Source organism: Apodemus sylvaticus, chromosome 7 (assembly GCF_947179515.1).
Source record: "Apodemus sylvaticus chromosome 7, mApoSyl1.1, whole genome shotgun sequence".
NCBI lineage: Eukaryota > Metazoa > Chordata > Mammalia > Rodentia > Muridae > Apodemus > Apodemus sylvaticus.
In genome coordinates this window covers 20,781,511-20,925,689 of record NC_067478.1, presented here as the reverse complement: position 1 = coordinate 20,925,689, position 144,179 = coordinate 20,781,511, and the positions used below count along the sequence as shown (strand labels likewise).

General features: G+C 44.4%; 1 protein-coding gene across 3 annotated transcripts; it reads left to right on the top strand.

Annotated features, from left to right (window-relative positions):
• The first annotated feature begins 38,405 nt into the window (after window positions 1-38,405).
• Ryk (receptor like tyrosine kinase) lies at window positions 38,406-109,585 on the top strand. 3 transcript variants are annotated; one of them, XM_052187503.1, is made up of 15 exons: window positions 38,406-38,760; window positions 64,807-64,928; window positions 70,980-71,079; window positions 72,574-72,708; window positions 74,897-74,950; window positions 77,144-77,288; window positions 82,965-83,066; window positions 87,539-87,672; window positions 89,993-90,079; window positions 92,655-92,724; window positions 97,752-97,884; window positions 99,100-99,209; window positions 99,334-99,493; window positions 107,981-108,117; window positions 109,184-109,585. In XM_052187503.1, exons 1-15 carry the CDS (start codon window positions 38,574-38,576, stop codon window positions 109,293-109,295), a joined length of 1,788 nt encoding a protein of 595 aa, XP_052043463.1. In that variant the 5' UTR covers window positions 38,406-38,573; the 3' UTR covers window positions 109,296-109,585. The 3 variants fall into 3 exon arrangements, with proteins under 3 accessions (XP_052043463.1, XP_052043464.1, XP_052043465.1); XM_052187504.1 differs by having other exon boundaries at window positions 38,407-38,760; window positions 82,965-83,065; window positions 87,547-87,672; XM_052187505.1 differs by lacking the exon at window positions 38,406-38,760 and adding an exon at window positions 38,981-39,003.
• The last annotated feature ends 34,594 nt before the right edge of the window (window positions 109,586-144,179 follow it).

Below are 144,179 nucleotides of genomic sequence, written 5' to 3'. Positions count from 1 at the left end.
TCCCTCTCTCCATCTTTCACATCATCATCATCGTTGTTGTTGTCATTGTCACACTGTCATCACTATCATCATCACCACCACCACCACCATCATCATCAGTAATAGTAATAATGATATGCTGCAATAATGCAAATGGAAAAGTTTAGGGGAAAGGAGGGAATAAGAGAATAAATACCCACATTGCACTATTGGCAACCAAAATATTTTGTCTATAAATAAGCTTAAATCCTCTAGATACTTGAAACCTTTTCTCTGTTGCCATCAAGGAATAAGACAGGTTTAGTACCAAGCAACCTCTAAGTCAGAGAGGCTCATTCCTTGTTCATCCAGAGTCTCCTGTAGTACAGAGTGACTCTCACACAGGCTGCTCTCTATGAGATGACTTGACACAGAAGACCACTTAACCTGTGGCACCTGCAGCTCAGCACAGGTCTTGATGTAACAGAGAATTCACACAGAGGCTCTGGAAGGCTTGAGTCCACAATAAATATTTATCACCTCCCGCTGGGCAGTAGTGGCGCACTCCTGTAATCTCAGCACTCTGGGAGGCAGAGGCAGGCAGATTTCTGAGTTGGAGGCCAGCCTGGTCTACAGAGTGAATTCCAGGATAGCCAGGGCTATACAGAGAAACACTGTCTTGAAAAAAAACCAAATCCAAAAAACCAAAAAAATAAAAATAAAAAAAATATATATCACCTCCCAGTGATGGTCAGAACTCGTCCTAAGGTCATGTCTTCAGGCAAGACAGAGAGTGGGGAGGACTGCAAAATGCGGCCAAGCAGGGGTCCAGGAAGAAGAAAACTGAGAGCACCACAGAGTACTGTTTTCAACTTTAGATTTGCATACCTCCAATGAACTGCACACTCCAAAACTCATGTTTAGACATTTTGACTCTTGCTAGTGTTTCAGTATCACAAATATAATTTGACTCTCCAAGTTTCATTGGGGTTGTAGTTGGGATCAGCAACTACATCTGCATCAAGGGTTGCATGTGAGGCTCTGGGCCTGACACCCTTCTGGGTACTGATCAGCTCATGGGACAGATACAGTCTGATCATCCATCCTCCAGCTTCTTCTCACACTACCTCTACTGCAGGGAGCTTCACAGGGTGATGCTGAGAATTCTGCACACATAGCATGCTGGTCTACGGCACCATGCAGAGGGACAACATTGCTGAGTCCTGCCTGGTCACGGAAGGGAGGGCATGACAAGTAGAACAGAGGCAGCAGGGCGTGGGCCTCCACACATATTGACAGTTGCTGGGTGTGAGGCTTGTTTGTATAATAAATATATATTTTACGCCATCTTACTCATTCAGGAAATATTCTCCCTGTCAAGGTTATTGTGATTATCAAAGTCAACATAGTACGGGAGGTAAGGGTTATGTCTAATGTCTCAGCAAAATGGTAAACACTGGGACCTTCAGGATAGCCCTTAAAGCTGTGGGAAAGAACTCTGAAAACACGAATTCAAAATATAATTTCTCAACTACACAAAATATAAGGATGCAATATGAATTATATGAGGGGCTTCACAGACCTAAAAGGACAGAGGCAGCTGCATTATGAGCTAGTCAGAAAAATATTAAGGAAAGAGAGAAAGAGATTTGGGGAGTGGTGATCACAGGGCAAAATCCTAGCTAAGTTTATTGTTTATGCTTAAAAAAGCAGGCAGATTTATGAGTTCAGAGCTAGTTTGGGCCCAGGTGTGGTAGGAATGGTAATCTTTGGACAGGATCCCACCCAGCTAGTTTATTGTCTGTGCTTACAATGGCATGCAGCTCTCTGAATTCATTTGCAATGTTAAAAAAAATGTGCTTGCTGTCTCTTTCTAAGAATCAAGGGGCTGGGGTCATGGAATGCTGATTCATCGAATAATTAAAAGGGAACCTGGAGTAAATGACTGACTTAATATGTAAATAAAAGACTGGGCTTTGGTCTGGGAGAGCTGAGCTATCTGGATAAGCTGTCTGGAGGTCTCTAGAAAAAGCTGTCTTGAGCAGAACACAGATTGTTGGCTTGTAGTCTGCAAATGACCTTGAGTAGTTCTTTAGTTGCTTCAGAACACCCCTTACTCAGAACCCCTCTCTGAGTTGAGGCTGGTCCTTGGCACAACTGTATGCTTTGGCTGGCTCTGTACAAATTTAGCTCCATGGGTCCTGAAGCTGCACTGTTTGGACATGGGACCTCACACAGTCCTTCATCAGTTCTGATCCTATAGCTTCTACCATAAATGTTCAACACAATCACCTATTCTTAGGGGGATGATGATTCAATCACTGTCATTTCCCAAGGTCCTCACTGAGAAGGTGAGGCCTCAGCTCCCTTAATTTTTATGTGTCCTGTCTGGTTGGATCTAGGAGCTCAATAAATAAATATAAAAGGGGGTTAAGGGCGGAAGAGAGCAAACATGTTATTAACTCCACATGCGCATGGGAATCTTCACCAGAGAGTGAATTGCAAAAGAAAAAGAAGTGTGGATTTTACGCTTTCTAGACAAAGAACATTAGAGTTGTGAAGGAATGGCCGGGCAATGGAGATCTGGATAAGGTAATAGCTTCTAGAGATAGCACTAAGATGAATGGGGGCAATGAAGAAGCTAGTAGAAGATAAAGTTAATTCTACATTTGTGTGTTCAGGATCATTGCAGCCTTACCAGTCTCCAGGACCAGGGCCATTTCCTAGCCTTGTATAATGTGTAATCTCGATTGTCAGTTTGGTAGTATTTGGAGTCAGCTAGCAGACATATCTCTGGGTATGTCTGGGAAGGATTTCCAGAGAGGAGTGACTGAGGAGGAGGGCTCACTTCCATGCAGGCAACACCTTCCTTCCAGTGGGTAGTCCAGATATAAAGGGGTGACATCAGAGTTACCTGCCTGCCTTTGCTGCCATCCGCCATTGCAGTCACACATCAGTTTCTTTGGCCCTCCACTGTGGACGGAATGCCAACTTCTCTCCAGGGAGATTCCAGGCCTTCAACATTACCTGGGGTCTACTGAGGCATCTATCTCTGTGGACTGAGCAGTTATCATGTTCTCTGCCCATTTATCAAGTTGATAGGCATTATTGGACTATCCCTATGGTACATACTAATCTAATAAATGCCTTTTATGATATACAGTCATTCTATTGGTTCTGACTCTGTAGAGAACCATGCACGATACAGTATGTGAAAAGACATCCCTCCCAAAAGGATCTTTTTAAAAATTATTATTTAAAATAAATTCATTTACTTTATGCATTTGGGTGTTTTGCCTGCATATATGTCTGTGTGCCACACGTGTGCCTGGAGCCTGAACAAGTCCAAAGAGGGTGTTAAATCCCATGGAACTGGAGTTACAAACAGTTGTAAACCATCATGTGGGTGCTGGCAATTCGAACCTGGGTCCTCTACAAGAGCAGCAAAATGCTCTTAATGCCCAGCCATTTCCCTGGCCCCTCCCCCAACACACACACACACACACAAACACACGCACACCATTTTTCTTTATTTTGAGACACTGTCTCTCACTATGTATCTTTAGCTGGCCTGGAGCTCACTATGGAGACCCTGCTGGCCTCAGAATCATAGAGACTGGCCAGCCTCTGCCTCTGGAGTGCTGGGATTGAAGATGTGCACCCTGCACCCAGCCCAAAGGCCATTCCTGAAGTTACAGTTCTTGAAACCATTTTTGCTTGAAATAATCAACATTCTAACTTGGTTCGTTTTGAGATGAGTTCTTCTTTATTCACTCTATCCTGGTGTTGGTTATTTTCATCATCACTATGACCAAATGCCTGGTGGATGCATCTAATGGGAGGAAGGGTTGAGTCTAGCTTATGGCTTGGTTTAATAAGCTGCAGTGTGTCACAGTGGAAAGGGAATGGCAGAGCAGAGACACCAGCAGCCAGGAAGCAGAGAGAAGATGACAGCTTCCTTCTTTCTTGTCGCAGTCCAAACTCAGCTGCGGGATAATCAGCATTCCTTTTGGTCCAGGAAGGCATGGGTATGGCGAAAATGACACACAGACACCGAGATGGTCTTTGGATCCGAGTGTATTATTCTGGGTAACCCCTGGTCGAGTCAAGCTAACATCTCAAATTAAGCAAACATTCATCTGTCCAAGCTTCAGTTTTCTTGGGCAGTTCAGGGTGTTTGCCCTTCAACCAGTTGGCCAATTGGTGCATGCGGTTAAACCGCTTCTTCATCGTGGCCCCACTGTTATGCTAGCCCTGGAGCTGGGGAAGGACGGCTCCTGTACCTAGCCTCCAGGGCCTGCAGAGCTTGGAGAGCTGCCTAGCCTGCGCTGTCATTCCAAGAGCATCTCTGCCTAGTCTGCCTGCCACTTTCTTCTCTGTGCCATGCTCAGGGCTGCCCTAGGCACCCAGCAATCAGCTCTGGCTGCAGCCCCTGGCCCCAGCCTGAAGAAGCTAACCAGCTAGTCTCTGTGAGTAATAAGTATAAACTATATCCTGAATCACACTTGGATAAGCTAAGAATGTTGTTTTGGTCAAAGACTCCCTAGGTGGGGTCTGCAAAACAAAAGCAGTTCCTCACAAGTTTCAGTAGAGGCAGCTCTGAGCTCTGCACCAACTCAAATGTAAATTCTTTCTAGTTTGCCTAACACCCACCTGTTGGGCAAGGACTTTGGATAAGGTTCTTCAGATGTAAATATCTTCTAGTCTGGGCCTATTGTTTCAAATCCACCTGTCCTGTAAGGGTGACTAAAAAAACAAAAAGGAACGCTTTTGGCGGAATTCTTTTACATTCTAATTTGATTGGTTTTTTTTTTTTTTTTTTTTTTTTAGGTCCTGGCTACTAGGAAGGTGGAGAGTTTTAGAAGTATAGTAAATTGCCAAGTGAGATTTTTCGGCTTCTAAATAGGGGTGTTTCACAAAGTCCCAAGAAACATTTCTCCCCTCAGTCTGTAAAATTTTGTTTTACAGATCTCATTGGGGCCACTGCGGGGCCACTAAGACTCTTAGTCTTTCCATGATCCCACACATTCAGAACAGGTCTTCTTGCTAACAAATGGAAACAAAGACTCAGTCTACAGGTGTGCTTCTAATCGCATGGGAACTCCTCAGTGCTTTCAAGTTGTCAATTATAATTAACTATCACAAACCTCAATGTTGCCCTTCCTAGGTAGGTCTTATTCTTCATCCCAAATCCCTAAGCTACCCCGCATATTAGTAGATATAAACTCCTACTTGAATAGAGTGTTGGGGTTTTGTCTAAACTCCACCCCACACCTACCTGGCAATAGCCAGGTATGCCCCGCCCCAGAGATCTGGCCCACTATAAGAGGGGCTACTTGCTCCTCCTCTCCCTCTTTGCTCCCCGCTCTCCCACATTCTCACCTCTCTGCCCCTGGGGCTCTTCCCCCCTCCACGTGGTCATGGCCGGCCTCCACTCCACTCTCTCTATTCTCTCTCTCTATTCTCTCTCTCTCTCTCTCTCTCTCTCTCTCTCTCTCTCTACCTCTCATCTCTCTACCTCTCTCTACCACTAACTCCCATCCCCTACTCTGAATAAACTCTATTCTATACTATGCCTGTGTGTGTGTGGTCCCTCAGGGGCAGAGGTGCCCAGGCAAGGGCCCGCCTGGACACCTTCCCCCACGCCGCCTAGCCACACTCACCTAACCTCCCTATACTCTCCCCTTTTAAGTCCTTTCATAGAGGGCCATCCTCTAACACAGCGGTTCTCAACCCGTGGCTGTGTGCGATCCCTTTTGCAACCTCATTTCCAAAAATATTTATATTACAATTTATAACAGTAGCAAAATTAGTTATGAAGTAGCAATGAAAATAATTTTATGGTTAGGGGGTCACTACAACAGGAGGAACCCTATTAAAGGGTCATAGCATCATTGGGAAGGTTGAGATCCACCGCTCTAACATTGAAAAGATAGAAAATAATACAGCCTAATTCTAATGACCCCCAAGAAATCAGTAGTTTAAAATGCTATCTCACTTTGTTAGAAACTAGGTAAAAGGTCACATTCCAGAGCCCGCCCTTTGTTTAGACCTAGCAGAAGGGCCTTGAATAGGTGATCCTGGCCCCATAGGGTAACTGAAAATGGGCTAAGCTTATCTTGCTTCTGTAAACTTACGCCATTACCCCTAAGCAAGAGTTCACGCAGCTGTAGACATTATAGGAAACTAATTGGTTCACTGAGCGCGGGCTCCGATAATTTAAACTGATTGGCCTACAAACTATGGAGTGGTACAAATCAATTGGCTCGCATTTCACGGGCTCTCCATGCTAAGAAATGATTGGTTTATGATTCGCAGGCTCTGTCGTAAACTTATAAAAGCTGTCTCAATTCGGCACTCGTGGTCCATAGTCATCTGATCCTGCGTGGTGCATGGCTATGGAACCCAGAATTCTGGAAATAAAGAAATCCTCATGCCATTGCATCGAGACCGTTTCTCGCAAGTGATTTGGGTGTTGCCTTCCGGGGTGTGGGGTGCTGGGGCACCCTCGGATTTTGGGGTCTTACAACATCACTCACTGGGAGATTGGCCATCCAGAACTTCCTGGACATTGCTAATGCTAACCACCATCTAGAAGAATGCCAGACTTCAGTTAGATTAGTCCTTGGTATAAATTCCCAGAAGTAGGGTAACAGGGTCCAAGCACAACAATATTATTCACAGCTCTTAAACCTAATCCTTGCACAGTTTCCAGGAGTTGCGATTGTTTTCAGTTTTGCATTGTCCTGGCTGATGATGTTTCTCCTTGTTTAGATTCGTGTTTCTGAGAAGCCTGAAGGCTTTCATGCTTTGCCACGCTTGTTCATAGCGGTATCTCCACTCAGGGCATTTGTGAGTACAGATGCTGGGTAACTCCTTCAGGCCTTAATTTCTTTCTTTCTTTCTTTCTTTCTTTCTTTCTTTCTTTCTTTCTTTCTTTCTTTCTTTCTTTCTTTCTTTCTTTCTTTTTAATGCCTTTTCCTTTTTTAAAATTAGATATTTTATTTACATTTCAAATGTTATCCCCTTTCCTGGTTTCCATTCCAACAACACCCTCTCCCATCCTCCCTCCCTCTGCTCACCAACCAACCCACTCCTGCTTCCTTGTCCTGGCATTCCCTTATATGGGGGCATCGAGCCTTCTCAGGACCAAGGACCTCCCCTCTCACTGGTATCTGAAATGGTCATCTTCTGCTACATCTGTGGCTGGAGCCATGTGTACTCTTTGGTTGGTGGTTAATCCCTGGGAGCTCGGGGCTACTGGCTGGTTCATACTGTTGTTCCTCCTGTGGTGCTGCAAACCCCTTCAGCTCCTTGGGTCCTTTCTCTGGCTCCTTCATTGGGGACCCTATGCTCAGTTCAATGGTTGGCTGAGAGTGTCCCCCTCTGTATTTGTCAGGCTGTGGCAGAGCCTCTCAGGAGACAGTTACATCAGGTTCTTGTCAGCAAGCACTTGTCAGGCCTTAATTTCTTTCTTTCTTTCTTTCTTTCTTTCTTTCTTTCTTTCTTTCTTTCTTTCTTTCTTCCTTCCTTCCTTCCTTCCTTCCTTCCTTCCTTCCTTCCTTCCTTCCTTTCTTTCTTTCTTTCTTTCTTTCTTTCTAGTTTATTTATTTATTTTATATATGTGAGTACACTGTAGCTATCTTCAGACTCATCCGAATAGGGCATCAGATCACATCACAGATGCTTGTGAGCCACCATGTGGTTGTTGGGAATTGTACTCAGGACCTCTGGAAGAGCAGTCAGTGCTCTTAACCGCTGAGCCATCTCTCCAGCCCCAGGCCTTAATTTCTTAAACCGATTTTGGGAAACTCTTTATATAACAAAGAAATCAGGCTTCTGTCTGTGGTAATTGCATCTTTGAGCTTCTGTGCAACCACACACATTCCAGTCTCTTTGTTTTTTATTTTGGCTACTTATTTTTTATTGTTTTCTGTTTTTGTTTTAATACAAAAGTTTTAAATTTTCATTTACACAAATCTGTCAATCTTTTGTGGTTTTTCTCTTTTCCTTGTTTTTACAACAAAACTTACAAATATATTTCCTCTGCAAAAAGTATTAGCATTTGATTCTATTTTCTTCTACATCATCATATATGTGTTATATATCATTACATGTTATATTAAATATAATACAGATAATATATAAATATATAAATATATGTGAACTAAATAAAACATTTTGGGATCATGACCTTTTATAACTTCTTCTTCTTCTTCTTCTTATTATTATTATTATTATTACTATTATTATTGAGACAGAGTCTCATTGGCCTGAAATTTACTATGTAGATCAGGCTAGCCTCAAACTCATAGGGAGTTGCTTGCCTAGTGATGGAATTAAAGGTGTTTGCCACGATGCCTAGCCTGATTTTTTAAAAGATTATTTTACTATTGTATTTTATATTTATCGTTATTTTGCCTGAAGTATCTGTGTACCACATTTGTTCCTGGTAACTATAAAGGCCAGATGTGGGCATCAGATCTTCTGGGACTAAAGTACAGAGAGTTGTGATCCACCATGGGAGGTGCTAGCAATCAAATCTGAGTCCTCTAGAAGAGCCTGTGCTCTTAATCTCTGATCCATCTCTCTGGCCTCAGATTTATTTTTTTAAGTAAGAATCAACTCTTGTCTGCAAGCATAATGGAATGCTAATAATATTGTCAAGGATTGGTTCTTGCCCATGGGATGGGTCTCAATTTGGGTCAGTCATTGGCTGGCTATTCCCTCTGTCTCTGCTCCATCTTTGCCCTGCATATCTTATAGGCAGTACACATTTTGGGGCAAAGATTTTGTGAGTAGATTGCTGTCCTTATCCCTCCACTGGGAGTCTTGCCTGGCTACAGGAGATGGCTATTTCAGGCTCCATATCCCTCATTGCTAGGAATCTCAGCTGGAGTCACCCCTATAGACTCTGGGACATTCCTCCTCCCCACCCCTTCACCCCCATCCCAGGTCTATGGTACATCCTAGAGCTGTCCCTCTGCCTGATGATTTCCATTCTCCCCATGCCCTACATGTGATCCCCCTTTAGCTACCCATCCCCTTTCCCACCCAGTTCCTTCCCTCCATTCACCCTGATATCTATTTTATTTCCCCATTCTGAGAAAGATTTAAGGATCCTTCCTTGGGCCCTCCTTGTTATTTGGCTTCTTTGGGTATGACTGTCCTCTGAGAGGCTCTATCCAGACAATGGAACCATATGCAGAGACTCACAGCCAAACATTAGATGGAGCATGGGGAGTCTTTTGGAAGAGTTGGGGGAAGGATTGAGGGACCCAAAGAGGATAGGGGCACCACAAGATCAATAGAGTTCTCAGAGACTGAACTACCACCCCAAAAGATAGCATAGGCTGGACCTAGGCCACCCGCACATGTGTAGCAGATGTGCAGCTTGATCTTCATGCAGGTCTCCCAACAACTGGAGGGAGGGCTGTCCCTGACTCTGTTGCCTGTCTGTGTGTTGCGGTGAGTTTTGGCTGCTCTGCATTGATGCTCCAGGGTAGGTCATACTACCAGCCACCCACCCAGATTCTCTTATCCATGGATGAAACACACACACACACACACACACACACACACACACACACACTAGCTTGTTTTTAACGTGCCTTACTGGTTCAGTGTCTGGGCTCTTCTAAGCCTCCTGTATCTATCATGCTCTTCCCTTTACTCCAAGTTTAACACCTCTAAATCTTCCCTCATTTTAGTTGCCTAGTAACCTTCTATGAAGCTCACTCATCTTGCTGCCCAAGATGCTTTTGGGCTGCCCTTTTGTGGGTCACTTTCCTTTTCGCTTACCTTTTGGAAGATCTCCCCTGTACCTCTAAGAGTGTTCCATCTCTCTCCCCCAAGTATCTCAGTTCTCTTCTTCCTGCCTTTTCCTCTCTCCTAGCCTACAGGAACCTGGAAGTCCCGCCTCTTTCTCTCTACCCAACCATTGGTTGCTGGCATCTTTATTGATTGATCAAGAACCAATTGGGGACAAGGACCTTAGCATATGGCCATGTAGATTCCTTATCAAAGCATCAGAACCATTTCCCTATGCCTGTGGATCCCTAGCTGGGCTACCTTGTCTGGCATCAGTGGGGGAGGTCATCCTGCAGTGACTTGATGTGCCAGGGCAGGGGTATATGGGAGGCCCTTATCAGAGCCTTTTGTGATATAGATTCAAGAAACGCAGAACTTAGACTACATCTCATTTATAGTCAATACACTTCTAGCCTGGGGCAATGTCTCTTCTCTGTGAGGAGCAGCAAGTGCTTTTAGAGAGATAAGGGATTGCTGGCAGCCATCTTTGGAGACTATGTCATCATGGCTTATAAACATCAGAATCTGGAGTTGGCTCTCAGATCAAAGGAGGTGAATATTCTGCAGTCTCTCATCTAGACACGGTGCTTTTCTTCCTCCCTGAATGAGGAGGACTTTATGATATTCTGAGTCACTCAACTGCTAAGATATTCACCAAAGTCTAGATGGCACAGTGCCTGTTGAGTCAGGAGGTTGAAAAGGCCAGGGAGAGCCAATGCTTCTGAACTAGAGATTAAGGAATTATCTGCTCATCACCCACCTTCACTCCACAGTGTGGAGCCTAAAGTCAAGAACTGGAGCTGAGTTAATGTTGGGGGACAGTTTACACAATTCTGAACATGGCGAATGGATTTCCTTAACTCCTTAGCCACTTAACGGGGTTGGGCTTAGGGCCTAGCATGGTTGTTCTTCTACCTCAGCTGTTGAAAGAGGAAACCATTACCCTCCTCACACCTAACTCCCACCAGCCTTACTGGCCTTTGAGCTCTATGATAGACTGAGGCATGGCTCTCCACTTTATGTGAATATACTATTTGATGTGGCAAAGAGGAGCTATGTTTGTCCTAGCACCCTCTTGTGTAGATGACTTCTCCCCTCACTCCTCCACATAGCCTCTGCCTTAAGAGTTGATTTTTTTAATTAATTAGTTTATTTATTTACTTTACATCTTGATCACAGCCCCCCTCCTCTGGGTCTCCCCTCAGATATCCCCTCCCTCTAGCCCCTCCCCATTACTTCTGATAAGGGCCCCCCATATCCCTCCACCCTGGCACATCAAGTCACTGAAGGACTAGACACACCCTCTCCCACTGATGCCAGACAAGGTGGCCCAGTTAGGGAAGCGGGATCCATAGGAGGAGGGAAATGGTTCTGATGCTTTGATCATGAATCTGCATGGCCATACGCTAAGGTCCTTGTCCCCAATTGGTTGGGTGGAAAGAAAGAGGCAGGGCAGTAGGCTTCTGCGTGGACCTCACTACAGTCTTTTCTGGACCCCAGTATAATTCTGTAAGGAGCTCAGGATATGGGGAATCCAACTGATGGATAGGATTGGTTGAGCTTCTAGTCAATAGCACGAACTATGAACCATTTTGTATCACCCGTGGAACAGCTCTAAGACTGGTTCTTCATGGTCACTCGGGGACCCTGTGACCGAGTGACCTAAATCGGGTCTCTAAATCATCACTTTGCTATTCGGATATGACCCCCAGATTTAGGCTTCTAGACAATATGGAAAAAGGAATTGAGGAGGAGGAGTCACCATTAATCATGGAATTGGCTTCATCAGTTCACTCCAGTATTCTCGATAAGACCTTGATCCCATGACCTCACCTAAACCCAAAGGAAAATGGAAAATGTAGTCCAGGAGGCAAAAGACAAAACAGGACTTTGGGAGGGCAATGGCACAAGTTTGGTCACAAGTTCTTATCTTTTTCTCAGTCTGGGAGCTGAGTCTAGGCAAGAAGCACATGTTCATCTTGGTCCCCAGCGCTGAGCCAGTGATAGCCCAGGGTGCCGCTCCACCCCTATTTTCAGAGTAGATCACAGAAGTGGTCTAGGCTGCTACAGTAAAGTTGTGAGCAAATGTAGAGCCCTGAGCCGGAGAGAAGACAGATGTGGAGGAATTTAATAGGGAGAACACAGGGCTTGATGGATCTTGCCAGAACACAGAACTGTTAATGTTATGATTTGGGGGGATTTAACTTGACAGCTCCTTGGCACAAGTTTAAAGAACTCAAGCTGAATACCTCACTCTGCAGCAATTTATTGAACAGATTCCAAAATTAAGAAATTCCTCAACTGTTTCAAAATCATGTTAAGAAAATGCATGCCTGGAGCTAAAAGGCACTCTGGTTCACTGCCACCTCAGCTACTACCAACAGGCTGAAGCACCCCAAATGCACAGCGGGGCCTAACCTGGCTGCCATTCCACATCCCAGCCGGGCCTTCGTGGCTTCAGCAGACCCAGAACGCGGATGCACACACTCACACCGGACACCATTTGTCTCCAGGGAGCCGTGTTTGTGGCTGAGCCTGGGATGGACATACCACTCCTGAAAGTCAGCAGAGGCTTTGGAATCTAGAGACCGAGTTCTGACTTGGCTCCTTGCTACCAATTTTGGACAAGTTATGTCACCTGCTCAACTCTGCTTCCTTCATCTGTAAAGTAGGGCTTTATTGGGACTACATTACTGGGTAATGTAAAAACTGAATGAACTTCTGGGTCTTGGTTCTTGGCCCCACCAAACAGTAATTAACAGTGAACAACAGTTCAAAGAATTATGAAAGCCAGGGTTTCAGGCCTATGTGGTACTTCAAGTTCAAGGATATTAGTAAATATCCCAAAGCCAGGAGTAGTGGCTCATGCCTATAATCCTAGCACTTAGAGGGCAGAGGCAGGAGGATTATCATGGGGTTGAGGCCAGCCTAGGCTAAATAGTAGAGTTCTAGACCAGAATAGAACGAGACCCTATCTTGAATGAATGAATGAATGAATGAATGAATAGACAAATGAATGAAAACATAAGTAAGTAAATAAATAGATCAGAAATAATACCTTGTTATAGCCATTAATAAAACAGCTGTGCAGAAATGGAATCTTATTTGTTCCCAACCCTGTGATTCCAGCCCGAGATCCCTGCGGTGTTCAATCTCACTCCGTGATTCCTAGGTGAAATTTGTTGTTGCTGTGTTTAATGCTCCCACTCCATGTCCCCTGTACTTACTCCTCCTGGGTCCAGGTGTAATCTGAGGGCTTTCCCACCAGACACTTTGAGGAGGGACAAGTGACTCCATTTGGTCTTTAAGTTCCGTGTGCTTTGGGAGCCATGTTGTTGTTGACTGCTGACCGTCTGTGGCCTGTGGTAATGTGATCTCTGGTCAGTGGCGCATTCCGTCCCATCCTTCAGATCTTCCTCCTGCCCTTCCCTCACTCATAGCATCCAGGCCTGTCCCTTCCTTTGTCTAGGGCTGGCCAAGCTCATCCTTCCTGTGGGCGGGTATCCCCCAGGCCGCTGTAGCTCCTGCTATCTAGCTCTACAAGCCACACTTGGGGATATGAAGAACTGGGTTCACTCAAGTCTAAAGGCCTCAAGCCACCATTCTTCTGGCTTCTCTTTGCCAGAGGATGAAAGACCTGGATGAGCAAGCAGAACTGGGAAGCCAAGCCCTTGGGAAGCACTTCCTTCAGTCACAAAGCCATGCTCTCCCAGGGATGGGCCTCCTCACCTCGTAGCAGAGCTCACAGGGAAAAGAAAGGATATTTTACTATACCCCTCTCTGTCTCTGTCTCTCTCAGCACAAAGCTTGCTACTTTGTGTAAATTGTAGGGTGTGCGCATGCGTGAGGTCTTTTCTGGCTACTTTATCTCACAGCCAGCAGAGTAGACCTTCTTGACACGCTATGCTATGGAGTCTGCTCCTCTTGTTATCGACAGCCATTAATGGTGGTTGAGGGGATTAACGGGCTATGTGAGGGCCCAGCTATCAGCTGCCCTCTTCACGCTCTAGCCTGTCTCATAGCACGGTTCTCACTAAGCTCATGTTGGAAACAGGGCTGTCAGGCTGCTCAGGCCCCGGAGTGCAAAGAAGCGCCCTCGGCCAGCTCAGTTACCGCTCCACATCTCACTCTGATCTTTGACTGAATTTTTATTTTCATTGAAGTTATCCAGTAAAAAAAAAAACAAAAAACAAACAAATAAACAAACAACAAGACAAGATAAGCAGGCCAAACAGCACCCCTCTGCCTTTTCTGGAATTCATTCTGCCTTTTCCCATTTCATTCCTCCAGCCGACTGTTGTGATATTTCTTGCTACATTGCCAAAGAATAGGGCTATGTTGCTGCTTCTGGGAGTTTTCAATTTAGGCATTATCTGCCAAGTTTACTGTATAGAAGATGAAGGGCTTGTTGTTTTTTTTTTTTTTTTTTGTTAAAAAAACTCTATCACATACTTCTAGCTTCCCTTCCCTCCACCAACACTTAGAGTTTATATTACTGTAACCGTATGAACAGTGATCGTGTGAAAATGTAGCAATTTTATATTTGCCTTCCCTGTTTAAACAAACTTTTAGTTTCCTGGAGTGAGTTAGATATTGCTTTTTCCTGTGCACATAGCTCTAAACCAGTGCTTTCTTCTTAGGACCCCTGTGGTCCCTTTGAGGACTCTGTTTTCTGAATATCGAGCTTTCTGTTTTCTAGAACTCATGTGTTGGGTAATCTGAATCAGCTTGGCCTTTCCACGTGTTTCAGACTCTTTCGGTAAAGAACCATGGCTTCTAGTGTAAGTTTCTTCCCATCACTTGTAACAGGAAGTGTGTGTGTGTGTGTGTGTGTGTGTGTATGTGTGTGTGTGTGTGTGTGTGTGTGTGTGTGTGTGTACTAATGTATACTAGAGCAAATTCTGCCAGTGCTCAGGTTTTTTGTTTGTTTGTCTGGTTTTTTTTTTGTTTTTTGTTTTGTTTTTGTTTTTGTTTTTTTAACAAACAGGCCTAAAGAATCACAGAGACCCTTCATGCAGCCTGGGTGATGTCCCCCATTTCTATCTGTGGATATTCTGATATAAAAATCTTGGTTTTTAAAAAAAGTCATTCTAAGGTAGATGCAAGGTATTTTGACAACAGAACAGCAATGTACTTTGACAACAGAACAGCCCTCATCGTAGTAGGATTAGGAAGCATGGGTCCATGAAGTTTGTGTGTTTGTATGTTTGAGGCACAGGATCAATGAAATGCTAGACCTCAAAAACTGCTTTGAAGGTACAAGGCTTGTGAGCTTGAGAAATTTTACTTGTATAAGAATAGATTATAATAGTTAAAAAGGTTAAATGCCACCACTCTTGGGATATGAGTGCTTAATTCATTGGGGGGTATTCGAAATGCCAATTCACTGTCTCTGTGATGTAGATTGATGTTAACTTATACAAAGTATGTATCAGTATTGTTACATCTTCATACAATGTAATGGTACACCTTTTTGTTCTTGGTTTATTTCATTATGATGAAAGAAATCCTATTAAAAAAAAAAAACTTCCTAAAAAATGGTTCATGGGAAAGAATAGCTAAACTGTGTTGTTATCTTACAATGCATTTTGAGATCTTGATAGAAAATACCTTTATTCTACCTCCCCATCAGTGGATAGTTTGGCTGGGAATGAAATCCCAAGTCAGGAATGGCTGCCTCTTAAAGTCTTCAAGGCACTGCTTCACAATGACACCAATGCTATCTTATTGGAGCCGTTAGCTCCCAAATGCCTATTTCTAGCTCTCTTGGCCTGCAGCAGAGCTGCTGTTCTGCTGAATCCCTCCATCGTCTTCCCAAGGATTCTCTTTGCCTCTCTCTTTCTGTATGAAAGTCCATTTTTCCTGAAATCCATATACTGTGTGGTCTGAATCACCCCGGCCCTTTCACATCTTTTAGATTATTTTGGTCAACACCCATGGACTGCACTATTAGTCTTTTCTTGATAACATGGTTGAAGAATGACTCCAACACTACCCTTTAAGGATCTATATTGAAGGTTTTGGAATATTATTTGATATATTGATAAAATACATATTTTCCTAAGGATCTGGCAAAACATCTCAAACTATAAAATTATGTCCTTTGATTTGGGAAACTTTTCTTGATTACTCCCATTGATAAACATCTCCTTTGTCCTCTTTCCTGGAGCCCTTGCTGATTGAGAAGACATAGCTCATTGAGACACACCTTAGTGAATCTTTGTTCCCGTCTCTCCTGCTTTGTTTTCATGCTACTTTCTAGGAAATTCCTTTAATTTTATGTCCCAGCTTTAATAATGCCTTTTTCATCTATCCTGCCAGGCTTTGATAAGAATGCTCTTTGTGCCTTAGACTTGTCCTTTCATGGGCTTTGCATTACCCTGGATTTCTTTAGGAACTAGTAACCATATGTTATGTATTTTTCTACCTTGTCTTTTATAGTCTCCTTTGTATTTGATTTGCTCTCTACCTTTTATGTTAAAGAAATGCATCAGTTGTCAGGTGACTCTCAATTTCCCTTTCATGTTTAGGGGTATAGTGCTCAATCTGATGACCTTTGACTGTTGACCTTTAGCCAGAGTGATCTGAGAAAGAGAACACCATGGGGCAGTCAGTATCTTTAGGTATTTTCTCTTAGAACTGATTTCCCAGGGAAAAGTTCCCTTTTGGGTCCCTGAGGATGAAGGGTGAGAAGCGAGCAGAAGGTGCAAGCAATGGTCTTCCTGTTCAGTATATCACTTCTCTGTCAGCTCCCACCTCAGCTCTCATTGGTTCTTGTTATCCTGCTTATGGGCCTGTTTATTCTTCCCATAACACCATCTTCAGATCATGTTCAGACCGGGTCTTTATGTTGCTCCCTGTGACAGTCTAGCCTCCCATTCTTAGTTCTTGTTCGCCTCTTTGGGAGATGCCCGCAGGCTCTGACTCCTGATTTTAGCTAAGTCACCCATCTGCTTTCAGCTTTCGAAATGCAGCCAGTCAGTGATCTCTCCGTTCCATTTCCCTTTGTCATCTGGGTTTGAGTAAAAATCCACTTCCTGCTATTTCATAAAATCTGTGTAGATTGCCGAGATAAGAATCTGTGTTTAATTTGCCTCCATTTTATTTAAAGCACAATATAACAGTTTTGTTCCTTCTTTCTTTATTCTGGTGTCATGTGTGTTTATTGTATGTGTGTACCTATGTGTGCACATTTGGAGGCCAGATGCCAGAGCTAGGGCCTTTCTCCATTGTTCTCCACCTTCTGTTTTCAGACAGGGTCTCTCACTAAATGTGGGCCTTAGGGCTGTATGGGGAAGGGCACTTGCCCTCAACTGACACTGGGGTTTGATCCCTGGAATCTGCACAGAGGAAGGGGAGAACTGACTTCTGCAATTTGTCCTGAAACCTTTGCATGTGTGCCATTGTATGCTCATGTGACTGTGCATGAGTGTGTGTCATGAACACAGATAGACACAGAGGACACAGACACAGACAGGCACAGATACACAGACAGACACATATATACATACACATACACACACAGAGACAGACAAATACACAGACACAGACACAGACAGATAGGTACACAGACACAGACACAGACATACAGACACACACATCAAACTAAAAAGTCATCCCGTAGTTTTCCATCGGGCCAGGTGAGCTTCAGGGATGCCCCTGGGCCGCGGTGCTAGGCTTGAGTCTGCGTGGCACCTTGGCACCATGCTCACTTGACTTTTTTTTTCTTAAAGCAAAGGGGCCTCACTCTTTTTGGTCCCTCTGGTCTAATTTGGAAACCCTCCAGACTAGATGGACCGATGTATCATGTTAGATATCCTCTGCAGCCTCGTTCATTTTCTCTCCACAGCTCAGGTTCTGCACACGACAGCCCAGTCCCATAGGCCATCTTCTGCTTTGCCACCACACTGTTTAACAGGGGTCTTGGTGTCACCTCAGAGGCTTCCCTCACTAGTTCCAGCTTTGCTTTCAATGGCGAACAGAGCCTACAGGTTTTTGGTCCATACTTGCTTCTACTGAGGTCACTGGCAGTTACACACTTGATCTTGCCACCAAGTCCCCACCGCTTCCCTTCTCTTGGGTTTAACCCAGAAATAACTTTGCGTCTTATTCCAGGGGGGGGGGGGGCTGAGGGGGGGAAGAAGCGACCAAATGTGGCTGTCTTCTCTCTCTTTCTTATTCCATGAAACCATCTACATCTACAGCCATTCAGATGGCTCGTCTCTCTAATAGTCTCTTTGTAAAGCTGCCTGGGAGTCTTGGGATGTCTCTCCCACCGCAGAGACCATGGAGTGACTTTCAGACCCAGGCTATCTGCATCTTTGGAAGATTCCTCCCTTTCCTCTTGTGCTTTGTGTCTTTGACCTCTTTAACACATTCCTTTCAATTTAGAAACAGCTTAAAATTTTCCATCTCTCTCTCTCTCTCTCTCTCTCTCTCTCTCTCTCTCTCTCTCTGTGTGTGTGTGTGTGTGTGTGTGTGTAGTGATAGGGATGGAACCCAGGATGGAACCCTGCCATATATTCATCAAGTGCTCTATGACTGACTGAGCCACAGCCCCAGTCTTAGAGGGTTTGTTGTTGTTGCTGTTGCTTTGGTTTTGTTTTCTCTCATTTGTAAAGAAGCCCTTTAGATCCTTATTGAGCCACCTGGTGCTGGTGCATCCTTTAATCCCAGCATTCAGGAGGCAGAGGCAGAAGGATCTTTGAGTTAGAGGTCAGCTTGGTCTAAGGAATGATTTCCAAACAGCCAAGGCTACACAGAGAAAAATTATCTCAAAACAACAGCAACAAAAACAAAAAGCAGACAAACAAACAAACAAAACCCAAACCAAACAAAAATCTTTATTGTCTACCTCCTTCCCTCATACCCTCCCTCCTTCTATTACTATATTTTGAATTATCTTGTGTTTACTTTATCTACCTCCTTGTCCTTCTTTCTGTCATGACCTTTGCTTGACTCGGTCTTCCTCAACACCCCTCTGATGAGCTGCTGTGCACTCAGGCAGCCTTGTCTCCTCCAGGAAGTACTTCATACAATCAGCCACTGCCCCTTGTGCAGACCCTACAACCCCTGTCCTGCTTTTCCTATTCCTCTAGACAGTCCTTTTTATCATTACCTTTTCTTTCCTTGAATATCGATACCCATAGTGCTCCATCTGACAGTGCTCCACCTCAGCTGTCTACCTATAGTACTCCATCTCATCCATCCATCCTCAGTACTCCATCTCAGCTGTCATCCATGCAGTGCTCCATCTCAGCTGTCATCCACCCAGTGCTCCATCTCAGCTGTCATCCACCCTCAGTGCTCCATCTCAGCTGTCATCCACCCTCAGTGCTCCATCTCAGCCATCCACCCACAGTGCTCCATCTCAGCTGTCTACCTACAGTGTTCATTCTCAGTCATCCACCCACAGTGCTCCATCTCAGCCATTATCCACCCTCAGTGCTCTATCTATCCTCAGTGCTCCATCTCAGTTGACCTACCTACAGTGCTCCATCTCAGCCATCCACCCACAGTGCTCCATCTCAGTCATCCACCCACAGTGTTCCATCTCAGTCATCCATCCTCAGTGCTCCATCTCAGACATCTACCCTCAGTGTTCCATCTCAGCTATCATCTACCCTCAGTGCTCCATCTCAGCTATCATCTACCCTCAGTGCTCCATCTCAGATATCTCTTCCTTTTGCTCTGCACAAAGCTTTCCCAACAAGTCTCACGTTAACCTCCATAGGCACTTCTGCGCAGATGACTGGAGCTCTTGTCCAATTTCTTCTTCTGAATTCAGATCTGCCTTGCCATCTGCTATTGAGAGGTTTGCACTAGGACTTTCTGCAGGAAATTGAAGCTCAGCATGTCCCAAACTGGAGTCGTAGTTTCAGTACTTGAAACTGTAATGACGTGCTTTTGCTATCTCTGAAAACTTTGGAGAGCTACTGTACTCCTGCTGAAAAATTAGATGACAATATATTCCTTATAGAATGAAAGGGTACCACTATATCTCATGATGTATGCTGCTATGGCTCGAATGTGCTGGGAATCTAATCCCCCATGTGACAGTATTAGGAAGTGGAGACTAATGGCTCTCTGTCTCTTTCTCTGTTTCTGTCTCTTTCTTTCTCTTCTTTCGCCCCTCCCCCACCCTGTCCTGTCTTCCATAGGATATAACAACAAGTCCCCTCTACATACCTCTTGCTTCTTGGACTTCCCATCCTCCAGAACCATGAGTAAGTATGTTTCTATTCATTATAAATTTCCCAGTCCAAAATAAAATAGTTATGGATGGATGAGGTGGGGTGGGGAGGACTTGGATTGGAAGATCAAGCAGAGAGTGGGAGTGGCCTGGGGGCTGAGGGAGGGAATACAGGAAGAGACAGATAAAATTAAGTCCATTTAAGGGGTAGTATGGAAGTCTAAATATAATAGAAACTTCCTAAAATATATACATTTATGAAGGTGATCTAAACAGAGTTGCCAAATAATCGGGGGAGACAGAGTCCCAACTGAACGTATTGTCACCAAATAAAGCTTCCAGTACTAGGAATGGGTTACATCTAATTGGGTAATTGACTGAAGGGGTCCCATGGGAAGCCCCAAACAATCCAGGCCATTGCAAAGGGAATAGGTTCTCTATAAACTGATAGTAAGGTCCTATTGCTGAAGATGACCTGTACAACTCACCGAACACAGAGAAGTTGAGCTGGTGCCTAACTACATCCTTTATCCTGATGGGCTAGTGTTTTTGGTGTAGAGAGGCACTCTGCAGGCTACCAAGGGAGAAATGTAAATAGCAACCCAGCTATAAACACTTCGATCTACAAAGGTGTCCTGCCAACAAGATAAGGCATAAAGCTTGTGAAAGTAACCCATCAATATCTGATTTAACATAAGACCCACTCCATGAGATGGAACCCATACTCAGTGCTACTTAGAAGACCAAGAACCTAAAACTAGATATCCCAGGGACCTAGTGAAAAACCAAATATCACTGTTCTGCAAAAGGAATGTAGCTACAAATGACTCCTAATGACATCCTGCAATCAATACTCATAGATCAGTGCCTTTCTTGACCATCATCAGAGAAGCTTCCTCCAGCAGCAGATGGGAGCAAATATAAAGACCCACAGGCAGACAAAATGCAAAGAGTCAAATCCCTCCTCTCTAGGCTCTGAGGACTGAGGAAGAGGTGAAAGAGTGCAAGAGCCAGAGGGGATGGCAGACACCAAGAAAACAAGGCCTTCCAAACACAGAAAACCAAGAGACACATGAACTTACAGAGATTGAGCCAGCATGCACAGGGCCTGCACAGGTCTGCACCAGTTAGCATCTTAGAGCTGAGAGAAGTAGACACATGCCTATAACCCTAACCCAGACACTACCTCTAATTGATAACCACTTAAAAATAAAACTTTAGTTTCCTCCAAGGGAGTCTTACTAGGGTAACACACTACCATTAAGGCTACATGCCCAGCATGGTCAACAGAAAACAAATTCAGTTGTGTCTTTGTCTCATAAAGTCCTACCAGAGTTATTCTTCCTTCCTTCCTTTCTTCCTTCTTTCCTTCCTTTCTTCCTTTCTTTCTCTTAATTTCTTCTTATACTACTTCTTCTTTTACTACTTTTTCTTTTCCTTCTTCCCCTCCTCCTCTTCTTTCTCCTCCTCCTTTTCCTTCTTTTTTTGTTTTTGATACAAAATTTCTCTATATAGCTTTGGCTGTACTGGAACTCACTGTATAGACCAGACTGGCCTTGAACTCACAGAGATCTGTCTGCCTCTGCTTCCCAAGTGCTGGAATTATAGGCATACACTACCACTGCCTAGCTTATCTTATTTTTATTTTTATACTTTTTTAAACCACACAGGTCCTTTTTGCACACACACACACACACACACACACACGCACGCACACACACAGTTTCTGGTTTTATGATTTTTATGGGATTCCTGAGTGTGAGAATGAATGGGTCTCTGAGTCTGTATTTGTTTCTTGTGCTTTTTCTTGGGCTCTTTTTCTTCCGTTTGTTTTTGTCCTATTCTAATGTATTTGTTTTATATTATTAGATTTTATTTTATATTATTATTTCTTAGAAACTTGTTTGATTTCTAATGAGACAGAAAGTGGGTAGGAATTGGAAGGAGAAACTGTAATCAGCATATATTATATAAAAAACATTTTCAATAAAAGGCAAATGAATAAATAAATAAATAAATAAATAAGAAATTTCCCCAGCCTGTGTACTGTTCTAATAACATAGGACTAAGGCCCACACCAGTTACTCATCAAGTATCTGACATATTGTCTGTGCTCAATGAGAGGTCCCAACTATTACTAGTAGTAAGAGTTACAGAATGTGGTGGTTTGAATATGCTTGGCCCATGGGAAATGCCACTATTAGGGGGTGTGGCCTTGTTGAAGGAAGTATGTCACTGTGTAGGTGGGCTTTGAGGGATCCTAGGTTCAAACTCCCCCTAGTGTAGAAGATACTCTCTTCCTGTCTGCCTGCAGAACTCTCAGCAACTTTTCCAGTCACATGTCTGCCTGCTCACTGTCCTGCTTCCCACTGTGATGATAATGGACTGAACCTCTGGAACTGTAAGCTAGACCCAACAAGATGTTTGTCCTTTAGGAGTTGCCTTGGTCATGGTGTCTCTTTACAGCAAAAGAAACAGAGGGAAGAAGGCTGATATTAATATGGCTATTATTCTTTTCACTAGCCTGGCACCATGCCAGCTATCCCTAGTTCAATTTAAGATTTATCCTTATCCTCTCTGCCTATCAGCATTTGTCCCCTACATGCTCAATATTATTCAATCTGTCATTAAGGCTATGGGTCCCATTTTACACCCAGACCTCTGTTATTTTTTCTCCATGGTCCTCCCTATTCACTCCTAATCCTCACCCATCTGGTTTACCTGGGAAAGCTATGAAGCTTAGTCTCCAGCCATCTGGTCTACCTGGGAAAGCCATGCAGCCTGGTCCCCAGTCTTCTGGTCTTCTAGGAAAGCCATACAGCCTGATTCCTAGTCTCTACTTCCACCATTTTCACTTCAGTGCATCTTCTAAATCTCTGCTGCAATAATCCATCCAACATACCTATCTAGTATGTCACATCTCTCCTAGGCATGTTTCCATAGTAATTAGAATTGCAGTAGAGAAGAGGGAAGCTAATATTTAAAGTCATAACAGACCACAGCTGCATCTTCCCCTAAGGCAGACATTCCTCTTCAGTACAAGGCTCTTTGTTCAGCAAAACACCTGTGTGGACACAGAAGGTGAACAGCTGTGGATATAAAACAAAGAGAGCCAGACTACTCTGCAGAGGGAACAGATAGGGGTTGTAGGTGCTGGAGGACATCTAGAAAGAGAAGACTATAGATGAAAGCCTTGGAGGGGAAAATGCCACCTCATTATCTCTGGGGGGAAGCAGGATGGGAAATTAGACTGCTGGAAGTACGGAAAGTCATGTAAAAAGCACAATGTCTAATATGATCTTCCAAGACTCCGAATGTTTTACGCTGCTCTAAAGTACATGACCATTACACCCATCACCTTGCATCTTAAATGAAGCTCATTACACAAACACTGCCCTGTATGATCTCACTGTTGGAAGAAGGGGGCTATGTTCTGTTTGGATTTGCTAAGAGCAGAGATGAAGACCTGAGGCAGGAAAGGGCCTCTGTGCTTCTGGGAAATCTCAGTAGGATGAAATTGAAACACCTTAACTGGAGGAGCAGAGAGGTATGGGGGAAGGGCAAGCCTGATGTAAGCAAAGGCAGGATTTCAAATACATACTGTTTACATTTCATGATGCCTTTGGTCTTCCTAGAGATATCCTTACTATGGCAATGTTGCTATGGTGATATGTGGCATCCATGCTCCTTTGGGACCAGGCAATAGACTGAGATTTGTAAGCATAATTTACTGTCACCTTCTCTTAGGGCCCACTCTGGAGCTGGCATTATCAATTCCACTAACAAGGGTTTATAATGTGCTTGGAGTCATAGATCTGGAAGATTCTAGGTATTGGGGTCTGAAGTCAGATCAGTCAGATCAGTCAGACTGTGGAGGATCCCTCTGCTTGTTCATCAATGTTTTCTCTTCATTCTTGGGTCAATGCTCAGCTCCAGGTTTTAAATCACTCCAAGTAAGACTAGTCAGTCATAGTTGTGAACAGAACTGCCAGGCCTATCAACTCAAACCAAAAGAGAGTGCTCTAGGGAAGCACAGGAGGCCATGTTGACTTGAACAAATGTCCTTTTATCCTAAATCTGGTGTTTCTTCTGCATCAGACTGAGTCTGCAGAACTGACAGTGCCAACAGGTGTGCCACAAGAAAAGTATCTCAAATCAAAACAAGCATGATATGACTGAGGTGAACACGGCTTTTAACATACTTCTCAGAATCTTCCATGCTATGAACATCTGGTTCTCCCAAAATGGACACTGCTAGGCTGTGCTCTCAAAACTCAGGGACATGCCTGGTAATGTGCCTTTATAATCCCAGCATGCAGGAACCAGAGACAGGCAGATATCTCTGAGTCTGAGGACAGCATGGTCTACAGAGTAAATTCTAGGACACCCAGGACTACACTGAGAAACCCTGTCTAAACACACACACACACACACACACACACACACAATCCAAACTCAAGGACAGGGTTTGCTAGAACAGCAATTAACCTTTTATGAAGCTGATATAGCATGGAACAGTTTGAGAACTCTGGCTTTCCAAGCAGAAGAATGCTTGATATGAGGAAATAAGAGTGCTGTGATAAGCCAGAACTTCCGGTAACATAAATTGACTCTGTAAGAGATTGTATTTCTGCAGGAAGAAGGGAGAATCTCCATAGTCCTGGGTAGAGATGGACTTCAAAGAAAAAGAACATTAAGGCAACAAGACTCCACACAGGATAAGCTTGGACTGAACAGAACTCAGTGGAAGGGGTCTGAGAGCAAAGCTAGGTATCAAAGAACACCACCTTCTCACTAGCAAGGCTCCCTCTAAGAACAAGGATGATGGTGCCTTCATTTCATTTTCTCTAATACATAAATCTGTCTCTGAGGCCTACTCACCAGTCTGCAGCAAATCCCATGACAGTTATTTCCTGTGTGTTCACTCCTCTTAGGTTATTCTGGAAACCAAGCTTGTCAAATCAGTAACACTTGGGAGACATGAGTTCTGGTCTTGGCGTAGCCCCAGGATGGTCACTAGGAGAGCCCTTGATGAACTGTGGGGTTGAGTTTAGGATGCCATTATGTCTCTAGTTAGAAGTCTGAGATGATCCTCCTGGCGCTGTATCTTGCGCGCACGCACACACGCACGCATGCGCGCGCGCGCGCACACACACACACACACAGAGACAGACAGAGACAGACAGACAGACAGACAGACAGAGATGGAGACAGAGACAGAGACTGGGACCATTGCATCTTCTAGGGTAACTGCTCAGTGCCCAGAGACATCAAAGCTCCTCATAGTATCTGTTATGCTCCTCTCAAAGCCTCAGTCAGCACGATCTATACCTTCTTGCCTGGAAGGTTCAATCGCACCACACCCCAGTCTCACTCTTACTCCCGGTACATCCAATTCACCCTCTTCAGCTTTTGAACGTAGAAGCTTGCAGATGTTCTCCTGGGGTCCGAGAGAGCGGACCCAACCTTGAGCATGTAAAGACAGCATGAGATAGAGTCTTATTGATTCTTTAGATAGGGTCGTACACAGCCCAGGTAGTCTTGAGCTCACTATGCAGTCAGATACAATCTTTAGCTTACAGTCTTCCTGCCTCTGCATCCCAAACACTTGGACCATAGGCATGTCTCACAGGTCTGCTTTATGCTCTGTTAAGGATCACACTTCATGCACACTAGGAAGGCACTCCACTGACTAAACCCCATCCCCTGCACAGTAGCCCTACTGGATGGAGGGTGATGTCTCTTCTTTCTTTGGCTAAAAAATATAGCAGATCTCTCTCTGACAGAACCATTTTTAAAAAGGTGTCTTTTTAAATTGATTCTTTGTGAATTTCACATCATGTACCCCAATCCCACTCACCTCCTCATTCCTCCATATTCACCCTTAAAACCTCCCAACTAAAAAGCAAAACAAGAACCCATCTTGTTGTGGAAGTTGCAAGTGTGTCATTCAGTACACCCTTTTGTCAACACACTTTTACTTGCAAATGTTCATTGCATAGTCATCGTCTGGTTCGAGGTCTCTGGCTTCTGCTACACTTTCAATACTGGATTCTCATGGGACTCCTCTCAGCTATCCTGTCGTTACCCTGTGTCATGGAGACCCTGCAGGTTTGGCCTGACCCTTTCATGCACTTGAGCCGTTCATAGGTGGGGTAGATGTTGGGGCAAGCCAACTCAAAGGTCAGGATCTGGGCTTGGGTGGCAACTGAGTTGGTCTGTGTTTTCTTTTTCTTTTTCATTTTCTCTTTCTCTTTCTTTTTCTCTCCTTTCTTTCTTTCTTTCTTTCTTTCTTTCTTTCTTTCTTTCTTTCTTTCTTTCTTTCTTTCTTTCTTTCTTCCTCCCCCTCCTCTTTCCTCCTCCTCCTCTTCTTCCTCCTCCTCCTTCTTTCTTCTTCTTCTTCTTCTTCTTCTTCTTCTTCTTCTTCTTCTTCTTCTTCTTCTTCTTCTTCTTCTTCTTCCTTCTTCTTCCTTCTTCTTCTTCTTCTTCTTCTTCTTCTTCTTCTTCTTCTTCTTCTTCTTCTTCTTCTTCTTCTTCTTCTTCTTCTTCTTCTTTCTTCTTCTGAAACAGGGTTTCTCTGTATATCCCTGGCTGTCCTGGAACTCACTCTGTAGACCAGGCTGACCTCAAACTCAGAAATCCACCTGCCTCTGCATCCCAAGTGCTAGGATTAAAGGAGCACACCACCACTGCCTGCTGGTCAGTGTATTCTAAACATGTGTTATATCACAAAAATCCAGGGAAGGCTCTTATAGTGGCTATCATTATATTATTATTATCATAATATTGCTTTGAAACAACCTAGTCTCCAAAAAAAAAAAAAAAAAAAAAAGCAACAAAAATCCCCCAATCCAAAAACCCCAATCAACTGGGGGGTGAAGAGCAGGACCCAACAGCAACACTAGCAATCCCTCAAACAAAGAGGCAGACAGATTCAGGATTATATAGTTCATCATGTGACTTACTGGCAGAGGGGAGGTCCCGGGTTTTGATAAGACCAAGTGGATACTCACAGTTTGGGTCAGAAGGAGCAGTGCATATGTTGATTAGGACAAAAGTGACCTCATCACAGGGGAATGTACCTGCTTTATCTTAAGCTAGTATCAAACAGACAGGCACATTCCTAGCACCATGGCCCAGTTGTAAAACTGCAATACTTCTATAATGGTTGCGTCCTTTCACAATTTTCTGGGAAACTATGTGGGAAATCCCAACCAGATTATTCTTGGACTGATCTTGTCGGCTATAACTTAAGATGGCTGCCATTATGTCAAGATGAATTCATTCAATAACGAAGACAGCAAAAGAGAAATAGGTTTCAAGGGGGCCTTAGTTCCTGTGGGAAATCCTTCTGCTCATGTTTAGAGGAAACTGTGGAATGATTCTGACGTGAGTGACAGTGACAGGCCTGTGATCTCTGCTGTAGCACAGGTGTCTGGAAAGTGTCACAGCTGAGCCCAGGAGCAAGCCTGTTGATGGCAACGGCAGAGAATAACGTAAATACAGCAGTCAAGGGAAGACTGCCACGATGCTTGAAGCAGTGGACGTGATGGAGCTATGGTGCCCGGTTGTCTGATAAACACCAGTGTAACTGACGAACACCATGAAAGTATATTTTAGATGTAATTAACTTTCAAATCTGTAGACTCTGAGGTTGCCTTCCACAGGGTGGGTGGGCCCCGTCTTGTTAGTTGTAGCCCTAACGGCAAAGATTGGTTTCCAGACAACAAAGAAATCCCGGGCTGAGTTTGTAGCCCACAGGTTTCAGCCTCAAGGCTTGAATGTTAATTCTTCCCTCAATTTCTTTTCTTTTCTTTTGAAAATTAATTAATTTGATATGTATATTGGTGTTTTCCTTGCATCCACATCTGTGTGAGAGGCTCGGATCCCCTGGACAAGAGTTACAGTCATGAGCTACCTTTGGCTACTACAGGTTTTAGCCTGACCTGTCCCACTATCATGTGAGATAATTCCTTAAAATCCCTCTCTGTCTCACTGTCTGTGTCTCTCTTCCGTATGTCTTTCTCCATATTTGTGCATTCATACTATTTTGAGCAGGTCTGGATTCAATAGATTAGAAATTAAAGGGATCCTGGGATGAATGGGAGCCTGGGTTTCATTCCTGACAGGGCAAAACCAAACGAATTCATACATACATACATACATACATACATACATACATAACAGTGAAAGAGAATGCGGAAGCTCACATAGAAGCAGGGAGCAAAGGGGGCACATGATTATTATTCCCTCCCAGGTCCCAAGTCCCTTTCCTGAAGTCAGGGACAACATAGGAAAGAGAAGAGACCAGGGAGGCAGGAAGGCTCACACAATAAAGGCAAAAGCCATGAAAGTATTCAATCAGCACCACAGCATTTCTGGGTTCTGAGAATCATACAACAGACTTGAGGAGGAATATTCATCTGGATTTGAAAGTCTAGAATGTAACTGCTCAGCAAGGGAGCTTTCCTGTCTTTATTTCCTCAGGAAGACATTCTCAGTTTGTGGCGGTGGCGGTGGCACACTGCAAACTCAAGCCTTCACACTGTTTTCTCCCTCTCCTTACTCTGTCTGCTTTCCTGTAGTTTTGCTCTCCTATAGAATGGCGCGCTCCACATCCACAGGCTCAGTTTTCTTCACAGCCACAAACCTAGGTGCACTCACTGTGGCTCGTCCGTCCAACACACTGTTGACTGTTGACGGTGGATGCTCCCACTGACTTATTTAATGGTTTGAAAGCACAGGCATTTTCCAACTTGACGCAAACTCAAGTCATTTGGGGGAGAGGGATCCTCAGTTAAGGAATTACCTCCATCAGATTGGCCTGAGAGCAACTCTGGCGGCAGGGCTAATTGTTGATTAACGATTGAAGCCGGAGGGTCCAGCCCACAGTAGGCAGAGCTACCCCAGGGTCATGGGTTATCTGTGGAAACAAGCTGAACAAGCCAGAGAGATGTTTCATGGTCTCTCCTTTAGTTTCTGTGGCCAGGTTTCTGCTTGAGTTGCTACCCTGTGTCCCTCAATGTTAGGCTGTGCTTATGTGGAAGCATAAAATGAAATAAACCCATTCTTTTCCAAGTTGCTTTTGGTCGTGGTGTTTATCACAGCAATAGAAAGCAAAACAGGACAGTAGCTTTGCTGGTGCACCTAAGGTGCACACACACCTTCAGACTCAAGTACTAGAAGTGGAATAGCTGAACTGCAGAGAATATGCTCTTGTGAAATGGAGCGATGATTGCCAAATTGTCTGAATAGGAGACTAGTGATGTCTACCAATTATGAAAATACGTGTTTCCCCCACACTGTGAGGAGTACCATGCTCTCAGGCTGTTAGAGACTGGACCATCTAATCTTTAGATTAGATTCTGATGGGCTAAAGTATGGATTATTGATCAGGGAAGGTTAAATTTGCATTTTTCTTTAGACTATGAAAAAGGAGGCTAGAAAGACATTGCTCGCTGCCCCAGGTTTGATTCCCAGCATCCTCATGGTGGCTCGCAGTTATCTGTAACTCTAATTCTGGGGCATCTGACTCCTTCTTCTGTCATCTGTGGGCACTGCATGAAAATGGTACAAAGGCACACAGGCAGACAAAATACACATACACATATAAAAAAATAAATATCTTTAAAAGGCATTTAAATGAAGTATTTTAACATATTTTCATTATTTTTCTGTGAATTGTCTGTTTCTTCATCTGTTTTTATTGTTGTTGGATTATAGGTATTGTGGTGTGTGTGTGTGTGTGTGTGTGTGTGTACAACAGTGTCTGCTTATGTCAGTTGGCAAAAGTTCCTCACAAAACACAGTTCTTCAACAGTGGTGAGACTGCAAAGATCTCCTTCAGTCTGTCTTCTGTTTTTTTGCCATTGTTTATAGTGATTTTGTCAAGCAGAAACATTTTATTTCTTATGAATGGATCACACACACAAAAAATGAGAAATCATGTAAAAGAAAGCAGATGGTATCAAATTAACAGCAAAAGGAGATCAGAGAAAAACCACATCGTAAAACACACCCAGAGAAGGTCCTACTTTGGAGGTGGGAGTGATCCTGGAACGGCTCCAAGTTCTGGGTCAAGGGACTTGAGGGTGGGGGGGCCTGGGCAAAACCCAGCATATTTAATGTGGAGCGTGTGTTGGAGGAATCTTCATTCTGCTCCTCCTGCACTGAGGAGGCAAGCTGGGACCAGAGAGGCAGAATGCTGTCCCAGCAGCAAGTAAGCCTAGGACAGAGCATTTGGGTAAGAGACAAGCCAGCAGAGAGACCATGTTCTTTCCAGAGCACACCACTATCTCTAGAACCTGCACCTTCAAGACTAACACACTCGCAGGACACAAGTGGCTGGGGAGATGGTACAGTGGTTAGGAGCACTCACTGTTCTTCCAGAGGACCTAGGATTGTTTCCCTGCGCCCACATGGTGCCCACAACTGTCTGTAATTTCATTTCCAGGCTTTACTGGGCACCATGGCATGAAGATGATGCTCGGGCATACATGCACGAAAACAAACAAACAAACACAAAATGTTCACCATACACAAGACCAGCGTGGCAGATAATCGATGGTTAGCGGATCATGGAGGAAGCCAACATCCTGAACGGGAGTAGATACTACCTTTTTCTCACATTCCACCAGTAAGAACTTAGGGGTAAACTGCAAGGGAGGGTAGGAGATCAGCATAGCCAAAACCATATGAGTGTTACCAAAAGGGGGGAATGGACTCAGGGGCCAACTCGTGGCTGCCAGCAGCACAAATGTCTCTTCCCTTTGGCTCTAACCATATCCTCAACCCAGGGTCTAGGTGGTCACCCACGTACATTTTTTCTAAGATACTCATGATAGATCATAAATATGGGACACCTCCTACTGTCAGACCTCCAGGTTTTCAATCTTTTGGCAGACAGTACTGCGAAAGTTATCTACAATATATATTCTTACACAAATATACAGATATATGCATAAGGTCAATTCCCTGATGCTGAATATACTGGGTCAGAAGGCATAAGCCTTTACAGCCACTGTGCCATTGCCAAACTGGAGGATTTGCATCAGCAGAACTCCCAAGCAGCAATGTATTAAAGTCTCAGTTTCTCCACTTCTGTGCCAAGAGAATGTGCTAATAAACTTTTGACTTTTGGTGTACTGGTGAGAAATGAGTCCTCATTGTAGTTTTAATATGGCTTCCAACCCAGCCAAGATTCCTAGTTCCTTTTTAGTATCAGGAATAGGCATCTCTAGGCTTTAGCCCAAGACACTGAGTAGGAAGGATTCCCTTCCCTTGTCCCCGCCCCTTTTTAGAAAAGAGGAGGGGGTGCTGGAGAGAGGCTCAGTGGTTAAAAAAACTTATATTGTTTTCGCACAGAATCTGGGTTCAATTCCCAGCACCCATATGGCGCCTTATAACAGTCCATAACTCCAGTTCCAGGGGATTTGATGCTATCTTCTGACCTTAGACACCAGACACTCACATGGTGCCCAGACACACATGTGAGAAAAAAAAATGCTCATTCACATACAATAAAATAAATCTAAAAACAAAATTGAGAATAAAAAATATGCATGTGTATGCATGTTTTTGTATGCACACACATGTAGAGATAGGGGTTGATGTTTGGTGTCATCCTCAACTGTTCAGCTGCTTATCTTTTGGAACAGGCTCTCTCACTGGGCCTGGGCTTGCTGATTGGCTGGGGTAGGTGGCCAGCGAGCCTCAGAGAGCCTCCTGCCTCTAGGCTCCTGGCTTGGCGTTAGAGCCTGGCCCACCACACCTGGCTTTTGATGTGCATTCTGGTGGCACCAATTCAGGTGTGCATGTGTGGCAAGCCCTTTACCAAAGGATTGGACTCCTCATCCATTTCAAATGCCAATGTAATATTTACAATGTAATGTTGTAGCTTTTTTTTTTTTTTTTTTTTTTTTTTGGTTTTTTAGATTTGGTTTTTCAAGACAGGGTTTCTCTGTGTAGCCCTGGCTGTCCCTCTGTAGACCAGGCTGGCCTCGAACTCAGAAATCCGCCTGCTTCTGCCTCCCAGAGTGCTGGGATTATGGGCGTGCTCCACCACCACCCAGCTTATATTGTAGTATTTTTGTAGATTTTTATACTTTGGGCTGGCTTTAATAACTTGTGTGTGTGTATGTGTGTGTGTGTGTGTGTGTGTTTAATGTGTAGGAGACAAAGATCACCTAGATACTGTGGCTGTTATAATCACCCACCTGTTTTAGTTTCCACTATCGTGTAACTCATGAAACTGGTCAACTGTTTAAAGTACCACAGAAAATGGAACCCGTTAAAAGGAAATCCTAAACAATCTGGAAGTCCAAGCAAGACCATCACTCCATAGGAGAAACACATGTGAGCTAGCTTCTGTGGCTTTCAAGAGGGCAAATAAAGAAACAAGGTGAGGCTGGAGAGATGGCTCAGCACACCTGCTGCTCTTCCAGAAGTCCTGAGTTCAATTCCCAGCAACCACTTGGTGGCTTATAACTATCTATATGGGATCTGATGCCCTCTTCTGGCATGCAGGTGTACATGCAGGTAGAGCACTTATACATAAAACAAATAAATCTTTTTTTTTTTAAAGTGAAAAAAAATTCAACAGTACAATTTAGCACAGAATATTTAAAATAGTATCACTGACATGTAACCAGTATAATACAGATTAACGACACGTGTACATTCTTCAAAATCTGGCATCTACTTCACTGATGGCCTGTTTCAGTTCCTACCAGCCGCATGTCAAGCACTCAGTTGCCATGCGTGCACGGCTGAAATGTTTGGTACCACAGTTGGAGATCCGGAGAGCTCTATGTGGAGGTGGAAGCAGGTGAAAGTTCTTGTTTTACTTAAAATTCTACAGAGCTACTGAGTGGAATATGCAATATGTGATGTATAATACATGGTATTTTTGACAAATGGCTCCCCATATGGAAAAAATAAAATTGTGTCATGTGCTGAGCATAAACATACGTTCCAGATGGATGAAGAAAACGATTTTTTTTTAAAAGAGAAAAGGACAAAGGCATTAAAAATATAAGAGTTATTAACTGGAAGTTCATTCTAAAGCATGACACAAGATACAGAAACCATAACGGAAAAGATCGTCAGTTAGGAAAAATAAAAATCCAAATTTAAGCGAAATAGTAAGCAAAATTAAAGGACAATGGATACATGAAAAGGAATACAAATGAGAAGACAATCAGCCAACCAAAACCCATACGAAAGTTGCAAATACTTTATTATTCTCAGTATTTTATTTATTTCAGTGTGTGTGTGGGGTGTTTACCTACGCGTGGAGGATTCAGTCATTCTTTCACCTGTACATCAGCCCCAGGGATGATTTGTTCCAGGGACTGAATCCTAACCACCAAGCTTTCGAGGCAGGCACTTTACCCTCTGAGCATCTCACAGCACCCGCCCCTCCTTAAAATGTAAAGTATAGAGAGATTTCTCTCTCTCTATGTATTGGTTATGTATAACCAATGAAGGACACACATGCACCGAATGCTCAAGCTCACTAGTGATGGAAGGCAATAAAGATCAAACAATAATGAACTAATGTTTTTTTTTTTCAGTCACTGTGATAAAACAACGCTAACAAAAAACAGTAGCAACAATTACAACAACAAAACACAAAACACACAAAACAAAAATACTTGGGAGGAGGGAAGGGTTTATTTAGCTTACAGCTTATCGTTCACCACAGAAGACGGGAACTCGAGGCAGGAACTGAGAGATACCATAGAGGAATGCTACTTCATGGCTGGCTCAGTTTTCTTTTTTATAAACCCAGGAATGAAACCACCCACAATGGGTGAGGCTGAGTCTTATCAATCACCAATCATGATTGCCCTATGGACATGACCGAAGGCCAATCTAACGGAGGCAATTCTTCAATTGGTGACTCTAGCTTATATCAAGTTGACAAAAACTAACCAGTACAATCTATCTATTAAGCTTTCTGGTAGAAAGGCACATTGGTGAAGTCTTTTGGAGGGCAACTGAACAGAATCTATCAGAATTAAAATAGAACTCCTATTGGCTCAGTGATTTCATTTCACAGAATCCACCCTTTGAAACATCTACCTGTGTGCACCAGGACGTGTGTGCAAGGAAGTGAGGTGTTGTACCAGAGCAGGGAAGATCTCCCAGGGCTCATCCCAATCAGGCCTACCCTGGGAGTAGCTCTGGGTTCCTTGTCATACAGGGCTCCTCAAAATCTCAAGTGATTTTAATGAGGAGCCGGGCGGTGGTGGTGCACGCCTGTAATTCCAGCACTCTGGGAGGCAGAGGCAGGCAGATTTCTGAGTTTGAGGCCAGCCTGGTCTACAGAGTGAGTTCCAGGACAGCCAGGGCTACACAGAGAAACCCTGTCTGGAAAAAAACCAAATCCAAAAACCAAAAACCAAACCAAACCAACAACAAAAACACAAAAAACAAAAAAAGCAGCAGACCATGGGGCTAGGAGTGGAGCCCGGTTGGTCAGTAGGGTTCTTGTAGAGCACAAATGGGGTCCAGCGTGCACATACACCAGGCATGGCGGAGCATGTGTGTACTACCAGGACCCAAGAAGTAAAGGAAAGAGGATCAGCAGAAGTTCAAGACCTTCTGCAACTATATATCGAGTTTGAGGTCAGCTTGGGTTAGTGGCCCTGTCTCAAAAACAAAACAAAACAAAACAACAAACCCATAATCATATGAATCATGATTTTTATATATGAAATGGAAAAAAATTTAAGCCCAGCTGTGGATCTAATATATATGGATGTATAATCGCCTACACAAAAGATTATGGGAACAAGCACCGAGCTAGGTGTTTAGGAAGAACAATCGAGGCGTATGTGAAGAAGAAAGTTCACCTTTTATGCCATGGACTTCTCTAGTGCTTGACCTGTTTATAGTGCAACCAGGTTGGTTTACGTGAGGAAAGGAGGGGTTTACAGAATGGCCTTCTTAGGTGATCTAGCCCAGGACAAGGGGATGCTAGTGGGAATATTAACCAGTCAAGGGTAGGGGTGAACAACCCTGGCTCTGCGAACTCTGGGCTGCCAGGATATCTTTGTGGGTACCCACCAGTGGAGACACTGAGGCTTTGCCAGCGCCATGCATGGAGCACCTGTCACTCAACCCCTGACCGGCCTGCAGTGTTTCCATGCGCCCATCCTGTGGCATCTCAAGCCTAAAGCTGGGCTGCATTTAGAATAGTGAAAACCAAGTGTTATGTTCTTTCCTGACTTTTCTTAACTATGTCTTCTGGAGAAGAGTCAGGCCAGCCACGGTGACAGGAAAAACCAAGGAGGTTGGGGGTGGGCGGGCAGAGTGTGGTCATGGCCATAGCCTTCATTTTCCCTGGGGACAAAGAAACCTCAGGCAGAGGTCAGAGCTTCCCAGCATCTAGATGCTTATTGGGAAATGCCAGAGATTGCCACCCACACCTTGGCAGGGAGAGAAGAGTCTGAGGGTTTAATAAGAGTGACAGGAGCCTGATGTAGCTGTCTGGTTCTGCCAATGCCTGACAAATACAGAGGTGGGTGCTCTCAGCCAACCATAGGACTGAGCACAGGGTCCCCAATGGAGGAGCTAGAGAAAGGACCCAAGGAGCTGAAGGAGCTTGCAGTCCCATAGGAGGAACAACAGTATGAACCAACCAGTACCCCCCAGAGCTCCCAGGGACTAAACCACCAACCAAAGAGTACACATGGAGGGACCCGTGGCTCCAGCTGCATATGTAGCAGAGGATGGCCTTGTTGGACATCAAAGGGAGGAGAGGCCCTTTGTCCTGAGAAGGCTCGATGCCCCAGTGTAGGGGAATGCCAGGACAGGGAAGCAGGAGTGGGTGGGTTGGTGAACAGGGGGAGGGAGGATGGGTTAGGAAGTTTTCGGAGGATTGCGTCTATGGCTGGAAGAGAGAGAAAGCCATAATCAAAGCCATGGTGGCTTTAAAGGAAGGAGACACAGTCAGAAGGGAAGGGAGAGGTAGGGCTTGAGACTTTGCCTTTTACTCTAGATGAGCCAGGGCGACACTCGGCAGTCAAAGAGCCAGTGAATGACGCATCAGCTGATGTTTTACAGAGTGGCTCTGGCTGTCAGGAACAGCTTGATTGAGGGAGAGGGAGGCAGGCAGGCGCCCTGGGCCTGGGCGTGGTAGGGGTGTGGGGGTATGGATGTGGGGGTGGGGAGGCACCTGTAACATCAGAGAGGCAGGAGCTGAGCCTTTCTTAATTGACCGGCCAATACCAGAATCACCTTTAGGGTTCACAGAAACACAGGTTGGCTCCTCAATTCCAGATGTTCCTCTCCTTAGTCTGGGGTGAGCCCAGGAATGTGCGTTTCTATAATTCCTTAAGTTCCCTCCACAGCATCGATTAGTGATTGCTCCATGTTCTTCCTACATCCCAGTGTGCTTCACACCAGGCCCAGCACAAATGTATGTTGGGCACAGGCTTTGGGCATGCGCGGGGTTAGTGAAGGGACTTCTGGAGGATACCTCATTTGAACTGTTCCTGTGATGAAACTTGACAGAAGTGGCCATTAGAGGGAAGGATTCATTATGACCACAGTAATCATAAGAAGCGGAGCAGTCACCCAGTGTCCGCCCAGGTGTTTTATTTATAGCTTCTCCAATTAAATCCTTGTAAAAGCCCTGCAAGTCAGGCCCTAGCGCCTGTGTTTTATGAAGGAAGAAACCAAGGCTCGGAGAGTTTAATTTTCCCAAGGCCACACCATTGATAAATACCAGAGCTTAGCCTGGCTTGACTGACATCTTTGGGATATACTGTATCACAGTGTCTCAAGATGTCACTGGCTAAAGATAAGTTTCCTTCCTTAGGGATTATTAGCTTGCTGTAAATGTAGACACCAAACCAAAGCTCTAAAGATGGCTCCCCTCCCCCTCCCTGCCCCCTTTGTTTTCTTGAGTAGAGAGCCCTGTTCACAGCCTGTGTTCCCAGAGACCTTCTTGGCAGGGCCCTGGTTCCTTACTAGGTAGCAGTGGCCATAGGTGACTTGTGTTTTTCATCATTCCCTAGTGGCATGCTTTTGTGCAGTTCATGCCCACTTCCTGGTCTCTTCCTGCAGGGCACTGTATTCTGTGCTGGGGAATTGAAGCTTGACAAATTGAGGCCAGCTTGTCTCCAAATGGAATCCATTCCTCTCACTACAGGAGAGAGGGGGGAAAAAATCAAGATCCAACTATCCCCCTTCCTCAGTCTCTCTCCCTGCCCTGGCTGGGGATTAAAACTAGTATCTCTCAGGGTCTGAGTGTGGATGGGCAACTGGGAGTTTGAAGCTAGGCCAGGCAGAAAGCAGCTGCTCTCCACAGGCAAGGAGGGAGGCGTGAGGTCAGTGAACAGGCTGCAGGGATGGGATGACTCTGGTCTGGAGGAAGTAGTTGAAGAACAGGCCTGAGTGATGGATCTTAGAGTAAGATTGATTGTCATGGTTTCCCAAAAATCTTCATCGGAGTCTCTGATGTGTATCAGAGATTCTTAACCAGTTGAGGGAGACAAGGGCTTCCTAGAGCAAGCGATGAAATGTAAAAACCACCCATGCACACAGTCAGCGATGCACATCCATAAGCACGCCCTGTCACAAACACTGAATGTTTTGGGGGGAGGGGCTGGCATTGACCACAAGGTTAAAATCCCAGATGCAGGTTGATTTACAGTAAAGGAGAACTAGAATAATACAAATTCATCACATATAAAAACTAGCTTGCTGGGCATGGTGGCACAGGCCTTTAATCCTAGCACTTGGGAAGCAGAGGAAGGCAGAGTGATCTCTGTGAGTTCGAGGCCAGCCTGGTCTACATAGCAAGTTCCATGTCGGCCGGGTCTACATAGTAAGACCCTATCTCAAAACGAAAACAAACAAACAAACAAACTGGAAAACAAAACACAAAACCAAAAGTTTACTAAGGTTTTCTAAGGTTTTTCTGGACAGTGTGTGGCATGCGAATCCTAGGGAACAGACACGTGCTAACTAGAGACTGACTCCTGATGGTGGGATAAGGGAAGATTTCTACATACCTGCCCCTTCTCACTAAATAAAACAGCATGCTTTTCTTTTGAAACAGCATCCAAGTCTTGGGGCACACCTGGGGAAGAATAAAGGGGATAGAGGCTTACAGTGAACCAACCCTCCCCAGGCATCAACGACTTGGGCTGGAGACTGGCTACATTTACCCCCGGCCCTTTGCCTGGCCAGGGCACTTCATTATTGTTTTGATTAACTTGTTCCTCTTTATCGCATTTCCTTCATTCTTTGCGCATTTCACATTGGCAAACAACGAAACGTTATTTATACCAACCCCAATCGCGGGCCCCAACTCTTGACTTAAGGTCTGCGAAGCTCTCGCGTGCACGCGCGCCCCCAGAACCGGGCGCTCTCCGTCGGGCGGCGCGTGCGTGCGCGCCCTCGCGCACGGCGGGCACGCGCACGCGCGCGTCTCCTCCAGCAGCTCCCCCCGGCCCCCCACCTCCCGTTCCCGGGCGGCGGGTCTGAAGCGGCGGCGCGATGAGCTGGCCGGCCGCCCCCGGCTCGGGGCTGTGAGGCGCTCGGGGCCGGGGTGCGCGGCGGCGCGGCGGGCGGCGGACGCTCCTGCTCGGCGGCGGCCATGCGCGCGGGGGGCCGGGGCGGCGTCCCGGGGACCGGCGGCCTGAGGGCCCCGCCGCCGCCGCTGCTGCTGCTGCTGCTGGCGATGCTGCCCGCCGCCGCCCCGCGGTCCCCGGCCCTGGCCGCCGCTCCTGCGGGACCCAGCGTGAGCCTCTACCTGAGCGAGGACGAGGTGCGCCGGCTGCTCGGTAAGTGGCGCGGCTCCCGGGGCCTCGTGAGCCCGCTGTGTTGCCCTGCGCCGCCCGCTCGCCCGCGCGCGCTCGCTCACACTCTCTTTCTGCAGCCTCCCTGCGCGTGTCACTCTAGGCCGCGGAGCTCCGGAGCCTCGGGGTCGGCGCTCCGGACACGGGTGGCCGCTCCTTAGCCTGCTGTGGGTGGCCCGCAGGCCACGCCGCCGCGCGCGTGCTTTCTGGTTGACGAGTGGGGCCAAGGTGAGCCGGGCGCCCTGCGTTGTGTGGCATCCTGCACACCTTAGGGCCGACCGGACTTCAGCTTACGGTTTGGTCTTGGGTTCGCTGAGTTTGACCTGATGCAGCCTTTCCAGGCCACTCGCCTACTCTGCAGACCCTGAAGCGAGCGAGGGGAGAACTTGGCTTTGGGTCCGTCGGCGGTGGCTCCGTTTACCTGTTAGCCCTGTTGTTTGGGAAGTCCGTTTGAAAAAGGAGTACGGCTTGAACCCTGTGCATTCTGAAAGATCAGCCCTTGAAGGAAGGCCTGGCCAGCCATCAAAAGGAAGCCTCTGATAGTTAGGGTCACCCAGCCTTTACCATCTTTTGTGCATTAAGGCAGTCCCTTCGCTTTTTCTCGGGTTGTTTCTGCGTGAAGTGTTGGAACTGAAAAGGTCTCCTCCAAAACATCCATTAAGTGTCACTTTTCTAGTGGGCGAGCATGGTTCCCCTCTGTACCCCTCCCCCCCCCGTGTGTGTGGTGTGTGTGTGTGTACCCGCGCGTGTATGTGTATGTGCATATTAGAGGAGTTTCTTTTTTCATTTCGAGACAGGGACTTTATGTAGCCTGGGCTGTTTAGGAATCCACTTTGTATAGACCAGGCTGTTCTGGAATCCACTACGTAGACCAGGTTGGCCTCAAGCTCACGGAGATCCATCTGCCTGTTAGAAGAGTTTCTTAAGGTCTGTTGAGAGAGCTCAGCCTCACAATGAAAATCGCTTTTAGCAGACTGTTTAGACATAGTTGTATGTGTAGGTTTATTCTTTTAAACCAAAGAACTGTGTTTTTGTAACATCCTATTTTAACCTCCCTTCTAGTCTAGTTGAATTAGCTGAATTTAGTCTAGCAGAATTGAAACAGCATCCAAGTTACTCCTGGAGCATGGGAGGCTTAGGAAAAATAACGATTTGTAAGGCAGCTCCTAGGCATGCTTTTGTAAAGCGTTGTTTTTGTTGTTGTTAAAAGAACTTGCGTAATTGTGACTCTATTGACATGTATTTCCTCTCCTCCTGTCTCAGCCAGGAAGCGGGGACAGAGATAGCTAGCAGACATAGACTGGTGCCTGTTAGAGTTTTGTTGTTACTTCTACTTATTTGTGTGTGTGTCTACCATGGTGTGTTCTGTGGAGGTCAAAGGACACCTTGAGTGTGTGGGCTCTCTTTCCACAAGAGGGGGTCCCAGGGCTCGAACTCATGTCATCTGACTGGGCAAGTGCCTTTACCTGCTGAGCTGTCCAGCTGGGGCCTGGTGTGGACTTGCACAGGGTGCTTCTCAGTTTCTTGTTACCTACGGGGGTGGGGTGGGGGTGGGGGGGCAAGTATTACATACAGCCGATGGGGAAAGTGAGGCTTTAAGTAGCTTGCTTAAGGCAACATGGTTTATTTCATATATTACATATGTGATATATACCCACACAAGACTGTGTGCTGGCTGAAGACTAAGTTATGGGAAGGCATGTGCATATAGAAGTTTGATTATGGCATGTTAGAAAAGAGACCGCTGTTCCTTTTTTGCCAGGAACTGATTTTCTCAGGACAGTAGCTGACTAGTCACCTGATGGATGAGCGCCCGGCAGTATGTCCGGCAGGGGCCGTGTGTGGAATAGAGGGAGAGCATGGTTCATTAACGCTCCCATCCACCCCCCCCCCCCCACTTAGGTATCTCAGCTCTGTGCAAGCTGAGCTGTCTGTCACAGTGTGGTTTCTAGATAGTCCTCTTCCAGAGCCAGGGCCTCTTTTTGTCCCTCTATGTTTCCCTCAGCTCTGCCGCTGTTGAAGGAGACCCTGGCTTTGTCTGGGTAGCACAGTGCAAGTAGTGGGATGTATGCAGGGCCTACTGTGTGTGGCCGTCAGGGTGTGCACACCCACCGGCTTCCACATTTTCCTATGCTTAAAAAGTTAAGTGACTTCTAAAAGCTCAGACAAGCTAGCGTCGATCTGACAGTGTTCCTGAGAACCCAGGGTTAAATGCCAAGTGGGAACTTGGAAGTTGGGCTCAGTCGAGCTAGTTGTACTTGGTAGAAAAAGTGATTTTAATCCAGTCATTAGCTGCACATAATCGAAATCAGTTGAATAGCAAAGAACGGCTTAAACCAGAAACCATCAGCACCCTGCCTTTGGCCTTTTGTCCTCCAGGTCCCCTCCCCCGGTGTGTTCGTCTTTTCCTTGTTGGCTTTTGAGTTTCTAGACTAGTGTGGACATTTGTCTTCTGGAGTCATCCTTGTATACCAGACTCGCCAGGGCAGCGGGTTTTTTGTTTGTTTGTTTTTGTTTTATTAATTTTTAAAATGATTTCTTTTTATTTCATGGGCATTGGAGTTCTGCCTGTATGAGGGTTAAGGATCCCTTGGAACTGAAGTTACGGACAGATGTGAGTTGCCATGTCAGTGCTAGGAATTGAACATGGGTCCTCTGAAAGAGCTGACAGTGCTCTTAACCACAGAGCCATCTCTCCAGCCTCTCCAGTGCATTTTTAAATCAGCAGTCAGTTGCCACAGTAGACTGTGCCACCGGACAGTCAGTATTGATACAAGAGTGTACAAATACATTGCCCTTTTCTGAGTTAGATATGAACTGGTAGACACCCCCCTCACCCTCACCCCCTTTGTTCTGGTTTTCTCCAGAACAAACAATTGGATTATAAACTTTTTTGATTAGCCTGCTTTGTGTTGGTACATATATATTCTCTCAGGTACCCTAAGAAACATGCTCATTGCCTTAGGATTCCCCCCCACCCCCTTCAGGCACCACATTAAGACATCTGTTAGTTCCATTGGATTCTTCTCCATGATGTCTTGATTTAGTGTCTTCCGTCCCTTGCTTTGGGCTGGACAGTAGCACTGTGTACCTCTCTGTCCTCTCTTGTCTCTTTTCCTCTTTGCTTTTCTTTGCTGAGTGTGTGTATCCTCAGTGGGACCCTAAGGATGGGGTTGGGGCGGGGGGAAGAGATACTATTTGAGGTCTGTTATGTCTGAAAGTTTTCATTTTACCCTCACACTTTGTTGATGGTCTGGCTGACTTTAGAATATTAATGGAACATAATTTTTGTTCACAATTTGGACAGAATTTTCTCTTGTAAGAATTTCAGATAAAGAGTCCAAAGCCATGTCTTTCAAACTCCTTTTTCTCCCCCTTCACAGTTTTTAGAATTTCAGAGTGTTTTCCTCTGGTATCCTGAAGTTTGTTAATTGGATTGTGAAGCCTTCAGTTGTGGGAAGTGTTTGCTCACTTTTTAAATAATATCCTATGCCTTATTTCTTCCAATGTGTTTTTTTTCCTGCTATGACTGTCCTGTGTCTTTTGATTCTTCTAGAGTTGAACTTTATGTTTCTTATCTTACCTTTACTGCTTTGTATTGAAACCAGTGGACAGAGAGTTCTCCTCAATGCTGTTCTTGAGGAGTTCTTCCCAGCTTTCATTTAAAAAATGTTACTGATGCTTGTAATTTTTAGAATCTCCTTTCTCTATATTTGTTCATCTTGTGAACGTTTTATCTTAATTTTTTTTATTATTGTTGTTGTTATTGCCAGAATTAAACAGAATTTTTCTGTGTGTGGTCAAAGATGTCTGATCCTTGGCTTTGTGTGACGAGATGCTGAGATTGTTAGGAGGGAGAGGACACACACGTGTGCTGATAGCCCTTGTCGTCTGCTGGAGTGCAGGTGGACATTTCGCTGGAAGCCTGGCCGAAACACCAGTACAGAATTTTGTATCTAATTGGGTTTCTGCTCAGTGTCTGTACAGAAGCCTCAGGAAACTTCCTGCCTCTGGAATGCTGGGTGATAAATCAGCTGCCAGGCCCTGGGTTACCTGGTTAGGGAGGAATGGAAGCTTTCACCCTCAGGCAGTAGACGCTGACTTCTGGTTATAATTCCCTGCCCTTGCAACTTGATTTCCCTAGACTGGGTTCTCCTACTGAACCCAGGGACCTGCTGCTGTATTTGCACAGTGGCTCCCTCCCAGTGTGGCCTGAGTGTCCGGGTGACCTTTGGTACCTCCCAGGTACCTCTAGGGCTGAGCCCCTTTCGGGGGTACTGATCTCTCCTCTACCACACGGTTCCCTTACCACCCAGAGGTTTTGGTCATTTTGAGCTGTGTAAGTTGGCGGTTGTTTTGTAAGGACAGTGGAGGTCAGTAGCAGTGGACAGAGTGGTCATGATGTGTGGTAGAAGTTTCCTCGTGTCAGATACATAGTCTCTGCATGTGTGTGCTGACACTTCCACCCAGTACGCGAGCAGGCTGAAACAGGATTCCATAAACTGAGGCCCTAAGAAGCAACAGAAATGTATTTTTCACTGTTCTGGATGTGGGAAAGCCAACATCAGAGTGGCTTGGTTTCTGGTCAGAGCCTGTTTTCTGGTTCATAGATAGATCTGTTTTCACACAGTGGGAGGGTGAAATAAGCTCTGTGGTCTTTTTTCTAAGGACACTGATCCTCCCATGTCTTTAAGACCTAATCCTCTCCCAAAGCTGTGGTGTTTATCTATCTGCCCACCGTGGGGTTAGAGTTGTAACATGGATTCTGGGAGAATACAAAGGTACCTTAGAAGTGAGGAGACAGACTTGGAGTGGGTCCTTGTCTGTGCGTGCTGCATGCAGTCCTGGTGAAATGTCCTGAACAGTGTATGTGGTTTTCCCATGTAACTAGGCCCTGCCTCACTGCTCTCATTCCTATCCTTAGCAGACTACAGTACTGGCTGCTTTATTTTAAGTAGGAGGACCTTGATTCAGAGTGTTGTGGACATTGAGTAGAAGGCCAGGCCTTGACTCAGTTGTGCCTGAAATCTGGATCCCTCCTGTTTCCGGCAGCCCTGGAGCGGCTGCAGTTAAGGCAGAACTCAGTGCTGGTTTGTGGTCCTGGTCACTGTCACGTCCTTCCAGGTTCGCTAATGCTGCCCTGTGCTCCGTGACTGCTGGAGCAGTGCCAGAGGTTTGGGACTAAGATGCTGGTGGCTGCGAAGGCGTGGTGACAGTGATGGCTGTGATAGGGAGCTGTGGTCCATAGCGGTGAAGACAGCTTTGGAGAGAAGGAACCAGTTAAACATTTCCTCTGGCTAACTTGCTTCTCCTTTCAAACTAAATTGCTTCTGGAAAAGCCATGCCTGCTCACATCTTATTTAGACACTTGCTCCTCAGAGCAGCCTGGGGAAAGAAAATTGAAGTATTGTATATTATGGAAATAATGACTAAAAATGATTAGATTCCTTTCCTTAAGAGTGTGTGTGTGTGTGTGTGTGTGTGTGTGTGTGTGAGAGAGAGAGAGAGAGAGAGAGAGAGAGAAAGAGAGATTGTCCCATGTAGGACTGTAGCTCTGAGATAAAGAGTTACATTGTAGATTATTGGAGGAGTGGTCACTTGATTGTGATTGATGGGATGATAGGCAGGGTTATTTTTTTCATTTTTCACTATGGTTGATGGAGGGTTTTTTTTTTTTCTTTTTTTCCTTTATTGGTCGGAATAGTTACTTTTGGAAGTGGAAAGAAAACATTTACATCTCGTCTCCAGGTTGAGCTGGACAGGCAGACAGAAGGGAGAAGCACTTAGGGCAAGGCAAAGAGTATGGCGTGGAGTGCAGGGCAGACAGACACTGCAGAACTCTGATGTGGCTGAGATGAGAGCAGTGAGCCCAGGAGAGGCAGAGAAGACAGCTGGGGGAGCAGTGGATTGGAACCATTTCTCTGGGAATGGAAAGCTATTGGGGTAGTTATGCAGCACTCCAGAGGTGGAGGCAGGGAGGTCAGGACTTACTCCCCTCCCCCAAACAAAATAACAACAAAACCCAGCCAATAAAATAAAATACCCCACAATGAATAAAGCAGGGTTAGGAAAGGAGAGTGCAGTCGGTAGTGGGTTGTAGAAAAGGTAGGCACAGCTCCTTGTCCATAGTTAAGTTACCTGTCCTGGTACATGGGTTGGGGTGACGAGGTGGGATGGACTGATCAGGAACTGGCAGTGAATTGGGAGGTTTAACCGAAGGAGACCTCAGGGCTAAAGAGAAGCTTGTCTCTAGAGTCTACTCTTTTTAGGTTTGGGTGTCGAGCCAAAGGACCCTGTCTTTATGGGAAAGGCAGTTCAGGGGGAAAAAAATGTGACGAGCCAAGTGCTCCTCCTCCCTGCCAAGCTCCTCTCCTTCCTGCAGAGGCTCAGGCCAAAGGCTTGGTCGGACAGGGGTGGAGTCCTCCCCGCTGGTGACACTGGTAAAACCTGCTATGGGGCAGGCGGCTTTGGCAGGAGTGGCTTAGCATCCTGAAGTGAACCCTTAACCCTAGGCGTTAGGTTGGGGTTGGTGGTATTGGCACAGCTTAATCTGAGCCCATGTGTTCTTCATTGGGAGATCGGGGCTGAGACATTGTGCAATTGTGGGTTTGAGTTTCTTTTCTCCCTGCACATATGGGGGAAAATTCTGTCCAATTATGGCTAAACTTGTCCCATGTGAGTCACATCCTGAGTTAATGAGTGAGTTCTGGAGGTGCTGCCTCAGTGCTGCTTGGGTTTTAAGTTCACTCCAAGAGTAAGTGGAAGGCACACATTTCGTTCCTCAAACCCTCGAACTGAGAACCTCCCCAGCATTGCTCTGGGGTTTTAACGCTGCACATCGCTGTCCTTTTAGATCTTGCCAGCCTGAGAGATAAGAAAAACGTGCACTTGAGACCAAACTATTAAGTTACTCTTTTTTTTAAAGACTTATTTATTTGTGTGTTTGTTTGTTTATTTATTATATGGAAGTACACTGTAGCTGTCTTCAGAAACCCAGAAGAGGGCGTAAGATCTCATTACGGATGGTTGTTAGCCACCATGTGGTTGCTGGGATTTGAACTCAGGACCTTTGGAAGAGCAGTCAGTGCTCTTAACCGCTGACCAATCTCTCCAGCCCCATAAGTTAGTCTTAAACTATAGCAAAAGTACACCTTTTGTGTGTGTTATCCTTGTTGATGTATGTGTGTTCTAATCTGGATGCTACTAAACAACTTTCCATTGTGTAGGGCTTCCTAAAACATTATGTGCCAAAACAAATGTGGGTGTGGGGCTTGGATGTATAGTGACCGCTTACTGAAGGGCTTATCTTGTCTTGCTGTTCCCACCAATGACAGTGCCGAGTGCTGTCACTCTTACATTTTAAGCTGTAATAGAATGCACACAGCTCTTAACTTGGGAGATACCCATGATCTAGAGAGAACTGATATGTGCCCGGTATTCCATACCTGTTCTTCAGCAACATCTGGCACATTGTTGACTTTTAAAATAGATAAAAACTAAGATTCTGGAAAAATACACAGTTTGCTGGAGGTCTCAGATGCATGCAGTTACGAAGCTCTGAAGTGCGTGCTTTCTGATCTGTTTCTGGGGAGGGTAGTGGTTTACCTGGCTCCCACCAAAGTCACCCGGGGAGCTACAACATCCAGATTCCTGGATGTCCCCTTACCAGCTGGCGAAGTGATCTAAACTTCTGATCCTCCTGCCCTCCCCTCCCAAGCTCTGGAATGCTGAGTGTTTACAACGCCTGGTTCCGGTGGTGCTGGAGATCAAACCAGGGTTCTAGGAGTGCTGAGCCCCCAGAGCCGGGTCCTCAGCCCTTGTAGTTGATCCAAAGTGGCGCTCAGATGAGTCAGCCCTTTGACTTCTGAATGTGCCCCTGACTGCAAGATGCACAGCTTGTAAATTTGCAGCTGTCTTATCGTTAGTGGGAGTCCTGCGATAACAGACTGCTTTCCCCCTCTACCTCAGATAAAGTGGCATACCCTGTTATCAAGGGGTGTAACAACATAACCAGCATAACATTTCAAAAAGTCCAACTGGAGAGGTGCTGTCCTGGGAAATGCCAGTGGTTTTCACCTTTCTAGTAAAAGTCTTAGATTTTCTGGGAGGCAGAGGTCTGTATAGTAAGATTGCATACTTTGCTAGAAAGTTCTTAGGCTTGGGGTCTCATAGCACAACTCCTGGTAAAGTTCATGGGTATCTCTGAGTCTTTTGGATTTTCGAGACAGGGTTTCTCTGCGTAGCCCTGGCTGTCCTGGAACTTGCTCTGTAGACTAGGCTAGCCTTGAACTCACAGAGATCCGCCTGCCACTGCCTCCCAAGTGCTGGGATTAAGGTGTGTGCCAGCACTGCCCAGCTGTATTCTAATTTCTTACATGAATTAAAACAGTTATTATGGGGTCCTGCAGAGGTCTGAGGTTTGACTCCTGGCAGCTGCATGACAGCTCATAACTGTCCACAACCAGTTCCAGGGGATCCAGTGCTCTCTTCTGACCGTGGGTACCAGACACACATGTGATGCTCAGATATACCTGTGAGCACAATACTTATACACATAAAATAAAATAAATGGAAAATATAATTTAAATAAAAATGTCTATAAGAATTAATTCTGGCGCTGGAAAAATGGCTCTGAGGATAAATATGTGTTGTACAAACCTGGAGACCTCAGTTTGATCACCAGGACCCACCTGGGATGAATGATTCTAACAAGTTGTCCTCACACATGAGCCCCTCCCATAAACAAACAAATAAATGAGTAAATGTAAGCTTTTATGGGCTTAGACAGGTGCGTAATGTCCTCTATATACTGCATCATACAGCATATAAAGAGTATATCAGATATACAGAATACTTCTACTTCTCTTAATAAAAAGAAAAAATCCTGGAAAGGGAAATTTGCATTTGTAATAACAACAAAAACCCAACCAGTCAACCAAACAAAAAGCCATAAGAGGCAGGAAAGAAAATTTCCAGTACTCATTTTTCTGAAGTCCTGCTGTTCCTCTAACCCACTGCATTTTTCTTAATCTCTTACGTTGTAGTTCTCATTTCTAGAAATTGGGCTTTATAGTCTTTTTTTTTTTTTACTATCTGTAGTACATATTCTTTGTTTCTGCTGATATTTTTGGCCACACAGAATACCATTACATACTTAATACTAACACTTCAGTGCCTGTTGGTGAGTTTTAGTAGTTACCTAGTGCTCTATACATTCTCTCCTTTAAAAGAAAGTTTGTGTGTCTATGTGTGTGTGTCTATGTGTGTGTGTATAAGTATATGTTTGGATGGCAGATCCTGTGAACATTTTTCTGGGTGCTGATTTTGTATGTATGTGTGTTAATTTTTTGAGACAGGAGCTGCTGCTTGCCCTAGAACTTGCTGATGAGGCTCAGCTGGGTAGCTGGCCAGGTAGCTCCAGGGACCCTCTTGGCCCCACCTCCTCAGCTGGAATTACAAGTGTATGCCACTGCACCCAGCTTTTCTGTGGGTGCTGGGATCTAAACTGAGGTTCTCATTCTTCTGTAGCAAGCGCGCTGCCAGCTGAGCGTCTTCTCAGCCTGCCTACCTGCCTTTCTTTGCCTTCTTTTCTGTTTTTGCTTTTGTTTGTTCGTTCATTTGTTTTAGACAAACACTTGTTCTGTAGTTCAGGCTAGCCTCCTGCTTCATTTTTCCCACGTGCTGGAATTGTAGGTGTGCACCCGGATGTCTGACTGCTGAACTGTTATGAATTTCTTTAAATATCCTTGGATTTTGAGGTGAAATGCAGCTAAATTAATTGGAAACAGTTGGAGCCTTCTGGGCGTTACTTATAAGGCTTGTTGGAGGGAACAAACCCAGTAGCCAGGCTCATTGATGCCACAGGTGAGATTAGACACTTCCGTACTTACCCACTGAGCTGGGAAGCATGAGCCTCCAGTCTGGCTGCTGGGAATGGATCCAAAATCTGAGTATTGGGCACTTCACTTTTACTGTCTCTCTGCCCCTGACTGGCTTCCACATTGTGTTTCCCGCCATGACTCAGATGATAATTCACAGCATTCGTGTGGAGGTCAGAGGGCAGCTTTGAGGAGCCAGTTCTCTCTTCGCACTGTATTGAGTGTGGTCAAGCTCAGTCATGAGACTCTGTGGCGAGGGTCACCTGCTGGGCCACCTCACTTGACTTCAGCATCCTACTCTGCACTCTTAACTAGTGCTCATTACTGTGGTCTTTGTTCTGGGGATTACGGTTGCCTCCTGATGGGTCCTTTAAACTAATGAGTTAGTTGTGTGCAGTCTTCATTATTTCAGGTGAGAGGATCAGTCACACTCCCAATACTCTCATTAAATGCTTATTGTTAATGTCTCCCCTAAGGTTAATTCCTTAATGATCTATTAGAGGAAGAAGTAGCCCTGCTCAAAGAAGCGTGTGTAAGGTTTGGATATGCTTGTTGACTCACTCTTGTGAGATATGTAGGTAGCAAGGGTAGGAGAGTATGGGAACTCACATGTTTGTATGTTAATTGCATCCCTTCCTTCTGCCCTGAGGGGTTAGGCATGCAAATCTTTTTTTTCTATATTCTTTGTTTACATTCTAAAAGCTTTCCCCTTTCACAGTCCCTCCCCCCCCCCCCCACATATGTCCCATAAGTCCTCTTCTCTCCATCCTTTCTCCTATCTTTCCCCTCCCTTTTCTCTGTCCTGATACTCCCCTACAATGCCGGATCAAGCCTTTCCAGGATTAGGGCCCTCTTCTTCCTTCTTCAAGGGAGTCATTTGATATGCTAATTGTATCTTCAGTATTCAGAGCTTCAGGGCTAATTAATATCCCGTTATCAATGATTGTATTCCACATGTATTCTTTTGTGATTGTGTTACCTCGCTTAGGATGATATTTTCCAGTTCCATCCATTTTAGGCGTGCAAATCTTGATGGTCAGCTTGTCACAGCTGGAAAGAGGGACCCTCAATTCAAGAATTGCTTCCATCAGCTTGGCCTGTGGACATATTTGTGGGGCATTTCCTTGATTACTGATGTGGGAGGGCCTACCCCACTGGGGGGCTGTGTCACCTCTGGGCGTGTGGGTCTGGGCTGTATAGGAAAGCTATCTGAGCCGGATGGTGGCACACACCTTTATCCCATCGCTCTGGAGGGAGACACAGGTGAATTGAGTTCCAGGATGGCCAGAGCTACACAGAGAAACCTTGTCTCAAAACACCAGAAAAATAAAAATGGGAAGTCATTTGAGCATGAGCTAGTGAGTGAGCCAGTGCGTGTAAGAGAGTTTCTGTTTCTCAGGGGGTTCTGCTTCATTGCCTGCCTGGACTCCCTCATTGATTGGCTGTGACCTGCAGTCTTCCATCAGGGCCACAGAAAAGCAAGCTGTAACTAATGATCTGAGTATTCCTTTCTTCGTATGTAAGATGGGTTGCTCTTAGCATAGGTGTTATAATGCATTTGAATATGCTACATGAGCCTCACCACAGTTTATGTTAGTCACTGCTGGGGATTTCTGTAAAAACAAGTATAAACATTTAGGCTGTTTCATTTCTGGTTGGGCTCTGCTGAGGAAGGGAGAATGGCTCATCTGTTTGGTTATGAGGAAGGACTGGGATTACTACCCTGCAGGACACAGTGAAGGAACCTGCTAATCATCCCCAGGAAGAGGCAGAGATACCTGTATCCCCTGAGCCCCTTTCCTCCCTTTTAACTCTATGAGGAAACACTATTCCTGGCCTAAGACTGCTTAAACACAACCCACTAGAGTGACTATTATTTGCCACTGCTTTAACAGATCGGGCCTCAAGCTACTGGGTCATTTAGATATCTGGTTGGTTGCCTTTAGTAACAATATTCATTTACAAGTGTAACATGACCTTATTTTAGGAGCATGGAGTATATTTTTGGTGAATAAAACAGATAAAGAAGCTGGCCTTGTGGAACTAACTTTTGACAGAGAACCATGTGATTTGCCTTTGAAAAAGATTCCTGTAGCTTTGGAATTGAATTCCTGAGATAGTACCCTGCTGCTTGTTGCAGCTGGCCAGCACTCGGTGTTTTATGATAACAGCCTAGATTATTACCAGGCAAGTCAGAGTCAGTCCAGCCTCTGAGGTAAGGTGTGCTCCTATGAGCAGTGGAGGTCAAAGAAGTTGGGCAGTGCTGGCACGAAGCCCTGGGTACATCTCTCCATTTCTGTGGCCGAGTCGGTGGTACAAATATAAACTGGTCATATCACTTTCTTCTAGGTCACGGAACACACCAAACTATTGTCTAGAGTTTCTGTCCTACCAAATGCTGGGGATTATGGCTCTCTCTATAATACATACATACGTACGTACATACATACAATATGTGTGTGTGTGTGTGTATGTATAATGTTTAGTGCTGGAGCATGTGTATCCTTGAGAAGGATTTGGGAAGTACCTTTTACACTCTTGGCTAGTGTGCAAATCATATGCAATCACAGTTTTAGGGAAATCCTCTTATGCATTTCTTTTTGACCTATATTTTGAGTGAAGTGTTTTGTTGTTTTAATTGAAAGTGTTTTGCTACATTTGCTACAGTGTTTGCTGATGGGGGAAGGTGACAACACATCTATTTGAAGTCAAATGACTTTACTCTTCCTCCTCCTTGCATACCTTCTGCCAGAGCACTAGCAGAGACAAACCAGAGCCCAGCTTTTGTGCTGGGTGGCTTGAGTTTCTGTCATCGGGTATCAGAGAATTACCATGGGTTTTGAGCAGACAGGTCTTGGTCTGCAGGAGGGAGCCTGAAGTAAGAGGTGCCAAGTGGGGCACTGTGTGGTGGAGTCCTACACGAGAGTTCTCAGTTCACACTCTTCCTGCTTGAGTATCCACAAGGCTTGAAGAGACCGTTTTAGTGGTAAATGAAGGTGCTCCTTTCTGCCATCAACTGTCGACCGTTCTCTGCTGAGGGCACCCACGTGTCTACTGGGAACTGAACTCAGAAGCTCTGCAAAAGCAGCCTCTCCACCTCTCCAGCCCCAGCAGTCTGCTGTGTGTGTTTAAATGGTGCTCAATAAATTGGGTGTGCATGGGCATAACTAGATTTACTAGATTTTGATGAACAGAACTTATTTTCAGTTTATTACTTTACATAAATTAGAAACATTAGAAGTAAGAGCTTTTTATTTTCATTTTGTATCAGTAAGTGTATTTAATAGTTTAAAATACATTGATTGCTTTTTTTCTTTTTTCTTTTTTTGGTTTTTCGAGATAGGGTTTCTCTGTGTAGTTGTGGCTGTCCTGGAACTCACTCTGTAGACCAGGCTGGCTTCGAACTCAGAAATCTGTCTGCCTCTGCCTCCCAAGTGCTGGGATTAAAGGTGTGCGCCACCACCGCCAGGCTTGATTACTTTTTTCTGATTAGACCTAAAAGATTGTCTTGACTTGAAATTTTTTTAAAGTTTTGATTGATACGTGGGAGTCATGGATCTATCATAGAATACTTAGGTTTTGGTTGACATTTGGAAACTATTGCTGACGTCATAAAATTATAGACTTCTTAGTGGAGGAGATGAGCATCATCTGGTCTACCTCTGTCTTATAGTTGAGAAAGGTGACTTATAGAAGATGGCTCAGGAACTGAGTGCCAAAGGCCTTTCACCTACTTAGTCACAGAGCCAGGAAGAGAGGTCTGCACCAGTCTTCACAATGTTACTTCTGTTTTCTTATTTTAAGTGATGGCCTGACAGTTTTTTAAATTACCTTTTCTTTTCTTTTTCTTTTTTTTTTTTAACCCAAACTTTTTTATTGTTAAACTTGGGAAGCAGAAAGTTGTCCAAGTCTAACCGCAGATCACAGAGAGATACTGAGAAACCATTCTGTAAAACTCTGCCCAGTCCTTCGAAAGCCCTTTTCTGTCCTCTGCTATACTGATTTTAGTGGGGTTTTTTTGGAGGTGGGAGAACTGAATGTTTAACACGAAGGAATAAAAGTTGGATCTGAGTGGTGAATCTTATCTGAGGGAGAAACAAGACTGAGGAGCAGATCCTAGGTTGAAGAATCTGATTTAGAGCAGAGGATAGCAGGATCCAGTGTGGTTAAGCATTTCATCTCACGAGCAAGGATCAATGTGAAAAAGGGCAGCCTGTCCCCTTCCCATTCCACTGCCGTGCTGAGAGCCTGCAGTGCGCTGGGGATCGTCGTGCTCCAGTCTGGGTCTGGGCTACAGTGAATTGCCAGCAAGCAGTACCAAGGTTCTCAGCAGCAAGAGGCTACTCTTCTGCGCGGAGCCAGGTGTTCACCCATGTGGCAGTGGAGAAGCGAGGAGTATCCCGCCACTGTCCCGGGTGTGGTCTTTGTTCCCAATCAGGCTGGGGGACAAAATTACTTTTTCCTAAAACCTGTCTATGTTGGAGTTGATTCTTATCAATAGCCAGCTCTTCATGCATGAATGCTGCAGTGTTGCACTAGGCAGACCGCCCGTCCTGGGAGCAGCTCCCAGAAACGCATCCTGTCAAGTGCACTCTTTATAAAGGGAGGCCCTTCAGTGACTTGCCACTCACCAACAGGATGACAATATTGGAGTTTGTAGTTAACTCTCAAAGTCATTTGGAAAAATTGTAATTAGTGGATTATTAATTTGGGACTTAAAATTGTATAGTGAAAAACTTATTTTTCTTGATAGGGTCATGAGAATTTTGCAAGAATAAATTTTGTAGCATCAAATATGCGTTGTTTAAAATTAAATTATGAACAAATGTATCCTTTTTTAGGAGAGAGTAACATCCCACTGTGCTGGAATTGGCAACAAGAAACTTAAGTCAGGTTGATGAAGTTGAACTGTTGGAAGTGCTTATCTTAAGTCAGAATGGCAGTATTCTGTGTTCTGATGACAAAATGATACCTAGTCAGTCCAAGGCCTGTGGCCTCTGCCTCTCTACCTCCACAGAGCCCTTTCCGCACTCTGCCTTCTCTCCTTTCCCTGTTTTGTTCCCTCCTCTCTTGGCCCTCCCTTGTTATATGGTAGAGTTTCAGCTCTGGAGTCTCCATAGTGCTGCTTCTTTCAAAAATCAATCTGTCTGTCTGTCTGTCTGTCTGTCTGTCTTATCATCTATCCATCTATCAATCTGTCTTCTATCTAAATCTCCATCCATCTGTATCTTCTATCAATATCATCCATCTACATCTGTCTGTTATCTATCATCCATCTATCTATAGCTGTCTGTCTGTCTATCAGTCTATCAACCATCCATCTCATCCATCTACCTACCTACTGTCTTTTGTGTGTGTGTTTGTGTGTGTACTATGTAGACAAAAGCTTTCAGGACAACTTGCAGGAATTGGTTTTTCCCCACTGTTTGGTTTCTGGGTTCATCTTTGGTGGCAGGCACCTTTACCTGCTGAACGTCTTACTGACTCTGCTCTGTATCTTTACATAAATGGACTCACACACTATGTGATTTTTTTTTTTTGACTACTTTCATGTAGCATAATGTTGTGGAGGTTCCCATACATCTTTGCATTCTGTTTTTATACCACAATTTACTTTTTATCTTTTCAGGGACCTTTGAGTTACATATTTTGGCTGTTATGAATAATGGTACTGAGAATATGCAAGTACCCAATTGGGTATGTGTTCAAGTGAGATACATACTTAGAATTAATCATCTGTTAACACTGTTTTAACTTTTTAAGGCACTGCTAGGGATATTTTCAGTGGCTGACTGTTTTGTATTCCTACCAAGACTGCAGGGGTCCTGTTTCTCTGCGCTTTGCCAGCTCTTGCTGTTTTCTGCTTTTTTGGTTGTGGTTATTCTAGGCAGCATGAAGTACCTCATTTTTGTTTTGACTCTGTTTTCCTGGTATCAAACAATGTAGAACATCTTTTCATGTAGTTGTTATATGTCTGTCTTCTTTGGAGAAATGGGTGTTCAAGTCTGTTGTCCATTTTTAGATTGGACTGGTGGTGTTTGCTGAATTGTGAGAATTGTTTATATATGCTTACCAGGTGTGATTTGCAGGTGCCATCCTCCAGTCTGTGCGTTTTCTTGTCTTTGTAATAGTGGGTTGGTTTTTTAATTTGTTTGTTTGTTTCTGTTTTTTGCATAGAATTAAAAAAATTATGAATTTTGGTTTATCTACTCTCTTTCTTTTCTTTGTTTTGTTTTGTTTGAGACAGGGTTTCTTTATGTGTCCCTGGCTGTCTTGGAGCTGGTTCTGTAGACCATGCTGGCCTTGAACTCAGAGATCTACCTGCCTCTGCCTCCCTGGAGCTGGGACTAAGGGCGTGCGCTACCACCCCACCTCTGCCTGGCAAGTCTCCAGCATTTTATAACTTTATTTCTGGCTTCAATTCTGTTCTGTTAGTTTATACAGCTGCCATTATGATAGAACCATACTATTTTTTTTAACTTTATGAGATTATAATCATATCATTTCTCCCTTTCCCTCAACATTCCCATATATCCCTCATTCCTTGTTCAAATTTATGGTCTCTTGGTCTCTCTATTTTTAAATGGGAGAGAGAGAGGGGAGAGAGAGAGAGAGAGAGAGAGAGAGAGAGAGAGAGAGAGAGAGAGAGAGAGAGAGAGATCCTAAATACATAAATACAACCTGCTCCAACTGTGTATTGTTATTTTTATGTATGTTTCCAGGCCTCATGAGCTTTCCCTCGTCCATGTTAGATGTCTATTGTTCAGCTTGTGTTTAAGCAGTTGCTTATGACATTCTCACAGCAAACTTCCTGTTCCTCTGATTCTTAAGAATCTTCTCCTCTTCCGCAATAACCCCTGAGCCATAGCTACAAGAGTTATGCTGTAGATGAATATTTTGGGATTGGGCTCCATAACTCTGCATTTGCTTGGTTGTGGTTTTCTGTCATGGTCTCTTTTCATTGTAAGACAGAGACATTTCCTTGATGAGGGGTGAGACTTAACTGGGGGTGTGGGAAAAATACTTAGAGTGTGGTTAGGGATTATGCTGATTTAGTAACGGTGTAAATTGTAGGTTCTCCTCCAAGATCCATGACTTTACTAGCTGTGGGTAATTGGCTAGGTTTCCAGGACCAGGAATGATTTCCCTCTTGTTGAGCAGGTCTGAAGTCCAGTTAGAATGTTGGTTACTGCCGAGGTATGTGTGCCACTTCTGCACTGACTTGAATTACGTAGCTTTGTAATGAGTTTTGAAACTGTGAAATGTGAATCTTCTTTTATGTGCTTTTAAATGATTGTTTTGGCTATTTGGAGCAACTTCAAAATTCCATATCCATTTGAGTATCTACTTTTCTATTTCTATATAAAAGGCAGGCAGAATTTTGGTGGAGATTGCACTGACATTGTACATTTGGGTTATATTGCCATTTGACTAACCCTGCTGTCTTCCTATGGGTAAACATGTGATGTTTTTCTGTTTAGTTGTTTCAGTACTTTGTATTTTTTAACTTAGTCTTTCATTTCTTTGGTTACATTGCTTCCTAAGTATTTTATCCTTTGGGATGCAGCTATGGATGGATTTGGTTTCTTAATTTCCTTTTGGAATTGTTCTTTGAGGAATTGGCTTCTGTGCGTTCTATCCTTCCATCTATTGCTCTGCCCCAGGATGGTGACTCAGAGCCCTGCTCTCTTTTGTTGTAGGATCTTTACTGTATATGACCTTATGCCCACTAGCACTGAGATCAAAAGACTCCAAAAAGTGATTCCCAAAGACTTTATTCTCTAAATCAAAATTTCTTTATTTACTCTCTTCTATTCCCCAAAATATCAGAACCTGTTCTGATTTTCTTTTAGTTGTTCCTCTTTGGACCATGATGGTCCCAGTTTCCAGGAGACTTTTGTAAAGGCACCTGCTGGAGTAACTAACCCTTAGACTCACTGGGTCTTCCTCCCACTCCCTGTCCTGGTCCCTGATTTTCTAACATCCTTCCTCTTTGGCTTGCTATGAGACTGCCTCACTGCGGTGTGGAATGTGTTCTTTTCCTCAGCATCACTCCTCAGTGTCCATTTAACCTGGTTGATGCCTGCCCCAGCATTCCCCATCGTCATAACCTGCCAGCCCCAGTCCCTGAGCTCAGTGTGCCTGTGATCACAGTGGTTACAGCTGAAGCATTGATAATTGGTGATCGTTGAGAGGGGCAGGCTTTACTGTCTTCACTTACCTGGTTTTTCTTTGAGTGAAAGAGAAAGGAGATTAAATCCAGAAGTATAAAATATGATAGCCAAAAAAATATGATTTGTCAAAAGAAATCAAGATAAAATTATTGAATTTTTTTATTTCCTTATTTCATGGATGTCAATGCAAAACATAGAATTTATTGACCACTTGGAAAATATATGTTCGTTTCATAAAGAAGAAAAATATTAAACATTCATTACTAATTTTTGGCAAACAATCTTCCTAGCCTGTTCTTGCATTCTTGTTTTTCTTATAAAAGGTGAAGAAAGCAGGCAGATTGTACTTTGTAACCTATGTGTTTCCTGTCTCTGCCTTCTTCTCACCCATTGTTGACCAAATTTTGGCCCAGACATTTTCTGCCTTAAAAAAGTTGGCTTTGCATTTCCTTACAACTGAAAACTTTTAAAATAAAAAAATTATATATATGTATATATATATTGCTATGGGACATATAATATATATATGGGGAGGGATGTTGCACACATGCGGAGGTGAGAGGATAACCTTTCTACTGTGGGATCTGAGCATTGGATTTAGCTGACGAATACTTGTCTAGCAAGTCCCTTTACCTACAAGGCTATCTTATTAGCCCAGCATTTTGTTTGTTTGTTTGTTTGTTTGCGAACACTACTTTATGTAGTCCAATCTAACTAAAAACTCAGTAACTGAGATGCCTTGAATGTATCTCATTCAACCCTGCTTGAACATGATAGCTTTATATAACTGTCGGTGGGTGATTTGAAAGAAGATAGTTTCTGTAGTGTATCTGTCATCTTGATGTGTGCCTTACTTATGACTATACTAATTATGGATGTGTGTGTCTTCTATTCTCTGTATATTAATTTCATATCCTAATTGACATATTTCTATGTTTAGAAATGCTTTCTTTACATTAAAAATTTATTTTGATTGTTGTGTATGATTGTTTGCTGTATGTATATGTGCTTCTCGTGAGTGTTGTGCCTATAAAGACCAGAAGAGGGCATCAGATCACCTTGACCAGTAGTTACAAACAGTTGTACTCTTCAAGCCTGGATCCTCTTCAAGAGCAGCCAGTGGACTTAACCACTGAGCCATCTCCCCAGTCCCAGAAACACTTTGTTTTGATTTAATCAATCAAGATTAACAGTTATTTTTAGCCGGGCAGTGGTGGCTCATGCCTTTAATCCTAGCACTTGGGAGGCAGAGGCAAGTGAATTTCTGAGTTTGAGGCCAGCCTGGTCTACAGACAGCCAGAGCTATACAGAGAAACCCTGTAAAAACAAACAAACAAACAAAACAAAACAAAAAAACCAGAGAACAAACAAAACAAAACAAAACAAAACAAAAAACCCAAACCAGTTATTTTTATCATCATAAATCTCTACTTGGTATAAAGAATTCTTTGTTCCCTGTTTAAAAAAAAATCATGCTTTCTCAGTATGATTTACAGTTACTTACTGGGGTATGGATATGTAATTGACTGTTTTCTGAGGCCTCTGAGAATATGCTTTCTTTGTATAGGATTAGAATTTGTCTAGAAATGAACTTTCTTGCTGGCCTTTTCTTTCCTGGAAAACTCTTGCTTGACAACACTATTTTATGTAGTATAGTCTAACTAAAAATTCAGTAAATAACAGATGCCTTGAACGCTGATGCCCATTTCTAGTGTGTGAGCACCCTTGCTGATAGCTTTATATAATTGTTGGGTGGGTGATTTAGTTAGACTGGACTATATAAAATAGTCTTCTTGTTCCAGCATCCTAGAGTTTTCCATGCCAATCTCCATGGCTAGTGAACAGGGCCAGTCTCTAAGCTAGTGAACACAGCCAGTCTCCACAGCTAGTAAACACAGCCAGTCTCCACAGCTAGTCACAGCTAGTGAACAGGGCCAGTCTCCACAGCTAGTGAACATGGCCAGTCTCCACAGCTAGTGAGCATGACCAGTCTTCACATTAATTGTCTGTCAGTGTTATAGGGAGATTCTTCCTAAACTTTGCTCTTTTGTTTTAGTACTTTACCAGATTTTGCTTTTGGCTGTATCTTGGTATTTTATAGGATGGCGAAAGAAGGGCTTTTAGTTATTAATGGTTTGTCATTATTAGTGTCAACTTTAATATACCAAAGATGACATTGTCACAGTAACTTTTTAATTGAAAAATAATTGGGGTGGGTGAGCATGTACAGCATTTTTTGTAGTTCTTATTAACATTAATGGGTTTTTAATAGGAAGTGTCTTAGTTCCTTTTCTGTTGTTGTGAGGAAAAACTTGACCAAGGCTACTTAGAAAAGAAGGCATTTAATTGAGGGCTTGCTTAAGTGTCAGAGGGTGAGTCTATGATCACCATGGCAGGGAGCAGGGCAGCAGGCAAGTAGGCGTGGCGCTGGAGCAGTAGCCAAGCTACGTCTCCTCTGCACTTACAAGGTCCACCGAGAGCTAATTGGAGTGCTGTGGGGTTTTCAAATCTCAAAGGCAGTGCCATTCTCATTTATACTACCACAGAAAGTAATTGAATTTGGTTTTAGTGACTTTAAAAATGCTATATGCGTATTTAAATGTTTTTGAAAACCTTTAATTTTTTTCTACATATACTTCATAGAATGTAAACTACTACTACTAGTTCTTCTTCTTCTTCTTCTTCTTCTTCTTCTTCTTCTTATTATTATTATTATTATTATTATTATTTAAAGTCTTAGTGTATTGTCCTGGCTGGCTGGCCTGGAGCTCTCACTGTGTAGGATCTACTGCCTCTGCATTCTAAGTGATGGGGTTCAAGGCATGTACCACCATGCCTGCCCTTCATAGAAAACTTAAGGAGAAAGAAAAGAATACAGGGTACATAAAATCACATATAATCAATCCACCGTTCACTTCTGTCTTAGTTAGGCTTTAATGGCCGAGAAGAGACACCATGATCAAGGCAACTCATAAAAAACATTTAATTGGGGCTGACTTACAGTTTCAGAGGTTTAGTCTGTTATCATCATGGTGGGAAGCATGGCAGCGTCAGGCAGACATGGTGCTGGAGAAGGAGCCCAGAGCTCTACATCTTGATCCACAGGTAGCAGAAGGGGACTGGGCAGAGCTTGCACATATATGTGACCTCAGAGCCCACCCCCACAGTGACATACTTCTCTAACAAGGCCACACCTTCTCCAATAAGGCCATACCTCCTAATCGTGCCATTCCTCGTAGGCCAGGCATTCAAGCACATGAGTCTGAAGGGGCCAAACCACCACATAAATATACCATAGTATATTCTGGTATTTACTTTCTTTTTTTTTTTTTTTTTAAAGGAACATATATAACGTGTACATTTATCTATTATTTATATCCATGTCTGACTTGGATTTCTTGCATATTTATTGAATACTTTGAGGTGCCAGGCAGTTTTTAAAATTTGCTGCATATAGGTCACATCTTGCCTGTGTTAAGACTTAGTGTTAAGGTCTGGACAAAATTGGTTCACTACACTGTATTTGTAGAAGCCCCACCCACAGTGTCATAGCCCTTTTCAGGGTTTTATAGTTCAATCCTTCCTTTTTCCCCTCCCTCCCCTCCTTCCCCTCCTCCCCTCCTTCCTTCCCTCCCTCCCTCCCTCCCTTCTTCCCTCCCTTCCTCCCTCCCTCCCTTCCTTCCTTCCTCTTTCCTTCTTTTGTCATCAGAGTTATTTTTGTGTTGCTGGAAACCATAAAACCTGATGGAAGCAAGCTGAGGAAGGGAAGACTTGTGGCTTTCTATTGTAGAGGGTCCAGTCTGTCAGGACAGCAGTTCAGGCTTGTTCACATGGCAGCAGACAGGAAGCAGAAAAGGCAGGCTGCAGCCAGTGCAGACACAACCTTCAGAGGCCTGTTCTTAGTGATAGACAGGGTCTGCTCCCCGATAACTCCCTCCACAATCCCCAAAATTGAGACACAGATTGGGGACCAGGCATTTAAAGCATGATTTTCTGGCAGTAGAGCAGATTCAGAGCTTAGCAGGTGTCTAGTGTATTGCACAGATGAACAGGGACAGTTTGGATCCAAAGGCCATAATCCCTGGGGTATTGCCTTTAGATGTTTAGAATCATTGTTTCTTACAGATGTGACCGTTGTTTATTTGATTATTTATTTATATATTGTTTGTTTTTGAGAAGGTGTTTCACTGTATAGCCCTGGCTGTTCTGAAACTCTCTCTATAGACCTGACTGACCACAAACTCACAGAGACCCACCTGCCTCTCTGCCTCCTGAGTGTTGGGATTAAAGGCAGATATCACCACTGCCTGGCATGACTGTTGTTTATTAATCACTGCTGTCTTGCTAGGAATTTATACTACTTATAAGTTTAGAGTCACAAATTGCTGCCACTCCCTGCCCAGCATTCAGAGTTATATTTAAAGGACATAAGTGTTTCTGTTATAATATCAAATCTACTCCTAAGAAAACTTTCAAGAGTGCTTATTCACTAAAAATAACAGGATTATAGTGAAAAGAAGGTTCAAGGCAGACCATTCAAGGCTTCTACTATTTCAGACCAGAGAGCACTAACAATAGCATAATTGGTACCTTATGAGGTAAGGTAGGTCGCCTAGTCAAACCGCTTATTGTGGCTGAGGCTCCCTGAGAGCAGAGTAAAGCTGTTAAAGTGTAAGAGGATGGAAATTGCAGGCCTTGTGGTTGTGAGCCGTGGGGCTGGCCTAAGAGTGGTTGGGGGAGTTCAGCTTGCTCTGCCAGGAAGCATGCACAGGCCCGACCGGGCTCTGCTGCGGATAGAGCCCTTGTGCATGTGCTCACCTTGAATAAGGGCTTGTGCACACATGCCCACCTCAGGCTGGAGAGGTGGCTCAGTTATTAAGAACATGGACAACTCTCGCAGAGGACCCAAGTTCAGTTCTCAGCACCCACAGCAGGAGGCTAACAGCCCTGTAACTCTAGCTCCAGGGGATCCAATACCCTCTGTGGATTCTGCAAGCACTTGCACGCACATGTGTACAAAAGAAAATAAATTCTTTATATACGGCTTTATGACCTAGACTCAAATCAAGATATTGAACATTGCCATCACAAGAAGTTCCCTGTACTCCCATCTCCTAACCTTCTTTCTAGATTCATACACTAGAGAGTTTTATCACAATAAGTTAGTTCTGTATGCTCTAGAAGTTTTATCTAAATAAACTCAAATAGTTTGATATTCTCAAGTGTCAAGTTTCTTTCACTCTGAGAAGTCCATCCCTGTTACAGAGCCTGGTTTTGATTATAGAGTAGTAGTCCACGGTTGGATGTAAACAATTGGTATCAAGTTCAGTGTCTGCTGAGGGACTTTCGCATTGTCTCCACTTCTGTTTCCTAGTAGTAAAAGGTCTGTGACCGTCTGCACAAGTGTTCTGTGGATACAGTGTTTTCATTTCCTTTGCAGAATTACCTCAAGTGGAATTGCTGGCCATAGAGTAGGTGTGTGTTTACTTTATAAGCAACTGCTTGCTTTTCAAAGCAGTTGAGTGGTTTTTCACCCTGGCAGGGATGTTCTGAGCTGCCTCGCCAGCATCAATTGTTATTCTCTTGGGTGCTAGTGGTTTTCGTTGTGCTTCTAACCTTTGTTTTTCTGAAGGTTAATGATGTGATTTAACACCTCTTCACATTTTCATGGCCCTGTGTGTATCTTACTCTGAAGCACAGCAGTCTCTCTTCTCACAGAATGTGGTTGCGAGCAGTTTACTTGGGTCTTGAGAAGAGGCTTGGGCCCCTTCAAGCCCCATTCCTTGTGGTTTCTCTGCATAGTCCTATCTGAAGCATACAGTGCCTTGGAAGAAGGCTGACAGCATCTAAAGGGGCAGCCAGTCTTTCCCCTTAAGTTTTCTCCTAAAAGCACTCGTCTAGCACAGACTTTCCACTACTTAAATTTCAGTGTGTTTAACAGTCTCACGTGTTCTACAGCTCTAATGTCTTACCGCTGTTAAGTGAGAAATTGAGTAGGAGTGGGGACATCCATACCTTGTTAATGATTTTAGAAAAAGGAATGTAAAAATTCACCATTGAGCATGCTGGCTGTATGGCTTTGTAAATGCTCTTTATCAGACCGAAAAAGTATCCGTCTGTTTATTATTTGATGTCTGTTTTAATCAGTATAGATTTTCAGTCTAATATGCCATAAGTGTTTTGTTTCAAAACGATCTCATGTTGCCCAGGTTGGCCTCCAACTTGTTAAATAGCTGAGGATGACTCTGATCGCCTGACCTTCCAGCACTTCCCCGTGCTGCAATTACTGGTGCGAGTCACCCCACCCTCCCTCATTGTTTCTCCTTTTCTGCTAATGTGGTGCATTACTGACTCTTTAGAGTCACTTGGCTATGCTGGGCTTCGTCTGCTTTGGTGAGTCCACCCTTTGGGAATGAGGGGCTGTTAGTCTGGGGCTGTGGCTCTCGACTTTTGCTTTCTTTATATGAAGCTTTGCTTGTTACAGTGCTGTATCTTTTGTGTATAGAGGATCTCGGTTGTAAGTTTTATTAACTAATGAGTTGTTTCACCTCGAGTTATAATTGTGTGTTGTCATTCTGCCTCGTGTCTTTTTCTTTTTGTTATTTGACATATTTCTGAACTTTGCTTTAGCCCCGTCTTTATCAATCTCTCTAGACTAGCATATCTCAGGCTGGAGTGAATTTTTGTAAAAAGTTTATCTATTATTTTTATGTGTGTAGGTGTTTTGCCTGCATGTGTGTCTGTGCAGCTCATGTGTGCAGTGCCCACAGAGGCCAGCAGAGGGCATTTAATCTCTGGGACTGTAATGGATTGTTGTGAGGTGCCATGTGGGTGCTGGGAATCAAACTCGGGTTTGAGTTTGAGGTTTGAGGTTTGAGGTTGAGAACTCAGCACTCTTAACTGCCAAGCTGTATCTCCAGTCCCTTAAATGAATTTAAACTGTATTATTGTGACTAGTGATGTTTTCTTTGAAATTCATTTTCTTTTTCCATTCAACTTCTCCATCTTCCTGTCTCCTCTACATCTCTCTCTTACTCCCCACACCCACCTTAGTGTCTGTCTCCAGCAGGCAGAGCTTTCTGCACTGGCTCCCTGGTCCTGCCCGGCACCCCGTGCGGGATGCATCAAACAGTGCTACTCGGATCTCATTTGTGACTTAAATGTATTCTCAGGTCTGGGTCAGAAATGAGGAAGGAGCTTTGACAGATAAGCTGTCTGTGGCAGAGCCGTTGGTCCCTCTGAGGTATCAGGGGACCTCATGCCACACTCAGATATAGATCTACGGTGCATGCTCAGGGAATGTGCCGTGTAAGTTTCAGTTTGTCCTGCCTGAGCACTGGGGACATCTGAACTAACCTTTAACAGTAAATATGTTTGAAAGAAGTTGCCAGGCCACTGTTCTTTGAGTTCTTTGGCTCTTTGCCTGTCTCTAATGCTTGCTGATAATTCCTCCTTCTCCCTTTTGTCCACAGTAACCAGGGCTCAAGGTCACTCACTGACTTGGTAGCATCAGTCATTAGCTTTGTTAGTACTATTGTTTTCTTTTCCTTTTGGTTTCGTTTATTTGTTTGTATATTTGTTTGTTTTTGGTTATTATCTTTTATCTTTTCCACAGTAGATTGAGTTTTCCGATGAAGGTTAAAGGTTTTCTCTGGGGCCTGGACAGATGGCTTCGCAGTTAGGAGCGCAGACCCATAAGAAGCTCACAGCCTTCTGTGACTTCAGTGCAGGCATTCGAGAAGCAGTGATGTTTTCTTCGGTGCTCTTCAGAGAGGCACAGAATCCAGAAGGCAGACTGGCCACAGGTGTCCTGGCACGATGAGGTGTGAGGAGGCAGCCTTCTGCTTCACCAGGCAGCTCCCGTGCCAGCTGACTTGCAGCATCAGTGCACTCTCTCTGCCTCTACAAGGATTTGTGATACTGCAAACCGTTACTTTGAGGACATTTGGATGGTTAACTACTTTTCCGTTTTCTTCTAGGACTGGATGCAGAGCTTTACTATGTGAGAAATGACCTCATCAGTCACTACGCTCTGTCCTTTAACCTGCTAGTGCCCAGCGAGACAAACTTCCTGCACTTCACTTGGCATGCAAAGTCCAAGGTAAGAGCTGCCGGCAGACCACATGACAGGGCCACTCAGTCTTCAGAGGCAAGGCTGTCCCTGAGGATGGGCCTTCCTCTCCACAGACCGGTCAGTGAGCATTGAGTCTTCTCGGGTTGTTATCTGACAGATATAATCTTGAGCCTGCTCCTCTAAAACTTTAGATTCAGGTAGCCACCAGGTGGATGGATGATCAGTGCATCACACAGGGCTGGGTCCTTTGAGGTTTTCCCAGAGAGATGTATACCCTGGAAAGGAGAGTTGGATCTGATGATGGCCCTGCTGTTCCAGAGAGGCTGTAGATGGCTGGAGGACGGGTGTGGGTGGCTGAGAGTACTGCTGAGCTTGCTCTTCTGCACACACTTGGCGACTTGAACAGGGTTTCCCACTCACAGTAGAAGCAAGGCCGTGCATGCAGCTTTCCACATGCTCCGTTCTGAGCCCTGGTAACCATGGCTGCTGAAGCCAGGAGCTCCGCAGCAACCTGTCCTTTATGTAGTGGTGAATTCGTCACAAGGAACCTTACCTCCTCGTCTCCCAGATTTGCCACATGATACTGTTGCACCATTTGCTCCCCTCCCTGCCTGCCCTGGAACCCGTGAGCTGTGTAAGAGTACATTGAAAGCGTCATGTCCCCTCACTCCTACATGTCTCAGCCTGCAATTTCCAAGGACACTGGTGTTACCCTCACAATCCAAGCACAGTCAGCAAACCCAGGAGGTTTGGTGCTCTCACAGCCCCCAGTGTTTATCAGCATCTTTATGACTAAGGTTTCACTAGTGATTGATGTTGTTTTAGTTTGTGTCAATCTGAAGATTTGTTGCCCTGTCCATGTGCTTCAGCCTCAAGTTGTTGGTAGTGGAGACCCTGTCATGGTGGAAGCTAGTTGGAAGTGTTGTCTGAATATATATGGTTGCAGGCGGAAACACTGAAGGACCCTGTATAATGCAAATGATTCCATTATCTTGTACATTTCTTTCCTCCCCCCTTCACCATTCCCTCCCCTTCCCTTCCTCTTCCCCCTCCCCCTACCCTTTCCTTGTCTTCTCCCCTCCCCTCCCCCTTCCCTTCCCCTCTTTCTTCCTCTTCCCCCTCCCCTCCTCCCCTCTTCTCTCTTCCCCTCTCCCTCCTCTCCTTCCCCTCCCTCCTCTTCCCCCTCTCTTCCTCCCCTCTTCTCTCTTCCCCTCTCCCTCCTCTCCTCTCCCTCTCCTATCCCCCCCCTCTTCCCTCTCCCCTCCTCCCCTCTTCTCTCTTCCCCTCTACCTCTCCTCTCCCTCTCCTATCCTCCCCCTCTTCCCCCTCTCCTCCTCCCCTCTTCCCCTCTCCCTCCTCTCCTCTCCCTCTCCTATCCTCCCCCTCTTCCCCCTCCCCTCTTCCCCTCTTCTCTCTTCCCCTCTTCCTCTCCTCTCCCTCTCCTATCCTCCCCCTCTTCCCCCTCTCCTCCTCCCCTCTTCCCCTCTCCCTCCTCTCCTCTCCCTCCTCTCCTCTCCCTCTCCTATCCTCCCCCTCTTCCCCTCCCCTCCTCCCCTCTTCTCTCTTCCCCTCTCCCTCCTCTCCTCTCCTTCTCCTATCCTCCCCCTCTTCCCCCTCCCCTCCTCCCCTCTTCTCTCTTCCCCTCTCCCTCCTCTCCTTCCCCTCTCCTATCCTCCCCCTCTTCCCCTCTTCTCTCTTCCCCTCTCCCTCTCCTCCCCCTCTCCTATCCTCCCCTCTTCCCCCTCTCCTCCTCCTCTCTTCTCTCCTCCCTTCTCCCTCCTCTCCTCTCCCTCCTCTCCTCCCCCTCTCCTCCCCTTCTTCCCCTTCCCCTCCTCCCCTCTTCTCTCCTCCCCTCTCCCTCCTCTCCTCTTCCTCCTCTCCTCCCCCTCTCCTATCATTCCCCTCTTCCCCTCCTCTCCTCTTCTCTCTTCCCCTCTCCCTCCTCTCCTCGCCCTCTCCTATCCTTCCCCTCTTCCCCCTCTCCTCCTCCCCTCTTCTTTCTTCCCCTTTCCCTCCTCTCCTCCCCCTCTCCTATCCTCCCCCTTCCCCCTTCCCTCCTCCCCTCTTCTCTCCTCCCCTCTCCCTCCTCTCCTCCCCCTCTCCTATTGTTCCCCTCTTCCCCCTCCTCTCCTCTTCCTCCTCCCCTCCTTTCTCCCTCCTCTTCCTCTTCCCCTCTATTCCCCTCCTCCCTCTCCCTTCCCCTCCCCCTACCTCCTTTTCCCTTTTCTTCCTTTCCCTCTTCTCCCCTCCCCTCCTATCTTCTCTCTTTCTCTTCTTGAGGAAGGGTTTTACTTTATAGCTCTGGCTATATGTAGACCCGACTGGCCTTGACTCAGATATCTGCCTGCCTCTGCCTCCTAAGTGCTGGGATTAAATGTGTGCACCCCCATACCTGGCTAGCAACATGTATGTAACTATACATTTGGACTTCTTCTTGCTATTACTATCACTAACGCTAGTTCTTAGGTCCTAGAATCTGGTGATTTTTGGCACTGCTGACTAATTGCAGTTGGGTTATTTAAAAAGTTAATCATATGAATAGGTAGTATATGGACATGGTGTAAATTCCAAAGGCCTATAAGGGTATAGTGAAAAGGAAGATTTTCCATTGTCGTGATAGCATGCTGATCAAGCCCATCTAGATCTCTGTCTTCATCAGACATTGTTGCCTGATTCTTATCTCCTAAAGAAAAGTACTGTGTGTGTACATGTACAACAAGTACACCTCAGTGCTTCTTGCTTTTGTGTAGTGCAGAGTTATGAGCAGTGTGTCTGGTAGGGGGCGCTGTTCCTTGGTCTTGGCTGTGTGTTTCCCCCTTCAAATATCTGTATCAGAATTTCTTGTGTAGTTGTGCTCTGGTCATTTCCAACAAGAGGAAGCTGCGACCCACATTTGGGAAGGACTTGCTTAAATGAGTCTGGAGGCTGAAGAAATGGGTGCTGGGGTGAGCTGACATGGCAGTCACCGGAGAAGACAGGAGTAGTAAGTTGGGGCCTCCTACCACTTGATTCTGAGATACAGTCGGACTTCAGAAGGAAGGCTGTCTCTCACAATCTCTGTTTGGGCTGTTTGAGCTCTTGCCAGAGGACGAACTATTTGCTTCCGAGGATCTCCAGACGCCCCTGTGTATCACTTCAACAGTGCAGATAATTTAACATCAGTTTTTCCACATCAAAGCTTTTGTTAGTAGAGTTCTCCAGTGTTTACGTGACTGGTCTTGCCAAAGATCAGTTCCCTCAGCGGCTAGAGCTGTGTGTGTCTTAACATCTATGTCACGCGTGCCTTACTGAGTGGTTGAGAATGTGTTAATTGTATTTTAAGATGGGAGGAGAACTCTGGTATTGATTCTCTCACAAGAGTAGACTACTAGGCGGTCTTAACAGATAATTAGTTTCTTGTATGTTCCAGAACATTCCCCAGTGTTCAAGAAAAAACATGTAACCGAGTCTGTTAAGTGTCAGTAGACTTGCTAGATAGCCAAAAGTCAGAGCAGAGGATGTGGCAGAAGACTCCCACCACCCACTCTCCCTGGCTCCATCCAGGGGATTCTGCGGGCGGGGAGCTTGTCAGAGCTCCCGCAGCTGCCTCTGGGGGCCAGCCTGCTGTGTCCCAGCAGACTGAAGTAGCTGTGGGAAAGGCAGTCCTGGCAATTTCAGAGAAATTAAAAGGCCGTTGACTGTAGGCAAGCACATTCACTTTAGATGTGTTCCAGAAGGAGATGGCTTTATTCATCATCTGCCTGTTCGCACAGCATGTGTTCCAAGTAAGGAAAAATACCAAACATGTTTGTTTTTTAGCTTATTCAAATATTTATATTTTCTCTAGTTACTTTGCTGAAGTATTTTGGCTCATTTATTTTCTGATAAACAACTGCTGTGCAGATTTGCTTTTTTGGTGGGGTATGCTGTGTTGTACTTTCTAAATAGATCTGTTTCTTCAAAGGTGATTGACAAATGGCGTTCCTTACAGATCAGTACACACCAAAGTAGAGAAAATTGTATTTCAGTGATTGGCAGTTTCTTCTCTGACTCCAAAAAACTACATTTTAAAAATTTAGTTTTTAAACTACACTTGCAACATTATTTCCTTCCCTTCTCCGTCTCCCGTGGTTAGACTGAGATGGCCCTGCTCTCCGTCTCCTGTGGTTAGACTGCGATGACCCTGTTCTCTGTCTCCCGTGGTTAGACTGAGATGACCCTGTTCTCTGTCTCCCGTGGTTAGACTGCGATGACCCTGTTCTCTGTCTCCCGTGGTTAGACTGAGATGACCCTGCTCTCTGTCTGCCGTGGTTAGACTGAGATGACCCTGCTCTCTGTCTCCCGTGGTTAGAATGAGATGACCCTGCTCTCTGTCTCCAGTGGTTAGACTGAGATGACCCTGCTCTCTGTCTCCCGTAGTTAGACTGAGATGACCCTGCTCTCTGTCTCCCGTGGTTAAACTGAGATGACCCTGCTCTCTGTCTCCAGTGGTTAAACTGAGATGACCCTGCTCTCTGTCTCCAGTGGTTAGACTGAGATGACCCTGCTCTCTGTCTCCCGTGGTTAGACTGAGATGACCCTGCTCTCTGTCTCCCGTGGTTAGACTGAGATGACCCTGCCACTACTCTTGCTGCTTGTCCTCAGCTCTGCTGTCAGAGCCTTCTGACTCCTTGACTGTGCGCAGTCTTTGCTTTCCTAGCTTTGGTCCCTGGACAGCTATTCCTCTGTTTATAATAACTGAGACTTAGTAAAGGAGACTGAAAGGTTATAGGAGATGTTCCAGAGGGACACCGAGGGCCATTGCTGGAGAGTAAGAAGCTTCCAGAAAAGCATTAATGCCATGGACGACAAGGGCAGCAAGACAACATGGGCCTCAAGCACAGCTCAGGCTCTAGCACTTGGCAGGGTCTCTGGAGAGAGGCATCAGAGCCCATGTGCTAGCAGTGGGGTCTCTGATTCCCTGGCAGGAGGCAGGGACTGGAGGGGGAGCTGGATACGGCACCAAGTAACTCACTTCTCAGATGAGAAATCCTGCCTCCAGGGTGTCTGTTAGCTAGGGACTAGTATGTATGTGTATGTGTGGGGGGGGTGCCTGTCTACCTAGGAGAGGAGGCTCCTGCACATATGTAGGAACCCACAGAAGTGTCCCAGGGAGGTGCCTGCCTTTGTTTGTGAGAGGGGTTTGTCAGTCAGGTAAGCTCAACTCCATCTGGTAACCCTACAACTTGAGTGTTTGAGGTTCCTCACACCAAGAACAAAACTGATCGCACCAGTGTTGACTGCTCAGGAGGGTTTGTGTACAAATCCCTGGGGTTGGCAGGAGGTTGGTGACCACAAAGAAGTGCAGTTTGGCAGTGGGAGAGGCTGCTGAGGCCTCTGCAGTGAGCAGAGGGTCCCAAGCCAGTGTCACAGGCCTGTCGTGTCACTCAGCACTTCTGCTCCTCACATTATGTGCTCCTCACTTTCCAAAAGTGGAAGCTTGGAAAAGTTGTGTATTTGTGCATGTAAATGTGGCCTCCTGGTTCTAGATCCCATGTTGATCTGTCTCATGCACCCTCCCTGGCTTTATGGTCCTGTGCAGAGGTTAGGTAACATGCCACCCCTTACCGTCAGTGCATCCTCTTGATTCAGTGCGGAAAGCCTGGGGTATCTTATGATAGCTCTCTAGCACCCCTTGGTGGCAGGCATGACATTGTGATGAGCTGTGGGGGTTTAACATTTCGTCTCCAGACTGTTGACCTTGGGAAGACTCCAATTCCAGGTACCAAATAGATGGTAGCCTCTAGGTTGAATTTCTATTTGGTTGAAAATTCCTAGTATGATTTCAGTTTTATTATTTATTTTTGAGACAGGGTCTCCCTTTGTAGCCCAGGTTGATCTGAACTCACTATATAGACCACACTGGCCTCAAAACTTACAGAGATCCACTTATCATTCACTGCTGACTGTAGGATTAAAGGCCTGCTCTTTGAATTTTTTTGGTAGTGGATTTTTTTCCACCTGTGAATAGCTTTCATACTGCTTAGTTAATGAACTCATTAATGAAGTTCTTTTCTACTGTCACAGGTATAATTTTTTTTATCTTTCTTCATTTTACAGGTTGAATATAAGCTGGGATTCCAAGTAGACAACTTTGTGGCTATGGGCATGCCCCAGGTCAATATTTCTGCCCAAGGGGAGGTCCCACGCACTTTATCAGGTGAGCCAGGAAAGACAGACTTAGTGTACTGCTTTCAACGTCTCCATCCTCTCCCTATAAGGACAGTTCACTGAGTGCCGGGCCCTCCCTCATCAAAAATGCCCACAGACATGCCTGGCCAGACTGATGGAGGCAGGTCCTTAGTTGGAGATTCCCATCTTAGGTGACTCTCGTTTGTGTCAGGTTGATAAAACTAAGCAACACAGAAAAGCTCAAAGACTCCAGGGGTTGGGGAGCGTTATTATTATTGTCATCTTTATTATTTATTTTTAAAGAATGTTGTAGGGCTTTTCTTGGCAGTTTTATTCACCATTCTTATTGGCATACGTTCAGCTAGGCTTTAAGACAGAGCTGGGGGTCAGTTATTTTTTGTGGGTCAGCAAGAGTTTCAGAAATGTCTAAATCTCTGACCCACTACTCACAGATGGTGAAATATCTTTGAAATTTGTAGGAAAGGAATCTTAAACTAAAAGACAAAATACTTCTAAAATCTATTTCATCATTAACGTTCCTAGATATACCTTTAGGAGCTAAAGGCATATATATGTATGTATGTGTGTATATATATATATATATTTTTTTTTTAAGAAGGGCAGTGTTGTTTTAATTCATAGCCAAGAACGAGTTAGCTTTGTTTATAGGTTTATTATAATTTCCCCCAGTAACAATGTCTTTATTTCCTAGGGGTACTTTTGAGTGATTATTCTTTTGAATGAGACAATTTTTAAATGTGGTTACTAAATCTACATATACATTTTGCACAGAGAGTACTTCCAAACATGTCATGCACCTGTCTGCTCATACTATGGATATATCTGTTATAGGTTGTGTTAACATATATTTTGGGCCATCTGTTATGGCCTAGCTCTAAGCCCAATAGGAACTCTCCTGGCACCCAGTTCAGTGTGGCTTTAGTTTTCCCATATTTTGATAGCTTTCCCTGCCGTGGGGATGCAATGATGCCGTGCTTTATTCTGGGTGTCCCATGTCTGCCCTGCAGACCGCAGTCCACGCGATGATGTCAGCACTCCCTTCTTGACATTTCTATCCTTCACGTTGCTAGGAGAAATACATGCATTTGGCACTGCATAGTCTTTCCTCTTTTAGTGTAATTTTGTTACTGTTGCTGGTGAGACTGGCAAGATCGGCGGAGTTTGCCTTATGGTTCTGTAGATCCAGTACGGTGGGAAGCAGAACATATAAGACACACTGGTATAAAAACAATCACAAGGAAGGCTTGGAAGTGACTGTCCCTTCCTCCGTGTCTCCCTTCCACCATGTCTTATGCTCTGTGTCAGTCCTCTTCTGGAGCTACGGTAAGGGAAATACAGGTGTCCAGAGCAGTCAGTGGTGAGGGGTCCCCTAAAGCCTCTGTCTCATTCACTTATTTAGATGCGATTTGTTTATTTTATTTGAGCAGAAATAAATGAAAATGTTATATGGTATTGATCCTGATTTTTAGGACACTAAAGTATTTTCTCTTATTTCTTTTAGTGTTTCGGGTCGAGCTTTCTTGTACCGGCAAAGTAGACTCTGAAGTTATGATACTAATGCAGCTCAATCTGACAGTAAATTCTTCAAAAAATTTTACAGTTTTAAATTTTAAACGGAGGAAAATGTGCTACAAAAGTAAGGAATTTATTTAACAAAATGTGTTTCATGTAGATAAGAAGTCAATAGAAGACTGTGTCTGTATAGAAAGGAGCGCATATTAGTAGATGAGACTCTGGGCTGTGTGCCGCCAAGGGTGAAGTCAGGATCCCTCTCAGCCTCTGGCTCTCAGCCCCGTTGGAGGTCTGTGGGTGTTTCCAGAGCGACACAGAGCTGAGCATTTGCTGGAGGGGCGTGGGTTCTGCAGGATCTTTGTGTTGGGGGTACATGGCTTGGGTTGAACCATGTCTCTGCTGTTTTCAGGATGGGGAGACATTATTGCACCTCTATAGAGCTGAGATTCTTAGCTTTGAAATGTGCATGGTGCTGTTTCAGAGAGGTTTTAAAGGGTAATGAAGCCTAGTCCAGAATTAGAAAGTCACATGTGGGCACTTAATTAGGGCTTGAATTATATCATCCATTACCCAGGAAATCACCATAGATAGTAGTGAGTTTTAGAAAAACAAAGCTGAGTTTTGAAATGTTAAGATTCTTATTTTAAGACTTAAATATTTTATGTATATAAGTACATTGTTGCTGCCTTCAGACACACCAGAAGAGGGCATCAGATCCCATTACAGATGGTTGTGAGCCTCTGTGTGGTTGCTAGGAATTAAACTCAGGACCTCTGGAAGAGCAGCCAGTGCTCTTAACTGATAAGCCATCTCTCCTGCTCCAATTGTAAGATTCTTAAAGGTTATCTAATCTCCATGTAGCCCAGAGATAAGATTTCCAATCGTTTACTGTTTAAGGTAGAAACAAAACAAACTGTAAACTCTGGCTGCTTCCCATGATCCCACTTCACACACACTAAACTCGTGTATTCTTGCACCAAGTTCAGGTAGTATGTCTTCAAAAAGTCTTGAGTGATCTGGCCAAGGTCAGACAAAGTGCTACAGCCAAGACACAAGCCTGTGCTCTCCCTTCGCTTCTTTGTGAAACTATTTACAGTTTCCAAGTTGAAATTAGCCAGTGAGTTACAGTGGCAGATGCCAAGATACAGGCCAAGGATACAGGCCAATAAAGAGGCTGTATTGCATTGAAAAGAGACATTTTTAAAACAGAAAAATCAGCACCCTTAGCTTTAGTTCTGTGAATTATATATCTACTTCAGTATAAGTTTAAAGCCTGAGGGGACTGGAGAGGCTTTACTCCAACCTATTCTTCTTGTGATTGGCATGAGGACGCTGGTCCTTGAGAGTGGGAAGCCTCCAAAGTTTGTGTAACTATTCAGTGGGGATGGGTGGAGGGTGGATAGATGAATGTAGAATGGATGGATGGATACAGGATAGATTAATAGATGGAGAATGGATAGATGAATGGATGGAAGGATAGAGGATGTATGTATGTATGGAGGATATATGAATGGAAGGAAGGAAGGATAGAAGATGGATGGATGGAGGATTAATACTAGGGTTGGCCCTAAGGTGTGCTAGGAGAATGCTTTACCATTGATCTATGTCCAAAACTATTTTAGAATTTTTATTTTGAGACAGGGTTTTGCTTAGTTACTCAAGCTGGTTTTGAACTCACTATGTAACCTAGTTAAGCCTTGAACTTGTGTTTCTCCTGCCTCAGCCTCTGGGTAGCTGAGACTAAGGTGTGCACCACCACACCTGACTTGGGGAAACTGTCCCATTTTATATTTAATGTATATCTCTGTTTTCATTTGGTGGTCATATTTTGTCCACTTGAATTGTGTAGTTTTTTGTTTCTGACTCTTACTTTAATAAGAGTATGCTTCTGTTGTATGTATCTGGTTTTCTAGCCCCTGGCACTTTAAAATCTGAACTAGTAAGCATGCCCGAGCTGTGTGAGATAGCTGATACTCCCTAGGTGAGGCTTCTGTATTTACGGTGAGCATGGCAGGTCAGGAAGCCTTGTGCCTTTCCACTCAGCTGGTTGTGCTGTGAGTTTCCACGACGACAGTATAAGTTTGTGGGTTTCCCTACACTCTTTACCACAGAAGCCCATCTCATTGGGAATCTGTAAGTGACTGGCAGAGACTGTTTCTTGACCAGTGATTGCACTGATGACGGGACAGTAGTTCTCAGGATCTTACGGCAAACAGCTGTGACTTAGCTCAGTGTTCAGAAGGTATGTTAGTTTATAAGGATTGTTACAGAAAACAGCTTCTAAAGTACTTTTTATTTCTCTTTTAATCCAGAACTTGAAGAAGTAAAAACTTCAGCCTTGGACAAAAACACTAGCAGAACTATTTGTAAGTGCCCCTGTATTAGCATTCTCCACCCTGAGTGTGTGTGAGCATGATTACGTGATGTCTGAAGCCTGGTTTTAATGCCATGTTAGTGTGCAGTCTGTTACAGATTGATACATAGAGCGAATGACGCTGTTGGGATATCGAAGACTTTGAGAACTCAAACATACTTCATAGCAAGCCAACAAATACCGTTTAGAAGCAAGAATTTATATTGTGGCTTTTCTCAGGCAGACCCAATAAAGGGAAGGATATTAAAAAGTATATGTGAGACCTCCATTAGCCAAGTGTGTAAGAATCTGACTTGTGGCCTGGACCCAGCCCTTAACTAATTTCATCTAGGTGAAAATGAAAGTTTATGTCACTTATTCTGTATTTTACTTCAGTATGGTGAGATGACTTATTTGGTAAAGCATGAAGACTTGTTCAGATTCCTAGCACTCATGGAAAAGGCAGGTGCTGTAGTAGATGTAAGGTTGCACTGTGGGGGATGGGACCGTGGGCGGTGGTAGAGGGGTAGAGGCAGGCAGATCTCCAGAGCTTGCTGACCAGCCAGCCTAGTGCGCTCCAGGCTCAGTGAGCGACCCTGCCTCAACAGGTAAGGTGGGAAGTGATGGAGGAAGATGCAGAGCGTCGGCCTCTGGTCTGACTTGTGCACACACACACACACACACACACACACACACACACACACACACACACGAGGGGGGAGAGACAGACAGACAGATGAACACTTTAATTCAGGCTGACCTGGAGATCTGTATGTTATTGAGAGTGACCTTGAATTTCTGATTCTCCTTTTCTCTACCTCTGGAGGGGGAGGGAATTGAACTCAGGGCCTCACACATTCTAGGCAAACACCTACTAACTGAGCCACACTCCCAGTCCAGGTATATATTACTTAAACACATGGAGGAAAAAAATTGTTAGTTTTATTTATTTGTCTACTTGTGGTATTGATTATACACTGTCAACAAGATTTTTTTTTTCTCTTATGAACACATTATGGTAGCATTAGCACCAGATGATCTTTATAGAAAGTTGCAAGTATATTGAAGTTCAGCATGCATTGGTGGACATTTTTGTCTTCAGTAACTATTGCATGTGTTGTTCTATGCATTACTACCTCCAGATTTGAAGGATTAGGGGATTAGTCTTTTAAAGAACATTCCAAACATCACATCATTTTTTCCCTTAAATATTTCACTGTAGGTCACTTAAAAAGCCCCTAGTTACCCAACACACACACACACACACACACACACACACACACACACACACACTTTGATTTATCACTTATAGCAAAATAGCAGTAATTCCTTAGTAAGCTCTTCTCTCTAGTCTGTTCAAATTTACTAATCGTGCCAAATCGACTTTCTGTAGTTTCCTTCCTGAAACCAAGGATCTAGTGGAGCCTATACAATAGTGTGTTTTGTCCACCAGAGACAACATTTTATGTCCATCAGACACACCGCTTCATTATCAGTTGATCAAATTGTCTTTTTGTCCCATAGAATTTGCCAAAGTATACATCCTTCTTGTGTTATTTAACCTAATTGTAACTCTTTCTTGTAACTGGTAGTTATTTTTTTTCTATTCCTATGGTGTTTCTTAAAATAATGTTAGCTGGGTATAATCATATTTAATCAATAGAACCTTTTTTAAAAAAATCAAAGAAGCAAAATAATATTGATCAAAAGAACCGTGCAGTCTGTCCATCAGGGTGACTATTATCTGTGTGTAGTTTGAGGCTGTGAATACATTAACATGATATACAGTAGAATACAGTGAAGTTATTAAGGTTGTTTTTCATACCACATAGTTAAGGTAGCAAGTGACTCCTGTGTTGGGCAGTACAGTCCCTCTCTGTTTCTGTAAATGTGCTATGGAACATTGCTTTACTGAATGGTATTCCGTGGGGCAGCTCTGCTGTGTGTCTTGTGTGCTGGGGTGTTTTGTTATACCACTTGTGAGGGACTGTGGTTCTTATTAACCAGAAATTTTAAAGTCTTTTTTTAAAACTATAACAAAACCAAAATTTGTGTGAGGACCACACTGCGGGTATCTGGGTGATCAAAGGGTGAGTGCGATGCAGTGCAGGCCTTCTTGTGAGGAGCAGGGCACACCCGAGTTAGGCCACAGAGCGCTCCATCAGCCTTGTCTACAAACCTCATGTGCTTCTCATTGTTGTTTCAGATGATCCTGTGCATGCAGCTCCAACTACTTCCACGCGCGTGTTTTATATCAGTGTGGGGGTTTGTTGTGCAGTGATATTTCTTGTAGCAATAATATTAGCCGTTTTGCACCTTCATAGTATGAAAAGGATTGAACTGGATGACAGGTACTGTACATGTTTTTGGAAACAAGTTACTTGCATGTGCACGAGTGCTCACCCCCCAATCCATGCACACTGGGCAGGGGAGGAGGGAGACACTGGGCCGGGGAGGAGGGAGAGTGATGAAGCTCAAGCCAAAGAGAAAATCAGATGCCTTGGTTATTACTCTTAAAGTTTGTGGAGTTTTAACCTGGGGGCAGAGATAAAGGTCAGGTGTGTTTTTCATGTGAGTTATCCTGATTCGCCTCCAGGTCAGATTGCCTTTGAAATGCTGCTTCCTTTTACTTCCTCCAACCCCTCCCCCACCTCTCCTTCCTTCCCTCCCTCCCTCCCTCCTTCCCTCCTGTCTCTCTCCCAACTTCCCACATGAGTATCTGCTGCACTTTAAATTTCTTGAACGATCCTAATGTACAGCAGAGTAGAGACACTCTGGGGAGATAATTACACTAAGTGTTGGGATTATAAAGATTAATGATACTCTTCAGGGTATCAAGGTTCTTTGATGTTAACCCATAATTATAGTATAGAATTGATGATTGTGGTATGTATAATATAGTGTGGGAATACAGAAGGTGCTGGCTTAACCTGGGTAGTCACACACATTATAGCCAGTGAGGGGTAAAGATAGAATGGTAGATATGTGCTCATAACCCACAATCCTTAGTGACTAAAGGCATTCTCAGCATTGTATTTGACTTTGAACTTTGAACCCTTTCTACCTGTCTTGCTGATCCGTAGTTGAGACTTGTCAGGTGATTCCTTATCCTCACTCTGCCCTTTCAGAGCTTTTGTTGATACTGGGGCCATGGGATTTCCTGCTAACCCAGACCCATTATTTATACTCCAGATCCATCACCATCTTTCCCACGACTAAAATATAAGCTTTTTCTAGGCTGGGAGGAGAGAGAGCCTTCTCTCCCTAAACTCAGTCCTAACACTGTCCGGTAAGGCCATGATATCAGCATTCCCTTTATAAAAGGTCTGGGAGCTGGTTGTATCCAGTACTCTAAGTACTTTGGATCCAGCGCTCTTGGCTTGGTCTCCTCTGTGCTCCTTCCCTTCCTTGAGTAGAGAAAGCAGCAAGGAGTGATAGGAACATGAGAGAGTGCCCACAGGAGCCCTAACAGCTTTCTGTGCTGTGATAAAACACTGGCCAGAACCATTGTGGAGGAGGAACAGGTGCATCTGAGTTCACACTGTCAAGCCACTGTCTAACACTAAGGGGAGTCAGGGTAGGAACTGGAAGGCAGGAACCTGGAGCAGGAACCAGGGTGCATGGCTGCCAACTGCCTTGCTTCCTTATACACCAAGGGCCTACCTGCCCAGGGGTGAAGCTCACAGTAGGCTAGACTCACTCACAGCAGTCATTAACCAAAACATTTCCTCATTTACATAGCCACAGGCCCATCTGATCTGGGTAGTTCCTCAACTGAGACTCCTTCATATGACTGACAGCTAGCTGCAGGATAGTGGATGCTGTGTTTCAGAGCGTTTGCTATAGTGTGATAATGGAGTTTGCTGATGTCACAGAGGAAGAACTGGCATTTGGAAGCAGTTGAGAGGAGAAAAGTGGTAACAGACATTTTATAAACGATTTGGAGAGATGATATAAATGACGAGAGTTACTGAAGAGCAGGATAGTCACAAGTCATACTTTGTGCTTTTTGTTTTTTGAGGCAGGGTCTCTTGTAGCCCCAGCTGGTCTCAAACTTTTGATTCTCCTGCTCCACCCCCTAACAGGCACGTACTGTTATACTCAGCTCACAGATCTGTTCTGATACTCATTGAGTTGAGTTTTCCTTGACTGCTGGTGTGTGTGTTAAGGCCATGAGTGTACACAGGCCAAAATTGTGCTGTAACTTATAGAGCCCATGAAGCATGTGTGTCTTCCTGCTAAGTAGTCAGCACTCACAAGCAAACTCTCTAGGTTTCTAGATATTGCCTGAATAAAGGCATTTATATGATCGCTTTTTTTCAGGGCACAGCCTTGTAGTTAGGAGCTAGCCTCTGGGGCCAGGCCATCTGTATCTGACGCCCAGCTGTTCTATTTGATGGCCTCACAGCCTTCTCACCTGTAAAGCAGAGAAGGCTGTGAAGAAATGACACTAGAGGGGTGGGTAGTAGATCTCAGCCGTAGCTACATGCAGTAAGTGCCGCCATACCGATTTCATTCCCAGAATGATGTAGTGGATAATCGTCGTTTCTTCTGGCGTTCCCATTCCTCCTGGCTTGCTTACCATATGCCAGACAAGCTAATGGAGGTGGCCAGGTTCCTATGCAGTGCTCTGATAGATAGATAGCACTGGAGATACCTGCTTCTCCTCTGCACTCCATCTCCTGCTGGTTGTGTAATTAAGACTCTGAGACTGATTTGTGGGGGCCTACATTCTCTCGTTTCTGTCCTGTAGTTCTATAAAATGCTTGCTCCTGAAAAGCTCTGCTCCCTGGGAGGCTTAGTGTGCTGTGAGCTCTTGGGAAGAGCCCGTGTTCTGTGACATAGAAAGTTTCTTTGGCGGCAGAGCCTGCGGCTGTCTTAGATGTGCTCTCAACAGGGACACATGGAGCTCATGCATGTGGTGTTCCCTCTCTCCCGATGCAGCAAATTGACCTGTAGTGCATTACACCAGGCGAGTCTGTCCTGTAGGGTCTGTGTGCGCCTCCTGCAGAGATCCGTCTGTAGCTGCTCTCCGCGGTCTCCCCTCAGTGACTGGAAAATCCATTCCTTGAATATGGGGTGCTTGCATGTGTTATTTGTAGTAGTTTTCTTTTTCTCTTCTACTTACTGTTTGCTAGCACCTCACACCCTCGACATTAGGGTGGCAGTGTGGGCTTTTTTGTTTTTTGTTTTTCTTTTCTGTGTTTGTTGTGACAGACTGGCATACATAGTAATATACAGGGTCTTAGAATTTCCTTTTTCTTCTTCTTTGAGATAGGGTTTCTCTATGTTTCTCTGTATCCCTGGCTGTCTTGGAATTTGCTCTGTAGACCAGGCTAGCCTTGAACTCAGAAACCAGCCTGCCTCTGGCTTCTGAGTGACGGGACTAAAGGCACGTGTGAAGAGTGAACAGAAGCAGAGAAGTCAGTTACTATGATCAACACTTCCCTTCTCGGCATGTATCAGCAGCTGAAGCCCAGCAAGCGGCTGCCTGGTTCAGTCTTCCCAGTCTGTGGGTGGGGCTTCTTTCACTGAGCTCTTAACCCACTGAGCTTTGGACTCTCACACTGCCAGGCCGGGTGTAGGTGTTGGAGAGGGAGTGAGCGGGCACTTAGCTGTCCCGTGGCGTTTGTGGTCTGCCTTGATGAGGCATTCAGTAAGAAGTCCCAACTGGAACGTAGGACGGGAAACTACATCGTGTTCAGCGCTGTATCCTCAGCAGCCAGAGCACCACCTGTCACATGATAGATACTTGATAAATATTTATTGAATGCATATATAAATAGATGACTCATTAAAAATAGAGAGTAAAAATTTATTATTTTGAAGATCTTTGTTTAAATTCTTAGCTTATCCTAAATCTAGCTGCTTTCTTGCTTATAAAAATCGAATTTATTTAGACTAGTCATAAGCCTCTAGATTTAATTTAATCTGTTTTCTACCTCCTGTGATGGTGTCAGGGACTGTCTGCCTGTCCTTGCTTATAATAGTACATTTTGCCTCCAAAGAAAGTTTCTTCCCCTACTGTTGCTTTGCTCACTTTTGACTTGTTCATTCACCCAGAGTGTGTTAAGGAACTGACAATCTGATGTAAATGGCCATAAAGCTTGACTGCTCTTAATCATTTTTAGCTGACACAAGAGCACCACCTACTGTTCAGTTGTCAAAGTTTATTCACCCGTACACATTGTTATGGGTATTCCCTTGTAGGGAATATTTGAGTTTTCACATCTATCGTAAATTTGAGCCTCACATCCTGTGAGGTGGGTTTTCTCAGTCCACTTCTGTGGAGGAGTTCCTCATCTGTTCTCCTTTTGTGATGCAATCCTTCCCTCCTCTGCACTAAAGACTAGACTTAGAACAAATATGACTTTTAGTCACATCTTCGTGAAGTACTCAGCAAAACCATATACCCTGTAGGTCCTTATCATTCTAAGGTTGGAGGCATGATGCATAATGGTCCTCATGGTAAAAGCAGTAGTTTATAAATGCGTGTCTGAGGGCCAAGCAGTATCCCCAGGGATGCACTTACACGGCTTCCGTGTAACCCTCTCAGCAGTCTTGTTGGGAGTAGCTTTATGCTTCCTTCTGTCCCCACAGAGCTTGAGGCTCCCGCAGGATTGAGCAGTTTGCCTCAGCCTCACAGCTGGTGATGTGGGCAGTTATGATTTACAGGTTTATGTTCTCCATTTGCTTATGACTGACTCCATATGTAAACTCACATAAATCACTACTTAATAACTTCCAGCACTCCGGCCACACAGTGGCCTGACAAGTCTTTGTTACATTCTCTGAATTGAAAGTCCCTTCATCAAACTTGCTGGGAAAGTTTACTGCAAGCTCACAGGAAGAAGTAACAATGTGCTGGGGCACATTAAAGGAACAGGCATTTCACATGGAGGTTGTGCTGTGCAAAGTGGCTTGTGTACACATGTGCTCTCTGAATGTTTAATGGAGGACTCCCCTATCAGTACAAAACAAACAAAAAACCCAAAGAGTTTGTGGTAAGTGGCTCCATAGTTCCTCCAGAATTCACACTTGGATGCCTTCCATCTATACATTTCTCACATGTGTGTTTGGGCTCTTGAAACTGGCAAAATACAAATCCACATGTAAGTGTCTAGATTGTATGGCATTTGGTCACCAGCTTCATTGTAATCACTGGGGCTTGAAGATATGGTGATAAGGTACAAAGAGAGTTACAAGGTCGTCCATGTGTTAAACTTGCAGCCTCTGGGGCTCCCCCACCCTGTGGCGACCGAGGCTCTGTCTGGCTCTCTGGGCCTACTCTGCTGAGTCTCTGCTTTACTTCTCCACAGCTACAAAATTAAAAGGACCAGGCCAGTGAGGTGGGAATGAGCCCAAGGGGGCCTGGGACAAGGTTGCTACCCACTGAAAAGATGGAAGAATTTGCATGAACTATTGATTTGTAGTCATTACAAGCACCTGATTGACAAGATTTGAGCCCACCACCTTCAGGGGTTCCTCTTACTTAGAAAGTAGGGTGTAATGTGATGTTTCATGTTCTAGAGATTTCTGAGAACCATGAATTCTAAAAGTGGGGTAGGAGGAGGTGAAGGGGGCAACGCGTATGGTTGACCAGTGAGCCTGTGAGGGTGCGGCTTCCCACCGTTGAGCATGGCACACTGCTTTAGTTCATGACTACTGCATCTGACGTCCATTTAATTTGGGCCATTGCTCAAATGAGCTTGTTTCTCTCCTTTTCTGAAAGCCAGTTCAACTGAGCCACACAGGTCTTCTCTAGGGAGCTGAGCCATAGTTCCCTGGCACGCCCCATGCGAGGCTCAGAATCGCTCTCTGAGCTCTTCTACTTGACCTTGTGATGATGTGCCCTCCATTGTGAAGTCCCTGAGGACTTCAGTATGGAATGCTGATAGAGATGCATGCATTTATTGCATTATTATCTCTATCAACTTTATAAAGCCACATGTATTTTGTATGTATGGGAAAGAAATTTCTCACCGAGGTTCACTTAACAAGTATTTCTGTCTTCAAATCACTTGCAGCATCAGCGCCAGCAGTAGTTCCCAGGGGCTGTCTCAGCCGTCCACACAGACGACCCAGTATCTGAGGGCCGACACACCCAACAATGCAACTCCTATCACCAGTAAGAGTCAATTTAATTCTAAAGCTCTTTGCACAGCTGCATGCTCTGTCTGTGGTTAGAGTATGTGTGGAACTAATGTGCAAGCGTCTTGTATAAAAGTTGATTTAATCTTCGATTTTTGTTTTTTAGAGCATTGAATAAAAATATCAGGGTATTTAAAGTAAAAATAATTGCTAGAGCTGGGTTTTTTTTTTTTTTTTTGTTGTTGTTGTTGTTGCTTTGGATTTCCATAGTTAATTTTATTAAAAGAGCTAATAAATCAATTTTATGCAAATCCAAACTGAAGGTTTTCAGGTTAGTAATATGGAATACTCCATAGTCTCATGGGGTACTTAGAGACTTCACATTGGTTTTGCTCTTCTGATATGGGAGATAGAACCCAGGGTCTCTAGCATGACAGCTGTCCTGTGTCAGGAGCTATCTACCAGTCCTTGACACTGTCTTCCAATCCTAATTCAAATCTGGTTACCATTGATATGGTCTGTCTGTCTGTCTGTGGCTTTTCAAAACAGAGTTTCTCTATGTAGCCCTGGCTATCCTGATACTTGTTCTCTAGACCAGGCTGGCCTCAAACTCAGAGAACCTTCCGCCTCCGCCTCCGCCTCCGCCTCCGCCTCCGCCTCCGCCTCCGCCTCCGCCTCCGCCTCCGCCTCCGCCTCCGCCTCCGCCTCCTGAGTACTAGGAGTGCCACAACACCGCCCAGTTTTTTTGTGGGGGTGTTTGGATTTTTAAATCTTCCCCCCTCCCCTTCCTCCCTCTCTCCCTTCTTGTGTGTATCATGCTGGAATCAAACCAAAGGGCCCTCACACATTATAAGTACTTTACCACTGAGTGACATCTTTAGCTTTTAATTTCCTTCTTTAAAAAAAAAAAACCAACCAACCTGTGTATCTGTGTGTCCTTGTGTGTGTACACACACTCAAATGCACATGAGTTCTGGTATCCACAGATGCCAGACGTATAGGATCCCCCTGGAGCTGGAGTTACAGTCAGTTGGAATTGAACTCGGCTCCTTTGGAGGAACATTGAGTCCTCTTAGCCACTGAGCTATCTCTCTAGCCCCTAATTTCCTTCTTAGTAACAGAATTTTGATGAATGTTTTCTCCTAACTGTTTTTTAGCTCAGGCTGGCGTGGAACTCGAGCATGTAGATTAGATTGGCCTTATATGGGCCACCATTACCAGCCCATTTTTATTTTCATACACTTAAGTTTTAGGTATTTTGGGGAAAGGTTTTGTTTTTTGTTTTGGGGGGGGGTTGGTGTTTTTTTCTTTTTTTGTTTTGTTTTGTTTTCCTCCCCATTCTTTCTTTTGGTTTTCTTGAGATAAGGTTTCTCTGTGTAGTCCTGACTGTTCTGGAACTCATTCTGTAGACCATACTGACTTCAAACTCAGAGATCTGCCTTCTTTTGCCTTCTAAGTGCAGGGATTAAAGTTGTGCATTATCACTGTCCAACTAAATTCTTTTAAAAAATATTTAACTGACAAGTTATATACATTGAGATGCAAAATGTGCAGGTAATAATGTAACTGATATAATTTAGATATAGTGGGGAATCAGTTAACATGCTCCTAGCCATGATGAGAATAGACTAACCTTCTGAAACTATAAGCAAGACCCCCAATTAAATGTTTTCTTTTATAACAGTTGCCTTGGTGATAGTGTTTCTTTATAGCAATAGAGTAATGACCAAGACAGGGAGGAAGATAGCTTTGATCTAATATTACCAAGAGAATATCAGTCCAAAGAAGACCGATAATGTCCTACAAAATCCTAATTAATCAGCAGCCTTTCCAAGTCAAGACCTGATCTGTGACTCTTTGGGGCCTTTTTTTTTTTTTTTTTTAAGCTCATGGTGCTACATCCTGATCTATAGGAAGGGGGTGGAGAAGGAGAGAGGAACAAATCCCTAGGCCTGGCATGGGCTTTTGAAACCTCAAAGCCTACCCCTAAGACCCCCAGTGACACACTCCCTCAACAAGACTACACCTCCTAATCCTTCTCATCTTTTCAAACCTTGCCACTCCCTGGAGACTATTTAAGTAAGCCCATGGGAGCTATTCATATTCAAACCACCACACACTCAGTGCCCAGTAGTGGTTTTTCTAAACTGTTTCCAACAAAAAGAGTCAGACTTAAGAACAGAATCCAGGTCTGGGTCAGGAACTGAATAGGACAAATCTGAGACATGTAACTGAGCAACATATCCCACTTACCAAGGATGGAACCACAGAGTATACAAGCGAGTAATGACTGCAGTGAATTGGAACAAAATATGTATAATAATCCATAAATGTATAATGCTTATAATTGCTTAGCATAATTACTAACTGGGACTCCACCACTACCTTAGTATTCCGACAGCTGGCTAAATGAATTGTATTGTAGGATAATGAACTAGTGCTGGTTTCTTAGAACAAACATTTCTTTATAGAAGGCTCTCAGCTAATGAATATGAAAGGAGTGATGTAATTAGAAAAGGACATTTACAATCCTTAATTAAATACTTTTCCCAGGAAAGATTATCACTGATGAAAACACTAAGCACAAAGGAAATGGAGACTTTACCCTTAGCCAGTCAAATCCTTCTCTGAGTCCATGGATAAGTTAGATAAACTTAGCAGTACAAAAAGTGCAACAACCAGATATTTTATACCTGTGGATATGAAGTTCCAACCCCAAATAATTAGCCTGGATTTAATCAAGGCTAGAACACGCCAGGAGCGGGGAGGACAGTTCTGCATCATTGATCTGTTTCTTTCAGTGGTGATGGCAAGAAAGAAGGGGTGACAAGAAACCTTAGAAATCAGAGCAGTACCTATGGTCACTCTCAAGAAAGAAAAATGACAAATCCTTCGTGAAAATGCCGTGGTAGATAGGAAGGTCATTCCTGTTCAGAAAAGGCAAACCTTTTAATGTCACTTTTAATGTTGACATTAGGGCCTGTCCTTACTTGTGAATTGACCTTATAAAAGACACTGTGTATGCTGATAATTTTTTAAGAATACCAATGAAAATAATTTACATATTAAAAATTTGTTCTTAATGTGAAATTTACTTATTTCTTGTTTTTCATTGTGGACATTATCATAAAGAAACAAGTAATTCATTTATTAATAGATGCTAAAAACAAAACACTGGAAAACGTTTTACATGTATAAGCAGTTTGCCTGCATGTGTATGTGACCATGTGCATGAATGAAGTCCCTGCAGAGGTCAGAAGAGGGCATTGGATCCCCTGGGACCAGCCTTTACAACAGTTGTAAGCTACCATATTGGTGCTGGGAATCTAACCTGGATCCTCTATAAGAATATCAAGTGCTCTTAAATATTGAGTTTCCTCTCCAGCCCCCACAAATTATTATCTAAAAATCTCAATATAAATACAGTTGTTTTATGACTGAAAAAGGAAGGTCAGGCATGGTGGTACACACCTTTAATCCTAGCACTCAGGTAGCAGAGGCACATAGCTCTCTGTGAATCTGAGGCCAGCCAGCTCTACATCATGAGTTCCAGGCCAACCAGGCATACATAGTGACCCCGCCTCAAACCAAACAAAATAGGATTGACAACAAAAGGATGGGTTGTAGTGGAAGATACCTATGATCCCAGTACTTGGGAACCAGCATGGGCTGCCTTGTGAGACTGGTCTCAAAAAAGGGGGCGGGGCAGAAAAAGTACTTAAATACTGGGCTTTGGGAGTGCTAATGAGAGTGGTCAAAGTAGCTTATCAGAAGTGATGCTTTTCAAACTTCTCTGTATTTGGAAAGTTTTTTTTTTTAAGATTTATTTATTTAATTTATGTATATGAGTACACTGTCGCTGTCTTCAGACACACCAGAAGATAGCATTGTATTCCATTACAAATTGTGAGCCATCGTGTGGTTGCTGGAAATTGAACTTGGGCCTTTGTGAGAGCAGCCAATCTTTTAACCTCTGAGCCATCTCTCCAGCCCCTGAAAAGACTTTTGTCATGTGATTTATTGAAAAATCATTTGGGAGGAAAAAGTAGGTTAGAGAGGGATTAGAGTTTGTAAGTCAAAGGCATTCCAAATGATAATGCTGTTTTTAGTATTTCTTGTTTTAACATTTGGAAGTGGTAGTGTCATGGATGGCACTGTTTTTCCTTAATTGTTTTAAAATTTATTTTTATTTTATTCACACTGATGCTTTGCCTGATTATATGTCTGGGTCCTTGGACCTGGAGTTATAGACAGTTGTAAGCTACCAGGATTTTAACCTGGGTCCTCTGGAAGAGTAGACAGTGCTCTTAACTGCTGATCCACCTCTCCAGCCCCTTTCCTTAACATCTTAGGTGCCCTTCATCAGTAGCTTCCCTGGTCTATGTGTACAGTTGTTTGCTTTTATTTTGCTTCCTTGCTCATTGCTGTGACTTAAGTCCTTAGGCTGTAGTGCTCAGGTGAGCCCAGTGCTGCAGTAGGGTGTTTATATTGCTTGGTCTGGCTTTGTTGGCTCCTCAGGTTATCCTACCTTGCGGATAGAGAAGAACGACTTGCGGAGCGCCACTCTTCTGGAAGCCAAAGCCAAGGTGAAGGATATCGCAATATCCAGGGAAAGGATAACGCTGAAAGATGTGCTTCAAGAAGGTACTTATCCTCTCTACATTCTCAGCTTTGTTAAAAAGTTGTTTTCATTTTCCATTTCTTTAGACTTTATACAATGTGCCCTAGCACCTTTGGTGAACATCTTGATTTTGAAGTGTGATAAAACAGACAAGTATTTGTTACTATAAGTGTATTTTATCCTTATTTCAAGTGATCAGTATCAGCAGATGTATTTAAAAAATTTAAATTAGTTTATTCTCTCATGGGTTGTGAATGATGAGCATTGGGGTTAGGCTCAGGATTTGTAGCCCGAGTGACCTTAGTGAAGTCACACAGTATCTCAGAGTTTTATAGGATTCACACCATGCTAGCCTTGATCACTCTGAGGCTACTAAGAGGCAAGATGAAATGGTACTGCAGAAGGAAGACTTACCAGAATTTGTATTTGACGTGTCCAGAGCTCTTTCCACCCCGCCTTGCAGGCCCTTGCTTTCTGTTTCGAGTTTTAGATCTTGATTAAGGAGATGGTGAAATTGGAGGAGAGAAATTCACAGTGAAATACTGCATCACACTGTTAGAGGACAGCACACGCTTGTTTCCTCCGCTGCAGTTCCTTCTGGAATGTGCTTGGTCCACATGAAGCAGTCTATTTGCTGGGCCTCCTGGAAGCTAGCCTCAGCTGAGAAGCTGAGAGGCCTTGTGAGCGGGTGGAGTGGTGCTCAGTTGGTGCACACTCTTATTTCTGGTCTGTTTTTCAGAATAGGAATGCTGCTCCTGCGGGTGTCCGTTTCCTAACTCGAATAACTAGTTCTCAGATCTATCTGCAATCTGAGGTGAATAACCAGGCCAGACAGCATTTCCTACAGAGTTAATGGTTATGCTTCCAATTTTCTGTGTTTCCAAACAGGATGCTCATACTTTGAGGAAATTTGGAACCATGTTTTCCTTGATATTTTTGGAGCCATAATAGTTTTTTGTTTGCTTGCTTTTTTTTTTTTTTTTTTTAAGAACTTCAGCTTTCAGAAAAGAAAATATGACTGGCTATAATTTGAAAAGTGGTGAGGTTCACTGGAAATCTGACTAAGTACAAATCAAACAGTGGTTACAAACCACTTTTCATCTGTCAGATTGGATGGAGTTAAAAAGAGATAGCTAGTGATCCAGACAGGGTACAAGGGAATAAACTGTTATGCACCATGACCTATGGCAAGATAATCTGTGTATACACATGCTTTAATGTGGGGTTTACCCACAGTTAGTTTTGCCTTTAAAGTCTGTGTTTGAAATATGTAAAGTGGGACTGGGTATGGGGAAAAGGAGACAGCAGCAGGGGTGGAAGGAAGGACCAGGTCTGTCCTGCTGGGCACAGGGGTGAAAGGGAGGACCAGGTCTGTCCTGCTGGGCACAGGGGTGGAAGGGAGGGCCAGGTCTGTCCTTCTGGGCAGGGGTGGAAGGGAGGGCCAGGTCTGTCCTGCTGGGCAGGGGTGGAAGGGGGAGGAGCTCCTTTGACAGTACAGGGACTTGGAGGTGTTTGGACAGCTCCAAGCAAAGAGTCTCCAAACATTTCTGCCTGCCGCACCCACATCACTCAGACTCTGTGACTCAGTGGGACCTTCCACACGGGCACCAGTAACTTCAGCACACACAGTGTTTAACACACACAGTGTGTGTGTTTTCTTTTAAATTATGAAAAGGAAGTAAACAATGGTCTTGTGAGAAAGAATCACATATTACATGTCAGTAATTTTTTTTGAGGATCATCTCATTAGAAAGCCTTTTAAAAATTGAAAGTATTTTTTAGCAATCAGGAAATTACTAATAAGTCTATGTGGGTTTTGCATTTCTGTTTTACATTGCTTTACCCCTCAGGAATACCATGATTTCTCTGCTGTAAGAGCTCTGTAGGAGCATACTTGGCCCACAGGGACCTGAGAGTTGGGTCACCTCGCCCGAGACTGAGTGGTAGAAGCACAGGGGCCTCTCTCTTGCGTTCGTCACTCTTTCTTCACTGAAGTCTGCATCTGCAGAAAGTGGCTGTTTTCTCCAACTCTGTCCTCGCTTTGAGGCGACTACTCAGCTGCCCCAGCTGGCACCTGTAACTGAGCTGCACACCTCAGCACGTTACTAGCTTGTTTAGAGAAATTAAGGAAAATAGTTCCAGTTACTTAGTCTAGAGATAAGATTTCTCAAAGCAGCCTGCTTTGTTTGTAGGTCTGAATTTCTTTTAACAGCTTTAGTCCAGTTTACTCTGGATCGAGAATTAATAGCAGCCGTACCTGTCCATTTAGTCACATTACTAGAAAGCTTGGTGATGTTGTGAAGATTATCATATGGCCTTATTGACTGTTATTTTTCCTTTTAGGTACTTTTGGGCGTATTTTCCATGGGATTTTAGTAGACGAAAAAGATCCAAATAAAGAAAAGCAAACATTCGTGAAAACAGTTAAAGGTACTTTTTTGTTTGTTTGTTTTTGTTTTTGTTTGTCATTCATTCACTCAGACTAGCAAAACTCTGTCCCCTGTCTCAGTGTGTGCCAGAGCCCTTTGGAATTAGTCTATATTAGTGTGACTCACAGGCTGATTTTTGCAAATTAGATTTTTCTCACTAGGTATAGAAAATAGTTTCCTTACTTACTAAACATTTATTAGAAATGATTCCAAGGGTAGTTACGTTGCATAATTGTGTGTGTTTAACCTGGTTGTGTCTAACTTTGGGTTTTTCCTGTTAAAGCCCCCTCATCCCATCCTTAAACATGTAAGAAAACGTTGTCATTAGTTTTCTTTCAACACATTTATAAAGAAGACTATGAACTGCCCTCAGGTCCACAGTACCTTATATAGTTATCTGTTGTTTACCTCTCATTCTCGCCCCCCTCTTTATCTCTTACATGCTGTGTAGTGCCTGCCCTAAGAAATGCCTGTTCCTACCCTTACCCTGACTGCTACCCTCCACCCTCAGCCCCGTGGGTGAGCAGGTGCACATGCAGGCATGCAGTCCCAGGAGTAAACCTTAGGCTTCTTTAATCAAGTTTATCCACCTGTTTGTTTTGTTTTAAACTTATCTTTATTTTATTTTATGTCCATGAATGCTCTGCCTGCATGTGTGTATTTGTACCACCTGGTGCCCCGGTCCCCTGGGAGGGTGTTAGATCCCCTGGGACAGGTGGTTGTCACCGCTATGTAGGTGCTGGGATTTGAACCCAAGTTCTCTGGAAAAGCAGCCAGTACTCCAACCACTGAGCTACCTCTCCCCAAATCCACCTTGATCTTTGAGACAGGTCTCTCTCTGGGACCTAGGGCTTTCCAGTTATGCTAGGCAGACTGGTCAGCAAGCTCCAGAGATCCATCTGGATCTTTCCAGACAGCGCGAGAGTCGTAAGCATGCGCTGGCACGCCGGGCTCTTTTTCATGACCTCAGATTGGTTCCTCGTACTTGTAAGGCAAGCGCTTTACAGACTGGTCCTTCTTTCCAATCTCCTAAGTACTCGTTTCTGAAAAAGAAATTAAGCACTTTGCAGAGATTGAGGGGAAATTACTTTTGAGTAGAAGATATAAAATGTTTTTGAGATTTACAGTAACTGTTTCTAAATTTACTTAAAGGTATACATAGGAAGGATGGCGGTCTTATGTATATTATTTCTAAAAATTTAGGTTTTACGAGTCTTAACTAAAACGTCTAGAATTTATTGTCTGTAATTTAACAGAATTGCTCATTTAAAGCTTCTGCAAATCCTTAAAACCCTCCACATTCCTTACCCTTGCTAAACAAATGGCTCAACTTGCTATTTTGTTTTGTGTTTGTTTACCAACTCCCCTTAGCTCCCAAAACATTTAATATTTTGTTAGACGATAGTGGGCTTTCTAATTTTGAAGGATAACTTACATGATTCTTTTTATATTTTACTCTTTATAAATATAAGGTTTGAGCCACAAGTATAGTAGAAGAACTGCTTTTTGTTTTCTTATTTTTCTTAAGGAAATATTTTATTTTAGTGGCAGTACTTTTGGATTTATTTTTTCTGATTTTTTTTTAATATTTTTATTTTCTATATTCTTTGTTTACATTCCAAATGATTTCCTCTTTCCCGGATCCCAACTTTTGGATTTATAAATAATCTATGCATCATAATGAATCCTAAATTCAGTCCTGAGTTAGTATTGAAAGGAAATAAGAAAGGGCAGATGCTGCAGCTCTGTGAGAAGCCTTCTGTCTGCTGGAGCTGTGGCTACCGCGCCCGCATAGCTACTGTGCTCTCCTTAACTGGAGGGAAACAGGAGCCGACACAGTGGGTCCTTAGCATCCAGTCATGGCTTACATGGAGCTGGGACATGCGCACTAACTAGTGCTGGTTTGCAAAGGCCACATGGCTGAGTTGGTCCATGTTTATCTTGAGTATGGATTCTCAGTTGATGTGGTGTACTGTTGACAAACTTCCCTAACAGGCTTGCGTGCTTTTTTTTTTTAAGTTTAATAATTTCCTTCAGAGATTGAATAGATATCTAGTGTCAGTTTCCAAAGACTGAAGTCAGATATGTTACCTGGATCAAAACCCATGAATTTAGAGGCTAGAAATAAAATGTAGCCAGGCACAATAAATATATTGTGCTTAGGAGGCTGAAGCAGGAGGATCAGAAATTGGAAGCCACCCTAGGCTACATACTGAGACTTTGTAACAGTACAGAAAAGTGCAAAATACAAGTTATCTATCTCATCCCAAGGGACAAAGGTAAAGAGTATAATGTGGTTCTTTCCAAAAAACATGGTCCCCCAGGTGTTTTTGATTTTTCAAGTAATTTTGTTTTTAAAACATAATGTGCTTTATGGAACCTTACCAGATTCTGCCATCTGCTCCAGAGTTTCTGTGAAGGCTGACATCTTCTGCAAGGGTCTGTCTGCTGCCCCGGGGCTTGAGGCTGCTTGTAACTTACAATGAAAATTGACTCTAGATAACCAAATACTAGTGTAACAAGTACAGGATTATTCACGGCAGTGGTTTTGTTTTTTGTTTGTTTTTAATATACAGACCAAGCTTCTGAAGTTCAAGTGACGATGATGCTCACCGAGAGCTGTAAGCTACGAGGTCTCCACCACAGGTGAGCGAGCACGAGGTGGCGCCTCAGCACCAGGCACAGACACCTCTGCATACTCACTTACTTGAGAGTGTTATGTCCTGTTCAGAATTGGATTCTTTTGGAAATTCTTGATTTTTTTTTTTCCTTCTGAATATAAAGGTAAAGGCATTCTCATTGAACATGATTTGTAAACAGCAAAGGACGAAGACAATAGAGAACAGGGTGTAAGCCATGTAAATAGTAAATGCACACTACTAAGCTTTCTAAAATAGTCTGTACGTATTACACACCTGTCTCCCTTTAACACATATGACAGAGTGATGCACACATTTAAGATAATTGCTATGAAAATTTCAATTATATAGAACACCAGGGCCAAAAATAATCAACCATTCTTAGATACAGTGACATTAATAGTCTGCCATGTACTGTGAATGTGCACTCGTGTGTATATGCGTGTGTGTGTGTGTGTGTGTGTGTGTGTGTGAGAGAGAGAGAGAGAGAGAGAGAGAGAGAGAGACTGCTTAAGATCTCTTTAGAAATAGCCATCTATGTATTTGTTTGTAGAGATATTTTATAATAAATTAGGTATCTCTGCACTTTAGTTTGTTTCTAGTATACTTTTAAAAAGGACAATGTTTTTACCTTTAATAAAATTAATGTATTTCTTTTTGTAACAATAAAAAAAAAACCCTGTTTCTAGGTTTGCATGTTGGTATCTGTAAATCCCTGCCCCCATTTTAAAAGGCCGTTTAGTGGTTTACTGAATGGCTGTACCACATTTTATTTATCTTACATATGCTCTTAAAGTCATAGTATATTTCCACAGAATGTACCTGTAGGAAGAACTTTTAACAGCTTCTTCTAGACCAGGAATCATTGGGGACAGCAGCAGCTATATCATGGCAAAGTTGTATGTTTGTTAACAGAGTTTCTGTCAGACCTGGCTTTTCTGGGACTCACTATTTAGGCTCCACTGTCTCTGTCACCCGAGTGCTGGGATTAAAAGTTGTCCACCAAGCTAAGCCGGCAGTCTGGGTTTGTTTGTTAGTTTGTTTGAAGCATCATATAGGGAGCTCTGGGAGGCGGTAATGTCTGACTCAGAGTTGTAGGGGTGCAGAGAGGGAGGAGATATCTGGAGCTCATTGGCCAGCCTAGCTGGACCAGTGTGTTCCAGGTCAGACAGACCAACATGGATACCAGTTAAGGAAGGTACATGATGTTGAGCACCTCCATGCACATGCTCAGTCATGCACATACTTAAATATTCCTACATGTATGTATATATATGTATACACACACCACACAGACACACAGGTACGGTGTAGACTCTGCTTAATTTGTATGACTACTGAGAATTTCACTATCTGAAACATGAACCATGACTGTGTGTTAGAAGGGTCTGTGGACTTATGGGAAGGTCATGTGATGTGTGCAGAGGGCACCATCAGCTGCATTTGGACTTGAGCAGTTGCTGAGCTCTGATGGAAGTATGAATACACAGAGATTTCTTCTTTTTATTTAGTTTTTACTTTGGTTTTTGATGGCCTAAAACAGATGACATCTACATGAAAGTGAGTGCAGTGGTAATGAGAATGAGACAGATATTTGGCATTGTAGTGGTGTAAAGAAAACAAGGCAAGAGGAGAAGACAACTGTTTGCACTGAGATTAAACACAGTGTGATTCTTGGCTTCTGATCAGCTGAGATGAAGGTGACATTAAAGTCTATAAGTCTCAGAAGCGGAGGGGAAGAGAAAACACTTTGTTTAGAGTAGGGAGTTAAAAAGCTCTTTAGTCTCAGATCCTAAGACAGAGGTTGCATTAGGTTTATTATTTAATGTAGGTACTGACTAATATAAAAGTAAATATTCATTTTCTGAAACTTCAAAAGAAAAAGAAAGAAAGAAACAAGAAACTTCAATGAAAAACGAGGCTTTCGGGAGGGGGGGAGTTGAATGCAATATTGAAAAACAGTGAGGGTCTTTCTTGGAAGAGTTGAGTAATGTAACTCAAGAATGTTTTCTTCAGTTGCCCAGATTCAGCCTCAAGAGTAGGAGTCCTCACTCATTGGGGAAGGAAGAGCCAACAGCCCCTAGGCTATATTTGCTTTAAGGAAGGAAAGAAAGAAAGAGGGAAGGAAGAAAGAAACAAACTTATAGTTGTTAAAAACAGAACTGTGTCTATAGCTTTTAGACCCTTTTTAGCAGTGTTGTATGAGTGCTTGATGCTCTGGTGCAGACTCTAGAGAGAGCTCCTTGCTAGCAGACCGCTTATGCTCCTAGCCAGTTCTCTGACCCAGAAACCTGTAACTGTCGGACAGGGGCATGTGGCAGGAATTAATGCAGACAAAGCCAGGTTTCTCCCAAGAAGGAGCTTTAGATCTCCCCTAGTCCTAAGCACACCGTGGCTAAGCAACCTTCCAGGCGAGTAGCCGCATCCTCACCCGTAGCATTAGGCTGTACTACCTCACAGTGTGACATTGAGACTCCTAGTTGTGGCCGTAAAGCTGTAGTACACTATATTCCCTAAAGTCCTGCATCCGACCACACATTCTCGTTAACCAAATACTCTGGGCTGTGCGCTTGCTCACGTTGATTCATTCACTAACTGCCCTTTGTACTGAGAACTCAGGTAGGCCGAGAATGAAATGGAAAGAGTAATCTTAAGATCAGGACCATAGAGTTCATCGTGCAGGCTCACTGCACTCGGCAAGAAATGTCACTGTCCTGATTCCACCTTTGAATCAGCTGAGGGCTGTGATTCACAAGGTTTGCTCTGTGTTTTAACATTCTGTGATGATGGGTTAAGAATCACCAACACATTTTTATTTTTTATTTTTCATTTTTTATTTTTTGGCTTTTTCGAGACAGGTTTCTCTGTGTAGCCCTGGCGGTCCAGGAACTCACTCTGTAGACCAAGCTGGCCTCGAACTCAGAAATCCGCCTGCCTCTGCCTCCCAAGTGCTGGGATTACAGGCATGCGCCACCACTGCCCGGCTTCACCGACACATTTTAAAGCATCTTGAAATTCTAATTTTTTGTTAGTTTTGGATTTTTTCTACTGGAACTTGTAAGAGTTTTATCATAACTAAATACTTGCATAAATTAAAAATAAACTGCTTTCATCACTTCATGTCTGAAAACCCCTAAGCCATTTTTTTTGTGGTTTGAAGTCCCTGTTGGCCCAGGATGCCTAGTGATGACACTTTTAATGCTGAGTGGCATGCACTTACAATTGTAAGCGTGCTCAGCGAGGGAGGCAGCTGTGCCCAGCCCCGCAGCCCAGCAGCCTCGCCTCACCTCCGCCTTCTCACCCGTCTCTCCATCTGTCTGTTCTTAGATATCTCAGACCTTTCTGTTTGTCCCCCTTTCCTTCGTAAAATGGGTAATGAAAAGCAGTCATTTAGGTGTGTATGTCTGTGCACCACATTATGCAGGGGCAGAAAGGCATTGGATCCCCTGAGACTGGAGTTAGAGTCAATTGTGAGCCAACATATGTGTTCTGGGAAAAGCCTAGGGGCGTGGACTGAGATGACGCCTGAATTTTCTTCTTTATCTGTGACCTTTGTCCGTAGGTTCCTAACCCTTCTCCCTGGCGTGGCTGCTGCTCGTCAGCAGTAATGCAAGCAGAAGCCCTTGATGGGTCCAGCGCCTTTTAGAGACCGATTCCTCTTATAGTGGGGACACTCTTAGGACATAAAGGCCAAGCAGAAACTTACTGTAGTCTCACAAGTCAGAGACAGCGCCTTTTGGTACATTTCTGCAGTTTCCCCTCTGTCTTTGTGGTTATCCTGTGAATGTGTAGTTTGTGTCTAAATTTCTTTGAGCTCTTTTTATTTTTTGATTGTTTAACTGTAAGGTATTATTTTGTCATTTTTGGGCATTCATATTTGTGACTTTTCACTGTTGATATCCTGTTGACTCCTTGTTAATGAACCTTTTTATGTTTCATATTCTTTTTAAAAAAATTTTATTGACATTGGTGCTCTGCCTCCAAGTATGTCTGTGTGAGGGCATCAGATTCCCTAGAACTGGAATTACAGACAGTTGTGAACTGCTGTGTGGGTGCTAGGATTTGAACTTGGGTCCTTTGGAAGAGCAGCCAGTGCTCTTAACCCCCAAGCCACCTCTCTAGCCCCCATGTATTCATTCTTTATGAAGCCATAAATAGCTAATAAAAAGTGCTTTTAGGGTATGTTATCTGTGTGTTTGAAAAATGCATTAAATGTAACAACACAGGAGGTGACACCTGGTTATGTAAATTGATTCTATGTTATTTCTGGCTTAATAGAGAGGAGGTAATTATTTAAATACTTACAACCTTTGGGAAAATGAGTTATTTTCATATATCAGCTGGAATGTCATTACACAGGAGGATGGGATGTGTGTGTGGTTGTGTGAGTGTGTGTGTGTGTGAGCATGTGCACCACGAGAGGTAAAGTGGACAAGATTGTTCGGTACATCCTTGTTCATTTTGCACCTAAGAACTGTTTGTGACTGGTGAAATCCACACACTACAAGTTTAAAAACCAAGGCCAAGTGGGGGAGGGGAGCAGGCTCCCCATGCATTTGAGATATGCACACACACACACACACACCATCTATTGCAAACATTTTACTTTGTGACAGTTTCAACCTGTTAGAGGTTTTTAATGACCCTGTTTTTATTCGCAGCCTGGATTGGGTCTTTTTGTTTTCAAGCATGATGATGAAATTAGTGGGACAACATCACGATGTGCTGTCACCTGTCTGCTCGTCCTTTGGAACAGGAATTTAACATGACTTTCTTCAAATCTAGTATGAAGGGATTCATCCTGTGTTAGTCATTTTTATTGTACAGAGAAAGTTCATACTTTTGAGGACTGTTTACATCTGGTTTAAAAAGTAGAACATTTGTAAATAAATGTTTTAATGATAATCTTTTTAAGTGTGGTCAGGATTTTGTTTGGCTTTTGATCTTTATTATCTTTATTACTTTTAATTTAAGATAAACCAATAAGGTTTTAGATTTCACTTGCATTTTTCTAAATCTCTTATTATTTTCTAGAAATCTTCTTCCTATTACTCATGTGTGCATAGAAGAAGGAGAAAAGCCCATGGTGGTATTGCCGTACATGAATTGGGGGAATCTTAAATTATTTCTACGGCAGTGCAAATTAGTAGAAGCCAATAATCCACAGGTGAGAAAATTTCCCTAAATATGAATAATTTCTAATGTCTTTGCAAGTAGATATTAATAACCATACATATAGTATCTAAAGATTTAAAAAACAAAAAACAAAAAAACAAAAGACCTCAGAATGAGCCAGGAGATATATATAAGCTGTCGATTTAGAGGACCATGAGGATGACCTGTGGTTCCCCAGTGGAACCTCTTGGCCCAGGCTGTTTCTCATTGTTTACCACACATTCATTCATAATCGCCTCTCATGCCCTATGACAGCATCTCAAAGTCCCTTCTGGGGTAACTTCTGAAGACAGTCCAGGATTTCCCTTCTTGGAATAGAAATCTTAACAGAGTAGTCTGTCCATATGGCGCCAACAGCACTGAAGGTTGGAGGTCGGGATTGTGGGAGATAATCATGAATATCCTTAATGTTCCTGACCATGAGACCCCACCATTTAAGAGATTCTTTCTTGTCACTACCCATGTACTTACTGTGAACCAGACGTGCTGTGATAGTGATAGGAGAGTCTGCTCAGCGCTTTGCTGTCTGCTCTACTTTCTGGTCTTGTTAAGCTGATTTTAAGACTTATAATAGCACACTTATTATAGTTAATAAGAACAATAAACTCAGATCTGCACTGAGTATTTGACTCTTGATGTGTATGATATGTCATTTAAGCTAAAAGAATAAAGCTCTGGTTGGAACCATGTAGTTAGAGGCTGTGGTCCCTGAATATCACCAGGGGAGGGACTTCCCTCTCCAACCTGCAGTGCCGGCCATGTACATCTTGAGGAGCATGTCAGCAGAGAGATTTGTTTTGGTGAAATGCTGCCTCCACCCCAGGGTGGTGGTGGTGGTGATAATCTGATAAAACTACTACTGCAAAAGAAAAGAACAAGTCACTTGAAATACTGCTTTAGAGATTCTGTGTTTATAGTGCAGGAATCACTGAGAAACTGCTCTGTGATGCTGATTTTAGAGAGATAAATGCAAAAGTTAAGTGTCATGGATAAAGTCACATAGATGGTAAATCCTGTCACAGAACAGTTTTGTAGTGGATAAACAGCATACCATGCTTCCAGAGCTTGGTTGAAAATGGGTTTTTAAAAACTCAATAGGTACAGGGGAGTGTCCCTTTGGGTTGGGACTGTAGACTCAGGTAATCAGATCCCTAACTAGTTTTGCAGTATCTGCAAACTGTGTCATTTTTTCCCTCTGATACAACAGGCAATTTCCCAACAAGATCTGGTACACATGGCTATTCAGATTGCCTGCGGAATGAGCTACCTGGCGAGAAGGGAAGTGATCCATAAAGACCTGGCTGCTAGGAACTGTGTGTAGGTGTCAGCTGCCTCCTGGGTGTGGGCTCCATCTGGGCGTCACTGTGGGATGCAGACTCTCTGTGGGTAACACTGCATCTTAACACTCTGACACCTTTTATGTTCATGGTTTTCTTTTCAGCATCGACGACACTCTTCAAGTAAAAATCACAGACAATGCCCTTTCCAGAGACTTGTTTCCTATGGACTACCACTGCCTAGGGGACAACGAGAACAGACCAGTGAGATGGATGGCTTTGGAAAGTCTGGTTAATAATGAATTCTCTAGTGCTAGTGATGTGGTGAGTACTAGAGCCCAGGTATCAACAGCGTGTAGAGGAAAGCTTTCTGTTCTACTACAGTCATTCAGTATTTTGTTCTTTTAAAAATCTTGGTACTATTCCTTGAAATTTTCATCCAGAGAGTCTGTGTACTTAGCTCCCTTTCGGCCCACTTAAAGCGAAGAAACTGACCCAGATCCTGAGCTGGTGCCGTGTGTTCTCCCTGCTCATACAAGCTGAGGCAGCACCGTTGCTACCGAGGCCGGCACTGAGGTTTAGGGAGCTGACAGCTGCTCATCATCTTTCTTGTACAAGTCTCAGGATGACCAAGTGGCTACTAAAGCCAGAATGGTTGCTTTCTGTGCATGGTCTGTTCTCAGTCTGCAGTCTCTCTCATTGTCGCCAGTCCTGACACTGTTCCCGTTAGGTGTCAGTGTAGTTCTCTCTCCTTCCAGAGCACACAGGTGAGCCCTCCTGCTCGGTGATGTGCTTTTCAGAAGCTGTATCTGCTCAACTGTTTTAAGGTTCTATTCCATTGCTTGACTTTTTATTCTAGTTTAGATCATAATCAGCCCAGATCTGGAGGCACATGCCTGTAATCCCAGCCTGGGAAGGCAGAGTTGGGATCATGAGTTCCAGACCCACCTAGGGTACATAGTGACTATATCTCAAGAAAGAATGAAAAAATAATGTGTTTTTTTGTTCGTTTTGTTTTTATCTCTTGGCTGTTGCACACTGTAGCTGTGAATTTGGAAATTAGGTAAAAAGTTTTGCTATTAAGGTCCCTAAATCATCATTTGACAATAATACATTACTTGTAAAATAATTGGGATGTGGTCTGATGTTTCAGCATCAAAGAACTGGGTTTATTGTGTTTGGTCTTCTGGGTTTTTGTTGTTGTTTATTATTGTTATTACTCAGAGTTGCCTTTCCATTTTGGTTTGTATGCTTTACACATTTCCCTTTTAATAGTTTGTTACTGACACCAGTTTTGCTAGTTATTTACATTGATTAGTGCACACTCTTTCCCCCAGTGTATTAACTGTGCTGCTTCTATAACAAATTACTATAACCTCGGTGCTTAGATATAAATGGACTAGACATTATAAATGTGTGTCATACCTTATAGTTTTCATAATTGTTATAATTATATTCAATTTATATCTGAGAGGAAAAAGAGCCTTTTATTGGACTAAAAGGGGGGTATTGTTGAGGTTTGGTCTTTAGCTGTGTATTGTAATGCTAAATACTGACTCCCAAGCCCTGGTTGACCTCAAGGACAAGAGAATCTGCACATAGAACCAACTGACTATGCTATGTGATCTTGCCCCCAACTTATCCCTGACTGGTGAATAAAGATGCCTATAGCCTATAGCTGGGCAGAGTTGAGATAGTCAGGGCTTGGGGTTCCCAGACTTGGGGTTGAGGAGAGGAGAAGGAAGATGCCGTGGGTCAGGTGAGTCAGTCATCAAAGCATGCCCGTGGGGCTGGCCAGCTGAAGTTAAACAGCCCAGATGGGACGTGGCGAATGAGAATTCGGAGTTGTTGATGGGAAATAGATTCTAGTAGGGTAGAGGACAGATGCCTGCCCAGCTCTAGTGCTGATTAAGGCTTATTATGATAATAAAAGTTTTGTGTATTTTATCTGAGAACTGAATGATCAAAGGTGGGGTAGAAACTCTGATTTGAGATTAAATAATTATGACAGCATTTTATTGCTAAATTCCTTTTGCATATTTAAGCTAGGTTCTTGGCCATCTAAGCAGTGTCAGGCATGGGTTCTATCTCATGGAGTGGACCTTAAATCCAGTCAGATAGTGGTTGGTTACTCCTACATTTGTGCCACTATCACTGGAGTATCATGTAGGATGGTTAACAGTGTAGATTTCAGGGTCTGTAACTGGGTTGATTGGAGCTGTCCAGCAGCCACAGGTGAATAGGATTTACCTGAAAGGGAGACTGGAAATGAAGGTAGGGGGAGTGAGAGAAGACTGAAGCCAAGACAAAGCTTCTGATCAAGGCTCAAAGTTTAATAATAAGCTTTGCATATATAAAGGGGGAAAACCCCACAAAATCTATCCCCTTCTTCAGCTGGAGTATATTGTAGCAGCAAGGTCAGCGCAGGCAGCCAAAACATCAAAGTTCCCATGGGAACCTGAACTGCAGCCAAGACAGATGTCTCTGTCTAGGTTGATAAGACCTGTCATGGCGAATGTTCAAGGTCTGTTTAGCCTGCTCAAGGCTGGGAAAACTGCTCAGCCTTTTCAAGGCTGGGAAAGGCCTACTAAAAGTTGAGAAAGCTGCAATTAGTTGATGATTACCTTTCTTCCCTAGTAGTATGCAGAAAACCGAAAAACTAGTTGGTAAGGGTTAGGCACCAACACAAGCTCTCCATGTTCAGTGAGTTATGTAGGCATTGTGTTGGGCAGTAGGGCCTTACCGTCAATTTGGTTGGAGCTCAACCAGTGGCCTTGGCAATAGCATGAGTTGTTTAGGGTTTCCATGGGGCCATTATTGGCAGCAACTCAATTAGATGTGACCCATTCCTGTCATTGGAGGTGTCACTTGGTGGAGAGATGTCTAGTTGGAGGATTCTGTTCTCCATTATTTGGTGACTCCATATTTCTTTCCTATACGAATATATTTTAAGAAGTATCTATGGTAGGTTTCCATATGACTCCTCAAATGGCCCACTTCATTTTGTTTTAATCACTGTGAGTCCAGGAATGGATATCCTAACAGAATTATCTAAACTTAGAATACCAACAAAGTTCTCACTCATTTCAGTCCATGCTGGTTTTGAGCATGGAACCTTGCCTCAGCCTTCTGAGTGCTAGGATTACAGGCATGTGCTGGCATGGGTTAAGTATTCTGTTTTTATCTTATTCGAAGTTCTTTTGAATTGGGCTTAGCATATCATTGTAAAATGTCCCTTGGTTATATTTACTGTAGCTAACTCCTAAAAATGATCAGATTTTTCTCTTAAATTATTCCAGACTCATTTCATGCACATAGATATTAGTGTCTTTTGCCTTGAATACTTGGGTCTGAAAGAAATAGTAAACGTCTTTTCTTGTGACAATGATAGCCAGTTAGTGTAAAATTCTGCCTTTCAGTTTGGGGCTTTGAATATTGTTTTAAATTCTTAAAGATTATTGTTACATTCTAATGGGGTTAAAAATGTTAACAACTCCATGAACACATGTTGCGTTTGTTTGCTCTCTTTGAGTGGAGGTGGGGTCCTATCTATCTATCTAATTTCTCTAGACACGGTTTCCCTGTTTAGCCCTGGCTGTCCTTGAACTTGCTCTGTAGACTAGGCTGGTCTTGAACTTAAGGATCCACCCACCTGTCTCTCCCGAGTGCTAGGAGGTTGGTGTAAAGGTGGACTCACTGTCACTGCTAGGAGGGAGGTGTAAAGGTGGACTCACTGTCACTGCTAGGAGGGAGGTGTAAAGGTGTCACTGTCACTGCTAGGAGGGAGGTGTAAAGGTGGACTCACTGTCACTGCTAGAGGGAGGTGTAAAGGTGGACTCACTGTCACTGCTAGGAGATTGGTGTAAAGGTAGACTCACTGTCACTGCTAGAGGGTGCTGAACAGTTTTCACCATCATGTACTAAGAAATGTAACCATGCTTCCACTGGAATCTGCACATGTAAAGTACACACTTGCAGGTGTGTAAAGTGCACACTTGTAAGTGTAACTCAGGACCCTTTTTTCTCCTTGAAAGAACCTTATAGTTCGCATTTCTCTGTAAAGAGACTTCATGATTTGCTTGAATTCTATTGGTTGTTTTGTCATAATAGTAATGCATTGCTACTTTGGGCTTTGTTTTTGTAATTTTATATGGAAACATCCAATATTTTGGTACATTAAGAAGAATCTTAATGTTAACATTAGTTCTTAACTGTCAGCTTAGGAAGTACACACAATCACATCCAGCTAGTTATGAATGTCTAGTATTCCAAGATGTGACCTCACACAGGCACTCTGAAGACCGTCTGGATATTGTTCTTGTTCTGTGTTTTTGTCAAATGTAGGCACAACTACAGACTTCTGTTACGACTTTTTTCCCTTTATTTGAAAAAATACCTTTTGATTGATGCCTCCTTTGAATTATTTAGATAATTATAGTAGCTAACACAGTTCAGCTGTCAAAATTCTGCCACCGATTGAGTAGTGAATGCAATCAGGAAAGCACAGTTGAGAATTCCATGTTGGTTTTCTCGTCTTTGTGGTACTACATTGTGTTTAAAAAGCATTTTCTTGGGAAAAACAAATCAAGGAAATGACTTCCATGCTAATCTTATCAGCATGATTTACGGCCCTCGGGGATCCTTTTTAAGGCATTCGAATAGTTACTAGGCCATATTGCAAATCAAATGCGCCCCATGTGCCTGCTGTGTCTTTCTAGACATTAGTGGGCATTGTCCTGGGAGCAGAGTCTGCAGTTGTTCAGAGCTTGCATCTGCAGCATTTTTCATCTCGCTCCAGTTTGCCGAGTGCTCCAGCGGCCATCGCGGTGTACTGAGTAGATTCACGCAGGAGACTCATTTACAGTGTTCCCAGCAGCAGCCGTCTTCAGAGCTATGGGGGTATCTAAGGGAAAGCTGGAGTTTCTGGAAGATGCTTCCTATTTTCAAAAACAGAGAACTCTTTCTTTTTATATTTTCCATTACTAATTTTAGAGTAGTGCTTAGAAGATCCTCAGTAGTTACAGGTTTCCTTCATGGTTGCAGATTTTGTAATCCAACAATATGAGACCTATTATTTTAGTATCAAATTTACATTAAGAGAATTAATATAAGACAAAATAACAATGTAGAAGTGAAACGATCAGTTTTAAACCTTGGTTTAGGAAATAGAGATTTAAGATTTAATATTATTTGTTTATTTATTTATTAGATATTTGCTTTATTTACATTTTAAATGTTATCCCTTTCCTCGTTACCCCTCCGAACCCTGCCTACTTTAACCCCCCTTCCCCTGCTTACCACCTTCCCCTCCCACTTTCCTGACCTGGCATTCCCCTATACTAGGGCATCAATCCTTCACAGGACCAATGGCCTCTCCTCTCATTGATGTCTGAAAAAGCCATCCTCTGCTACATATGTAACTGGAGCCATGGGTCCCTCCATTGCACTCTTTGGCTGGTGGTTTAGTCCCTGGGAGCTCTGGGGTACTGGTTGGTACATATTACTGTTCCTCCTATGGCACTACAAATCTCTTCAGCTCCTTGGGCTCTTTCTCTAGCTCCTCCATTGGGGACCCTGTGCTCAGTCCATTGGTTGGCTGTGAGCCATAGGTATTGTGATCCCCCTTCTAAGGAGGACCAAAGTATCCACACTTTGGTCTTCCTTCTTCTTGAGCTTCATGTGGTCTGTGAATTGTACTTTGGGTATTCCGAGCTTTTGGGCTGATATCCACTTATGAGCGAGTACATGTCGGGTGTGTTCTTTTGTGACTGGGTTACCTCACTCAGGATAATATTCTTCTAGTTCTATCCATTTGCCTAAGAATTTTATGAATTCATTGTTTTTAATAGACGAGGAATACTCCATTGTGTAAATGTACCACATTTTCTGTATCTATTTCTCTGTTGAGGGACATCTAGGTTCTTTCCAGCTTCTGGTTATTATAAATAAGGCAACTATGAACATGGTGGAGCATGTGTCCTTATTACACATCCTTATTACACATTACACCCAGAAGATTTTGGAGCATCTTCTGGGTATATGCCCAGGAGTGGTATAGTTGGGTCCTCAGGTAGTACTATGTCCAATTTTCTGAGGAACGACCAAACTGTTTTCCAGAGTGGTTTTACCAGCTTGCAATCCCACCAGCAATGGAGGAGTGTTCCTCTTTCTTCACATCCTCTCCAGCATCTGCTGCTCCCTGAGTTTTTGTTCTAACCATTCTGACTGGTATGAGGTGGAATCTCAGGGTTCTTTAGGTGTTTCTCAGCCCTCCGGTATTACTCAGTTGAGAATTCTTTGTTTAGCTCTGTACCCCATTTTTTATAGGGTTATTTGTTTCTCTGGATTCTGACTTGAGAATTCTTTGTTTATAGCTCTGTACCCCATTTTTAATAGGGTTATTTGTTTCTCTGGAGTCTGACTTCTTGAGTTCTTTGTATATATTATATATTAGCCCTCTATCAGATGTCAAATTGGTAAATATCTTTTCCCAATCTGTTGGTTGCCATTTTGTCCTGTTGACAGTGCCCTTTGCCTTACAGAAGCTTTGTAATTTTATGAGGTCTCATTTGTCAATTCTTAATTAGAGCATTGGTGTTCTGTTCAGGAAAATTTCCCCTGTGCCCATGTACTCCATGTTCTTCCCCACTTTCTCTTCTGTTAGATTCAGTGTATCTGGTTTTATGTAGAGGTCCATGGTCCACTTGGACTTGAGCTTTGTACAGGGAGATAAGAATGGATCAATTTGTATACTTCTACGTGTTGACTGCCAGTTGAACCAGCACCATTTGTTGAAAATCTTGTCTTTTTTCCACTGGATGGTTTTGACAAAGATCAAGTGACCATAAGTGTGTGGATTCATTTCTGGGTCTTCAATTCTATTCCATTGATCTACCTGCCTGTCATTGTACCAATACCATGCAGGTGGTTTTTTGTTGTTGTTGTTGTTTTTAAATCACTATTGCTCTGTAGTATAACTTGAGTTCAGGGATGGTGATTCCGCCTGAGGTTCTTTTATTGTTGAGAATAGTTTCGCTATCCTGGGTTTTGCTATTCAACCTAAATTAGTGGACAGTAGCCACATTTTTAACAGAATCTATAATGCAAAACAAAAAATCCACAATGGAATGACATTAAATATTACTCCAAAAAGTGATCCCTTCCTTCCTAATTCCTTCTGGCTTCTACTAGTTGCTGGAAGTCCTAGGTGTTCTTAAAGTTATATTCTTAGTCTCAGGGATTAGAATTTCCCATCTGTCACAGGAGAATGGGGGTGGGGAGGCAATACAGTTCAACCTACTATCCATGCTGTATGAACTCTCAAGGGCAGCGCTGCCAGGATACCAAAGCCTTTCAGAACTGCTGTCCTTTCACACAGTGAGCATCAGGCCATCTGACCATGGGGTCACTTTGACAGAAGGAGGTAACAGGTGCAGGTGAATGCTCACCTATAGTCTATGCTCACCAAAATAGTCTCTATTTTGCAGGTGGTGGTGGTGATGGTGATGATGAGTCTCTCTCTCTGTAACCCAGGCTGGCCTCAGACTCCAACAGGTCCCTTCTTCCACTTCCTAAAGTGCTGAGATTATATATACATACATACGTACGTACATACGTACGTACTTACATACATACATACATACATACATACATACGCTATACAAATGGAACACAATTCTAAACACAGTTCTGTTTTGTGTAATATTTTTAATGATTTTGTGCATGGAACAGTTTCGTGGTATAGAAATTTCTTTATTGTAGTGTCAGCTCTATAACTTTTAGATTTTGGTGCATTTTGCATTAGGGATATTCAACCTGTGAAAGGCTTTTTAAAAACAATGTGTATCTTAAACAGATTTTGTCCATACTGAAAAACAATAACCTCCAGTTTCGTGCTCTGAGCGTGGGTGTGCTCTGGGCGCCCCACGCAGCTCTGTTTTCACTCACAGGGGTGTGTGCTTGGGCCGGCCAAGGATTTCACCTGCTTCCTCACCTTGTAACCTAAGCTGCCAGTGGGAGGTTCTCAGGGTTTGTTGTGAAAACTGAATGATTGGGGGCTCTTTGGGAAGTACTGGTGACAATCCTTAGCTCCTGCACAGGTGTTGTTCCCTCTCCCCAGTGTTGCCATGAACTCAGGGTTCACAGAGGAGGTCCCCATCGTGCCCTGGACAGCAGCATAGCTGCAGCTCTGGCTGGTGGTGGCACCTGTCCTTCTACACGCTCATCCTCCTCATGAAGGGAAGACCTAAGTCAGCTGACCAGGACCTGCGCCTCTGCTCAGGCTCTGTTCTAAACTTGCTGATTTTAGTAAGTCTGATTCTTAACCGGCTGGAGGACATCTTTTCAGGGTGTTCCTGAAAGTTGGGAATGGTGCTCTTCTGTGTGTGATAGGGCTCCATCCCTAGCTCTGCAAAACAAGCACATCAGAGGCCCATGGCTTCTTATATTCTATCTAAGCTGCATGTTTCACTTACTGAGTGAATCTTCTGTCCATCTAGGTTGTTCTCCATTTCCCACCGTAATTAGTTAATTTGGGGTTAGAGCATGGTAAATAGCCAGTGATAAAATTGGTTTCTTTGAACAGACCTAATTACTTAGAACAGATGATACAAATGTTAACATTGAAGAATTAACTCATTGAAATGCTTCCTTTCCTATCCCAGCTAGAGAACTAACCAATATGGTAGGTTTTGTTTTATGAACAGTACTCACTTTATTCAAGCATTTGTTCCACTGCTATTTTTGACCTGTCTGTAGTCACCAGTGCCCAGTTTTAGAATGTCCCCTCATTATGCTGCTGTTCTCTCCTAGTGGGCCTTTGGAGTGACGCTGTGGGAGCTCATGACTCTGGGACAGACGCCCTATGTGGACATCGACCCCTTTGAGATGGCCGCATACCTGAAAGATGGTTACCGAATAGCCCAACCAATCAACTGCCCCGATGAACTGTGAGTTTTGGAAACTTAGACATGAACTTTGATGCATTTTCTATGTTATCATAAACGTAGCAAAGTAAGTTCTTGTGTTCATGCAGAAGCTCCCCTTTGAGAACGATGAATCTTCAGACGTGACTTAGACCTTGTAGAAAACAGCAGTCACTTTATAACCCATGTGGCATCTTGTATCAGTGATATATAATCTTGATTACTAAAAATTGGCCTGAGACTCTTAACATAATAGTGAGGAAACTGATGGGATGCTACATCAGTTACCTGAGTTTTGTTTAAACAGATGAAAAGATAGAGTACTTAGCAAATCTTTCTTGGGATCCAAATGCAGATCACTAACACCCACCAAGAAGACAGGTATGGTAGTGTGTATCTGGAACCCACCCACAGGGCGGGTGGACAAACAGATCCCCGGAGCTCATTGGCTAGCTATCGTAGCTGTATCTCTGAACTCCAGGTCCAGTAAGATATTTCATCTGAGTAAGAAAACAGTATTGGACAAAACTCAGTGCTGATCCCTGCTCTCCACAGACACATGCATACAACACACAGACACGCACATACACCACGTGACAGTAAACACAGACAGACACCTTTCTCATTGTGGTCTTGGCTGCCTTAAAGGCTAGTGAGTGGCATGTGCCTCCTGCCTCCGTCATGGCGGTGGGGTGCACAGGGGCTCGCTGGGTATGTGGGCACAGAAATGTGTTGTCTACAGAGGCCCCGAAAGGTTTCCCTGCCAGTTGTAGGCAGTAGCTTTGCTGTAGATCCAGGAATCTTCTTCCTAGTTCTTCCTCAACAGTGTCCAGGACAATGCAGGCCATTATTCTGACTGGTCTGTGTATTTCCACAAAGCTCTGAACTTTCTGAGTATTGTATCCTCATGTAGAACTGAGATTGCTGGGTGTAATCCAAATAACTTAGCTTCTTTTAATCCTGAAGCTGCTAACACAGCGTACAACTAAGCGATTGCTCATAGCCGTCCTCCCCACCAGCACATTTGAACAGAGCACATAACTGGCAGGAAGCTGACTGAGGCCTGATACGTTTCCATGTCACTGTGTAGGTTCGCTGTGATGGCCTGTTGCTGGGCCTTGGACCCGGAGGAGAGGCCTAAGTTTCAGCAGCTGGTCCAGTGTCTCACGGAGTTCCACGCTGCTCTGGGAGCCTACGTCTGACTTCTGTTCCAGCTCCACCACTCAGAAGAAAGTGCCTGTCTGTCTCGGGCTTCCGTGCCTCGGAGTGCCTGCAGGAGCACATTTGTCTCCAGATCACCCAGCCTTAGGAATGCTTTCAAACTGAACTTTTAAGACAACTTAATAATGCAGAGTATTTTCTAGATACCACTTTTACTAGGTTGAACCAAAAGGGGTTTTGTAAATTTTTTGGCCAAAAATTTTTTAAAATATAGTTACTTTGGACTAGGGGGTGCATTCTTTAAAAAAAAATAAAACAGTTTTAAAAATTATTTAGACACAGATATTTCGAATAGCTGTCTTAGTGCCAACTGCTTTTATTTTTAATGTTTTACTTCATTGAAGTAATATAGGTGACTCACCTTTAAAGCTGTTTTAATATTTTGGTCACTACTTTTGGGAATGGTTTGTCTTCAAAATGCGGTACTTTTCTTAGGAAAAACAACATTACAGAGGTGTCTGATTTGCCTTATACAAGGAAAGATAGTATATTAGCAAAAGGAAAATTGAAGAAAAAGTAAAAAGAAAAAGAAATTGAAAAGTAAAAATTAAGAAAAAACATATCGCCCCTGCATGGAAAATGGCTTGTTGAGAGAACGTGGCTGTGCTCACGTTTGGGGAAGCAGTCTGAGTTCGTCACCTCTCGGTCAGCTGTCCTGTGAGCTGGGGGAAGGCTGGGGCAGACTTGCAGAAAACAGTGGTGACCTTATTTATTTTTGCTCTCTGGGTAAGGAGAGGACGCAGTTCCAGACAGTGACCCTCCTACGGCTGTGTCTCCCCCTGTGCACACCAGGGTGGAGCTGCTCACGGCTGTGTCTCCCCTGTGCACACCAGGGTGGAGCTGCTCACGGCTGTGTCCCCCCTGTGCACACCAGGGTGGAGCTGCTCACGGCTGTGTCCCCCTGTGCACACCAGGGTGGAGCTGCTCACGGCTGTGTCCCCCTGTGCACACCAGGGTGGAGCTGCTCACGGCTGTGTCTCCCCCGTGCACACCAGGGTGGAGCTGCTCACGGCTGTGTCTCCCCTGTGCACACCAGGGTGGAGCTGCTCACGGCTGTGTCCCCCCTGTGCACACCAGGGTGGAGCTGCTCACGGCTGTGTCCCCCTGTGCACACCAGGGTGGAGCTGCTCACGGCTGTGTCCCCCTGTGCACACCAGGGTGGAGCTGCTCACGGCTGTGTCTCCCCCGTGCACACCAGGGTGGAGCTGCTCACGGCTGTGTCTCCCCTGTGCACACCAGGGTGGAGCTGCTCACGGAGCTGGAGCTTCTGCTGTTGTGGGTTTGGGGTTGGGTCTTTGGTTTAAATTGGTAATTTTATGCTTATCTTCAAGGCTGGCTTAAGTATAAATTTGTTTTTTAAAACACTTGAAAAATTAAAGGACTCATTTTATATGCTGGTATTCAAAATACTGCTCAGTGTGTGACTGTTGGTCGTGTCTTGAAAGTTTTGGAGTATACCACAGCTGGATGGTCACATTTTTTATCCCCTGAGAGTTTGACTCAGGTTCCAAAACCTCAACAGAAGAACAGCTGACTCTGCTCAGCCGCCATGGAGTTACTGTTAAGAAGTCGAAGTTACTCCTACAAGGAAGTACCACGGAGAGCCCTAAATGGCATGTGTGACGTTACACACAGGTTTGGCCTACCTAAGGAAGAGTCACCTGGGCCTGTGAAGTAACTGGACCTGCAGCTGCTGCCTCCGTGTCCATCCTCTCAGGGATGTAAGGGAGAACATGGGTCTGCTATGTTAAAATAGATAGGCCTTATGAATAAAGAGTATCTAAAAAGATAGCTCTCAGAGTACAAGGCTCCCACGGGCAAGCTGGGAGCTCAGCGTCCTGCATTTCGTGTCCCCGCATATGGTCTCCCACAGACAGTCCCTCCTGCATATGGTATCTTGCATACCAGCTCTGGCATACAGCCTAATTTGCTGCTGTTTTGTTTATGATGTGCTTTGTCCTCAAACGTCTGGGATTTAAAATGTTTCTTTTGAGCCTTTTGTAACTTAAGACATTTTGTTAATAGCCTGCATCTTAGAAGGGATCCAGTCAACAAGTACTAGTGTGTACACTACACAGAGCAACTCAGCATCTCGTCAGCAAACGTGAACATGACCTACACAATCCAGCTCTCTTGTTTCCAACACTCTTGTTGTTTCAGCTGAGAGCAGTGTTTAGAAATCACAGTTTTAAATCATAGACGTTTTAAAAGTCAGTGCGCTGGGGCTGGAGAGATGGCTCCATGGCTAAGACTGCTTACAGCGCTTCTAGAGCACCTGAGTTTGGATCCCAGCACCCACGGCAGGCAGCTAGCTCACAGTCACTGGGAGCTCCAACGCCAGGGAATTGAGCCCTCTGGCCTCCACAGGCACCAGGCATACACACGGTGTCCTAAACTCATGAAGGCACATACACATGTACATATATATGAATATGCATGTATACCCATATATATAACATAAGTATATATACCCATATATAAGTATGTATATTTATAGCTCTAGATAGAATTGTTTTAAGGTGAAGTGTTGCTGTCTGACTTGCATCCAGGTTAAGTTGTGCTTGTGTTTCCCTTGGGGATTTGTTACCTGTGCACATGTGCATGCTCTGTTGTTTCAGTAGACTTTTCTACTGAACTATTTGGAGATAGTGACAAGGGAAGAAAGGAGGCGTTTTTTTTTTTCGTGGCAGGTCCTCCTCCAGTGATTTGTGTAGCCTGTGAGCACCGCTGAACCCCGCCCCAATGCCACCAAACGTGGAGGTTTATAAGAAAGAAGCAAATGGACGGAGAGTAGGGTGCCAGCATATGCTCTCTCTGCTGAAAACTCCGTCTTGCTGTGTAGCCCAGGCTAGCCTCAAACCTGCCTCTGCTTTCCAAGTGCTAGGATTACAAAGTAAACACCACCATGTCTGGCTACAAGTAAGATTTGTTTCTAAAGTTGTAAGGACATCTCCAGGATGTAAAAAACACAGTTTGAAAGTCATCATCTTTAAACAAAAACCTAAGATTAATACCATGGTGCCTGAAAGTTACATTTGGAATCAGCGTTTCTAGTTAGTTTTATATCTCAGCCTTCTGCTTTCTTGACACCAAGAACTAGTACAGGCCTAATACTAGATAGGGGTTGCATCGTAGTGACTGACGAAAAGCTATTTACTCTACAGATGCTGGTGGCCCGGAGGATGGCTCCGCTCTAGGTCAGTCTTTAGGTCTCAGTCCCTCTCCCCCTCCCCTGCTTCTTCCTTCCTTCTCCCCCACCCCGTGTGTGTGAGGTGGATGTTAAGGTTCCTCCTGCCTCCTTAGTTTTTGTCCATCCATCTGTCCGTCCACCTACCCACCTACCTACCTACCTACCTATCTACCTACCTACCACCTTTGGTTTTTCAAGATAAGGTTTCTCTGTGTCTAGCTGTCCTGAAGTCACTTTCTAGACCAGTTTGACCTTCAACTCGGAAATCTGCCCACCTCTGGAGTGAGTGCTGGGATTAAAGACCATGCCTTAGTTTTCTTAAGACTTACTGAACCTGGAATTTGCCAGTTTTGCTAGACAAGCCCCAGGGATCCAGCTGCTTGTGCTTCCCCAGTACTGGAAGCAGTCACAGTGCTTTTTCTACTTTGGTGGGTTCTAGAGATAGAATTTAGAACCTCTGGCCTGGCGAGGTGGCTCGGTTTCTGAAATTGTTTCCTATTAAACCTGATGACTAGAGTTCAATCCCTGGGAAAGAGAAAACTGCCTCTTGCAAGTTGTCCTCGACCTCCACTGTGTTGTGACATGCACGTGTGTGAACACCAACAGATAAATGTCATAACGAAGAAGACTGGCAATAACTCAGTTCTCTGTTCTTGCGTAAGAAGCACTTTACTAGTTGAGCCATCTTCCCAACCCCAGTGCTGTGATAGGAAAGTGGCAACGCCAGTTAGCAGAGTCCTTGTGTGAGGAAGCTATTGACTTTCTTGTAGGATGTTTCGGCCAACATCTTGCTGCAACTGTAGCACATGGGCACAGCTGGATATCAGATTTTCTAGGAAAAAACCATTTTAAGAGTTATTTTATGTGTATGAGTGTTTACCTGCATGTATGTATGTGCACCGTGTGTGCTCCTGGTGACTGTGGAGGCCAGAAGAGGGTGTCAGATCCCTGAAACTGGAGTTAAGATGGTTGTAAGCCACCTTGTGGGTGCTGGGAATTGAACCTGGATTCTCAGCCAAAGCATTGAGTGCTCTTAGTCATTGAGCCATCTTTCTAGCCCAGAAGTTGTGTTTTGTTAGATTTTTTTTTTTAAAGAGAACTTTCTGAGATATAATTGATAGTGTACCATAAAATAGATTGGTGTTGGTATATTCATTGTTGAATGGTCATAACCACAGTTGGATTCAATTTGTTTCATTCTGGGTTTTGTCTTATGGTTTTATTTTTGAGACAGGTCCTTACTGTGTATAGCCCAGGAGGTTCTTAGACTGTGGTCTAGGCTGGCTTTTGCCTTGCAGCCCTCCCGCTTTAGCCTGCAAATGCTGGGAGAAAGAGGAGCATCCCTATGCTAGCCCCCCAGTTCAGATGTGTGGCCCCTAGAAGAAACCCAGTGGCCATTTGCAGTCACCTCTTCCTTTGTCCCCCTCAGCTCTAGGCGATCACTAATCTCCTCTCTATTCAGAACTGTGCATTGCATAGAATCATGTGGTAAGCAGTCTTGTGTGTCCGGTATCTTTTACTTAGCACATGGTCTGAAGGGTTTCCATGTCGAGGCATGGCCAGAAAATGCTTCGTTCTGCTGAAAAATATTTCCTTGTAAGGATATGCAACATCATCAGTTGACACATGCCTGAGGAGACTGAGTTTTTGTTTAATCACATCCCCACTGGAAAACAAAAAACAAAAAAGAGGCTTTCCATGAGTACGGATGGGGAAGGGCTGTAGGTGGCTCCTCACAGGGTCAGCCATGATGTAGAGACGGACGCTTGACCGGGCTTCCTTCAGCAGTGCGGTTTGCACTTACAGAGTTGTCAAACGTGAACGGGAAGCAGGCTGAGTCTGGGAAGATTCAAGTGAGCAGAGACTGCCACCGAGGAGGAGACCTTTTAAGAGCCACCATCTGGGCTTTTAGCCTCTGGCTCCCCATCCTGAAAGCCCTACCTACCAGCACATCATGGCCGCTGCCACTTGGACCCCTGCTCTTTTTGGACCAACCTGTGCTTGGGCTTGCCACGTTAAGTATGTTCTCTGTACGTGGTACTGTGAAATCTCCCTCAGGGTGCTTTTGCTTTGGCGATGATCTAAACTACCCAGGACCTTTGGCCTCTGGAAATAATGCGGAAATCAGCCCTGTGCCTATGCAAAAATTCAAGGTAAATGAGCTTCAGCCTTTGTCTGATGACACACATCGTGGACTAGGTCTTAAGTCTTCTATCTGCACGTACATACGTACGAACAGAGGTTTGTTAGCATTTTCTTTTGGAGAGCAAATTTCACCGTCCAGCCTAAACTCTTACCTCCTGGGCAGTGGGATTAAAGATGTGTAGCTCTGAGCCCAGCTCAACATTTAAGTTTTAATTTCATTTTGTGTGTTGTGTGTGAGTGCGCACACCAGACATCATCACCATCAGATCTCTACCTCAATTGTTTTCTGTTACATTAGTTTTTGAGGCAGATTCTCTTCCTGAAACTGGAGTTCACTGTCCGGACTAGCTGGCTCGCAGGCGCCATGGGCTCTGCTGTCTCTTCCTCGCCAGCCACACCTGACTTTTGTGTTTGTGCTGGGAGTTGGACTCAGATCCCTGTGCTTCTGTGACAGGCGCTTTGCTGGCTCAGCCTTCTCCTCAGCCCCTAGAGGTTTGTCACCTTAAACTAGCTTCACTTAGTCACAGAAGTATGTCTACAGAGCACTTTAGGATTTGTCTTTAGAGACCAGCGGGCAGCGGAGGGCACTGGTCAGTGTTTCTGGCCTCACATAAACACCAGCGTTACTATTCTGAGGAAAGGTCCTTTGGCTCCATCTTGTCTGGAGCCAAAATGGCCTTGGCCTGACCAGTCAGGAAGTGGAGTGCACGGTATGAGTTAAGTTTTGTGTTGGAATCTCTAGGCAGAGGCCCTCTCGCCTCGGCCCCTCTTTACCTCTCAAAGACCCACAGATGCCTTTGGTGAGGGAGAGGGTTGTCTATTTGACCTGACAGCCATTTTGGTCACCTAAACAGACTTTTGTTCTGTGGTAAGTGCTCCCTTAGGATCTTCCGCACCTCTTCTGGGAAGGCAGGAAAAGGAAGAGACAGGAGCCTGGCCTGCTGGGCTTGGTGGGAAGCTCCCCACACCTCCCTCCCTAGCCACTCAGGTCTCTGCATGCTCTAGGCTCCTGGTGCTGCTGGCCTCACCCTCTGGCGCGTGCTTTGCATGTCTGTATTGAAGGACCGCTGTTCTCTTTCCACAGGATGCAGCCCTTAGGTGCATTAAAACAACAGAAGATCCGGAAGTAGATATAAATACTTGATTTTCCCATCACCGCCTCAGTGTAGTACTGTTTTAGAGATGGCAAGCTGATAGCATAATTCCCTTATTTTACAAATGAAGGAAATGAAAATTGCTTTTGCTTACAAAAGATGTGATAAGCTGTTAAAAGATGTGTATCAGGCTGTTTCTTGTGTTGATATACTGTAGGAGGTAGGTGTGCTTTTCAGTAAGGGGAATTAGTTTGATAGGACGCTGACCAGCACTCTATTGGTAGGCATTTTAATAAACATTTGTCAAATGAGGTCAGATTCATATATTTGGTTTTCTGACCCTATGAACAGAGTGCTATTATTGGGGGTGGGGAGGAAACACCTTCAAAAATGAAGTTACTGAGAGGAAAGGTTCCGAGGTAAATGGGAAGATGAGCCAGGAGGGTCTGAGGTCAAGAAGTTCAGACTTTGGAGGTAATAGAAGCTCAATAAAAGGCTCACAGCAGAGAGAGACAGCCCCGTGTGTTTCAGCAGTATTTGTGGCGGAGAACTAGCGCCAACAGTCCTTCGGGGTGGCCTTATCTCCGTTTTCCAATCGAGGACATGAAGGTTGAGCTCAGTTGCATAAGTAATGCTGTGTCCTAATCCAGGGAGTCTGGCCCCAGACTCTGCCATTGAGATGAGGGGAAAGGGCTTGCAAGGGAGGCAGGACATCTGAGAGCCTGCTTGCTGGTTCCACCATTTCTAATATAAAAGGTAGGTAGTGTTAGTGTTTGGAGTACCAGGTTGGGGAGGGGCTTGTAAGTATCACAGAGGGAAGTTAAAGCAGGCGCCTGCTAGATGCAAATGAGAATGGCACACACCTGAGGTGAGCTGGCTGAGGTGAGTCGTCGGCGCTGCCCTGGCTGGTCAGCACATTTTTCTTCAGAAATTTGGTTACAGTGGAATCTGCTATCGCAAATAGTAGATTAGGCCATTGTTTCCTTCTTACATTACAGTCCAGATGGAGGAGGGTGGCTAAGGACCCGTCATCCTTTCTTCCTACTCTTCCTATCAGAGGCCATTTTAATTGGCTGCCTGGCAGGTGCTGGGTTGCAACCACATCACTACGGAAGAGGGCATGATCGGGAAGGGCTCTTTCCTTATCGGTAAGTGATAGAAAAGCCACCAAGTCACTTCTGCTGACAACCGTCAGGAAAGACTTGGGCACCAGCTCAAGGGCATTTAGAAAGGAATCCTACTAGGCAGCTGGCTGGGAGAAAATATTTTGCAAACAGCAATCTATCGAAAAAGAGAAATGTTGACAGAGGAGCTAATCAAGAAGTTGACTTTTTCCAGACAGGTGTGGGGCTAGCAGCTCTCCGGCATTGAGGCTGATGGGGGAAGGGACTTACCTGGCCACGTGCTCCAGTTAAGTATGTGGACCGAGGTACTGAAGAGCTGAATGCCTTGGGCCTAAGATTCCAGAGTTAATCTAGGACTGAGGCGGGAAGGAGATGAATGAGAGCTGGTGTCTGTGGCTGCAGGAGAGTGGATTTGAGCCCAGAGTGCCTTAGTCCCGGAAGATACGCCCCCTGCCGCCATGGCTTGGGGTGGAACAGGCACAGCACGGTGTGGTCAGGAGTGGCACCCTAGCACACAGCTCCCTCTGCTCTCTGTTGGCATGCTATAACACGATACCTGCGGTGCCTGAAGGAAAGAGAAGAGCTTATGTTTGCTTACAGTTTGTGGAGTTTCAGTTCACACAGGACCAGCCCTTTTGCGATTGAGGGCATGTGAGGCAGCATGGCAGGGCACACGTGGTGGACTAAACAATTCCTAGATGGGAGCCAGAAACCTGAAAGGAGATGCCCAAACTTATTTCAAAGGCATGGCCCCTCTTGGCTGGAAGGCCTCGAAATTGTCCCCACCCACCTCCTAAAGGCTCTACCACCTTACAATAATGCCCTCAACTGGGGGCCAAGCTTTAACAACATGGACCTCTGTGGGGACATTAGCCCAAACTGTAGCATCATCTGGTCCCTGACCTACTTCACATGTGGTTTCTTTTCTGCTTCTCACACATACACACACCTGCCTTGTGCCTTCCCCTGTGATCTCATCTGTGTGACCTTGCTCCATACCTCCTGGACCCCCAGACCTGTTCTAGGCATGGTTTTCTCTGCCAACAACTTTCTTAACTTCCAGCACTCCTCCCTGTCTTCCTGCTGGAATGAGTTGCCACCTCTCCACTCAGTGTCTGCCCTGACGTGGGCCCAGGGTCCTTCCTGGGGTAATGGCTCCCTGTGCAGGCCCCAGACAACATAGGTACCAGGTTCAAAGGCATTCTCTCCATGGCAGGGGTCAGCATACCCTCCTGGAAATGCCTTCTGTAACATTGACTTTTCAAATCCTCCTTTTAATAGTTCTTAAACGCTCAAACCTCCCTTCTAGCCCATCACGCACCAGAGGTAGTGGAAAAGAAAGATTATTAGGATATGGGGGCAGTGGGCTTGTTTAGGAAGTGTTTCTTGAAGCGAATCCCATCTGCATTGTCAGGAAACCAGCAGTTCAGATCACAGGAATCAGCAGCAGCAGCTCAATCCACTCACAAACACTTCACAGATATACCAGCAGTCCAGTTCCGTAGTGTTGGGATAGCAAACGTCAATCAGCAGTGGTGACAACCCGGCAGAGACAGCCAGGCCTCCGGCAAATCGTCAGGAGTCAGCAGGAGGGAGCAGGACCACCAGGGACACCAGGAGAAGTTCTCAGTGAAGACTTGAGACCAGGAAGCATTGCACAGCCAGTATGCAAGCAAGCCCAGCCCCTGTCACTGTCCGTTGAGTCCTTTTACACTCCCCCAAACATCGTGTGCCCTCCACGGGTCTTGCTGCCCTGCAGGTCTTGTCTCAGCATGAGAGCCTGTACCAGTTGACATCACTCTGCAGATCGGCCTGAGCCCGTGGAAGCGGCAAGAAGCCACAGGATCCGCTCAAGTTTTTTGGTGCATTTCTCTCTATGGAGTCAAGACAAGTTGACTGCTGAGTGCATGTTAGACATACAAATACATGTGTGTGGTTAGTGAAGAATCCATCACATATCCTTTCACGTGCTTGCGTTAGCAGAGAACATCCTTTCACATTCCTTCACGTGTCTGCTTTAACAAAAGGTTTGACATAACTGACTTTGCAGAGACGCCACAAGTTTCTACTTCAGCCTTCCTTCCGCACTTAGTAATTCTGCTGCTCCAGTACCCACCTCCCCCGCCCCCAAATTTTAGATTCCTGTGGTTCCTGTGTCACCTGCCCGTCAGGTCTTTTCTCTGCTCAGCACCTCTGCAGGACCATCTGGTACCCCTCAACCCCAACACTTAGTCCCTCCTATACTCTCCACAGGGCCACCAGGAAGCCACCCTACTGCTTCATTGGGCTTCCCGAGCCATCTGTGGGCACAACTTGTGGCCTCTTGCCAATTCTCTCCAGACTCCATTGCCCCAGCCAACCAACCTCCCCGTGTGCCCCCTGCCCCCACATTGATTATACATGGTTTTTGATTATCTGTTTGGATAATCACTCAGACTCTAAAAAATTGTTATGGGATATAGGTTTGTTCAGCCAGTGATAGGATCATGTGAACTAAGAGGTGTGTGTGTGTGTGTACATGCGCAGAATATATGTGTGTGCCATCCATTGTTGTCTTTCCTGAAACAAAGGGTTACTCCACCCCCTCTGCAATTTCCTTTCGCCTAGAATTTATTAAACATTGCTTCTCACTGAGAAAATACACTTGTGGAATTCAATATTCTAAAAGTTTGTATTGGCAAAAAACAAAACAAACGAACAACAACAACAACAACAACAAACCCTAAATATATTCCAAAGGCTTAGAGGAAGGTATCCAGACAGGGCTAGCAAACCCCAAAAACAGAGAGATGGACTTTTATCCTCAATGTTGACCTGCAGAGGGAGCCATGTATAGGGGTTTGCCTTTTCTTTTTTTTTTTTTTTAATGAAAACCCTAGCGGTAGGGCCTTTTCCCACAGCCTGTCTTTATGGTACCCCTCACACTCTGGCCCGTAATTACTCAGCCGACACTGCAGCTGGTCTGAAGCGTTGCTTTCCTAGTACAAGTAGAACCTTCCACACATGACCCTGATCTCTGCTTCCAGGCCTGAGAGCACAGGGCGCCTCCTGGGGTTGGGCCGCAGCCTGTGGCTGGGAGCCACTGAGGAAATGGCCTGTGACCTGACATCAGTCATGTCCTGCTTCATCAGCCCTTACAAAACATCACCTAGAACACTGTTCTAAAGAGCTGACACTCCTGGCGATGTTCCTGGGGTGGCGCTGGGCCTACAACCAGAGTTTCCAACAATGGCCTGTCTCCTCCATGCCTCACAAATCAGGTTCCTTGTAAGGCTTTGTGTTGTTTTGTTTTGTGGTGAAATGAATACAGGGTACCTTGTTTCATAGTTAACAAATACACTTTCTTACCAGGCACAGGTTACTAGAAGTTCCTTTGAAATTGTTTACTGAAGTTCTACTGAAATAAGTCTATTTCAGTGAACTTGCTACAAATAAGCATTTGATTTCTTTCCTGTTTGAGAGAAAATGTCAAACTCTGAATATAGGTTAGGGATTTATGGCTGGGTCAATAAAATCTTAACGGTAAAACAAAACAACATAACACACACACACACACACACACACACACACAAACCTGTTTTTGAAGGCTTCTATGGCCTTTTCCTATTACAGCAACCCTGTCTTTCAGGGTTACTTTAAAATACCATTCCTCAGTTAACTGTGCCTTCAGAGGGATGAGAATGGGCTGTCCGCCTCAGCTCTGTCTTTATCCACTAGCAGAGAATGCACTTAGGTCTTAAATTCAGCAGTCATTTTGTCTTTAAGCAAGGCTGCACTGTTTTGAGACAGAGTTTGTCTCATTATGCAGTCCTGGCTGTCCTGGAACTCCCTCCGTTGACCAGGCTGACCTTGAACTCACAGAGATCCGCCTGTTTCTGCCTCCCAAGTGCTGGGATTAAAAGATGTATGCTACCACCACCCAGCCCCATAAATTGCTTTTGTCAAGAGTATTTTATGACAGCAGGAAAGGAAACTCAGACACTGGCCACCCTCTATCCTAGAGCCCCTCCAGTAACTGAGGCCCAGGAAGACATGCTTTCATTTGTTTGTTCAATCCCATTGGTCAGGCTCCTCCCCGCTGCCAGGTCAGGTTTCTTGGGTCACTTTCAGTCAGGTGCTTGGAATCGGCACCTTGCCTTGAAAACCATCTTGAAAGCCAGGGCATAGTTACACATTTCTATAACCCCAGACTCTAGAAGCTGAGGGAGGGGATCCAACAAAGGGCATCCTGAGCTACAGGGAAGCGTCTTGTCTCACAAATAGAAAACACAAAAGGGAAAAATGGCAGTTGGGGGGAAGAGAGTAACCCAACCTGAACATTTCTGGGAATCACAGGCCTGGGTTATGAGTTTCCCCTTCAAATGAAGACCGCAAGCTTGGTATGACCCTCAGCTTCCTTGTCCAAGTTCACTACTGCTCTGGTTAGCATCTGGAATGTCTCCACAGAAAGGTTCAGGTGCGAAGGTTCGGTCCCCGGCTGGTGCTGCTGCTTCAGGAAGTGGCCTCTAGCTGGAGGAGACAGATCATTGGGCATGACCTTGGGGACTGTTCGTGTCTGTCTGTCTCTCTGTTTTATCCTGTATATTGCAAGCTGGCATGCAATTTTCTGTATTACCCAGGCTGACCTCAAAACCTCCCAAGAGAGCCAGCATTCCTGGCCCCCTTCCTCACTTTCAGCCCCTCCTCCCCTCATTCTGGAGACTGCAGGGACACCAGAAAGCGTATCTTTGCTCTCTATGCTGCCAGATGTCTGGACCTATTGAGATGTTTTATGATGATGTAGCATGATGTGGCGTGATGTGGCGGGAGGAGGTGCCTTAGCGGGCCCATGCTGAGGCATTTCTGCCCCCCGCCCCCCAGGTACCCAGCCATACGATGGGTCTAGTATGAAATGAAGTTTATTTGGGGCATGAGAAAGGGCATGAGAAGATAGTGTGGGAAAGAAAGGGGACAGTGAGGGACGGAAAGAGACAGGAGAAAGAAGGGAAGAGGCTGACCAGGAACACAGGGAGAGAGGGAGGGAGGGAGGGAAGGAAGGATGGAAGGAAGGAAGGAAGGAAGGAAGGAAGGAAGGAAGGAAGGAAGGAAGGAAGGAAGGAAGAAAGAAAGGAAGGAAGGAAGGAAGGAAAGAAGGAAGAAAGAGAAAAAGAGACCAGAGGGGGTAGGGTTTGCAAACAGTCTTTTTATAGATAGCAAACCAGGCTCCTACCTGGCTGTTGCTAGGTAACTGTTGGGCGGAGCCTAGAAGAAAAGCTAACACCTTTCAGCATGTGCTTCCACTTCTGCTAAAGTGGGAAAGCCTGAGAAAGGCCATCTGGCCCCTCTTTCCTTCCCAAGGGCTGCGTTTCCTGTCTATTAGATCTGAGTCTCAAACAGGAGCAGACATCATAGCCACTCTGAGAATCTGTTTAGACCCAGAGCCCTGAGCCTTCCCCTCATGGCTGGGGTGGAGCCTGCCAGCGAGCCTTTCCACTGTGTCAGGCGGCCGCTGCTGCTGTTAGTCTGAAGACCACGATGGCTACCGTGAAACAACTGTCAGCTTTTACTATATACTTAAAGTCTTGAGAGAATTTTTATGAACATACCCAAGATACCCTGGCCACCACCTAGAACACTTCTATCAGAATTTTAGATATCCATATTTTTTTATATTTCCTACATAATTCCAATGTGTAGCCAAACTTGATAACTGATGTAAAAATTCCTTATTCTTTAACTTACATTCATGAGAGACAGACAGACACACACAGAAGGAAGGAAAGAAAGAAAGAGACAGAGACATGGAGAGAGATTACGTGAGCACTGCATGTGCAGGCATGTGGGTCCCATGGTGCATGTGTGGAGATCAGAGGACAACTGTTAGTACTTGGTTCTCCTCTTCCATTGGGGTGTCAGGGATCAAACTCAGGCCATCAGGATTAAGAGGCAAGCACTTCTAACCCCTGAGCCATCCTTCCAGCCCACCAGTGTAACAATGCTAATCAAGTTCTTAGTTCCGGATTTGATGATTTACTACATCCATCCTTCCAAATGCAGTATAGCTAAGGTAGGCTTCATTTCCGCTGCTCATGATACATTGTTTCTCACTGATTTCTGGTTTCTGTTGCTCTGATAAAAATATGACCAAAAGCAACTGGGTCAAGAAAAGGTTTATTTTACCAGGTGGTGGTGCACACCTTTAATCCCAGCACTTGGGAGGCAGAAGCAGGCGGATTTCTGAGTTCGAGGCCAGCCTGGTCTACAGAGTGACAGAGTGAGTTCCAGGACACCCACGGCTACATAGAGAAACCCTGTCTCAAAAAAAAAAAAAAAAAAAAAACCAAAAGAGAGAGAAAAGGTTTATTTCTTCTTACAACTCTGATCACACTCCATCACTGGAGGAAATCAGAGCAAGAAATCCAGCAGGAGCCTGGAGGCAGGAACTGAAGCAGAGGCCATGGAGGAGTGCAGCTTACTGGTGTATTTTCTAAAGCCTGCTCAGCCTGGTTTATTATAGATCCCAGGACCACCTGGTGCCCAGGGGTGACACCCAGGGTGATGGGCTGGTCCCTCCCTCATCAATCATCAACCAAGAAAATGCCCCACAGGCCAGTGTGGTTCGGGTGTTTTCTCAATTTCCTCTTTGCAAATAACTCGAGCTGTGTCAAGGTGACATGAAACTAGCCAGCACACTCACCCTGATAATGAGCCATGATCTAGAAGTGACGGGGGTAGGAGATGATTTGCAGATGATTTTGTAATGAACCCAGAAAGTGGGGGGAAAACCAATTGTCTATTAGAGTACATTTAAAATACTAATAACTAAGAGACCCGGCAAAGAGAATTTACTGAAGTGTCTTACTTTCCATTAGAAAATAATAAACAAAGTAATTTTTGTTTTCAAGAAAGAACTGGGCAAAGATAGCTTATAAAACAACCAATAGAAATAAGGAATAAACAAGTCAACAAATGTGCAGCACATGCACGGCTTAGCAAACCAAACCCGGCTCTGATTACGTGGTGATGCTGACTGTGTTTCTGAAGAGGAACTCCAAGATCATAAACACATCACTCCTTCCCAAGTTTGCTAACATAGTTTCAACACGGACTTGGCAAGCGCCATCTTACATTTATCAGGAAGAGAAACTGGTCAGTTAAACAGTGCACAAGGCAATTCTTCTGTGGAGTGGTAATTCTGGCTAACGGTTCTAGCTCCCAGCGGGTCCCACCTACGCACACACCCAGGAGCTGTCTGGATTCATGACTGAAACACACACACACACACACACACACACACACACACACGTATACACGCACGCATGCACGCACACATTTAAAATGCCTTGACTAGCTAGCTCAAAGGTTGGGCAGTTCTAGTCCTTCCCCGCTGCTAGCAAACACTCCCCTCGGGTACTTCTGAATTAACATCTTTTAAAATCTTTATTTCATCTCTGCTACTCCAGCACAATTGGGGAAGAAGCCCATGTGGCCACTTTCCCTGATTCTCACACATTGGCGGGTTTTTAGGTCAAGTTTTCCTTCTTCCCCATCATGGCGATCTCTACCTTTCCTCTCTCCCCTGGTTCCTAGCCCTTACAGATCCCCAGGTCCCATCTCAGTCTTCCTGTCTAGGCATTGGTTTTAGGGCAATTCTTTATCACCAATCAAATCTAGCTGCGGGCAGAGACGCTCAGAGTCTGGGCAGAAGGCCTTTGGGAGCTGAATTGAATTGAGACAGCATTAGAACCAATCCCTAACACTTCTGTTTTGCAGATTAGGAAACTGAGATACAGAGGCCCATTTCCCAAACACTTCCCGGACATGACAACCCAGGAGGGAGAAGCGGGTACTGAGTTGAGCTAGAGCAACTGGAGAGAGGAAATCTCCAGTTCACAGAGTTTAGAGTTCTACAATAGCACTGGACCGGTAGTCATTGTTACAAGATCCTTAAAGCCAGAACTGACGAGAAGTGAATAGTGATTGTTGTTCTAAAATGATTGGAAGCTAGGGAGCCTGCTGGAGGTTTGCATCTGGGAACCGGAATAAGGTTTGCTACCTACACTGTGCCGCTTGTGGCTTGTTCACGGTAAGTTGATAACAGGTAATAAAGATCCTTGCAAAGTACACGGTGCTCTGAGGTTGAAAACTGTGTTAGCTGACCCACGTCAGCGTCAGAATGTCTGGGCGGCATTGCGGGTGGAGGGGACCCCGAGATCAGCAGGGCTGGTTTGCAGAGAACACTCTGTTCTTTTGAGTCCACTGGTCTACAAAAATAGCCAAGTGTTCTAAATGTGCTCCATTCCCACTTTACATAACTGTGAAACGATCCTTCAGAACTGAGGAGTATAGAGTTTGGGACACTCTATGAAAGTGGGGGGCTCAATGCCTGCCAGCGATGCCTCAATGACAGCAGATGTCTAGACTTGTCAGCCCTGGCAATGGCTTCTGGTCCTGAGAGCGTGCTTTGCCGGAGGCCCCTGAAGCCTGAGACAAGAGACTTGGAGACCATGACTTCTCTTCTTCTCTGGAGGGCTCTGAGATCTTAGTCAAATCCCATGACCACACAAAGTGTCCTGATTGAAAGAGTGGCTGCATTGACCATCTGGGTTATATTGAATTCAGTGTGACGGTAGAGCAGAAGGCACGCTCTAATTCTTTCCCGAGTGTAACTTTTCTGGAGAAGCTACTGGGAGGGACTCTGAGGACAGGGAGGTGGACTTGACCTGTTTGTACTGTGAATTAGATCTGTGCTGAGCATACAAGATGTTAGATTTATCAATGTAGTCTCCATCCCAAATCTTTAGACAAAGGCCAAAACCAAAATGAAAAGTTTGCTAGGCATAGCTGGGCAGACCCCTGGTCTACACGCAGCCCAGGTCAGAAAGCTGAGAGAAGGGAGGACCTTGAATAGAGCACCAGGCACACATGATGGCCGGCGTACTGTTAACAATGCGGAAGACAGACTGGCTGTGTCTCAGCCTAAGAGACAGAATGGGTACTCAGATGGGCAGGCCTCTGGGGCTTCCTGAGGCAGTGTGACCTGACCTATCAGGGACCCCAGACCTTTATAGAGCAGCCTCTTAGAGACAAGGCCTTCAAGGACAGTGAGGAGAAAGTTGCCACATCTGCCAGGCCTCAGCCCTGGAATGAGAGATGTGCAGTTGTTTCTTGCAGCCACAGCCTGTGGTTAAGATAGCCTGGCTCTGCGGGGTCCAGGAGGACTGAGTTCAGTTCATAGGAACCATATGCTCCAATGGGAAAATTACCTAGAAGGACACAGGCCTGGAGAGAGGGTTTCCAGCACCCGACTTCCTGTCTGTGGACACTCCCCACAGGCCTCAGTCTCAGACTGTCTTTCTCTAAGGCCCTGGGGGCTATGAAATCTGTGACCGGGATATGAGCCTGATGTGCTGATTTCTTCCTGTGACAATTGTCTAAGGACCCAGTGTTAAGTGTCTTCTTACCTCTCTAGACCTTCTTATAATCCTCTTGGCTGAGATAGTTGGTTTCTTGGCTGTGGGGAACTCCAGATTGGAGCGCTGTAGACTATGCAGGGAGAGGCACTTTAAGGAAACAGGTGTTGTTGATATTACCTACAGCAAACCAACACAGCCAGAGGAGCTGCCTCTGGATGCCAGAGTTGGGGATATTCACAGGAGGGAGGGTGAGCTCTGGGGACCTCTTCACACATCAGCTGTTGCTGGTGCATTTTCACACCTACCCTAAATGTCCTGTGCCTGAAATTCCACTCTTGTGCTCTTCCAAGACCTCAGCAGCCGCATTAACTTGGTAGTGTGCACTTTTGCTTACCTGTTTGGAATCCTTGGCTTAGTTACCGGGCTCTCGCAAAGTGCTGTCAGACACTGAGTTTCTTTGGCCAAGCCTTTGTGGCTTCCATAGCCTTGGCCACATTCTTTCCCTTCTCATCACCATTGTTATCACCATCATCACCAACCAAACTACAACAGGGCCTGACAGGAAGCCAGTTGGAAATTATGGAACAGACTGGGGCTTCACCACAGGTATTCCTCCGGGCAACTTCATGTTGAGCCTGGAGACTCCTGTAAACCTAATCAACATTCCAGGGCCCCAGAGAGCCAGGCTATTTCTTCAGGCTATTTTCCTCATTGTTTCCTAGCATTGACATCATCAACTTTAAGATCATCCAGCTTATCTCTAATAAAATAATGGTATACTACCACCATTAGCTACCTACTATCCCCACCCACAGGACAGTCAACAGGGTTCCCCGAACTACCTAGGGAAAGGTGAGAGACAAGAGACACGAGAGATGGACAGCAAGTCAGTATTCCGATCAAGCTGTCAAATTTTATTTTTCACACAAGCCAATTTAAAGGGAAGGGTAAAGGTGTAGGGAGGGGTTAAGAGGGGAACAATCTCAGGGGACTGGCATTATTTTAAGAAACAGTTTCTCATAATTTCTGGGAAAGGCTAGTTATTGCTGCTGGAATTCTGGCATGATAAAAAGGGGCTCATGAAGAGGTGAAGTGGAAAGGAGTTGCTATAGTAACCTATCCACAGATGAGCTTCAAAAGGAGGGGGTTTTGAGATCTGTGTAAGAATGGCTCCTGGCATGGAGATCTAAGTGAGAATGACTCCTAGTATGGAGATCTCCTGGCATCGAGATCTAGGTAGGGATGGCTCCTGGCATCGAGAGCTCTTGGCATTGACATCTAAGTGAGGATGGCCCCTGGCAACCTACCACTATCATTTCTACCAACTGTTAGTCCTCTCAAGCCCACCGGGGTATGTGACCAAAAGCACCAGAGAACACCACAGAAAGTAGTCTCCGCCTCATCTCCTTCGTTCTCCTCCTAACCATTCCGAGAGGCCAGACCATCTGGGGGCTGGGGGTGGGGCGTGAAGCTCAACCCCTTTCTACTTTCTTACATGTGAGCCCTTAAAACCAGCCAGGTGCCAGTCAGTCACCCCTGTCTCTGTCCCATCCAGGGGCAGTCCCCTCTTGTCCCTCCACATAATAAAATCTCTGTGGTGAGAATCTGGTGTCCAGGTGTGTTCTGTGCTGTATCCGGGTCCCTTTATCCCTTTCTTCTCCCTTAGGGCTCCCTATTGTAATTTACCAGCACCCGCCTGGGTCCACCAGCTCATCTAATTCCAGTTCATCTATTTATACATTCCTTCCTCTGCCGAATCCAGCTGTGGCATCCAACTGTGGCTTCTACTTCCAGGCCTCTCCTGGCCAGCTGTGGTCCCCCAAATCCACTTGTCTGTCTCCCTGATTTTCAGTATAGCTTGTTCTATGACTTCACTTCCATGATGGATCTAAGACGACTGGTTGACGTCCAGTCTGCTCCTTTTGTGTGAGGATGAGAGTAACAAACTTTTCATGATTTTTATGTCAGACCAGAACAGGGCTCAGAGGTTAGGAGCACTCACAGCTCTCGCATAGGACCTGAGTTTGATTCCATGTACCGGCATGGTGGATCACAACCGTCTGTAACTGCAGGGAATAAATGCCCTCTTCTGGCCTCCCTGATTCTGAAAAGTCCCAACTCCCTTCAGGTCTCGCTGGTCTCTTCCCTTCTCATGTTCTCTCTGCTTCCGGGCTGACAGGAGGTGAGCAGCTCTTTGAAGCCCTCTCTGCCATGCTGTGTTCCCCACAGGCCCACAGCAATGGCACCAAACAATCATGGGTCCTTTACTCTTTCTAAGTTGGTTTGCTCAGTGACTCAGTGTCACAATGATGGGAAAAAACTGACTGACGGAAGGGATATATCTTGAACTGTTCTACATGCACACCTGTTAATAGTATCATGTAGTTTTTTCTTTTAGCTTTTTAGGTAAAGAATCATTTTACTGATTAGTTTCCTGGTAACACACAGTAGCATTCCGATCTTATATTCTGTGGGTAAATGAAACTTTGTCACGATACATTATTTTATGCATTGCTGAATCTGATACAGTAGCATTTTTGAAAGGACTTTGGGTGGGGGGATTATGTTTGTGTGATAGTGGCCCCTGGTTTTCTCTTCTTATACATTCTCTTTGTCAGGTCATGGTGTCAGGGTTATGGTATCACCTCTGAAGGAAAAGTGTTTCTTCTTTTGGATAGTGGAAATAATTTTTGTTTTTCTTTCTCTAGAAGAAGGCTAATAGTATTGGGATTGTTTATTTCAAGATTAATTAGTACTTGAGATCTAGAGTTTTCTTTGTGGCAAGCCCTGTGACTACTGATTAATTCCTCAGAGGAGGTAGGATTACCCTAGCATTCTATTTCTTCTTGCTAGTTTTTTTTTTTTTTGTTGTTGTTTCCTCTAAGAATTTCAAAATCATATAGTTTTAATATTTATTATGTTTTAACATCTATGGCATGGTTATTTAATTCTTTTTCATTATTTTATTGTATTTTTTTAATCTTTTATTCTTCAACAATGGTTAACAAGTTGGTCAATTTTTAAAATTCTATCAAATAATAGTTTTTTGTCCTCCATATTGCATCTCCTTTTCTACTTGTTTCTTTGTATTTATTTGAATTAATTTTATATCTCTTCTTCATCCAAAATATTTATCTTTCATGTTTCTTAATATATTTATTGCAGTCATTGTCTTTTCTGTCACATGTTGCTTTGGTTGAATCCCAAGACTTTGCTACTAATTTTCATTGCTATTCAAAATAATGTCTGTTTCTAATATGATTATTTAACCTGTTTATTATTAATAAATGAATTAATTAATAACCAAATAAACAAAAAATTCCAGCTATGATTTATCAATTTCCAGAGTAATTACATAATGATTACAGAATGGTTTTTTCTCTCTATTTCTTTTTTCTTTTTTCTTTTTTTTTCTCCCGGATTTGTTTTTTTGGTTTTTTTTTTTTTTTGGTTTTTTTTTTTTCTCGAGACAGGGTTTTTCAGTATAGCCCTGGTTGTCCTGAAACTCACTCTGTAGACCAGACTGGCCTCAGAAATCTACCTGCCTCTGCCTCCCAGAGTGCTGGGATTACAGGCATGTGCCACCACCGACCGGCTTCTCTCTACTTCTATTCAAAAATTTGTTTTTTTTTTAATGATTTCATGGTAAACTTTTGCAAATATTCTAAGTGTGCTCGAAAAGAATGTGCATCTATGGTTGTTAGGTGCAGCAAAATGTACCCATTGCTACACATTTGCTAATTGCATTGCTCAAATCAGCTCAGAATATTGTTGATGTTGGTATACTGGTGCTGTTAGAAGCAGAGATGAGTTAAAAATAGTCTAAGCCAGCTTCGTCTTTCTTTTTCTTTCTTTCTTTCTTTCTTTTTTAAAAGATTTATTTATTGTTCTCTCTCAATCTCTGTCTCTCTCTGCCTCTCTGTCTCTCCATCTGTGTGTGTGTGTGTGTGTGTGTGTGCAGGTACCCATGGCAGCCAGAAAAGGGTGTCAGATCCCCTAGAACTGGAATTATAGGTAGTGGTGAGCCTCCTTATATGGGTGCTGGGAATCAAACCCAGGACCTCTGGTAGAGCTTCAAGTGCTCTTAATCACTGAGCCTTCTCTCCAGCCCCAGCCAGCTTTCTTGTCATTGATACTTTCCTGATTTAATCACTTGCTGTGATTGTGCCTCTATTACTTTTAAGAAGTGTCTCGTTTGCTACAGTATGACAATTAATTGCTAACCTGTTTCCACACAGCTCACATCTGAGTCCTCACTCCATGCCCCAGTGCCCCGTATCTATTTCCTTTCTCTTGTCTGGGCACATTTTAATTAGCAGTGCTTCAATCATACACATGTGTGTTGTTAGTCATTCTTCAGGCAATCATAACCACCTTTGGTTCATTTCTGAAAATGAATGTTAATCAGCATCTTCACCTATTCCCTGGGCAGCAGATCCGCAGCTCCCAGGTCCATTTGTGTCTTTCCCATAGTTCTCAGCTCCAGTCTGTTCTGCTCTGAGACATTCCTTCATAGCAGTTGGTGCATGTGTGATTGATAAGTGGTGATGTCAGAATAATTTATACTGTCTATTAGTCCAGGCATGATTTTCCCCAGTGTATTGGTGTTATGAAGCTATAAGAGGCAAATTTTCTTATTGTTAAAGATGGAGTCTTAGAAATACGTGAAGGCCTTTAGAGAAAAGGCAGAATACCCTGTGTGAGTGTCCAAAGTGGGGGTCAGTTGGTGGCTTCCAACGCCTTATGAGTTATAATAATGTAATAATGTTTGCTCGATGGAGAAAACTACTTGAATGTACTTTTATTATTTATTTACCTTTTGTTTTGTTTTGTTTTGTTTTCGAGACAGGGTTTCTCTGTGTAGCTCTGGCTGTCCTGGAACTCACTCTGTAGACCAGGCTGGCCTCAAACTCAGAAATCTTCCTGCCTCTGCCTCCCAAGGTTGGGATTAAAGGCATGTGCCACCACCGCCCGGGTTTATTTACCTTTTTTAACAGGAGAGAATTTTACTTTTTTTCATGAATTTCAACACAGCCAGAGGTTCAGGAACATCTGTGCCATCAGGACACAGAATGTTCAAAATGTCATTCCATTCCTTCCATGTTGCTTTGATTTTTGATAAAACAAACAAACAGAAAACAAAAAAACATTTGTTTTGATCCTCTGTTTAAAAATAATGGTTTTTTTTTTTTCACTTGCTGATTGCAAGATTTTTTTCCTCCCTTGTCATTAGCTTGGAGTAATTGGGTGAAATGATTTCCTGCTGCTTCCTGTAGAGTTAAACTTTTCCACTGTTTGGAAAGAGTTCAGCTTCTGCCGTGTGTGTGTGTGTGTGTGTGTGTGTGTGTGTGTGTGTGTGTGCTTGAGCGCACCTGTCGGCTGTGTTCTGGTCATTTTGAATCTAATATATCAGATTCCAAGTCTGGTTTAAGTTCTCTGGAAAGCATTGCTCTTGGTTTTTAGAGTCAATCAGCTCAACTGGGTTTTCCCTTCAAGTTCTGACCCAGCTTCTGGCGTTTGTGTTTTGAAATGAGCTTCATTTTCAAAACTTTGTCATTGCTAGTGAGGTAACCCACCCTAGTGCAGCCAACTTCACCCTTCCTATGATACAGATGTTTTCGTGTATTTTAAGGTCATATCCATTAACTCACAGTTAGATGTAAACCTGAGATTCCATAAGCAGCATTTATTATTAATTTATCAATAAATAAATAATTAATAATTGATATCATTTAATAATTAATAATTATTTGATATTTATTATTGTGCTGTGTAATATATAGTTATTAATATAATTATATAATATATACTTTATAATATATATATGCGATGTATAAGATATATTCTATTATACATTATTATATACTTATTGTTATATCCTATTGCTATATATTATATTATTATATACTAGAACATATAAGTATTATGGGGTTCTGCACCCAGGCTCCTTATTCTTTGCACCCTTCCTCTGACATCCTGTTTCCCAGAGCCTCTCTTCTTGGCTTTCTGGCTATGACTAAAGCCCACTTTTAATTTCCTACTTCCTACAACTGTACTTCTGGTTTAGGCCAAAACACAGAAAGACAATGATTGGGAGTTTCTCATCCTTTGGGGACAGTTTTGAACACTCTAATAAACAACAATATTCCTGGGGTGCGGAGATAGCTCAGTGGTTAAGAGCACTGGTTGCTCTTGCAGAGAACCCGGGTTTAACTCCCAGCACCCACATAGTCACTCACCACTGTCTGTAACTCCATTTCCAGGGGATCCGACTCCCTCTGACCTCCTCAAGTACCAGGCAAACACACGGCAAATGCACACATGTGCAGGCAAAACAGTCATAAACAAAAAATAAATAAGCTTAATTAAAGAATAAGTAGATTGCCCCTCTTCAGTATCTTTTCCTGAGGATCGTCTGGTAGTGGCACTTGCTTATTTTCCTTTTCAGTTGGTATCTTCTGTTTCTTCTTTTCAGTAAAATTTCTGATATACTTTTTGGCTGTTACTTGTTATCTGATCTGTAGGATGAAAATATTTTTCTCCTAGTCTGTCAGGTTTTTTAATTACATTTATTTGTTCATGTTTTTACTTTTTTTTAAAGACACAGTCTATCTATGGGCAGGGCCCTGGCTGTTCTGGAACTCACTATGAGACCAGGCTAGCTTCAAACTTATGGAGATCTGCCTGCCCCTGCCTCCCAAGTGCAAGGACTAAAGGCACGTACCACCACAGTAGGCTAAAAAAATTGCATATGATCCAATTTACCTGGTTCTCCTCTCATAATTTTTGTACTGGAAATTAATTAATTCTTCTCTTCATGCTTCCTTATTTTTAAAAATGACTTTATGTACATGGGCGTTTTGTCTGATGCGTCTGAGCACCTTTTGAGTGCCTGGTAGCCTTGGAAGACAGAAGAAGGTGTAGGATCACTGGATCTGGAGATATAGATGGCTGTGAGGCACCATGTGGGTGCTGGGGATTGAACCTGGGTCCTCCGGAATAGCAAGCAGTGCTCTTAACCACTGAGCTATCTCTGTCCAGCACCCCATTCCCTTCCTTCCTTCTCTCTCTCCCTGCCTCCCTCCCTCCTTCCTCCCTTTTCTTTCTTGACAGCTCAGATGCCTGACATAGGCCCGTGCACTGCACCCAGGGTGTGGTGCCTGCCGAGCAAGCCTCTGCCAATAGAACTGCATTTCCAGCCACCGAGAACTTGCTCTTTTTAAATCTTATCTTATCTTATCTTATAACTATAAATAATCGAAACTTTCTCTGGATGGCTTTATAGATTTTTTTTTCTGGCTTTGGTTTATATTTAGGTCTCAGCTTCTCCCAGAGTTTGGATTGATGGAGGAATAATTGCACAGCATGGAGGTGAATGTATCCTACTCTTCCTTCTACAACCAGTTGTTCCCAAATGACTGGTCAAATATTTCATAGCCTGCATAAAACTTATTTACATCAGCCATGATGACAGATACCTATAATACCAGCACGTGGGAGACTCAGGCACAACGATCTTGAATTTGAGGTCAGCCTGGGCTATGTAGTGAATTCTGGGGCCAACCTGGCCTCCATAGCAGCATGGCACCTCACAAATCAAAGTGAAAAACTCATCTGTTCTGCCACCTTTAAAAGTTCACTTCTCTTTCATGTGTCGACTTAATTCTGTGTTTTATGTTCACTTTAACTAGGAACTTATTGATACCCAAATCAACATTAAACACCTGTTTATAGCTTGATTAATATGCTTTCTTATAAGATTCATTCTGCCCTTATGGACTTTTAAAATTTTTACTTCATGAGCCCAGGATCTTATGTCAGTCTAAAATATTTTTTGAAAAAAAAAGGCAAGTGTACCAAGTATGGACAGATTTCTTTTTTGCCAGTATCCATTAGACAGTATAGCAACTACTTATAACATTTAATTCGTATTAGACATAATAAATAATCTAGAGATGGCTTTGATAACATGAGAGGACTTGTAAGAATCATGTGCAAACACACATGTATTCTGTAGAAAGGACTTTGAGCTTCCAAGGCCTAGGAGAGAATTCTGGAGCCTCAGGGGATGCCTCAGCAACACTGCAAGGACATTTTAGAGCGTTGACATGGCGACATGCAGCTGTGCTGTTCAGCGTCACGGCGACTGTTCACCATGACAAATTACTTTTTATATACAAATTATTGTTATTGTTATATTTGTTATTGTGTGTGTCTCACACACACATGTAATGTTGTCTCATGTCTACAGCTTGCAGGAGTAACCTGCCTCTTCCCACTGTGAGTTCTGGAGATCAAACTCAGCTCCCCAGGCTCATACAGCAAGGTCCTTCCTAACCCACCAAGCCATCTCGCCAGCCCATGTCCTTCAAAAATTCAGTCCACTCTACATGTAAAGGAGCAACCACAATTCTAAATAGTATTTTATAATAATACTTCTAAAAGTCTGGAATTAGAATTCTTATAGATTTTTTGGAAAATGGAATAGTAATTTTTCCATTATATTTCCAAAATCATATCTGTGTCAGGCTGCCCTACCTCTTGTTCTGAGGACGTAATTGCTTCTTGTGGGGTTTTCCAATGGATGTGATTTTATTGCCAACAATAACAGATAACTTTGTTTGTATAGTCTGGATGGTCATGCTGCTTCTTCATTCCTGTGTGAGGACTGTCTAGGACAGTCCTCAAACATTAGCAGGGGCAACTTCCTCCCATCGTAGGGCTTCATTAGACCATGTCTCTCTGTTTCTCGGTATGCTTTGTGATTGCTTATTTATTTATTTATTTATTTATTTATTTATTTGTTTGTTTATTTATTTATTTATTTATATTTGGGTTTGAAAAAAGAAGCCAACCTTCCAGTACCATTATTGAGTTGATTGGCCCAATTTAAGGGTTTTAGGGCCTCACAGATCTTTCTTCCTTCCTTCCTTCCTTCCTTCCTTCCTTCCTTCCTTCCTTCCTTCCTTCCTTTCTTTCTTTCTTTCTCTCTCTTTCCTTCCTTCCTTCCTTCCTTCCTTCCTTCCTTCCTTCCTTCCTTCCTTCCTTCCTTCCTTCCTTCCTTCCTTCCTTCCTTCCTTCCTTCCTCCTCCCTCTCTCTCTCTCTCTCTCTTTGTTTTTTCGAGGCAGGGTTTCTCTGTATAGCCCTGACTGTCCTAGAACTCACTCTGTAAACAAGGTAGGCTTCGAACTCAGAAATCCACCTGCCTCTGCCTCCCAAGTGCCTCACAGATCTTTCTCTCTTGTTCTCTGTGTTGTCTGTCTGAAGACCCGGAGTGGTCACGTGACACTCTGTTCACTGGTTCTAAGACTCTGGCTTTTGCTTGGCAGTCCTTGTAACCAGGCCTTTAGAGGCAAGCTCAGATAGCCCATGACATTGGGTGTAAGGTCCGTTTTGTTTTCCTTCACAGGGAGGAGCCGCACCTTGGTGGGGCGTCTGCCTGGATAACCTGTGCTGTACAGTGTAGAGGGAGGAACGTGATCAAATCCACCCATCTCCGAAGTGCCCCTCCCTTTCCCACTGGAATGAAGGTTTGGTTTTCTGACAGCCAGCGTGCTGTAGTCTCTCCTGTTCACTGGCTGTCTCCCAGAGGCATTCCCGTCCATGTGGCTGTGGCTGAGGCCTCCTAGTGCGACATCTTGTTAGTATTGGTTCCCTCAGCGTGTTCAAATAGTTTCAAAATAATTTTAAACATGATTTTGGTGGAGTTTTGTCTCTCTTTTTTTTTTTGTAACCTAAAAATAACAAGAAACAGATTATTTTTTCCCTGTGCTTGTGCCCTGCTATCATTTTATTGCTAATTTGTAATTATGTTTAACCACCATTCATGAATATGGGCGTGGCTTAGGAGATTTGTTTTATAGTCTATTATAGGATTTTTTTACTAGTTTATTATAGGATTTGCTATTCATTCCTCTCTTTATCATTTCCTTTTAGATCACCCAGGGTGTATAGGTATAAGTGTGCAAATAGACATTTACTAAAAATAAATCATAAGGAAGATCATTTTAAAACAATTCCTTGACACTTATTAAAGACAAAATTGTACTAATGGGATGGATGTGTTTCCTTGTCCAACACACCCCAGTTTGAAGATATAATAAACTAGTTAGATACACACTTAGAACTGTGAGTGGAAAAATTCTTCTTTTTTTTTAATTTTGCGTAATTAAACCAACGTGTTTCTAAAAGAACAGAAAAGCACAGTAGCGTCCAACTTGAGCCAAGGCATCTAAGCTTTGGCATCAGACCTTGTCACTGTGTGGTGTGCACAGCACAAGGTGCAACGCTTCAGGGAGGTTGGAGGCTGCCCCGTGCAGCATGGGTGAGCATGATCCGAAGGGGTGATCAGCGTGACCAAAGGGGTGAGCATGACCGGAAGGGGTGAGCATGACCGGAAGGGGTGAGCATGATCGGAAGGGGTGAGCATAACCGGAAGGGGTGGACATGACCGGAAGGGGTGAACATGACCGGAAGGGGTGAGCATGACCAGAAGGGGTGGGCATGACTGGAAGGAATGAGCATGACCAGAAGAGGTGTGCATGACCGGAAGGGGTGGGCATGACCGGAAGGGGTGAACATGACCAGAAGAGGTGTGCATGACCGGAAGGGGTGGGCATGACCAGAAGCGGCTTGGATTTCATGTCTGGTTTGCCTTGGGGGTTCACTTTTAGTCCATGCACATTCAGAAACATTTAGCCTCGGCCAGATTTTCACAGCCCCCACATTGTGTTGTATGACCTTAGGTGGGGTCATGACTTATTTTAAGAAGCTGTGATTGCCCCAGGTTGTTTGTTTGTTTGTTTATTAGCTTGTTCGTTTTCTTTTGAGTAAAATGCCCCAACTTTATCTTGGTTTCCCTCAACTTTGCCTTTTGCTTTCCTGAACTATGACCTCTTTTGGTAAACTGCCTGAGCCCTAGTTCCTTAGAGACATTTGAGGGAAGTTGACGGGTGTCTCTTGAAGTTCCGTTTCTGTACTAATGGTAATACAGTTGCGATTCAGGCCTGCGATCTTCATCTCACAGAGTATGAAACATGTTCACGTGTAAAGGCTTACAATCACCACGTGTTCTTGGCCCCCCCCCTAGAAATCTCCTATCCCATCCCTTCTTCCCCTTGCTTCTATGAGGGTGTTCCCCCACCCACCCACTCCTGCCTCCCCACCCTCGAATTCCCCTACACTGGGGCATCAAGCCTTCACAAGACCAAGAGCCTCTCCTCCCATTGATGCCCGACAAGGCCATCCTCTGCTACATATGTGGCTGGAGCCATGGGTTCCTCCATGTATACCCCTTGGTTGATTGGTGGTTTAGTCCCTGGGAGCTCTGGGGGGGTCTTGTTGGTTGATATTGTTGTTCTTCCTATGGGGTTACAAACCCCCTTCAGCTCCTTGGATCCTTTCTCCAACTCTTCCATTGGAGACCCCGTGCTCAGTCCGATGGTTGGCTGAGAACATCTGCCTCTGCATTTGTCAGGTTCTGGCAGAGCCTCTCAGGAGACAGCCATATCAGGCCCCTGTCAGCAAGCACTTGTTGGCATCCACAATAGTGTCTGGGTTTTGTGATTGTATCTGGGATGAATCCCCAGGTGGGGCAGTCTCCACATGGCCTCTCCTTCAGTCTCTGTTCCACATTTTGTCTCCATATTGCTCCTGTGAGTATTTTTCCCCCTTCTAAGGACTGAAAAACTCTTTCTTTAATTCATGGACCTGTTTTTCTATTTATTCCTAACTTTCCATTCAGTGCGTTACCATCTCACACACATTTTAAAAAATGTTCATTATGTTTAATTATGTATATGCATGTATGCCAGTGTGTGGGTGTGTGCATGTGAATGCAGGTGCTTGCTGAAGCCAGAGGTCTCTCTCACACACACACAGACACCCACAGACACACACCCACACATACACACACACATGCACATATGTATATACACATATGCACACACGCACGCGCGCGCACACACACACACACACACACACACACATGTCGAAGCGCAGTCCAAGAAGGGAATCATGTGAGAATTCTCAGTGCTTGTGAGAAAACTACAAGAAAACAAGAATCTTGTGACCTCAGTTTCTTTAAAACACAGTACTGTCCTGGGAATGTGTTTTGTGCTCCTCCCAGGTGTACCCGACAGGAGTGAGTTTACTTTGGATTCCTCATTACTGCTTGCTGCTGGTATTCAACTAAATGTTTGAACTATTCTTTCTATGCTTCTGTGGAAAAACATGTTTTTGCCACATGTGGCTTGTCCTTGTGATTGTATACATCTTGAACTCATGAGAACTTTACTCACATGACCTTTCTTAACCCTCAGAGTATAAACTGTCTGGGAATCTGAAAAAAAATGGTTATTGCATGAGACTTAGTCTGCCTGATTTATTGGCTCCACTCTCCCAGGTCCTTCCACCTCTAGAGTAACACTCTCTCTCTCTCTCTCTCTCTCTCTCTCTCTCCCCACACACACACACACACACTCATTCAGTATACTTTGATCTTATGCACTGGTTTTGTTCTTGTTAGCATTTCAGGCTGTATCTTTACCTATCCTTTAAACTTAAAACTTCGCCTACTTTAATATAGTATATTCTTAAAAAAACATAATTTTTACCTTTTCAAATACATCTTATAGCCTTTTTAAAATAGCCAAATCATGCCAGGTCACAATCAATGACCTCTCAGTTATTGATGATTTCACAAGCCAAAGACCACTAGAAACACATTTAGGTGAAAATTGGTTTGTAGTTACTGTAATGAGGGCAGGGGTCTGCAATAAAGTTCCCCATGGGGTCTGCTTTCCCTTGTTGCAACAAAGACCTGTTCAACTAGAGCTGTGTCCCTGGTACTCTTTGATGTGTGAGTGCCAACACAGGAAAAAGCACTGGTTCCCTGCTTCCCTTTCAAGCTGCTCTGTCTCAATAATGACTTCTCCTTTTGTGCTAGCTTGTGATGGCCCACTGTGTGCTAGCTTCTGATGGCCCACTGTGTGCTAGCTTGTGATGGCCCACTGTGTGCCAGCTTGTGATGGCCCACTGTGTGCCAGCTTGTGATGGCCCGCTGTGTGCCAGCTTGTGATGGCCCGCTGTGTGCCAGCTTGCATCTGTACTTTCATCTCTTTGTCTCTTGCTCCCACAACTCTCAGTCTCCATGGCTCCCTAACTCTTTCACATTCAGTCAAGCCAGATATACAGGTCAGAACAATGACTACTACTCAGTGAATCTGGAAATGGGGGCAGAGACAAAGAATGGTGGCTAGGAGTTGGGCTGAGCAAAACTCTCAGGGATTTTCCTAACATGGCAGTGAAGAGGAATAACTACAAACACCGCCTCCCACCCCCACTGCTCTTCATAAGCCTGCAGCAGCCGAGCCTGTTTGATTTGTGTGTCTAATTAGGACCCAGGCAATACAGTCCTTCCTTTCTGTTCTATCTCCACTTCCTTTTGTAGCCTGATGCCTTTCGAGCTGCGGACCTAGTGCCTTATGGAGGCAAGGGAGAGATTACAGACACTGAAGCCTTGGAGCAGAAAGCAATGCGGATGTGGGGAGACTCTGTTAAACTCTCCTATACATGGTCCCATTGTGTGAAATACCTTCCATCTCCACCCCACAGCCACGTATGTATGTATATATGTATGTATATATGTATGTATGTATACACACACACACATATACACACACATGCACACACGAATTCTTGTTTACTTATTCTTGTGGTGAGAGAGACAGATAGTTGATAACCTACAGGATGATACAGGTTCAGCCCAAGAGGCAGATGATGCTAGGAGTTGTGGACCTCTGGGTCAGGAGGATTGGCAGCAGCAGACTCAGCCTCTGGCACTCCCTGAAGGATCAGGGAAGATACTAGCAAGGCCTTAAAAGGTGAGCGAACGTTGCAGGAGATGGAGGGAGAGAAAGGTGTTCTAGGCCGAGGAAGCGGACCGCACAGAACGGAGCAGGGCTGGTTTACAGCACTGCTGGGACTGTCGACGGGCCAGCGAGAGGGACTGAGGCTGGGTTTGTGCACGGCGCCTGGGGCTGCCGTCTGGCTTCATGCTCCTGGCCATCATGCCTTCCCTGCATCGTGATGTCTAGGGTCTCTGTCATCGGCAGGTGAGCAGGCTCTCAGTGTGCCTTTGGCTACGTCAGCAGTAGTCACTCTTTTCTGCGTCCCTTCTCCCGGCCCCAGCCCTCTAACCTAGTTATCAGCCCAGGCCCTTCTCTAGACACTTCCGTGTGTTCATAAATAAGTTCCCTCAGGACTTAGAAGCCAGGGGTAGGATGGAGCTCAGTGCAGAGCACTTACCTAGTGACACAAGGACGCTGGGTTTGGTCCCCAGCAGTAGAAAAAAAAAAGAACCAAACTAAAGATTTAAAAATTGATCTTTTAAAAGAGGGAGAGGGTACTTAAGCCATGTCCGTCTGTCTGTCTGTCTGTCTTGTGCTGGGGATCGAATCCAGAGCCACCTCAATGTCAGGCAGATACTTCATCACAGAACTTAGTTTGTTTGCCCATTTGTTTTTGTCGCTTACAGCTTAAAGTCGAGACAAGGACCTGCCTGTGCTGGCCAGTTCTTATGCGACCTTGACACAAGCTAGGATCACTCAGGAAGAAGGGAATCGTAACTGAGAAACTGCTTTCATAAGATTGGCCTGTGGGGCAAGCCTGTGGATAATTTTCTTGGGGTTGATGTTAGGAGGGCCCAACCCATTATGGACAGTCCTGCCCTTGGGTTGGTGGCTCTGAGCTGCATACAAATGCAGGACCAGCCAGCCATGGCGAGCTAGCAAGCCAGTGTCGGCTCTCTCCTCCAAGGCCTCTGCTGCAGTTCCTGCCTTCAGGGTCCTGCCTGCCTTTTCTGGATGATGGACAGCAAGTCCTAAGATGCAATAAACCTTTTCCTCCCTGAGTTGCTTCTGGTCATGGTGTTTTAACATCGCAATAGTAACCCTAGCTAAGGCACTGATGGTAGGTAGTCATTGAGAGAAGGAGGCCAGAGGAGACTTGCCCTCAGCGTCCACATCAATCTACCTCCTGGGCGAGGAGAAGTGTCACAAGACCTCTCTAAGCAGGAAAGAAACGCCCAGGTTTGCAAGAGGATATGTAGGAAGCAGTGAAACTTAAGTCAGTTTGGAAGGCTAACTAATGTATAGTCTGTAGTCTAGCCATCACACTGGTAAGTCTCCCTTTCCGATGACTCCATCATTATATAGGGAAAGCGGAGAGCAGAAGCACAAGGCCTGTGTCCCCTTTGACTGATCTGGCTAAGCTCAAGGATGGCTCTGTGCATCCGTGTCTTGGGAGGGAAGCCCTGTAGCGGTGGTTCTCAGCCTTCGGGTTGAGATCCCTTTGGGGGTCAAGGGACTCTCTCACAGGGGTTGCCTAGCAGGCATCCTGCATATCAGATATTTACATTAAGATTCATACCAATAGCAAAATTGCAGTTATGAAGTAGCAGCGACATAATTCGACAGTTGGGGGTCACCATAACATGAGGAAGCGTTTTAAAGGGTCACGGCATAGGAAGGTTGGGAACCGCTACGCTATAGGGTTCCCTGCCTGCTTAGGTGTCCTTTGGCTTGCAACTGAGTGTGTGCTCTCCAGCCTGCTGCATCTGCATCCAGGTGCTGCCTTTTAAACCCACTTTAACTAGATCCTCAGCTGATGAGTCTGCTCACGAAGATCCAGATGTGTGGTTTTGGAGGACATAGTACACAGGTTTTGTTTGTTTGTTTGTTTTAAGCTCGTGCCATCTTCATAGGAATCTTTTCTTGCCCTGCTAAGACAGAGCTAGGCAGTCTTCCCTGTGTGTGCAGAGGGGTGAGGAGTCCCTTGAGAAAGGGCACCCACTGGCCGACGCCTTTAATCCCAGCACTCAAGGGGCAGAGGCAGGCTGACCTCTGAGTCTGAGGTCAGGCTGGTCTACAGAGTAAGTTCTAGGACAGCCAGGATTACATTTAAAATAAAAGGCTTGGAGGGAGGGAGGGAGGGAGAGAGAGAGAGAGAGAGAGAGAGAGAGAGAGAGAGAGAGAGAGAGAGAGATAATCCTTTTGCCAGAGTGAAGCTGAGGGTAAGGAGGGCAGCAGGAAGGCAATGCCTAAAAAAAAAGAGTCGTGGACTCAGGAGCTAAAGGAATGAGGCGGTGGTGGTGCACGCCGTTAATCCCAGCACTTGGGAGGCAGAGGCAGGCGGATTTCTGAGTTCAGGACCAGCCTGGTCTACAGAGTGAGTTCCAGGACAGCTAGGGCTACACAGAGAAACCCTGTCTCGAAAATAAAAAGAAAGAAAGAAACAAAGAAAGAAAGAAACAAAGAAAGGAAGGAAGGAAGGAAGGAAGGAAGGAAGGAAGGAAGGAAGGAAGGAAGGAAAGAGAGAGAGAGAGAGGGAGAGAGAGAGAGAAAGGAAGGAAGGAAGGAATGCAGCCTGCCCAGTGCTCACCTACTCCCAAGGTGGGGCATCACCCCCACCAGTCAGTCAGTCCCTAATGGGGATCCTTCAGAGACACCCCTCCACACAGGATCTTGTCTTCTTATAAAGCATCTTCCCTCTCTCTGCAGGTTCAAACCTCCAGCCAGGGCATGTGCACCACAGAAGAAGCAGAAGACTGAGACAACTCCAGAGTCCCTGGCACACTCCTGTCCCATGCGATCACAGCAGGAACACTACGGAGAGAACCTCTTCCCCTTAGGGAATACCCAAAGCACAAAGCTATCTGCGCAAAGCTGGAGAGACGGCTCAGTGGTTAGAAGCACCGGCTGCTCTTCCAGAGGACCCACGCTTTGATTCCCAGCACCAGCTGGTGGCTCACAATTATCTGTAACTCCAGTTACAAGGGATCTAGTGCTCCTTTCTGGCCTGTGAGGGCACTAGGCACACAAGTACATAGACATGCATACTGGGAAGACATTCACACACATAAAATGTTTTTTATAAAAAAGAAAAATACTTTCTCCCACTACAGCTGTTAAAACAAGTTAGGAGATACCAGGTCCCTTAGAGCTGAGGCCTCTACAGTGTATCAAGTGGTTCTGGGAAAAAACTGGAATGTTTTCCTACTACCTAAGCAGCAAAAGTTTCTAGAAAGATCCAAGCATGGCACCAAGGGACATGTTGGGACCCTTCTTTAAGTTTACTGCCCATGCATCTAACACAATGACTCTGGAGGCACATTGGCCTGTTTATAGAAAAACCATAGGGAAGAATTTATCTCTGAAGGGGTTTCCTATGGAACTTCCAGGCACACACTTGGGGTAGAGAAATGTATCGTCTCATATGTGGAAATATAGATAAGGAGCAGAAAAGCTTGGGAAATTCACCCCCAGGGCAACCTGTTCCCACCTGGGGTACTCAGCAGCCTCCCTTGCTTCTGGAGTTGATAGGGTCAGAGCCTTGGCCCCTGGCAGCCCTAACAAAGTAGGCGGGGCTACCTGACCTCAATCAGCCAATTAAATCTACAAATAAACAAGGGCATGCAGAGAAAGGTGATTGATTTCATGTGGCCACACTGGGAAGAGGAAAAAGCAAAGATGACCCCCCCACACACATACCCTCCCAGTCCATCTTTGGGGTCCCACTGTGAAGCTGAGGTCTAAAGAGAGGGCAAGAGGTGTATGTAACTAAGCAGTCCCAGGAAGGGTGTGGTCGGGTCCATCCCTGAGTGGTCTTCGGCTCCAGTCTCTTGTGCAAGGTGGTGTGGCAAGCTGCCCACACTACGTGAACTCTCCCCCCTGGCTGGCACCCATGTTTGGCTTTCCCTTCTTCCAGATGAGACTCCTGGAGAAATCCCAATCTTCTGGGATCCATTATCTGGAAAGAGCAGTGATTGTCTCTTTAGAGCTCTGCGTGCCTGCCAGGACCACCTGGGTGCATTTCTGAGGCCAGCTGCGGCTCCAGCCAGCTCTGTACAGAGACAGA

Coding starts and splice junctions, on each gene's coding strand:
- Ryk (XM_052187503.1), top strand. CDS start 38,574: ATGCGCGCGGGGGGCCGGGGCGGCGTCCCGGGGACCGGCGGCCTGAGG. Junction 87,673..89,992: donor GAAAGATGTGCTTCAAGAAG/GTACTTATCCTC, acceptor TTTTCCTTTTAG/GTACTTTTGGGCGTATTTTC. Junction 97,885..99,099: donor TAGAAGCCAATAATCCACAG/GTGAGAAAATTT, acceptor CTGATACAACAG/GCAATTTCCCAACAAGATCT.